The sequence below is a fragment of the Phocoena sinus genome, chromosome 5 (genome assembly GCF_008692025.1).
Source record: "Phocoena sinus isolate mPhoSin1 chromosome 5, mPhoSin1.pri, whole genome shotgun sequence".
NCBI lineage: Eukaryota > Metazoa > Chordata > Mammalia > Artiodactyla > Phocoenidae > Phocoena > Phocoena sinus.
This window is the reverse complement of record NC_045767.1, coordinates 129,345,212-129,489,390: the sequence shown is the minus strand read 5'-3', so window position 1 is coordinate 129,489,390 and position 144,179 is coordinate 129,345,212.

Here is a 144,179-nt window from a genome sequence, read left to right as displayed (position 1 = left end):
ACGGGAGAGGCCACAGCAGTGAGAGGCCCGCGTGGCGCATGAAAAAAAAAAAAAAAAAAAAAAAAATCCACATGTTAAATCCCAAGTGATCCTACTCCTTTTTAAAAAAAAACCTTTTATTTTACTGTAAAGCAATACGATAAAGCAATAGTTTGGGTAAAGAAAGTAACTGGGAGAGGTAGTGGTAGGTAAAAGAATACTGTTAAAGAAGGGTCTTTGTAAGCCTCCTGCAAATCTACCATTATGTGGAGATCTTAGGGAAATGGCCAGAAATGCAGATAAAACTGCTAGATTTGGGGATTTAACCACATAGGGAAAATGATCCAAGCACTATTTATTAATTGTCTATTTTGTGCTAAGCATCATGCTATTTACTTTCCTCAGAACAGCTGTTTGAGAAGGATTTATTTCTTTAATTTGTAGAAGAAGCAAGTTGGAGTGAGAGACTTTGAGTGATACTTCTAAATGCTCTGTCTGAGATTTGCATTTTTATTTTAACATATATTGAACAGAAAGAGAAAAAAGGTAAGAGGTAGGAGAATCCAGGAAAGGGTATAAATGTATTCACTGTAAGGGGGATCTTAGGAGTGGAGTATTGGAGTCCTGAAGTGTTCTTGATTAATAAAAGCTATCTTTCAACACCACCAGCAAAATGCATTAAAAATATTACAAATATCTGAGGCAACATTTAAGAGCAGAGTTGGTAAGTACAACCTAAAAAATCAAATTTAGGAAATTATGTTAAACTAGACAGTTACCTAATGTCTCATATGGATTTGTGGTAGGCAGGAAGAACAGTGATTAAAACTAAGGGCAACACAATTGATTTCCTAAAACCCTTTTATATAAATGTGCCAGCTACTATTTTTTAGCTTGTCCATTAAGACTAGTTTCCTTTAAGGAAACTAGTCCATTAAGACTAGTTTCCTTTACAGGTTCTTAAAATTTCTTGTTCATGAGCAAAGTTATCTGAGGAAAAATTACATGTGCCCTGGGGATAAGTAAAATATTTCTTATGAATTTGTAAGATGAAATGATTCTTATTAAATAGGTCTTTGATGGATGCACAGAAATAATGAAAAATTATGCTTTATTCCTAATAATTAGTGTATATGAAATAATTATTTTAAAATTTAGACATCAGGTTCTTTTTGCGAATTAGACAAATTGTTTTCTTCCTTTTGATGCTCTGCGACTCAACAGCATTGTGTGTGTAGGAGGGACAGTTTCCCTTACAACACTAAGCAATTCTCAAACACCAGAAGATAGAATCAGCTCCCACAGGTAAAGGGTTCATTCCCACAAGACCACCCTCTCCTTCAGATGCCAGTTGCAAACCGAGGTTGTTACCTGTGCTTCTGCAGACTGGCTACAAATTGAAGGTTCCAGTAAACCCCTCCGACTCAGGATACCAATGGCAAGTCCAGGTTGTTACCTGTACTTCTGACTGGCTATAAATCAAAGGTTCCCACCTCCCTCTCCTTGGGTTCAATTAATTTGCTAGAAGAGCTCATGGAATTCAGGAAAACCTGTTTACTCACTAGATTACCAATTTATTACAAAGGATATTAAAGGATATGAATTAGCAGCCAGATGAAGAGATACATAGGGCGAAGTCCCAGCCTAAGGGACTTCTGTCCTTGTGGCTCTTGGGTCCTGGCATGGTGACATGTGGAAATGTTCTGGTTCTCCAATGTGGAAGCTCCTTGAACCCCTTCCTTTTGGACTTTTGTGGAGGCTTCATTATGTAGGCATGGTTGATTAACTCGTTGGCCATTGGTGATTGATTCAAACTTAGCCCCTCTACCCTCCCTGGAAATCAGGGTCTGGGACTGAAAATTCCAACCCTCTATTCACAGTTGGTGCCCCTGGCAACCAGCCAGCCTTACGTGCTTTGCAGATGCATCTTTGTTAATATAAATCCAGTTGTGGTGGGAAAGGCTTGTCATGAATAGCAAGACATCTCTTTCACATTTATGGCTCTGGAACTCTGAAGCATTTTCAGGAACTGAAGACAAGAGCCCAATATTATAACAAAAGATACTCGCATGGCTCTTATCACTCAGGAAATTCCAAGGGTTTTGGGAGCTGGAATTGTGGATGAAAACCAAATATATATGAGAAGTATATTTTAGTCATCTGAATATATATATATATATATGGATATATATAAATATATTTCTTATAAATCACAATATTCCACCCCTCATACTGTACTATATGATATTTGAAAATATTGTATAGTGATGAGGAAAAGATAATAGAGAAGCAGGAAATTAATAGATTAATTCATTTTGGAGTATTTGTTATAGCTTTATAAATGATATTCAAAATATTAAATACATTTGACCTAAAATATTAACTTAGTGGTATTATTTAATAATGGTCTTTTAGGACTGTGATAATAAAATTATTTTTTAAGCTTTTATTTAGATTTTCAGATTCAGAATAATAATTTTTAGAAGCTATGCGTTGTGAGTTACCCTGTATTTTTGGTATTAGAATTATTTACATTCCCCTTGTCTGAGTCAATCTAAAAAATAAAATAATTTCTACCTTTGGGAATTCAAATAAGTATTAGTCTATCAGGCTTGATTAAGGAGTGGATTTTGAACATTCCATATACGCTTCATCTTCCTCCAAGTGAAAATTAATTATTCAATTGAAGTGAAACCATCTGTGGTAATAAAAGTTAGAGACTGCAGACCGCATTTTTACATCGATTGCCTTTGGTGACTACAGCCCATTCCTACATGATGTTCTAATGTCGCCTGTTGTTGAGGATGCCATCTAGTTGAGTCCTGTGGCAACCCTGTGTTGAGCAAGTCTATTGGCACCATTTTTACAACAGCATTTGCTCACTTTATGTCTTTGTGTCACATTTTGGTAATTCTTACGTTTCAAACTTTCCACCAGCAAAAAGATGATGACTTACCGAAGGCTCAGATGATGGTTAACATTTTTTATCAGTGAAGTATTTTAAATTAAGGTATGAATATTATTTTTTTAGACATAATGTATTGCACACTTAATAGACTACAATATAGTGTAAGCATAACTTTTATGTGCACTGAGAAACCAAAATATTTGTGTGACTAGCTTTATTGGGATATTCAATTTCTTGTGGCCTAGAACTGAAGCCACATTATCTCCATGGTATCCCTGTATTACTCTTCTGTTTACTCTTTAATCTTTGATTTGCAAATCTTTGATTTGCCTTTAGTTTCAATGTTTTATTATAGTGGACTTTCACAAGGGAGGGTGGTAGGATCTGTTACTTGTCCTGCCGTCCCTCCTTTCTCTTCCAGGCAGACCTAATCTGTATGCCAACTACTTGCAAATGTTCATTTCCAGGTTAAATTTGTCTTCTGGAACACTCATTGGGTAGCTCTTGTTTCCTAAAAGCTGACTTGATAGACAATGAAATCTTGGCCTTTGCCCTTAAGCCTGGTCCTTTTATAGGTTGTTTTATATGCCATTCACTATTTACAGTAACCAGATAGGTTTCTAATTATGAAAAATTGGTTTTGTTTCTTACTTATTTAATATTTCTATTCATAAAGTTGTTCTTAGAAGAAAATAAAATAACCCTATACTTTAAAAATAACTTTTTAGTTTAAAGTTATTTATGTCTTTAACCCAGAGAGTGTCGAGTCTTTGAGAAGAAATATGGACCAATCTTAAAATTTTTAGTGTCAAAATGATGCTCTACCATATAATACCTGAATATTTACCTAAGAAATAATACCTGAATATAGTTTTTGTCATTATGTTTTTAAGATAATTTTGCTAATTTCAATTTAATTTTTATAAATTACTTTTACTGGATTTATAGATGTACTTAAGGGTAAAACGTACCCCACATATCTGATTTCCTAATCTTAAAAACGTTATATAGGTATATTTTTTTCCAAGTCATCATTACATAGATATAAAATTACAGAGATAAAAAAATCATCAATACTAACAAACACCTATATGCTGCTTGCTATACTAGATACTCTTCCATTTACATATATTACTTCGTTTAATCCTCATACAACCCCTTGAGGTAGGTAAAATCCCTAATCTATAGATTAGGAAACTGGGACACATGGCTTAAATAACTTTCCCCCAGAAGTGGTAGGGCAAAATTGAAGCCCAGTAGTGAGGCTCTAAATTCTCTGTATAAACTGCCTCTCACAGTAGGATTATGATGATGACTATTATTATTTCCATCATCTTTATTATTTCATATGTTCCTGGTAATTTAATTTCTTTACCACTTTTTCATGTATTCTTTCACTGGGTCAAGGTCTCCAGTTCTTGATACCGCTAATTTTATTCTAGTACGTTAGCTCCCATCTACTTTCATTCAGCAACCTGTATATCTTGACTAAATACTTCTTTAATACTTCGCTTTCCCATGTTGTTTCCTTTTATTTCCTGTGAGACTATGTACTAGAAAATTTCTTATTAAATTTATTTATTCCCATCCCTGGACTGGGATGTGCTGGTGCTCATAGAGCCTCTGTAGAGGATGATAGTGGAAGGTCATTTATTAGGAAATCAGGAATCATATTTGGTCTAGGACAGTGTTCAGCAAAATACAGCCAGTGGGGCAAATGGAGCTTGCTGCTTATTTTTGTATGGCTTGCAATTAAGAATACATTTTGTGTTTTTCAATGGTTGAAATAACTAAGTAAAATATTTTATAACACACAAAATTCAAATTTTAGCATCCATAAATAAAGTGTAATGGAACACAGACCTGCCCATTTGTTTATGCATTGCCTACTTTCACACTACAGTGACAGAGGTTGAGTAGTTGGGGAAAGCCCTGTGGCCCACACAGGCTAACATACTTACTCTGATTCTTCACAGATAAAGTTTGTCAACCCCCAGTCTAGAACCTTTATGTTCTAATGTGTTCGCTCCTTCCTGACTTGAAGAGTTCAGTCTCTGCCAGATAGTGTTACCCAGTTCACCTGCCACCAGCTCAGACCTCATGCATTTTCAATCTTGCTCTAATTCTTGTATAACTTCGCCTTATGGAAAAACAAACTCTTTTAGGCAGAATGATCCCATATTTATCTATCCTTGTTAATATCCTTAAGCAGTTAAAACTTTTATTGTTGTTGTTCAAAACTAGACTTGTTTTGCGGAACTGAAGTACTAGTAGTCATTTTTAAGAAAATATATAGAAAGAAAATGCTTAATACTGTAAGTTAAAATTAATAAGTAATAAAACACTTTTGGTTTTCCTTTTCACAGTTCCAGCAGCTTTATAAGGCATTTCTCGTTGTCTAATTATATATTATTGTATTTATCAGTGTTATCATCTTTCTAATAGTGATTCTTATTTTCTTTTAGGATTTAAATATGTTACTTGGCATATAATGATAACAGATACTTTCTCTTTGTACTTTCTTTTTGTACTTTGATGTTCAATGTGCAGAAATCTTAAACTGTCTGAACATCAAATACAATTCAACAAGTGATAACACGCTTCATTTATATGTATATCTCCATCTATATGGTAATGTCACAGACAGCACTTAGGGAACCTACTACCAGTTGGCTGGGTCTTGTCTTTCTAGCATTTGTAACTTTTATTGCAAATGAAATGTCAAACCTAATGGCCTAAATATGACACCCAATCTGAGATCCCTATCTCCCTGCCATAGGCATGTTCTTTACAGGTAGCATAAGAAGCACTCAAACATCTCTTTGATTGTTCGTGTTCCTTTTCAAAGTCTTCCTATATTTAGCAGAGAATAAGGCAAAGCAGATCTCCAAAAGTTATTAGATTGAAGCATTTTTCAGGAAATAGGAGGATCCTAATCTTCACTTAAACTTGAATTTGTACTAAGTTATAGAACAAGGTTAAAAGTAATATATTCCACTTCTCAGAAAGCAGTATTTGGTAAAATGCCATGTTGATTCTGATATTTACATCTACTCAGCCTACTGTCTTTGTGAAACAAGAGAAGGATTGTATTAGATCAGATAAAATTACAGTGTTAGATTCAGGGGCACCACTATTGAATGCGTCTCACTCAGCGAAGCAAAGGAGCAGTATTTTGTACTTTCAAACTATTTAAGTATCCATCCGTTAATATTAAGTATGATATTTGAAGTTTAAAATACACTGAGTGCCATCTTATGCGCTCCCTTGTGTAAACATATTTTTATTCTATGAGGGTTACCCTTGTTGGCACAGAAGCACCCTGCAAGGCAGAATTGTTTTGCATTTCAGGAAGAGGAATGGTATTAGTTTTGGTCCCTTTTCAGAAAAGTCAGCAATCAGCTTTGCTCCAGAACTCTTGTCGTCAAATTTATTCACTGTCTCCCAACTTCGTAAACTTCTTTCCCCTTTTATCCTCAGAGGAAATTCTGCTCTAATGTCATAGTATTATATACTATGTCATTTCTACTGTATGGCACGTAGAAAATCTTTGTGTCAGTTTACCAAAATTTTCCTGTGAAATATAATGGGAAAATCTTGGAATTTAGAAAATCTCTCTCTTTCTCACGCACATACACATGCACACACGCGTGCGTCCACACACACACACACAATTTTTCAAGACTTTAGTTTTGCTAGGGTCTCAGTAGTTGCTATTTGAATCTCGGAGTTGCATAGTGACTCCTTTTATTCCTGCCTCGCTGCTGTGATTTCCCACAAAGTAATAAGTACCATTGAAACAATTAATGGGAGAGTCACAAGACATGTGAGACCTAGGAGTTACTGGGAACAAAAACACATTGGTTTACTATTTCAAAAATATCTCCCCTTTAAACTTCTTGCCAGGACTGTAACTTCTCACTCTCATCATGACCCCCTCTTCCTCTCATTCCAGACCTTCATGCAATTTAAGCTTCCTACAGTACAGCTCAGATCATATTTCTCCCCTTCTCACACTCTCAATGATTTCCCACTGCCTGTTAAATTAAGTACTTAGCTGAGTTTTAGCGTTTGAGAGGTTACTAATATGCCCTGACTAGCTTTAAATTTGTCTTTCCTCTTATACATTCCCTGGGCTTCAGCAACCAGAACCTTCCCACTGATTAGAATGTGCCCTCTTATAACTCTGCCTGTCTACACATGACTGGCCTAAATTCACAATTTTATTAAGTCAATATGCTCAATTAAAAATGTCATATCTCAGCCTCTCTTGCAAGTAGTATTGAGCATGTCTCACTGTTAGGATCAATGTTGGTTAAATACAAGTTGAAACGTCTTTAAAAATTAGGCAGATTCGATTGGCCTGTGCCTCTTTGACTTTGTTTGACATGTTCATCTACTTTCTGCATGAAATGTAGACATAAAGGTTGAAGCTGTAGGGCCCATCTTGAAACTTGAAAAAGCTAAGAGGACCTAAAACACCTGTACCCTGACATCTTGGGACATTGTATTAGACCTGAACGCCTACTTCTTGGCTTAAGGTTGCATCAGAGAAAACATACCCTTATTATTTGAAATACTCTGTTATTTGGATATTTTGTTACATCAAGGCAAACTCAATCCTTAAATGTTGTGGATATTTACAGGTGCTTGGTGGATCCTGCATTGTATACAAATCCAATAAAAAAGGGCAAGAAAAGTATATACCAAAAGATCAAAAAAGTGCAGAGACAAACACGTGTGAAAGGACTTGTACCTCCGCCTGGAAACATACAACTGTGATATTTTTTAGTGAAATGAGCAGAAGGGTGGGTAACACCCAAAAAGAAAGAAGGAGATAACTCACATATCTCATACTTTGGGTGTGAATTTTTTTGTGTACGATAGCACCTGATTCAAGGCAGCTCTAGGTTTAAACCATTTTTAACAGTTTATTTAGATTGATATTTTAGAGTTTATTATTCATGTTTTCTCCTTGCAAATAAAAACTCAAAACCATTTTTTCCTAATGAATTTTTAGTAAATAATCCCTGTAAAGAATGTATACCCACGCTATTTCCCATAACTGATCTTCCTTGGTGAGTTGGGGGAAATTCATAGTATTGAACTGTTCTGTGCTTTTAGAATGCAAGCCTGGAACATACAACCTGCAAGCAGTCCACCATGTTCTGGTCCGGGAAGTGAATGACCATTTTCTAAGGCAGCTGCCAGTTCCATATTGTTCACTGGGCATGATAAAATTATATGATCTTTAACCAACTTCCTAGGCACAACCCAGCCTGGGCACACTGCCTGAGCAAGGAATGAGGACCTGCTGACCACATGGTCCTCCTGATTCACAAATGGTTTCGGAGAGCTGCCTACAAAATATGCACGTTGTAGTCTTTGCAACAGTGTTGCAAATCTATCTAAACCTAGGACAAATTTTTTTTCCATAAGAGACAGAATAGAAACATCCTTGCAAAGTAATCAGTATAATAGCTTATTATCACATCCCAAACAGGACTCTGAAGATTATAACTAGAAAGAAACTCGGAAAAAGGACATATATTGTATTAAACACATTTCATTCCTAAATATTTGCCCCTTCATCTGATAGGAGAATATAGCTGGAAATTTAAACTACAGAATTATGCCTAGAGACCTAAAAGTCTAAGTTATTGTTTACACAAGTTCAACTAATTGCTTGATGTAAATAATTACTTAGCAGATAATATCAGTAGACATCTGCTTGCTTAATTGTAGAGAGGTTTCTGTTGAGTAGCCTAGCTTCATAAATTAATGCTGAAACTTGGCTGAGTCACAAAGTAAGCAAAACAAACACTGATTGTAGTCAGAAGCCACAGAAATATTGAAAGTCACAGAAATATTTCTGAAATAGACTTTTAACAAATTGTCAGCTTAACTTATTTTCCACCTACTCAATTTACGAACATACATAGTATCCTGGAATTTCCATTTTCAGAGTTTTGTCTCAACTATCATAGTACCCCAAGCCTCAAATAATTTGATTCCCCGGAGCTCAATTTTTCATTTCCAGGAATGTGACACTTCTCTGTACTGTTTTTTACCTAAATTATATATCTCATATAAAAGAGTGGAATATCTAGGCCAAATTTAAATGCGATATTCACCTGACAATTCGATGTAATAAAATAATCTAATATACATAATTATTTTGTTAAGCTATGAATCATAAAACTGTCACCATGAAGAAGAATAATTTTGGATAGGACAAGTTTAATGCATTCTAATATTATTTATTTGTTATGTCGATCCATTTAAGGTTTTATGATGCTCTCCTTGAGAAATTCAGAGTTAACCTTTGCTACCTGATACATGTTTTTTCCTCTAAAGATATTCATTCTTCCTTACATTCAATAAAATAAAAATTTCTAGGTTCTGATGTATTTTACAAGGCAAATTACATTTTTTAACCTAAGTTTTATAATGGTCCAATGATATAAATTGATATTTTTAAATGTTATATGAAATGCAGAAGCAATATTAAAAATACCATGACCCTCACAATGTTGTATTATATATTATTAATAGCTTTGAGTTTAGAAACAGGAACTCTAGATTCTATTGTCTGATTTCACTGTTTAGTGACTTAAAAAGTCAAAATAATCCAGCATATTAGAAATACGTAAATATGCATATGTTTAAAAAGGAATTTTGTTAATCTATACAAATGGATAAAAACATATTAAACATTGATATTCAAAAATATATATCAATACTTAAAAGTCTTTTTAAAAATATATTTATTTAACTCTGGCTTCAGAATACATTTTGCATATTTTAATAACATTTTACTTAATATTTTCTCATATTCTAGTAATAAATTTAGGTTATTGAAGAAAACTAATTATTGAGTAAAAAAAGTGTATCTGACCTACATTTACCTTTTGGCCTTGCTCGTCTGCAAAATGAAATGCTCGTGGAACAACCATATGTTTATTGTCTAGTGACTATATTTAAAGAGCTCTGCTAAGTAATTAGACATGAGGCTAAAATGAAGATTTTGATACATTTATTATTTGTGACTTTAAAGCGATTGAATGAATGTTTGGCCAGATCACTTTGGTCTCCTAGGAAATAGAAATTAGTCAAGGAAAATCTCATAAGTAAATATATAAAAATGATAGTGGGCTTTCAGAGGCATTCGCAGTCCTTGCTATGCTCCAGGAAAAGACTCCAGTGTGTGTCACTGCTCTCTTCAGGGAGCCTGGAATAGAGCTGCTTTATGTCTCTGTTCCTGACTACAGGGCAGGTTATTTATTCTGCTTCAACTTCCTATTTTCCTTCTTCACTCAAAAGGACAAAAAGAGAAAGGACGAGTGGGAGAAAATAATTTAACAGACACCTAATCAGTAAGCAGCAATGTGTTGTATTGTCATTTCTCCAAAAAACCTTAAATGAATTGAAATAAATTAGAGAAAAAAGTCAAGCTAAATGTATATTTGATTTTGTTCGTTGTTCAAGAGTCTTAAAATTGCAGAGTTTTTATTTATATATTTGAACAGAATTTATTTTCATAATTACACTTATTTATTGAAAATAAATTAGAAAATAAGAATAGGCAGGAAGAAATCACCTCTAGTGTCAAATATATCCTTAGGTAACTGAAAGGCTTTTGATGTTTAAGAATTTGAAAGAGGTAAATACTAATGAGAATTCTGATCATTAAAGTCACATCGCTTTGAAAAACAGTTTTAATTAAAGGGTTAAATCAACCAACTCCATAAATAATATATTCTAATTTGGGTGATACTCTCTCCTTTTCTTTTTGTTTTTTAAACAGAGTCTAAAATTTTTGCTCTTCATACTTTAGGACATTTATCTTACATTATCATCATTATATTCATTTAGTGTATACTTTTAATTCCTCAGTATGGTATTATTGATTTGTGATCCATATTTCTCTTATTGAAAGAAAATAATTCTAACCCATTCCCAAGAATCAAGAGAGAGATTTTGATAAAAGAAAAATTTTGCCAAGCTACTATACTTTTATTTCCATAATTTAAACTAAAAAGTATGAGTGTTTTAAAATTATTATCTCCCTATCTGTTTAAATATTGTCATGCGATTGATAAAATCAGATCATCCAAATTAATTCATTTTGTGGTTCTTCAAGTTTTCACTTATCGCAAATATTTATTGAGCACCTCCTATAGGACGGGCCGCATGCTAGTTTTCTTATCTAACACGTGTGTCAGATGATTTTTACCTGTGTATTATTTATTAATCATAGACTTTTAAATCTGGAGGGGATTTACAAAATTGTAGTGTAAGTTAGATTTCTCATTTTGAATATTAAAAATATAACAAAATAACAATAAATCTCCAGAGAATTTAAATGACTTCCCCAGGTGGTTGATAAACCAACTCTCTGAAATAAGATTAAATTATGAACATAGATGTTAAGAAATTTGGCTGTTACTATAAAATCAAACTAAAATGCATTAGAGTTGGCAAGGGAAGGAAAATTTTACTTATAGAGATTGTTTCTACTCAGGAGAATAGGTTTTTCCCTAATTTGTTTAAGGTTGCCATAATGGTTATCCTCAAAATTTCCCAATAGAATTATCTTAATATAGTTACAATAGTTTCAAAGAGTAAGAGATTAAAAAAATTTTTTTACCCAAGTTTAGGAAAGGAACAAATATAAATGATCCTTATAAAAATTCATAAATATAAAGAATACCCATCATAATTCCTTACCTGTAGCTATCAACTAGAGTTGGTTTTGCATAAAACCCATCACTTGGGAGAACTCTTTGTTTATAGTTTAAATAAATTGAATGAATTTTAAAAATAAATATGAAGTTGTACATAAAAAAGTCTACACAGGTCTGGAAATAAAATTAGGATTAGTTAAAGTTGCAAATAATATCAAGTAAGGATTAGGGGCAAAGTTTTCAAATGTTTATGTCTTTAAATTTTGCTCTGTTGTTTTTAAATGTAACATTCCTTTATGATACCTTTTCAGTTGATTTTATAGAAATAATATATAATTTGTATTATTGCCCATTTTATCTCTGTGTTAGAATGAATGCTTAATTTCTTTCTGAAGAGAATGTTGCCCTGCCAAGTGGACCTCTTACTGGAATTAAGTGTGAAACAAAGATTGCAAACAAGTAAATCCATCCCACCCTTGCTCCGCAGTGAACTGGCTAACAGGCTAACAGAACCTCTTCCTCTCAGTAACCATAAACTTGAACTCACTGTTGCTCAAAACCTTTTACAGATTTTGCCTGAGGGAACATGCTCAGTTCTTCCATTTCTTGACCCTATCTAAGAATCTGATAAAGGCTAATAGTGCTATCTAGCAGCTTCCTAGAGAAACACACACCTATAGCGTAATACCATGCTCCCCAATACACACAATTGTCCAGAGGTTCATAGACTTCTCTGATGTACAAACCCCTACCCTGGTATTCTAAGCTCCTCTTGGATTAGGGCAGACTACCATACAGCTTGCACCGGACTGCATCTTATTAATGCTCCGTGAAATTCCTTTTATTGAATTATGTTCTGGTAAGAAGCTATCAACCTTTATTGAACTGCATTGTAACAAACAGCCCCATAAAATCCATCACAGTGTTTACTGTCAGGATGGTTTTAGAGGGTTGTTTATTACATTAAGCAGTAACTTTCTGTGAGGACCCACAGAAGAATCTTCTCCATGGTGTCAACATCAGGAATGACTTAGGCAACTGGTTTGTTTTACCTAATGAACACTGCAGTTGATCCCTTTTCCCTTTTCTAGAAAGCTCTGTGACCCTACTTTAAGCCAGGCATAAGAACTTTAGAGGGTATGTTTTATGCTAATTTAATTCCTGACCCCATTGTATTTTCCTATTATTATTTTCACATTGCATCATTTTTAAATTTTAATTTATTTCTCGGTGCTGTATTTTGCTTTGGAAGCTGCCTTAACTCTGTTTTAGACATGGAGGGCTATGAATAAATAAAATATTCTGGGCTTATTTTTTCTTTCTTTAACTTTTTTTCTTTTTTGGGGGAGAGGAAGGGGGTCTGGAAAATTTTTATGGTTCTAATAATTCTCTCCATTAACAACACTTAGAAGTGAAGAGGATTAGGTCATATGCTTATGACCTACATATAAAATCCTGGGAAAAGAACTGTTAAAAAAAAAACAAAAAATAAATATAATATTATAAACATCACATAGGACTAATATAAAAATGTTAACCAACCAAATAATTCATCATTTTTGATATTAAAACCAGAGGAAATGGGCTTTGATTGCAGGAAGAAAAACATAAATTGTACATACAGACAGATTATTCACTTAATAAACATATTGAGTGCCACTGCAAAACAGAGCGCTGGACTGCATGAGCACAGAGGTAAATAAGACACCATCTCTGTCCTCAGCAGACTTATGTGACCAGGCAGTAATGCAGCGTGGTATGTATGAGGAGGGCGAAGATAGCCTGTCTGGATTTGAAACCAGGGTCGGCAACATATTAGCTGTATAACACCTCTAAGCTTCTTTCTCATAGTTGTGAAGACACATTACACCTGTGATGTGCTTAGGAGGCAGTTGTTATTTATCAAGTCCTAGACTACTGAAACTAAGAAGCAACACAACATCACTAGAAGCTGGAGGGAAGTGACACACACACACACAAAAGACCAAAAAAAGAAAAAACCCAAAACAATTCTGAAGTGCTACATGTATTAGAGAGACCATGGAACCTCAGAACTGGTGCAAAGAACTATTAGATTGGCCAATTTGGTACAGGGCTGAAGAGTTTCCAAAGTGCTTTCACATACAGACTGTTCTATTTGTTTCTCACACAGTCCCATCTTCAGGAAGACAAAACTGAGCTTCAGGGAATCTTAGTACCTTTAATACTTCATATTGCATGGCCGTTAGATCTTCTGGCTGGAAATGTAGTGCTTTTTATACTCCAGAAGGAGAGCTTAAAGAACATTTAGCAAGACATCTCACTTTAAAAGATTTGCTTATTATGTGGATCAGATCAACCTCAGATCGAAACACAGCCAGTGAAATATAATTCCATACCACAAAAGTCTCCTGAAACAGCCATTTTAGACAACTGAGGCGGATATTAGTATACTCCCCCTTAATACCTGTATGACTGCAAAAAAAAAAAAAGAAAAAAAGAAAAAGAGGGCTTCCCTGGTGGCACAGTGGTTGAGAATCTGCCTGCCAGTGCAGGGTACACGGGTTCGAGCCCTGATCTGGGAAGATCCCACATGCCGCAGAGCAACTGGACCCGTGAGCCACAACTACTGAGCCTGTGCATCTGGAGCCTGTGCTCCACAACAAGAGAGGCCGCGACAGTGAGAGGCCCACGCATCGCGAAGAGTGGCCCCTGCTCACTGCAACTAGAGAAAGCCCTCGCACAGAAACGAAGACCCAACACAGCCAAAAATAAATAAATAAATTTATTAAAAAAGAAAAAAAGAAAACCCAAAACTCGTCATTTGACTCCTATAGAAGTGCTTTGTAAAGCTTGAGAAAGTTCTTGTTTTAATAGTACAATTATAGTGCTTACAAATATTTATTTTCTTCTCAGTTTCTAGAAAACATTGTCTATAACAGTACTATAACAGGTTTATTATTCATAATAATTTTTCAGTGTTGAAGTAATGGTGTTTTGGTTTTCTTGGAAAATTGTATCCTAATTATATTCTAAACTAAGTTGTCCAAAGCCTTGTACTACTTTGCTTATTTTATTTTGCTAAATATTCTGAAAGCTGAATGAAGATCTTGTTCAGAGGTCTTGGGGGCAAAAACAATAAGGTTGACCTGTTCCAAGTATTACATATTTATAGGAATAGCTAATGCTTAATAAATTGCTATTATCATGCTTTTTATAATTGCTGATAAATCTTTTTTAAAACCTTTTATTGTACCCTGTACTTAGAGTAGCAGCAGGGACTTACTTAATCTCATTTCTGGTATAGCTTAGAACATCACCTAACATTAAGTAGGTATTCTGTAAATATTCAATCAATATCACCTGAATGAATGATCTAATTATTCATTTGCCTAAAGTGTTTATGATTTAAGCATTAGACCCCACAAAATATTACCTGGGTTGTGTGCCTATCAGAAGAGTCATAATGTACCTATCGTTGTTAACATTGTGATAGATTGAGCATACCTATCTATATGTGCTCCAGAAAGGGAGATCTGTCACTCTTACTATGACAGAGAAAACAAAACAAAACAAAATGCTAGGAATTACCAGAGTAATAGTAAGAGTAAAGAAGTTATAGATAGAACATCTAGGCATATAATCTGTAAGAATTTCAATTTTCTAGAAGTTATCTGAAAACCTCCCAAAATGTATACCTGATGATTTTAGATCTATTCATGGGGTCTGTAGAGTCACTTAATAGACTAAAAAAATAGACATTGATACATAGTAGATAAATGTAGCTCCTAAAACTTGTCATAGCCTTGGTTTGATAGGTCATTACATTCTTGTCTTTATCAAGTAAAACAGTTTATAACTGTTTTCTATTCTTCATTTGATATAGGTAGAATCCAAGTTTTCCAAGAGGTATCGTGCCCTGGATTTAAAATCAGGTTTAGAGCACATAGATGTCTTATTTTGATGCCAATGTATTCATTCTTAATTAGGACAGGAGATGCTGAAAATTTATTTAGTGATAAAGTTAATACTTCTCTCCCTGTAGCATCTGGTCTCCAGTGGCCTGGAGTCATTGTCTAACCTGAATTTAAGAATAGTTGAGAAAATTGTTCTATATGACCTTGTTTGAATTATTGTCATTGATATAGTAAGTCTCTTTAATTTATCTGGAAATTGCCTGAATATCCTGGTGTCCTTGGACCAATATTTCTGTGAATCCAAATGAAGTATCTGAGAACCTCAGAGAAATACAATCTGATTAGTGCTGTTTTCTTTTTTTAAATTTCAACTTATATTTGTTCCTTCCCAAAAGATTATATACACATATATACAAGCTTATGATTTACAGGCATATGGATTTTTAACAATGATGTAAAACATAAACTGAGCATTTATTATTTGAATTTTAAAGTTTTGATTAGTAATGTATTAACATTTGAATTTAAGTGAGTGATTTTACTTCTTTTTATCTTAAAATTTTTAATATTATTAGAAGTATTTTAAATATTTAGAAATATCAGGTCCAGGATAACTGAATAATCTGGACTTTATGTGCAGTTATATTCTAGATACAAAACACCTGGAGATATAAAAGTTTGAAGTGATAAATGCAAAAATTTTATGTTCTAGATGGTTTGTTTTGAGAACAAGAAGATATCATTTAGAAAACTTTAACTATTTAACATCTGTTATATGTTGAAATTAACTACAAAGCTTGAATTCATTTAAAATGAATGAAAAAAAGTGATGAATTTTCTTCTAGGCTTTAAGTGCCTTTTGGAAGCAGTTTCTTTTTCCCCATTCAGGGTTAAGTGACCAACTAATTCACCTAGTAACTGCTTTAAATCTCTGTTCTCCTTGGCCTCTCATATCAATCACAATCCTTTTCAGTGTCAACTATTAACTTTACCAACTGAAAGCTAAGGATATGTGACATAAATTATCTTAACTTTTGCTCCTATCATCTCACATTTTCTGTTATTATTCACTCACTTGTTGAATCTCCTTTCCTCTACTTCCCTTTATTTATCCTAGGATATTGTCTGGGAGTCCCCTTGTAGCAGCAGAAGAATCTGGCACAAGTGTGGTCCTCTTCTGTCCTGCGGGCAGGTCGCTGAGTAGCCCATGCAGATATCTGCTGGGCACTGCAGTGCCTGTCTAGTCGTGTGGACAGCTCCTCAGCACCCACTGCTGAAATCTATGAATCTTGCCATAGCTTTGCTTTTCTAAGGTGCCTGCATTCCATTCCATGGTTTCCTTATCCTAAGCCTAGTCTTCTTCAGGCCCGTTGGTTTATGGAGGGCATCTGTTTCCTTCTCAAAGATCTCTTAGGGTAAACAGGAGGAACAATCTCAGGGAAACTTCTCTAGTCATGTACAGTACTAGATGCATTTTATGGGGTTTTACTCTCTCCAATTATCAGGTTTCTTCTGAGAGTTTTAGTAACCCCAGAGACTCTAGCATCATCTAATCCCTACTCTGATCTCTTCCAAATCTCTGCAAGCTCCTTCGAACACCAGAGTGGCTTTTCCTCTTCTCATATGGCAAGAACTTACCTTCTTATATATCATTTCCTCTATCCTTGGTATACTGTGTCTTATAGCAAAACTGCTATTGCAGACATGTAAGCCTTGCCGTTGATATGTAAAGGGAATTTTTTGAAGCCTTACTTTCAAGACTATGTCTTTTCAGGACTTGAAAAACAGATTCTAAATAGAAACTCAGAGCTAAGTAATGACCTCTCTGAAACTGGAATCACATTCGCTCCTTACAGAGATGAGTATCAAGGAGTTAAAGGAGGGGGCGCTGTAAGCCAGTATGACTTACAGAGAGTAAAAAGTACATTTCTTTCGTGGTCTCAAAGTATTACCCCTTTTCAATGTGTATTACTTTACTTATTTTTATCCTTAAAAAAGTCTGGGAATTGGATAAAACTCAGTTTGAATCCTAACTTCATTGGAGTCTTAGTTTCCTCTTCTGTAAAATGTAACAACATGCCCACCTGGTTGTTATCAGAACTAAATGAGTTAATTAGAATAATTTCTGAAAATAATAACATGCTTTATAACCTGTGCTATTAACATTACTATCAGAGTAGTATTTAATATGTAGTAATTAGCTGTTGTTTGATGATTACAGGTAAAACTACAGGTAAATCACAATCACCATATTTAGCTTTTAGAAAGCTCTCTCCAGAAGTTAATTACTTTTCTCCAACTTTCCTTTCTTATTTCAAAACCAACTCCCTTACCTCTGCTCTGAGTAACATGATTTCCTGCCTCCTAAACAGGCCTTTTGCCATTAAATATTTACTTCTGTATTCAGTTTCTCTAAACTGAATTGACTCTTCTCATGTTTATAAAGCCCTTCTGGTCTAAAAAATATATATATATTGCTTCAAGCTTTCTTCTTTCTAGTACCAAATTTCTTGGATACATATTAGATATGTGTATTCTTGTGACTGCCCAGCCTTTGAACCTACTTACTAATATTGTAGAACTTCCTTACTTTATGATCTTAGTTAGGGATGGAGCATTTCTCACTAGAGTAGCTGAAAATGTCAGTTACTCACTTCTGTATCTTCCTTTACTGCTAGCATGGGGACACATGACTCAGGCTCCATTAACCTGGCATTCATATTCCAAAGACATAGTCATAGCTAGTCACTTTCAAGACAGTTTCCACAGTTTCATGGAGACTGAGAGCCTAGGACAGTAGTTAAAGTGGTATTAATGGTACCATCCTTCGTCCAGAGCTGGCTGACTTGATAGTGCAAACTTTACTCTCTGGTACTGAGATGTGATGGTAGTGTGTCTTTGTTGGATTCTGACTGTGATGTGCATGGCCCTGAACTTGGTTACCCAGCCTTTCTTTTAGTTCTGATAACTACTCAATATCATTTCAATAAATAACTTTTCTGCCTCACTCAGCCAGAGTTGGTTTCTGTTGCTTGCTACCAAGAACCCTGACTGAAATGAAAGAGTAGCCTACTTTCGCTGCTTCATCCCCTTTCCTTCTGTTCTGCCTTTAACTCACTGCCAACCAGATTTCGTCTGCACTGAAGCTGGTCTCTTCTAGGGCAAAGTGACCTAACTATTGCCAAATAAAAAAGCCTCACTCCTAATCCTGCAGAGACGCACCATACCACAGGACAACATTGGTCTCCCTTTCCTGTGAAACATTATCTTCTTCTCCTGATTCTTTTCCTACCCTTGACTCCTGCCTTCCAGTATTATACCTTGTCTCCTTTCCATGGACTTGAGTTTTAATTGTGGCTGTGTTTTGTCATACTCCTATAATTTCTCCATAGGAGAAATTTTCTACCTCTACAACTTCAGTTTCTCTTTGAGACTTCCAACTTCAAATCACAAGCCACATTTTTTTGTTCGTGGGTATTTTTTCCAAATTTTATTGGATGTCATACCCAGTATCAAGCCCAGATTTCAAAATGTTTGCTGGATAATGTCTACACCATATGCACCTCAGACTCAATATGTCCTATATTTAACTTTTCCACCAAACCTGCTCCACATAGGAAATTCTCTATTTTAGTTAATGGCACGTTCTCAGTTACTGAGAGTTGGCAAATATTCCGTTTTCATTTCCTTTTTGCCCCTACTTCTCATTAGCAACACAACTTGTTTCTGTCCCTGAAATCTCTTACATCACTTTTTTTTTTTGCCCACCCCCTTGACAGAATCTTGGTTTGGCTCTCATTATATTCTAATTGCCTTCTGTTGTCTTTGATTCTGTCTTCTTTGAATCTATTCCGCATTTTTGGCAGCATTATCCTCCTAAAATACAGCTGTGATAATGTTTCTTTGCTAGTCCAAAAAAATCTTGTTTTTTTACAAAACTGTGTCTAAATTATTCTTAAATTTCTAACAATTTAATAATGTCTACTGTGGACAGTGTCCTAGGTATATTGGTAACATTTATACTCATAAAAATGGACTTTCTAGCCCACTTTTAAAAAATTGAGTTGTAATTAACATACAATATTATATTAGTTTCAGGTGTACAACATACTGATTCAACACTTATTGCAGTGAAATGATCACTGCAGTAAGACCAGTTACCTTGGCTATTCGGAGTCTTTTGTATTTCCATATGAATTGTAAAATTTTTTGTTCTAATTCTGTGAAGAATGCCATTGGGAGTTTGATAGGGATTGCATTGAATCTGTAGGTTGCTCAAAACTACAATGAGATATCACCTCACACCGGTCAGAATGGCCATTATCAAAGAATCTAGAAACAATAAATGCTGGAAAGGGTGTGGTAAAAAGGGAACCCTCCTGTGCTTTGGTGGGAATGTAAATTGATACAACCACTGTGGAAAACAGTATGGAGGTTCCTTAAAAGACTAAAAGTAGAACTACCATATGACCCAGCAATCCCACTCCTGGGCATATACCCTGAGAAAACCATAATTTAAAAAGAGACGTGTACCACAATGTTCATTGCAGCACTATTTACAATAGCCAGGACATGGAACCAACCTAAATGTCCATCGATGGATGAATGGATAAAGATGTGTCACGTATATACAATGGAATATTACTCAGCCATAAATAGAAATGAAATTGAGTTATTTATAGTGAGGTGGCTGGACCTAGAGTCTGTCATACACATTGAGGTAAGTTAGAAAGAGAAAAACAAATACCATATACTAACACCTATATATGGGATCTAAAAAAAAAAAAAAGTACTGATGAACCTAGTTGCAAGACAGAATAAAGATGTAGACATAGAGAATGGACTTGAGGACACGGGGTGGGAGGGGGAAGCTGGAGTGAAGATCAAGTATCATCGACATATATATGCTACCAAATGTAAAATAGTTAGCTAGTGGGAAGCAGCCGCATAGCACAGGGAGATCAGCTCGGTGCTTTGCGATGACTTAGAGGGGTGGGATAGGGAGGATGGGAGGGGGACTCAAGAGGGAGGGGATATCGGGGACATATGTATGCGTATGGCTGATTCACTTTGGTGTACAACAGAAACTAACACAGTATTGTGAAGCAATTATACTCCAATAAAGATCTATTAAAAAAATAATAAGACCAGTTACCATCCGTCACCATACGGAGTTGCTATATTGTTGAGACTATACTCCCTGTGTGTACATTACATTGCTGTGACTTATTTATTTTATAGCTGAAAGTTTGTACCTCTTACTCCCCTTCACCTACTTTGTCTGTCCTTCTGAGCTTCATCAATCACCCCTATCCCTGCCCACAACCACCAGTTCGTTTTTTGTATCTATGAGTCTACTTGTGTTCTGTTGTGTCCATTTGTTTGTTTTTTTAGATTCCATATATAAATGAAATCATATGGCATTTTTTTCTCTGATTTATTTCAATTAGCATAATGCCCTCCAGGTTCCTCCATGTTGCCACAAATGGCAAGTTTTCCTATTTTTATGGCTGAGTAATATTCCATTGTATACATACTACATTTTGTTTATCCATTCATCTATGGGTGGACACTTAGGTGGTTTCCATATCTTGGCTATTATAAATAGTGCTGTAATGATCATTGGGGTATATATATCTTTTTGAATTAGTGTTTTTGTTTTCTTTGGATAAATACCCAGAAGCAGAATTGCTGGATCATATAGTAGTTCTATTTTAAGTTTTCTGAGGAACCTCCATACTCTTTTCCATGATGACTGTACCAATTTACAATCCCACCAACCATAAACGAAGGTTCTCTTTTCTCTATATCCTCACCAACACTTGTTTTTTGTTTTTTGATAATAGCCATGATGACAGGTGTGAGGTGGTATTTCACTGTGGTTTCAATTTACATTTCCCTATTAGTGATGTTCAGCACCATTTCGTTTGCCTGCTGGCCAACTGTATATCATCTTTGGAAAAATGTCTATTCAGGTCATCTGCCCTTTTTTTAATTGGGTTGTTTGTTTTTTGATATTGAGTTCCATGAGATTTTTATATATTTTAGATACCAGCCCTTATTGGATATATTGTTTGCAAAGTATCTTCTGCCATTCAGTAGGTTACCTTTTCATTTTGTTGGTGGTTTCCTTCACTGTACAAAAGGTTTATAGGTTAATATAGTCCCAGTTATTTATTTTGGCTTTTGTTGCCCTTCCCTGAGGAGACATATCTGAAAAAATATAGCTAATACTGATGTCAGAGAGGTTACTGCCTATGTTTTCTTCTGGGAGTTTTATGATTTAAGGTCTTTCATTGAAGTCTGTAATCCATTTATAATTAATTTTTGTATATGGTGTAAAAAAGTGGTCCCAATTCCTTCTTTTGCATGTAGCTGTCCAGTTTTCCCAACATCATTTACTGAAGAGGCTGTCTTTTCCCCATGATATATTCTTGCCTTCTTTTCCTAGATTAATTGATCAAATGAGCATGGGTGTATTTCTGATTCTCTTATTCTATACCATCAATTTGTGTGTCTGTTTTTTGCTAGCACCATAATGTTTTAAATACTATAGCTTTGAGGTATGGTTTGACATCAGGGGACCAGGAAATCTCTGGTTTTGTTCTTCTTTATCAAGATTATTCTGGCTATTCAGGGTCTTTTGTGGTTTCATACAAATTTTTAGGATTATTTGTTCTACTTCTGTGAAAAGTGCCATTGGTATTTGACCAGGATTGCATTGAATCAGTTGATTGCTTTGGGTTATATGAACATTTTAGCAGTATTGATTCTTCCAGTTCATGAGCATGGTGTATCTTACCATTTTTTTGTGTCATCTTCAATTTCTTTCACCAGTGTCTTACAGTTTTTAGATTACAGGTCTTTCACCTCCTTGGTTAAACTTATTCCTAGGTGTTTTATTCTTTTTGATGTAATTGTAAACGTATTGTTTTCTTCATTTCTCTTTCTGAGAGTTTATTATTAGTGCATAGAAATCCAAGAGATTTCTGTATATTAATTTTGTATCCTGCAACTTTACTGAATTCATTTATTAGTTCTAATAGTTTTTGGTGGTGTCTTCAGGGTTTTCTATATACAGTATAATGTCATCTGCAAATAGTGACCATTTTACTTCTTTCTTTCCAATTTGGATGCCTTTTATTTCTTTTTCTTGCTTAATTGCTGTGGCTAGAACTTCCAATACTGTGTTGAATAAAAGTGGGGAAAGTGGACACCCTTGTCTTGTTCCTGATCTTAGAGGAAAACTTTGCAGATTTTCACCATTGAGTATGATGTTAGGTGTGGGTTTGTCATATATGGGCTTTATTATATTGAGTTATATTGTCTCTGTACCCACTTTATTGAAAGCTTTTTCTTTTTAACATAAATGGAGGCTGAATTTTGTCAAATGCTTTTTCTGCATCTATTGAGATGATCATATGATTTTTATCCTTCATTTTCTTCATGTGGCATTATCACATTGATTGATTTTCAGATGTTAAACTATCCATCCTTCTATCCTTGGAATGAATCCCACCTCATCATGGTGTATGATCCTTTTAATGTGTTGTCAAATTCAGTTTGCTAATATTGTGTTGAGGATTTTGCTTCTATGTTCATCAGGGATATTGGTCTGTAATTTTCTTTTTGTGTGGTGTCCTTGTCTGGTTTGGTACCAGGGTAATGCTCACCTCATAAAGTGAGTTTGGAAGTGTTTCTTACTCTTAATTTTTTTTGCAGTAATTTGAGAAGGATAGGTACTAACTCTTCTGTAAATGTTTAGTAGAATTCACTTGTGAATCCATCTGGACCTTGACTTTTGTTTGGGGAGAGTTTTTTGATTACTGATTCAATTTCATTACTAGTATTTGATCTATTCACATTTTTTATTTATTCCTGATTCATTCCTAGAAGACTGCATGTTTCTGGGAGTTTATCCATTTCTTCAAGCTTGTCCAATTTACTGTTGTATAATTGCTCACAGTAGTCTCTTATGATTCTTTGTATTCCTGTAGTTTCAGTTGTAACTTTCCTCTTTTATTTCTGATTTTATTTATTTGGGCTCTCTCTGTACTTTTGTACTGAGGAGTTTGGCTAAAGGTTTATTAATTTTGTTTATCTCTACAAAGAACTGGCTCTTCATTTCATTGATGTTTTCTATTGGTCTTTTAGTCTCTGCTTTATTTATTTCCACTGTGATCTTTATTATTTTCTTTCTTCTACTAACTTTAAAATTTGCTTGTTCTTTTCTAGTTTCTTTAATGTACATTTAGATTGTTTATTTAAGATTTTTTTTTGTTTTTTGAGGTAGTCCTATATCACTGTGAACATCCCTCTTAGTACTGCTTTTGCTGCATTCCATAGATTTGGAACATTTCTGTTTTGATTTTCATTTGTATCAAGGTATTTTTAAAATTTGCTCTTTGATTTTTTTTTTTTTTTCTCAACTCACTGGTTGTTTAGTAGCATGTTGTTTATTCTTCACTTTTCTTTTTTTTCAGTTTTCTTATTGTAGTTCATTTCTAGTTTTTTACCATTTTTGTTGGAAAAAATGCTTGATATGATTTAAGTCTTCTTAAATTTATTGAGACTTATTTTGTTGGCCTAACATGTGATCTATCCCAGAGAATGTTTCCTCTGTACTTAAAAGGAATGTGTATTCTGATGCTTTGGGATGGAATACTCTTTCTATGTCTATTAAGCCCATGTGGTCTAATGTGTTGTTTAAGGCCAGTGTTTCTTATTGATTTTTTTTCCTGTGGATGATATATTCATTGATGTAAGTGGGGTGTTAAAGTCCCCTCCTATTACTGTATTGCTGTCTATTTCTCCCTTTATTTCTGTTAATATTTGCTTTATATATTTAGATTCTCCTATATTGGAGGTATATATATTTATAAATGTTACATCTTCTTGCTGGATTGACCCCTTTATCATTATGCAGTGTTGTTCCTTGTCTTTTGTGACAGTCTTTGTTTTAAAGTCTGTTTTGTTTTATATGAGCATTGCTACCCCAACTTTCTTTTCCTTTTCATTTGCATGGAATATCTTTTCCATTCCTTCACTCTCAGTCTGTGACTATGTGTATCTTTAGAGCTGAGGTGAATTTCATTTAGGCAGGGTATAGATGGTCTTTTTTTTTTTTTTAATCCATTCAGTACCTTGTGTCTTTTGATTGAAGCATTTAGTCCATTCACATTTAAAGTATTTATAGATAGGTATGTACTTATTGCCATTTTGTTAATTGTTTTCTGGTTGCTTTTGTAGTTCTTCTCTGATCCTGTTATCTTTTCTTTGTTTCTTCCCTTGTGGTTTGAAGTATTCCTTCAGTGTTATGTTTGGATTTCTTTTTCTTTATTTTTTGTGTATCCATTGGATGTTTTTGGTTTGTGATTACCATAAGATTCATATACATCGACCTGTATATAGAGCCATCTATTTTAAGCTGATAGATGCTTAAGTTGAAATGTATTCTAAAAACACTATGTTTTTACCTCCCCCACACCCCGACACACACATTTTATGTTTTTGATATCATGGCTTACTTTTTTTATTTTGTATATCCCTTATCTATTTATTGCAGTAATAGTTGATTGTACTACTTTTGTCTTTTAACCTTAATACTAACTTTTTTTTTTTTTAATACTAACTTTTTAAGTGGCTGATTCCCTGCCCTCACTACATATTTGCCTTTACCAGTGAGATTTTTCTTTTTATATATCTTCTTAGTCCTAGCTGTGGCCTTTTCTTTACCACTTAAAGAAGGAAGAACCTTTTAGATTTCTTGTAAGGCCAGTTTAGTGGTAATGAACTCCTATAGTTTTTGCTTGTCTGAGAAACTGTTTATCTCTCCTTTAATTCCTTGCCCAATAAAGTATTCTAGGTTGTAAGGTTTTTCCTTTCAGCATTTTAATTATAATCTGCCACTCCCTTCTGGCCTGTGAAGTTTCTGTTTAAAAAAATTAGCTGATAGTCAATGAAGTTCCCCTTATTTGTGATTAGTTGGTTTTCTCTTGCTACATTTAAGATTTTCTCTTTATTTTAAACTTTTGCCATTTTAATTATATCTTGTGGCTCTCTGATTTTTTTTTTTTTTTAATATTTTATTTGGTTGCTCCAGGTCTTAGTTGCAGCAGGCAGGCTCCTTAGTTGTGGCATGCAAACTCTTAGTTGCAGCATGCATGTGGGATCTAGTTCCCTGACCAGGGATTGAACCCTGGGCACCCCTTGCACTGGGAGTGTCGAGTCTTATACATTGCACCACCAGGGAAGTCCCTCTGAGTTCATCTTGTTTGGGATTATCTGTATTTCCTGTACCTGGATGTATTTTCCTGCCCCAGATTGGGGAGGTTTTCAGTCATTGTTTCTTCAAATACATTTTCTGTCCCTTTCCCTCTCTCTTATCCATCTGATAACCCTGTAATATAAATGTTAGTACACTTGATGTTGTCCCAGAGGTTCCTTAAACTCGTCATTTAAAGAAATTCTTTCTTTTTGCTGTTAGGATTATGTGATTTCTACTCTTCTATCATCCAGATTGCTTTCTGTTCTTCTGTGTTATCTAATCTGCTCTTCATTCCCTCTAGTGTATTTTTTAATTTCAGTTATTATATTGTTCAGTTCTGATTGGTTTTTTCTTATATTTTCTAAGTCTTTGTGGACCTTCTTACTGAAACCCGCCATTCTTCTCCCAAGTTTGGTGAGCATTCTTAGGACTGTTTCTTTGAACACTTAATCAGGTAAGTTACTTATCTTCATTTCATTTGGGTTTTTTTTCTGTGTTTTTATTCTGTTTTTCATCTGGAACATATTCATCTCTCTCCTCATTTTGCTGGACTTTCATTTTTTGTTTCTGTGAATTAGGTGAAACAGCTACATCTCATGGTCTTGAAGGAGTGGCCTTGTATTGGAGTTTCCCTTATGTACACAGCTTGCACCTGGTGGCTTTGGCAGGCCAGCTGGCATGGGCATGGGCCAGCGGCAGTCCCTGGGGAGTGCTGTACCCAAGGGCACCTTGGCAGGGTGACGGGCTGGCGCAGGCCCTGCCAAGGGGCTGTCCTTGAGCCAAGGCCACCTTGGTGGTCTATGCCACCTCTTTTGGTCAAGCCTTTTTTTTTTCTGACTGAAATGTTATTTTCCTCATATCAACCTTTCATAGCCTTATACATCTCTAAAAGCTTAGTTGACTTCCTACTTTTTCTAGGAGACTTCCCCAAATTATACATGTAGGATTTATATTGCTTTTTCTTATAGTCTCATGGAATTTGTTATCAATATTTGCATCTTTTTCCTAACATGGTACATCTTATCGTTATCTTTTCTATAATAACTAGACATAGCGTTTCTGTCAGTGTCATTTGGTTGTTTGAATATAAGTAAATTTCTATCCAGAGAAACATATACAGTGACCCTTGAACAGCATGGGGGTTGGGGAACCAACTCACTGCACAGTTGAAAATTCACATATAACTTTACAGTTGTCCCTCTGTATCTGCGATTCCACATCCCCAGAGTCAACCAACCTAGAACTGGATGGTACTACAGTACATATTTACTGAAAAAATCTGCATATAAGCGAACCCATACAGTTCAAACCTGTGTTGCTCAGGGGTCAACTCTACCTCCTTTCTCTGTGTACCCTGTCTTTGCAAAGTAATTGAATCCATGGCAGACATCTCCCATAATGATCCAGTTCTGTGATCATTGCATTTTCCTTAAAATAATGGAAGTAGAACCCAGGTTCCATATCAGTTATTCATTGGAAATTAAAAATCAACTATGTTTCTGTTCTTAATATTGTGAATATTATAAAGTCTGATAAGGAAAACCATCAAAAACGAACTCCTCTCTCCAGTATAGAAAGAACCCTGACCTAGTTCTAGCTCTACACTGGTTTAACCTCAGATAAATTATTTGATCTCCCCAAGCCTAAATTTGTTTACAATACTAATGGGGCAAATGTAGTAGAATTACTGTAAATTTCCAAAAATATAAGCAAAAGCACTATGAAAGCTGTAAAAATGTTATTTGTATATGAAATGGTACACTTATTGTGGTTATTATTGTTCAGCGTTGCCACTGCAACCAATCAAATCTTGTTGATGTGCTGCCAACTAAGACCCTGTGTTGAACTCAGTGTCACTTATAGGGTATCCTGACCCTTGTATGAGGAACAATGCCCTCTTGCTTTTATATTTTCATTTTTACTTTAGAATTATCTTCCTGCTTGTTTAGTGTTTTGTTTTGTTTTGTTTTGTTTTGGTTTTTTTCCCCACAGGCTCCTGGCCTGATTCCCCTTATGGTTGCTATGTTTTTGGTAGTAAGGTTTTTACAGTTGTGTTTTAGTCTGATGCAATTCTTGACTTACTCAACAAGAACCCAAACTATGAATCCTATTCTGATTTTACAAGAATGTTGATTCTAAATCAATTTAGCCAGTATATATATTAAAATGAACAATGTAAAAGGTTCTAATATGATATTATAGATGACAGCTCCTTATAAGAGTGAGGGGTAAGTCAAGCCAAAATATAATTGCTGTACAAAGAAGAATTTAGTAAATGCCTGTAAGATGTAAAAATAAAATTCTACAAGAATTCAGAATAGAAGGAGATCAAATCTGAGACAATAATAACAGTCATAAAAGTCTTTGTATAAAAGAGGTGACATTTGGGATGAATCTCAAAAATTGAGAAAAATTTTATTGATTGTCACAGGCATTCTTAGCACAGCAAGTCACATCACATAAATATGAAAAAGGAATATTTTCATCAACATTCATTAACAAAAGTATGTAGTAGAAAACACACACACATACACCCACACATACACAGATAATAGTTATCTGCACGTGGACTGGAATTTCACTGGAGTAATTTATGATGCATCTTATTATGAGTTTTCACCATGTTCGTCAGAAATAAGGTCAAATATGCAATCCACATCCTCTGTAAAGACCGTGGCTTACTTGTATGCTTGGAATTCACTGGAGTCTTTACCATAGGAAAATCTCAAATTATTTTTGTTGCCTTGTAAAATAGCTCACATGCCCTATCTACAAAAATTAGTTAGGTTATCTGAGAGCTTACCCTTGAATATCATTAAATAAAGGAAGAAATTTATACTGAAGCTGTTACATTTATTTCTTCATGTTCCTAACTATAAAACTTAAAATATTTAAAATAAATTATTAGGTGTTGAAGTCAGTGTTTTTGAGCCCCAGTAAATAGTAGTTTCAGTGATTTTCACTAACATATCTATATTAAGGGAGTTATTAACACTCAACCCTGATACATGTTTCAGCCATTCAGAACACTGCAATGCCAATTAGTAAAAATAGAGATCAAAAATATTTGTTAAAATGTGTGTGGACAGGTGACTGTTGTTGGATGTGCTCTGTCATAGCCAATATGGCCAATATTCAAATGTTTTTACATGTTTGAGATATCCCCTTGGGCTTCCCCAAGTATTGGTATTTCTACTTGCATAGAAGTCAAATACATAAAGTACCGGTATTTCAGCAGGCACACTGCTATTTTCGAGACCTGCTAGGGGTTTGCTAACCTTTTGGGAAATTTGGGGGTACAGTGTTACAAGTAACACTACAGATCTTCCTTACGGTCTACTGGAGAATATTAATATAACCCATGAGTAACAGATGGAAGAAATTGATTTCATGAGAAGCTATATTTTAAAATCAGATGTCTTAGATTCTTATATCTACTGTGATTTACCCATGTGCTCTGCTGCCCAAGATTTTTGTAATGCATCCTTTTTAGTTATTTTCATTATTACTCACTAGTATAAAAACACTAATACTTTTATCTTCATACTTAATGTAAGAAAATATATTCAAAGATGTATCTCCTATCCATCTCTTAGATCTATCTACGTGGACTACTGGGAGCCATAGCCCACCCAGAGTCTTTAAACTCTGTTGATTTCCCACCATACTTGTTTACCACTCTACAGTTATTCACGACGTTTCTCTTACAATTCTGCAATGACTTCTTGTTCCTAAGACAGAGTTCCTATTCTTTAAATGGACCACCAAAAGTTCCAGTATTTCTCTTCTCCCTTGCTTCTTGCCCAATAAGGCCAATGCAGCTGCAGGACGAACCTATCTATTTTCTAAATTCCCTAAATTTGTTAATTTACTCAAAACAGAAGTACTCTTCTTGATTATAGTTAACTATGGAAGTAAGTAACTAAGATTATAGTTAATTATTCAACATGGAAGAATGAAAAAACATGTTCAACTGCAAAACCTAAGGGTCAGAGATTAGATTTGTCTCTTAAAAAAACTCTTTTTATTAATACATTATTTGTTTTAAAAGTCTTCTTGAATATAATCATAAATATATTTTCCTAATGAACAGATCTCAAATCTTAGTATTTAAAGAATCATTTATATTGGGTTGGCCCCAGAGCCCTGCTTTTTAAGATTTTTTTCCCTTTTTAAAATTAATTAATTAATTTTATTTTTGGCTGTGCTGGGTCTTTGTTGCTGCGTGCAGGCTTTCTCTAGTTGTGGCAAGAGGGGGCTACTCTTCATTGCAGTGTGCGGGCTTCTCATCACGGTGGCTTCTTTTGTTGCGGAGCACGGGCTGTAGGTGTGCAGGCTTCAGTAGCTGTGGCATGTGGGCTCAGTAGTTGTTATCTCACGGGCTCTGCTTTAACTACAGGAAATTAGAGAAGAGAGAAGCACCCTGTGCTATTGTAAAGAAACAGCACAGCCTTGGCGGCTGATGCCAGAATAAGGAGAGTCTTAAGTGGCTGAGTGAGAGATGGTGGGAATACAGACAGGGAGGACAGAGGCAGAGTATGGAGGGTCGTGACAACCCACCTGTCCATACTCTACTAATCCATCTAGGCGTTACTGTAATTTTTATTAATTACTATAAGAAACAAGATATTGGTAAATATATAAATTTGATGAATTGTTCCTGTGGTAAATTGTTGCTTTTAGTGAATTGCCCATTTTGTGAAGTGGCTTTCAGTGCATTGAGCCATCTATTTTAAGGCAACCTCACCCTTCCCCCGTATTATTCTAATCATACTCACTTTCTTTGGGCTGCTCCAGTTGCATTCCCTCTACTTACCAGCATTTCTAAATATTTCCTGTTGTCCAAAATCCACTTCTTACTATTCTTCAGAATAAACTCTGTTACCCTTCAGATACAGGCTTATAAGTCAGTTCTCTGGGATTCTTCCTTGGTTCCTATATCGATCACAGGTCCTAGTTCAGAAAAGAAATCTACTCTAACAGTTCCACACACAAATGGATTTATTAGAGTAGTGCTAACTCTTGAAAATGAAGAATTGGCTGAAGTAGCAGGCTGTAGGCTGACCCTTTAAGAACAGTCCTGAAACCATACCAAAGAACTGCACTGCCAAAGGAGCTGTGTCCTCTGTCAAGATCAAGAAGCTTCATTACCAGAAAGTTGCCACCAAAGCTCCTGACCCCAGAACCACACAACCCCTACCATGATTCACGTCGGCAAAACACCTGCCAGCTGCCCTTACTTTCTCCTTATTTTGATTGGCAGGGCCTATCCTAGCTTCTGGGGAGACTTGGGAATAGAATTGGAAGCTTTCCACCCTCTGTTTGACAGGTAGGCATTCTGAAAGGGGGTTGAGAGAGTCAATTCAAAGAATTCCCTAAATTTGCCCTCTACTGGTTCCCAGCAACACGTGGCTCTTGAGCCCTTGAAATGTGACTAATGTACCTGAGGAACTGAATTCCTTACATTATTCAATTTTAATTTATTTAAATAATTTAAAAATTGAAGCAGTGCGGTATATTTTTCTGTTCAACATAACTTTATTGTTTGGGGAAGACTGTTTCACTTCAGCCATTGCACTGAATAAGATATTGCTGCTTAATCCTGGTGTGTATTTATATTTTATTTTTTTAAATTGTGGTTACCAGAAAATTTAAAATTAGATATGCACCTTACATTATATTTCCACTGGATGTTGCTACTCTAACCCCCTAGATAGGGCTAGGTCTCACTGTGTGTCCACAGAGTACCCCATATTTCCCTAATTTTGACATTCACATTTTTTATAATAATTGCTTCTCTATATGTCTTATCCCTTGGCTTGTAAAAGTAATGGGAAGAAATACTGTCTCTTCTTGTCCCCATTATTTTCCCTAGCACAATGCCCACAAAAAATGAACAATAAAATTATACCAAATGAATGAGTGTGAATAGAATAGACATTAAGAAAAAGAGCTAGGGACCCATGAAGCTTAAGGTAAACCTTCTGTTAAGATTTTATTATTTTTTTAAATCACTGAAAGCCATTACTTTTAAATAAGTTGTTGAGATTAACCATTAATTTTCATAGTTGAAAATTAATTCATAAAGTATTAAGTCAAATTCCAAATGGCTGATAATTGAACATATATTTTCTTTATACATCATATTAATTTTTTTATTAGCTTTCTTTTTTAAAGGAGAGAGAGAGAGAAAAGAAAAAGAGCTTTCTGGGATTTTTCATTAGAGATGCCACACCAGCACTGTAATTTAAAAAATAGATTCACATATAGATTCAACAATGTGGCATAACCCAATGCTACCCACAGGGTGTCTCAAGGAGTGTAAAATCATATTTTTCTGTTTCAATATGAGAGGAAATTTATAGTGTTAATTTTCATACAAGTGAGAGATTAAAACAGTTATTTCGACAGTGTCATAAAACATAAAGAGGAAAAGGATTTAATAGGAAGGTATTTTTTTTTTTAATGAGGAAGCCCTTTGGAAAATAATGTTTCAAAATTCTCATGCTTTAAAGACAATGGGGGAGGAGACTATTTCTTAGAACCTTAGGAGAATAGTAATAGTGAAAGTAGAATCTGTGCCATCATGTATATTATATAAACATAGAAATGCATGAGCCACAGGATGAAACATGAAGGTGGGAGTGTCAGATGTCATGGGATAAATATGGTACTAAAAGGAGTATCAATTTTTTTCAAAAAATTTTTTGAAGAAATTGGGGCACAAAATTTTTTTGTAAGAAGGTCTCATCGGAAAATAAGACCAAATTTAAAAGAATCTACTTTAAATGTATCAGTTTAAAGGAACTTTCAGTCTAAAGGAACTTCGGGAGTTTAAGCAAGAGAGTATTAGCTGATGTAATGACAAAATATTTCTAATCATTGAATTGTCTTCTACATTCTAAAATTAACTGAAGAAACATTTTAAAAACTATGTTGCATTAAGTGATCCTAAGTTGATTCAGTAGTAGTAAGGATTTTATGTTCCAGCAAACAAAACATCAATGCTCCTAAAGGCAGAGTTACTTAATTCTTTGGGTCCGTACACATTTTTCTTCCTCAAGGATATGTTTTCAAAATGTTTTGACAATATATATGATTAATCTACTTATTGTTTAATTTCTTGACATTCTTTATGTTCTGTGTCTTTTTTTTTTGGTAATCTTAAATTTGCAAAAGAAATTATATTTTCACATCATTTTGTATTTAACTGAGGAAGTTCCATATCACTGACTATGTAAAGTAACTAAATATTTCTTCAAGATTTTTTTGAAAGACCTTTTGGATGATATATTTTTATGAAGCTAATAAAACATTTCAGAAATGTCCATATGGAGTAAAAATATATCAGTTAAACAGCAATGACATTGCATTTAGGGTGAGTCATTTATAAATGATAAATAAATTAATCAAATAATACAATGCTTTTTAGTAAGTGTACTGTGCAGTGGCAGGGATGGGGAAAATAATGTGTGATTTGGGTACATCTTCAAGGAGAGCACAATCTAGAAGCATCTCCCTTTCCATCCATAGCCATGTCCATCTTTAAATGTCTCCCAAATCTAGGTGGCAGGAATAAGTAAAAGCAGACTTGGAGGAGACCCATACCTTTGGACCCTTCAGCATTCTCATGAACTTGTAACTCAACAGAAGCATTAAAAGCTAGAGTTATATTTTTAAATTGTTGCTGAAAACTTTGTATTTTAATACCTAAAAACTGACCAGTTATAGAAAAGTTAAAATTTTTTATTTTGCAACCAGCATATAATCTATCATAAGCAATTTTATTAGCCTGACATGAAACAAGTAGAGTGGATGATTTGTATCAATTTGGAACACAGACAAGGAATAAACATTTCACAAAATCAAATGGCAATGAAAAGGTAGTCTGTGTAGAGAACGTTAAATTCTCTTTAAGACAGATTTATATTATAGTTACATATGTACATTAATTTTACTCACAGGTATGTCTGATTATTTTAATTGTTAATATGTTGTTAATAAACAATAAGTTAAAGTATATTTCATAAGGTTGTATCAGTTATTAACTAACTACTATTGTGATATTTATAAGATCTAGTTTTAAAAAGACCCTCAGGTTTTTAAAAAGTATCCAGTTGGCCAAATGGAGCAGAAAAGTATTAACAAGAAAATTTATAAGCAGCATTTACTGAAAGTTTACTGTGCACCTGACACTGTGTTAAATACTTTATGTGAACCTGTCTTAATGAATCTTTACAACAGCCCAATGATATACCTACTTTTCAGCATCCTCATATATAATGCTGCTCCCTAAATAACTATTTCTCTTTGGACATGCCATGCATTGTAAGAATTACATTTATTTTTTTTCTAGGGAGCTGCTAACCAAATCACTGTTTGACAGTGATGTGGCAGGTTGGCTCAAGCCCGCATCTTGATCAAAGCAGAGTGAGAATGGATCTTCCACTTTATATGTAGAAATAACCTATAAGCTCAGCCTCTATGAATAAATGAATGAATGATTCCTATTACCACACTGAAGTATATAGGATCCAGGACTCAGTCACAAGACCTACAACTATTTCAGTTGTAGATGAGAGAGATGAATTAAATGAAATACCTGTTGCACATGGAAATACAAGCTGTCATCAATGTGAAGGTTTATGCGAGTCTTAAACTCACATTTAAATTCATAGATTGTACTAGGGAGGCAAACCTTGCAATATCAGGCAAACTTCGATTTTTTTTTTTACACTGGATAAAATATATCAGTTTTTCCTATTAGTTGAACTATTGTTTTAAACTCCTGGCTGCTGATATCACAGGATTACAGATTTGACTACCTATGAATATTCTTAATGTATTGGTCAGTGACATATATGTGGGGAGGTGGCGGTATTCTTGAATGTGGTCGTAAGTGCTCTGCTGCAAAAATTTTACTCTTTCCTTCCCAAGTGACCTCAGTAGATGAAGTATTTTTTAAGATAAATTGCACTGTGGTTATCATATCGAAACAGCTTAAATATAAAAATAAGAAGAGATCAGGTATGATATGATTATTAATAGGCTATTACAGTTTGTCAAACTGTGAATTCACAATTTTTTCCCTTGTGATGAGAACGCTTAGGATTTACCCTCAACAGCTTTCCTATGCTTCACACAGCAGTGGTAACTATAGGCCCCCTGTTGTAATTACATCCCTAGTAGTTATTTATCTTCACAATTCTTAATGAGGCATAATACCCTGCTAAGGTAGATGAAGTTGCGCTTCATAACTCATGTTTCAGATTGCCCACTTTACTTCTTTTGGTTCATCAGGGCTGAAATTCCATTATATACCAATCTCATCTTATTTTTAGCACATTTTATCTCATAAGTGCCATGACTAGAAATATGCCCAACATAGATATCCATCTCTATTGGTGCCCTGCCTATATTAGCTAGGATGTTAGTTTGGCTGTTGTGACAGAGATCCAAAACAACTGTCCAAAAAACCACACACAAAAAAGACCAAAATGGTAGGAAGAGTCTGTCCTACAGAGTATGGATTCAGGAATTAAAAGAAATTGAGACTATGTTTAAAATATACTTCCTTGGTTTTCCCCTTTCCCCTATGTAAGCTGTAAGACGCTTGAGGTCATTAGGGATCCACAGTAAACAAGTGAATATCACTGAAATAAAAGTCAAAGAAAACTGGGAGTTCATGCGAGAGAGAGAGAGAGAGAGAGAGATCCGTAATTTTAATCTATCTATGGAGATAAAATTTTCTTGGAAAGAATGTTGATAAAGAATAATGGTTTTGTCCCTAATATTAGGATACTGTGTTAACAGTAGGTAGTAGCTTCAATTATAACTCTATAAAAGACATTGAAAATGAGGCACATCCACAAATCTTGCTGTATAATCTTGGAATGATTGAGGCTTAAGGATCCTTGAGTTGGACATTGCATGAGAAATTATTTTCAGGAATCAGTGGTTCTTACACTGGGACAACGTTGCTCCCCGAGTGACATCTGGCGATATCTGGAGACGCTTTTGGTTGCCACAATTGAGAGAGGGCAGCTGTACATCTAATGGGTAGAGAATGCAAGGGGGCTGCTTGATATCCAGAAATTTCCACAGTAGCCTCCACAGAAAAGAATTATCCATCTCAAAATGTCAGTAGTGCCTTTGTTGAGAAATCCTTGTCTAAATCATACAACAATGTGAACTTGCTCTCAGCATGGAAAAAAAAAAAAAACCTACATTCTTTGGTCACATGTAATCCATTGACCTGCTATGTCTGTAGAGAGACTTCAAAATGTATTTGTTAGAAAGTGGTTGTTAAGAAAAGAATCCTGTTGGATTTGAAAAAGGGCGTGTGATTATCTGACAATTGCGTTTTAAAATAGTTACTTAGGTTTAACCATTTCAATATTCATGAATAATTACCAAGTACACTGGTTAGTTTTGAAATAAATCAGTGTCAACTTTTGATCCTGGTGATAGCTAGCAAAGTTGTACATATTAAAGCAGTATAAATGTGCATGCTTCGCTTTCAATTTGCTACACTTTGCTATAGCTACAGATTACTTTAATAAGGAGATAATTTTATCAAATAAAGTTTTTTATAGGTGTTTCTGAGACAAAGCCCCATTTGAAAAAAAATTTAATTGTACTGTAACATATTTATTCATTCAACAAATACACATTGATTGCCTAGTACTGTTCTTTCATTCCAGGTATTGGAGCTGTAGCAGTAAAATAACTGTCCTCATAGAATTGGATAATAAGCACACACACTCATAAGTATACACCCATACCCCACATACATCTATATGTATATAAGACAAACACATGGATAAAAGTATATCTGTGTGTGCATGAATATATGCATACGTGTGTGCTGTGTTAAAATATGTGTGTTTATATTCTGTGCTATGTTAAAAAAATAGGATAAGTGGAAAACCCAGCATTCATGTAGGAGAATAAAGACCTCTGTGACAAAATAATAACTGAGAAAATATAAACACACTGATCAAGTAGCAGATTTGATTGGTACTTGGTTATTTCTTTAAAGTCTATACCTTTTTGATCATAGTGATTACTGTCTGTTGAATCTAAAATGCACCAGATATGAGTTTAATAGTGATTAGTGATAAAAAAAAGTTACTGTCTAACTGTAGAAAATAATGTTTTGAGTAATAGAATTTGATAATTCTAAAGTAGGTAGAAAGCCTTATGAACATTTTATAATAATATATGATTAGTGCCTCTAGATGTCAAATCATTGACTGGGGTATAATTTTAATAACGATGATTAAATAACTAAAGATTTTAATAAGAAATAATATGGTTGTCAAGGCAAGCTTATTATTACTGCAATTTATAACGTGAGACAATCTAGTCATTTGTCCTTTATAAATGTAAAGCCTAAGATTGGTCTCTGTCCTCAAGAGGGCGACTTTAAGAAAAAGTACACTAAAGGATCTCATAGAGCACAGTGTAGACACAGAGTGGAGAATTATCTCCACCTGGGGGAAGTGAGGAAAGACCTTTGAACTGACTTTTAAGCTCATCAACAAGCTTGCGTAAATGGTGAATGAGATTGATTTAAACCACAGAAGACTATAAAACCTTTAACTTCAGCCTGCTTTGCTACAACAGTCCTGAGGGTCTCATTTAGATGTAGTATATCAGCAAATCCCTCCGCAGCAAACGTGTGTGTGTGCGTGTGCGTGTGTGTGTGTGTATTACAGTCCTTTTAACTTTCTTTATATTTGAAACAGAATATAAAAATTTCAATTGGTATATAAAGGATCTACTTTGGTTAATTTCTTGTAAATAAGTCCCTTAAATCTTCCTGCCAGATTTGAATATTTGCTTTATATGAGGATTTTCTACAAGTAAATTAACTGAAAAAAAACAACAACAAAGCAGTTATTTTAATGATTAACACATTCCCATAAATTAAGGCATCATGCTTTCTATAGAATGTGTTAATATCTTTCTTTCAATACATGAACATCATGAACAATACGCATTCTCCTAAAATGTACAGTATTGGTTGCTGGAAATATTTTTTTTAATAAAAATTAGTATGGGGTGTTATTTTTGACATAAATCATAACTGAAGAAAAATACTGAAATTGCACTGTTATTAATATTTATTTTTGAAAATAAAGTAGAACATTTTTATGATCCTTAAAAATGAAAGGCAGCATGTAAAGACTCTTCTGTAAGGACATAATGTCCTTATATTCCTTAATCTAGCATTTTTAATCTATTGTCTCCCACACAGATAAATCAAAACAATATTCTTTATTGTATGTAAAAATATTTTTAAATTGCCTGTGATTTACAAGACCACTTATTTTGAAATTGAATGTGCAGTTAAATATTTACTTATAGTAAAATTTGAAGGCACTCTTAAGTTATTGAGATATTCTGAATATACTTGAGATGATTTGGTAATTAAATTTTCCCTTTAATTTAAAATTAAAATCTTGAGCTGACAGTTTTGCTCATTAAAAAGCACTTGGGCCGATTACTGTCTATAGAATATACAGACACATTGTTTCAGGAGGAAATACATGACCTCAATTATTATTAATATCACTTTATTTGATATATCTCAAGCCTCGTTAGGAACACTTAAAAGTATTATCTTCAATTACAGACATTTCATGCCTCTTTAACCTGGGTTCAGTAAAAATTAAGTACATTATATATTAGTGATGTTGAAAACAACTAGTGGCAAGAATTCTTAGCATTTCCATGCAAACTGACAGTGGGAAATAGAGGACAATCTAGTTTTACTCCTAAATTTTCACTGACATTTTTCTTGTGCCAAAATCTGTACCTTGATTTGTAATTTCTCCCTCTCTCTGTCTCTGTCTCTGTCTCTGTCTCTGTCTCTCTCTCTTTCAATCAGTTCCTCTTAGGTTTTCTTTATTTCTCATTTTTGTCATTGCTAGGCTGTGGATTCGCAGGATTATTAGGCATTTTACTCCTTTATTCAACGAAGAGTTATTGAGCACAGCTCTGTGCCAGGCACTGTAAAAAGTACTGGGAATAGAGCAAAGAATGTGATAACATGAGCCCTAGCAGAAAAGACAGTCTTTAAATAAAGTTTAAAGCCAAAACTTACTCCTAGGACCTCAACTCACATAGGGATGTTTGTTTCTTTTCAAAAAATATTTCTTGAATACAGCCACAACAGTACAGACAAGGCCTTGTTCCCTTGGAACTGAAGTTCTAATGGAAAAACAGTGTAGGGAGACAGGTGAACTGGAGACAAAGAGGGGTGACTTTGACAGATCAAGTGAGAGGCCCTCTAAACAATCTTAGCTCCTGTTTAAGTAATACGGCCATCGGCCACCGATACAGATGTACCTATTTTATGGTATTGAGGAAGGAAAAATACCTCTCATTCTTTCAAATCCCTTTGATTGACCCCTTGTCTCAAAACAAGGAGCTCAAAACACAAACTAGTATGTCAATAAATTATCCTGCCAAAATAATATAGTTGCAAAATCATGAGACACTCAAACAAAATGCATACACCAAGAAATGACTTAGTTTAATTGTTTGTATACTAGGAGTCTTCTAAGCTGAACTAGTTTATACTCTGACCACATCACCTAACTGGCTCTCTAAGAAGCAGAATGGGGGAAAATTCTAGTAGAGCAAGATGAGTTTTAAAAAGATTATCGGTACCAAGTTCACACCTTTGGGTCTAAATGATATGAAATGTATGAAGGAGTAAAGTAAAAAGGCAAGAATGTCACCTTTATGTAGTCATGGTCTCTTAGGAAGAGAGAGGAAAGGGAGAAAGGAGGCCAGGAGCTACTCCTGTACAAAGAGACAGACATCAGAAGTGGGGCAGGAGAATTTTGTCATAACAACTGTAATGAGGTTTTAGTAAATGTTAACTGATTGTTTTGGCATTAATTTGAGGACAAAGTGACCATCTGAGAGAATGAAGTCATGTTTAAGTATATTGTAAGGTTTTTGATGTATGTTAATCTTTCTGTTTCTGACAAATACTTCAGTGGAGTGCATAAATGAGGAAATGGAAATTTTCTAAACAAAATATTGGAATAAAAGAATATTAGAAAGAAAATAAAGGAAGACACACATAGAAATGATTTGGCATTATCTGTTCTAAGACAAATACAGTAGTTGAACTCATTAGCTCCATGAGGACGAAAATGAGGGTTAGGCTGTCCAAGGATAGACCATTTAGGTGCTTCCAGAATCTAAAGTCTAGTAACTTAGGTCAGCCAAGCAGGCCTGAGCAGACGCAGATATAATGGCAGAACAAAGAAAAACTAGCAGCTATAAATTAATAGAAAAATGAGATGGATGAACATAGGCACAAGACAGGGTTCAAAGATGCAAAACCTTTGATGGGCAGAGCCAGGGGCTGAGTTTCCATCTATCACTTATTTATTTAAACAGTGTATTGAAGAAGAACGTATTTTGAACCAAACCTCTTCTAGGCACTGAGAATACAAACACTGAATAAAACAAAGAAAATCCTTGTTCTTATGGAGCTTACATTTCAGTTCAAGGGAACAGACAATAAATAAATTAGTAATATATAACGTAATATAATATAAATACTATGTGGAAGGGAAAAGTATAACAATTCAAATAAATCAGATTAAGCTAATGTAGAGTGATTGTGTTTGGGTGGGGTGGGAGTGGAGCTGAAAGGCATCTTGGGGAAATGTGTTCTAGGTACAAGTAATAACAATTACAAAGATCTGAGGCAAGATTCTGCTCGGTGTGTTCAAAGAACAGCAAGAGGGCTTCCCTGGTGGCGCAGTGGTTGAGAGTCCGCCTGCCGATGCAGGGGACACGGGTTCATGCCCCGGTCCGGGAAGATCCCACATGCCGCGGAGCGGCTGGGCCCGTGAGCCATGGCCGCTGAGCCTGCGCGTCCGGAGCCTGTGCTCCGCAATGGGAGAGGCCATAGCGGTGAGAGGCCCACGTACCGCAAAAAAAAAAAAAAAAAAAAAAAAAGAACAACAAGAAGTGCTTTGAGGCCAGAGTGAGAGGAAAAGTAAGTGATGATGTTGGAAGTTAGATATTGTCCAGAGTTTGGAGGACTCTCTAGGTCCAAGTAAGAGTGTTGTCTTTTATTCAAGTTGCTATCTGAAGTTCTTCCTCTTCATTCTTTCCTGAACATTTTAGTCCTAAAGCCATTATGTGGGACACAGTGAGGTAGGCATACACACCTGGGGGAGTAGGTGGTGGTGGATCAGTGCGGGTGTAGGAGCTTAAACAAGGTCAAGAGAGTGTCCTTATAGGTGTCCTGAATAACATGAGGCATTAGAGTCCCACATGAGAGGGACTGACATGTGGTGAGGAATCCAAAGTAATGAGGAGGGTTTCCATGTGGAACAATGGCCCAGTGTGGGATGTCAGAGCCTGAAGTTGTGCAGGGGTTGAAGGCAGATTTGTTTCAAAGGTGAGGCTTGATAAAATGAGTAGGTATATTAAGGATAATGAGAATCAGATTTCTGTCTACTAGAATTAGGGATGTAGGTGTGAATGCATGCCCGTACACACGTGTGCACACACACACACACACACACACACACGCACAGAGAGTGTGTGTGTATGTATCTGTATATACATAAAAATATCTACATACATATATTTTCTATTTCTATCCACTGAGAATGCCTGGGAGCAACAGGACCTCAATAGCAATGATCACACCTAGCACCCACATATTAGCTTCTAAATACTATTCTCCACCAAAAGTAACCAGGACTCATTGGAGAAATGGTTGATTCTAGAGCTTAGTCAGAAAAAGTACAAAATAAATCCAGAATAATGTATTGTGCCAGAAAGCAAAGGAATGCTCCAAGGATAATGGTGACATATCAAAATGACACAGAAACTTCCTTGAAAGGCCTGCCATTTGCCAAATATGGAGCAAATTAAGTACCGAGTAAATGGTATTTATTCATCATAACTCATTGAATAAATAGGAAACCATGAACCCATATAGCTATATATAAAAGGGATAAATTGAAATTTGATGAGGGATGGCTCATTTAAATAGTTTCAATGTATCTCCCCATAAAATACTTAATAAATGAAAAGAGAAAAGAGTAAATTTCCTTGAAGAAGCTAATCAAATAATCAAAGTTGACATCACTGGTAATGGGACAAATCAAAATTGTATGTTATGGGATAGGACACAGTGACCACACACTGTCACTTCTATAGTATTCCTCCCAAATAAGCATAATCTGAATACAAGAAAGAATAATTCAGTCCCAAATAAAGGGACATTTACAAAATAACTTTGAAACGTTCAATAGTGTTGAGGACATGAAAGTCAAGAAAAAATTGAGTACAGTAAACTGAAGGAGATAAGAGTCGTGACAAATGCAATACATTTTCCTGAACTGAATCTGTTTGCTACGAAGTACATTATTTAGACAATTGGTGACACTTGAATGAGGTCTGAGCATTAGTAATGTCAAGGTCAAATAAGTTCCTGAAATTGATGACTGTACTGAGGTTACATAGAAGAAGGCCCTTTTCTGTGTGGAAAATGTACACTAAGTCTTCAGGTGTGATGGGGCATTAGGTTGGCAACTTATTCTAAAATGGTTTAGAAAAATGTTGTTCTTAGTATTGAACATTTTATATATACAACATCTTATTGGGCATTCTATATAAATTTAAGGTTGCTAAAATTTGAGTAAAATGGGGCAAATTGTGATGGGAAGCCATTGGCAATTTTGTCTAGGGGGTGAAATGATCTTTATGTTTGAAAAGAAACATCATGGCTTCTGTGTAGACAAGATCTTTGGGATAAGGATGGAGAATGGGCAAGTATCAAAAAAGAGAGACAAATTGAGATGCTGTTGCAATAATTCAGAGAAAGATGGTGGCAGGTTGAACTAGGGATATAAGGGAAGAGCTGATGAGCATCCATTGGATTTATTACATTTTGAAACGCTATCCTACAAAACTTGCTGGATGTGGAGTATGTAGGAAAGACAAAGAGTATAGGATGATTTCAAGATTAGACAAAGGTACTTAGACCCAGAGGCTTTGATTACTGCAGCTGCCTTTAATCTGTACATTTTCCTGTTTCACTACTACTGCTCCCATATCTTAAAGGTGCGATAATACTGCAACAATATTCTGAAAATAGTTTAAGTTATTGAGAAACAGAACAAGTCATGAGTTACAGAACTGTGCCATTTTCAAAAGCCTCGACAAAGATATTACTGTTTATATTCCATCAACAAGAGTGTGCAAAGCAATGTAGCATAGTGATTGGAGTTAAGTCCTATGCTACTAGAAAAAAAAAAGGTTTTAGGTTCTAGCTCAGCCAACTATAATTTTGGACAGTTTGCTTAACCTCTAGGAACTCAGTATCCTCATATGTAAAATGAGGGATAATAATATCTACTTTATAGAATTGTATAAGGTCTAATTGATAATGTAAAGCAGTTAGCATTGAGCTAAATATTATTGTTGTGTCACTAGTGTTAGTAGTAATTGTAGAGGTAGAAGTAGCATTGTGTGATATCTCCAAAGACTTTTAATAGATTGTCTTTTTAGTTTGAAGTATTTATTAGTTTTAAAAAATGTGTGAGATAAAAAGGTGGAAACATAGCAGTTGCTATCAAGCATTATCTTTGAAATTTGTGACAATGGTTAATTGCTTTTAAATATCTTAAATTATGCACATTTCCCATAGTTTGCTTATATTCAAAGGATGACAAAAATACTTAAAAGATTTAATAATACGTTAGTCCAGGAAAATTGTCTTAAACTATATCAGTATTTCTAATATTTTAGATACACGCATTTGGTACAATATTCACTCCAGACAGGTGAATGTTCTTATTGCTTAGAGTAGAACATACTTCCTTCGACGTCTTCCTTCCTAATCCAATTTTATATTCTCTATTTACTATGCCTAATCATTATGCTAAGTCTCGTTTGGAAAGAGTTGTTCATAATTGTAAAATTGAACTGTGCCCCATTAAGCTCTTGCCTAGCTGCTTTTGAGATCCTTGGTGGTTTGGAATGTGGGGATGCATCCACATTCTCTCTGTGTCAGTTCTTTTTACCTTTTCTCTCTAATGCTGTCCCTTCAGTGTCCCTTCAGTGTTTCAGCTGTTAAGTAGTTCTAGCGTACGTCTGATATAATTTTCTAATGACTTTGTCTGATATAATTTTCTAATGACATTGTTATCACTACTTATTATATGTCAGCAGGAAATGCCACCTGTGTCTGAGAATTTGGGGCCAATAAGATTGTATATTTTACCAAAGCAAGACAGTAAATATAGAATGAAATAGAAGAAACCATTCCAGTTCTGTCCATTAACTTCTGAGATTTAATTTTATACCAACTATAACTTTAAAAAGATAAGCAATGGAAATTACATCAGCTTTATAGTTAAGCCACAAAGAGTTTTAAAATCTTTTTGACTGTTTTTAAAAATGGCAGTATTTCAACCTTTTATATGGATGTATGTACCTTTATTTATGCACTATTTGTGGATGCCTACTTTGTGCCAAGCACTTGTTTGGATGCTGGGGAGAATGTAGATATAGTCTCACTCCCGTAGATTCTGGAGTCTACTTTACAGAAAACAGTTCTGCTGTATTAGGTGTCTCAGTGTCAAAGATACAAGTTTTTCTATTGCGACATATTAGAAAGAATTAGTGTTACGTACAACCATATTAAAACTGGGTGAAATTCTTGCTACCTACCTAACCTTTGTAAATTACTTAACCATTGTGAGTTTCACGTATGACAAATATAAAATGAAGTATGCTGGTATCCCCTATAAAATGTACTCTGCATTCTAGGCAGGCATCTAGACATGCACAAGGCTTTTATGAAAAGTCCTGTGAGTAAATTTGATCCAGAAATCAGCCTGCTCAATCAAGGTAGTGTGAAGCTTATAGGCTGGATTTACGGCTTGGCTTCACAGAACTCAACTTGACACCAAAATCATTGCACAATGGGAGCATATCTTTCTTTAATTAAGTCAGGCATGCAAGTTTCTAAACCTGATGTTGGACTTTACACTAATTCTGTTTGTTGCTGTCAGGTTGGTATATCATAGCATCCCTGCCCTCAGACCAACCACATTGTTGCAGATTCTTCCACGGAGAAGCCCTAATGGTTTACCACTCTGTTGTCTCACATAGCGGCCTTCCTATTTCCATGGTGATGCTGGAGAGGGTTTGTCTGTTTGAGTTATAGACAAGGCTTTTCCAGAATTTAGAGAACTAGATCTTGGATGTAGGTTTGCTGGGGATCTTTGGGGTTAGAAAAGAGAACATACATTTTACTCTTGTGTCGTTTGTCATTATTTTTCTACTTATTTATCATTCATCTTTCTCTACCAATTTTCTCTAGAACAGAAGCTTTTTTACTTTCTTGCCCACATTGAAACAACTGTGATTAGGATGGTACCTAAAAGACCGCATACTCGCTATTTTAAATGAATAAAAATGTCAGTCTCCTTTAAATGAAATGAAATTATCTGTTCTAAAAGTGATTGTTTTTAAAAGAAAACAAGAAATCGCTTCACCTACCACTTGCTATAAGAAGGATTTATTAGAATATATCACAAAAGAATTATTTAATTAATTTTAAAGTAAATTTCTGTTTTCATTTTAGTTAACTCCTCCCTTATTTAAGATTCCATTAACCAAGGCATTCAGTTAACTGGAACTTCATATATATAATACAATGGTAATTTAAATTCACAATGAAAGTACTGAGAAATCGTAAGACCCTGAAATATTTTCCTCTACAGAAAATGAAAATTTATTTTATAAAGTTTTAGAGGATAAGGGAACTATTTAAATTTCTTTCTTGATTATAAGTAATGCATTTATATATAAAGGGTCCTAAGTGTCCTTTAATTAGAATATTTAATTAGTCCATCCCATTTATTTTGATACAGTATACCATAGGAACTTATATTTGGTGAGCCTTGTTAAAAATTACTGAATTTATAAAATTATTGTTAAACACTAAAAAATAGGACCACTTTGAACTAAATAGTAACAACTGATTGTGTTTGAATTTCTCTTGAAAATCTCCATTGGCAGCAATAAAGGAAATGTGACCCTAAAGAAAATATTATATGTTAATTAAGTATGTTAATTCTGGAGAGCCCCATAGAAATCTATGCAATTATTAAAATCCTCAGATAAATAAAAAATCGTAGGGTTTTTTATAGTTCTGTGGATTTCTGAGATGGGAGAACTCTCCAAGAACTTGGAAACTACTTAATTTTTCCACCACTAAATTTTATGACTTCATCTGCTCTGTTCCTCTCGTTCCCTTTTATAACAAAATGGTCTGTGTTCTGAATCCTAGCCTCTGTCTCCTTCTAAATAATTTTGCATCTTGAATTAGCAACCTTCTCTTGATTCCTCAAATAATTCATTGACTCTCTGCTCAAACATTTCAAATAAAATATCTACACCCAAGCTGCTGAATTGGTATGATTCTTCAGTCCTACAGCTGGTCAAGAGGCCTGCAGGCCTGCCTCTGGCTATTGGCTCTTTTGTTACTTTATCCCAGAATGCACATAAATGTTATATATTTTCCCTGAGTAACATGATGTGATTTAGTCGGGAAACACAAATCTTTGCATGCTATCTTGACTTTATGACATCCTATTGTCGTTCCTTACGTTTCAGAGAAGTTTTACCTTAGCACTCCTCCCTGTGCACAGGACACATTCTTCCCTATGTTATTTTACCTTGTTGCTTTTTCATAGTACTCACTGTACATGTTAATTAAATATTGATGTGTTAGTTTACTCGTCTGTTTCACCAATGAATGAATGAATGAGGCAGATACAAAATACAGTATCCTTGTATCTCATCTCTTTTTTCATCCCCTTGTTATCATTCAGAATGCAAATAATATTATTATGAAAGAGAAGGAAAGAAGATAGAAATAGAGGAAGGCAGGGTTTAAGAGGAGTGACTAAAAGTTGATAAACTTTTTTTTTTTTTTTTTTTTTTTTTTGCGGTATGCGGGCCTCTCACTGCTGTGGCCCCTCCCATTGTGGAGCACAGGCTCCGGACGCACAGGCCCAGCAGCCATGGCTCACGGGCCCAGCCACTCCGCGGCACGTGGGATCTTCCCGGACCGGAGCACGAACCCGTGTCCCCCGCATCGGCAGGTGGACTCTCAACCACTGCGCCACCAGGGAAACCCGATAAACTTTTTATAAAATCTTAATATATGAGAACTTACTGATACCTGTCACTGTTATGCTTTGAAGGAATTTCATTGAGTTATTGGGTACGTCTGTTGTTTCTGTGTATTTAGCATTGCTCCCCCTTGTTCTGAAGACAAACCATTCTCTCCCTTTGGGACACTACACTTTCCCCTCCAGATAAGAATGTGAGTTATATTGTCTAACCTCTATTACCATAAATGACCAAGTCTGGCCCGTCAGGTTACCAAATACCCCTGGGAATTGTGATTGATCCACAGCTTACAGATACATCAAACAGGATGGTTAGAATACTTTTCCTAGTGATTGACATAGTATCAGCACTAAATACCTTGAAAACCTAAGGCTACTATGACCATTTTGCCAACTCAAAGAGAAGACCAGATTAAGAATTTAGCAAACATAGAGGGCAAAGACATGGAATGTGGAAGGAGAAAAGAGTTCCCATGACCTCCCTCCATCTCCAGGATCAGGTCAAGCCTAAGTACTCCTAGACTTTTCAGGCATATGAATCAAATCTTATTAGCTTCATATGATTTGAGTTGATGTAATACAATACAAAGTTTCTTAAACTTGTTCCAGTAATTGCTCAAAACACATCTCAAAATCCATTTTCAAATATAATTGTTATCAAATCCAGTACACATCCCACCTCACAGATGATCTTCACATTGGCCAATTTTCTTCGGGCAATTAAACATAAATTGTGAATGTTTAAACATTGGCTTTAAATAATGATATTTATTTTATCTAAGTTTTTGTTGGAAGAGAGAGATACGAGTGATCCATGAGAACTTTCCATTAGCTACATCAGCTTAGGGCAAGAGACCTCTGTTGGTAACATGTTATTTTTATCAGGACCGCTGCTTCTAAAATAGTACAATTTATTTTAAAAATCTTGGAGAATATACATTTGTACCAACCTGAATCCGCTCATTTTAGTCACGAGCCTATGCTTGCTAGCATTAGTATCTGTCATTCATATCTGTCTTACAGGAAGAAATTCATATGGGTAAAAATTCATATGAAGAGCAATTCTCAGACTTTTGCTTGACCAGTGTTTTTTTCACTTTTCATTAATTGAATTTTTTAAACCAAAACATGTTTCTTAACAAGTAAACTTACCCAAAAGTTTATATATAATTTCTTAATATAAATTATTATTCCCCTGAAGCCTGCAATTGTTCTGATTGAGGTGAGAGTGGGAGGGCCACAGTCTGGCCTTTTTGACCACTTCACTCCTGTGTCACTTTTGGTGGGAGGATAGGGCTTAATGAAGCTATTTGAAATCCACTGGGATTTTAAAAATATGGATCAAAGTGAAAGATGACAGGTAGATTAGGACCACACCCAGGTGGTATATTTTTATGATCATATCATTTGTTAGATACTGCCTTTTTAAATGTTACAAGTTGAGAAGCAAGTTTTTGTTCTATTTTGTTTTTCTAGTAACAGCTAGCTGCCTCTGGAAATGTATGCTAGTTCCTTGCATGCTGGTCTGTTCACTGAAAAGGTGGCAGATATGACAAGGAATTTATTTTGCCTGAGCGATCACACGGTTAATGGAATGTTAAAAACGTTGATTCTTATGATTAGTTGATTAACGAGAGCAATTTGTTATGCTCTACCATGGAGCATAAATTTAGAAAATACTGTTTGTTAAAAGCAGGAATACAATGGAAGTTTGGAAGAGTTGCCTTAGACGTCAAAACCGAGTAACTATTCAGAAACATCTAAAATAATAGAAGTGGATTAGAGGGAATTGACATATGAAATTTTCTTTTGGTAAGTAGTTCACTGGTCAGTAAGCAACTTACCAGTTCCACAACCGCAGCAGCTTCTCTGTCTTTTATATTTTTGGCCTACTTCGCATGACTCCACAAGCAGTTTCCCTAAAGGATGTGCTGGAAATAAAAAGACATTGAAGAAATTACATTTTAGGTAAGACTGTTCACTGCTGGGAGGCTAGAGGTCTGCTAGTGGCCCTGATCAATGACACAAGAGGTGCTAATCTGGCAGAAGCTTCATTATCTGACCCCCTTGACTCCATTAATCTGTTTAGTGCCCGATATACTTTAGATTTGTTTCTTCCACAGTCTACATCTCTCATTCTTTCTTAATGATCAGCACGTACAGTTATTAAGCACCTGAGTGCTGAGTACCATAAATGCTAATTAGGGAAGCCTTCACTCCTCCATCATAAACCAAGTTCCCACATAAGCATAGGTCACTTTCTGGGCTCTTTGTTCTGTTTCATTGACCCCTCTGTCTATCCCTGCAGCAATACCAGAGTGTTTGAGTTATTATAAAACAGGTGAAATAAATGAATACAGACATGTGTCAACCTGAAAAACCTAAAAAAAGTTGCATAATGATTTATACAGCACAGTACCATTTAAGTAAATTTAATTTTATGCAAATAAATTTACATATTATTTATAAATGAACGCATATATAATTAAAGCAATAGTTCTCAAAGTATGGTCCAAAATTCCTAAGGCCATTGAACTCCATTTAGTAGGTCTGAGAAATTCTTTTCCCATCTACATATCTGTGCCAGACCAGATTTTCTCTTTATAGTTCAGATAAAACCACATATCACAATAAATTTAACGTAGAAGCAGATATGAGAGTCCTGCTTTCTTCTATTTAGACAAACATAAAAATGCTTTCAAAAATATATTTTAAAAAATCTATGCTTAGCACTATTTTCTTCTTTTGTAAAATTTAGTCATTTTTCATAAAAATGCTATTTATAATAATATGCCATGGCCTTATTACTTTATTTAAAATAAATTAATAAGTACATTTTCTCAATTTTAATTTCTACAGATAAACATAAATAAACAACGTAAAGTAAAACTCTTTGGGATCCTTAATAATTTTAAGTGAGTAAAGGGGTCCTATGAACAAAATGTTTGAGAACTGCTGAGTTAAAGATATAGACAGGAAGGAAGGATACACACCAAATTTCTGATAATGATTTTTTTTTTTTAGAGAAAGGAGGGAATTACTGGTACTGGGGAGGAAAATAAAAGGGAAATTCAATTTTATCAGTTATGTTCTATTTCTTTATGAAAACATTGAAGAGGCAATGGCAAATACAAATATTTGCTATTCCAACTACTTTAGGGGGAGGGACAGCATTTGCTATTATTTGCTTGACTTGACTGTTAAAATTTTCTTTTGTGTAATTGGTGTGAGGCATAGTTCTTTTACCTAACTTGTATGGTATATATATCCTTGTAAAACTTTATTTTGCTCAAACACTCTAAAAACAATCCACATGTTCCTGATTCACATGTGTCTGGGAGGAGATGGTCCAGGTGATCATAGCACTGCAGTCAAAGGTAATCAATGATGATCTGTGCTCACAAGTCAACATGGACTCTTTCCTGCTTTCTTCTTTAGGACTACTCTGTTTTAAACTGAGAAACCACTAGCAATATTCAATATTAAAATAACATAAAATACTTTTCAAATAAGAATCACATTTCAGTTTCTGGTGCAATACTCTCAAAAGATTTGAACAAAGTTGATTTTTAGTGGCCTAGCAATAGTGCATCAGTTTAAGTTAGATGATTTTTATCTAAGGTATTATCCATATCTCAGGCACAAAAGTAGTATCAGGAATCAAACTTATATGTGTTTTTCTCGTTTTTTGCCGGTGTCTTCATGAATGTATTTTTTTTCCCTGCTTCAAAGAATACATTTATTGTCTTTTTCTTACTTGCTTTCATATTCATGTGCTGAATGTTCTTAACATTTTTTTTACATAACAGTTTACTGAGGTCTTAGCAAGTTCATTTCACAAATCTAATCTCTATGGAAAAGCTGTTAGTTTATTCCTTTTTTTTTTAAACATCTTGCAAGTTTATTTATTTATTTATTTTTCACACACACACACACACACACACACACACACACACACACACTGTATTTTAGTTTTACAAGAGATAAATAAACTGACACCAAGCATTGTAAATGGGTGACCACAACAAAAGCAACAATGATTGCAATTACCAAGCACGAAACACACTCATACTATGTCATGATATTGACATTCGGTCCAGTAATCCTCCACTGTAACAGCACCTTTACTTTGCAGTGAAAATTGATTTGTATATTTTTTGCCTCTGAGTCCTTGTGGACTTTTTTTATTTTTTATTCAAACAGAAAGTCACAAGAATTATAATCATCCTCATCAGTTCACTCAGTGCCATGTAATTAATTTTTTTCATCTTGATCTTTTGTTAGCACTTTTATGAGTTCATCAGTTTTCCGTTAGAGTTCTGAACATGCTTATTCATTCATTCAGTTCAGCAGTAGAGTCAGTTACCAGAAACCCATACTTGTCAGAGTCTTTTCCATTAGTTCCTTGAAGATGAAACCCTTTTATAGGAACATTTTTGCGGAAGCATCAGAGTACATCCAGAACTGTCTGTAAATGACAAAAGACTTAAAAATGCCCACGGTTAAAGATTTGATGAAAGTTCATAATAATGCAACTGACAAGGAAATTTAGTTATTTCTGAGATATACATTTTAAAGTAATAACTACAATTATTACTTATAACATTATACCAGAACATATAAGATTTTTAGAAATTTCATGTAATGTCTGAAACATTTATATCAACATATTTCCATACAAATAACCCAAAGAAAGTTTAGTATTAGTTGGGTTTTTTTTGTTTGTTTTTTTATACTGCAGTTTCTTATTAGTCATCAGTTTTATACACATCAGTGTATACATGTCAATCCCAATCACCCAATTCAGCACACCACCATCCCCACCCTACTGCAGTTTTCCCCCCTTGGTATCCATACGTTTGTTCTCTACATCTGTGTCTCACCTTCTGCCCTGCAAACCGGTTCATCTGTACCATTTTTCTAGGTTCCACATACATGCGTTAATATACGATATTTGTTTTTCTCTTTCTGACTTACTTCACTCTGTATGACAGTCTCTAGATTCGTGTCTCAACAAATGACTCAATTTCTTTCTTTTTTATGGCTGAGTAATATTCCATTGTATATATGTACCACAACTTCTTTGTGCATTTGTCTGTCGATGGGCATTTAGGTTTCTTCCATGACCTGGCTATTGTAAACAGTGCTGCAGTGAACACTGAGGTGCATGTGTCTTTTTGAATTATGGTTTTCTCAGGGTATATGCCCAGTAGTGGGATTGCTGGATCATATGGTAATTCTGTTTTTAGTTTCTTAAGGAACCTCCATACTGTTCTCCATAGTGACTATATCAATTTACATTCCCACCAACAGTGCAAGAGGGTTCCCTTTTCTCGACACCCACTCCAGCATTTGTTGTTTGTAGAATTTCTGATGATGCCCATTGTAACTGGTGTGAGGTGATACCTCATTGTAGTTTTGATTTGCATTTCTCTAATAATTAGTGATGTTGAGCAGCTTTTCATGTGCTTCTTGGCCATCTGTATGTCTTCTTTGGAGAAATGTCTATTTAGGTCTTCTGCCCATTTTTGGATTGGGTTGTTTGTTTCTTTAATATTGAGCAGCATGAGTTGTTTATATATTTTGGAGATTAATCCTTTGTCCACTGATTCGTTTGCGAATATTTTCTCCCATTCTGAGGTTGTCTTTTGGTCTTGTTTATGGTTTCCTTTTCTGTGCAAAAGCTTTGAAGTTTCATTAGGTCCCATTTGTTTATTTTTGTTCATGAATGTATTTTTATTAAGCTTATGTTACTGTCTCATTCTGAGGTTTTCCAGAGTTAGGAATCTGTCATATAATATCCGTTGTTTTGTATCATAGAGAAGAAAAGTTCTAGCCAAGAGCATGGTAACATGGAGAGAGCCCAGGCTGGGGGTATGAAAACATAGGTTCTTTTCTCAGGTTTTCCCCTAATGAGAAGGCGTTGTTTGCCAAATCTCTTAAAATGGAAAAATCAAAAAACCACTTTAGCTCATAGCGCAAGGATTTTTTAGTAAAGATCCAACAGAATGTCTCAGGGACTAATACAAACAGAAAATGAGGCAGGGTTCATGGAACCAGGAACTAGAATTGGAAATTTAAAAAATAGGAAGCTAGGTATATTATTCTTTCTAGAGAGTGCTCTTTCTTTTGGCCTCTACATCTTTCTGTGCCTGATCCATATTTCTCGCTAAGGACCATCTTCTCTTACTTGTTCAGGTCATGAATCTTTTTGTTAACATATTGCTTTGGTATATATTTCACTCACTGTAGACTTGACCAGATGTGTTTTATTCATTTAAGAATAACCTGAGGTCACTGGATGGTTAGGTGGCTTCTGTTCTCACCATGAATCATCAACTTAGAAAACAATCCATCACCAAAATCATTGGCATGCAATATAGATAACAATGGAGACGGTCATATTCCACTCTACACAGCTAAACTTAGTCAAAATTTCTTACTAGATACTATAATTCTCTCTCCACAGTCCTCAAGCATCTAATTCTGGGATTCTTTTTTTTTCCCCCCTTCTGTCACCCAAACAGCTTCTAATATTCTCTCTATTGTTCAGATCTCAGCATGGCACAAATCTTCTATTTCCTTCATACCAGCATAACACACATACACCCATATAATAAAATTAGTATTGACATTGTTCTTCAAACAATGTCACCTGAGGGTGGGGATCAAAAGGCTGACCTTGTTTTAATTTGACAGTTTTATTCACAGAAAATATGTGTCTGTGTAGTCATTTAATTCCAACTATTGAAGAGGTAGTAATTTGAGATGAATTTAGTCTACAAATGAGTTTTCTTGCTAAAACAGATGCTCAGTCTTGGGTCACTCAGTATATAAGGCACATAGGAGAAATCTAGTGTGGCTGAAAATTAACTGACATAGTCAGTACAGGTATATGTAGCTAAGTAAGTAAATTAACATCTCTAAGGGATTAAGCTACCCCTATGATTACTTAGAATCCTAAAATTCTGAGATAAAAATATATAAAGATATGGAATGACATGATGTCATTTTATGTTGTACCTTACATAATCTGTCAAGTTGATGTCAGCCTGTTAGTAATTACTTTAACAGTTCTTGTTTCTATTTTAAATTATTTTCCCATCATAACACAATTTATTTCTTCCAGCGTCTCAGTAATCACAACATGTCAATTCATTTTTATTATGTGTGAGAAGTAAGCTTGTGCTATTTTAGTATCAATATAAAATTTCTTGAAGTAAATGTTCATGAGTTTCTTTGCTGAAAACCGTCATAGTATTGAGGTGCAAGTTCTTTGTTTGGCTGAGCATGATCTGTAACTCAGAATTTCTTCTGTCTCCATTCCTAGAATACATAGACAGTATTGATCAAACCACACATACTTATTGAACAGATCTATAGTACTAACAGCTCAAAATAAAAGGTTATGTGCATTTTCTGAATACAGTTAATACTTGTGTATTATCAATGAAATTAAAAATCCCTAGGCTTCTGGTGGCGCAGTGGTTGAGAGTCCGCCTGCCGATGCAGGGGATACCGGTTCGTGCCCCGGTCCGGGGGGATCCCGCATGCCGCGGAGTGGCTGGGCCCGTGAGCCATGGCCGCTGGGCCTGCGCGTCCGGAGCCTGTGCTCCGCAATGGGAGGGGCCACAACAGTGAGAGGCCCGCATACCGCAAAAAAAAAAAAAAAAAAATTGTAAAAAAAAAAAAATCCCTAGGCTTGAATTGGTAAGTAAATCTCAATAATATGTTTATCAGGCAATGGAATTGTAGTAACTTTATTTTTTGCATATTATTACAACATTCTCTTAGGTCAAATACCTATAGTTTGAACTGATCTCTAAAGTAATTACTGTTTTTTATGAGATATTTCAGTCATAAATTTAAAATTAAGGTTAAAAGATGTTCACGTTCATCACCAAGCATTGTGGATATGGGGATGAGCAAGTCATCCAGTCCTTGGAGTCAATGTACATATGCTATAATGCTAGAAACTGACTATTAATAAACAGCTAGACTACAGTGTGATAAGTACATGCTCAGAGAAACACGGTGTACTGCAGATCATGATTTATAAGAGCAAATTTGGAATAAAACATATTGCCAGTTAGGGGAATTGTCAAATAAATTATAAATGAATTACTGTAGTTTACTATAACTATTCTGGATCCTTTAAATATGATGTCTTCTAATATGTGTACTGTGAAAAAGAGGTACACGATAAAGCTGTTATGAAGAAAAGCAGGAAGAATGTATGAATTCTATATTATCTCAGTTACACACACATATATAAAAAGGAAGAGAGAGAAATTGCAGGGGAGGGAAAGCATAGATGCTATTGTGGGCTGGTTGTTTAGATCTTGTGAGTGGAGAAGCAAAGGCAGCAGAAAGAAGGCAGCATGTCATGAAGGAGAGCAGAGCAGAGAGGGGTGTAGCTCCAGATTGAAACTCTGAGTAATAGCAGCCCTGGTTCCAAATACTTGATTCCAGTTCCTCTCAAGTGCAATAGTTGTAATTACTACCCGTGAGTTTGGTAAAACCTCCTTGAATCTTTAATATGTTCCCATTTTACTTAAGTTACATTTATTTTCTGTTACTTGTAGTCAAAAGAGTTTTAGCTAAGACAGGTGAACTTTTTCAATGAATAGATAAAGCGTAAAAGTCACTACTCCTCAGGATCTTATATGTTCCTTATATTCTACCATTTGATGCCCAACAAGAGCTTGCAGATGTGTCTGCTTAGTAATCTCAAACAACTCTCCTATCATAAGTTATTACCGTTCAAATGTAGGGTGTATGTTTCTAAATTTAACTTGAAACCCCAGTTGCTACTTTTCAGTCTCTAAGAAGGCTGACCCTCTAGAGGGAACTCCCTTGAATTCCAAACACATTCCTGGAGTACCACTGTCTAATAGAACTTTCTATGATCATGTAAAGGTTCATTTTGTGCTGTCCAGTATGGTGGTCACCAGACAAAGGTAACAATTGAGCACTTGAACTGTAGCTAGTGTGATTGGGGAACTAAATTTTTAACTTTTTAAAATTTTAATGACTCTAAAAACAAATAACTACATGTGTCTAGTGGCTACTATATTAGACAGCACAGGCTTAGCATGTATATATACCTAGGAAAAGTAGAGATATAATCAGTGCTACACTGTTGTTAAAAATCACAACTGTCTCCATTCCTAGAGTACGTTGTGTACGTTGGATGTCTCCTGGTTTGTGAGATTTTAGCAGATACATCACAAATTGAATCTTTAAAATAATGTCATATTCAAAAATATGGAAAACTTTAAAGAAATTTTGAGTAGCCTTCGTATCTCAAATAATATTAGTTCTACTAAAAAAATGCAAAAGAAAAGGTAGGGAAAAAATCAAGCAAGCAGGAAAGAAAAAGCAAAACATATCAAAGAGTAAGCAATAAATAATGAGTTTTTACTCTCTTCTAGGGAAATACTGTTTGTTTAGAAAATCAAATAATATAAAATTTGAAGATCTGTCTGACAAGTCCATTGTAGTTAATAAACCACTATTGTCAAACACAACTTATAAACATTTTTAGACAGTTATTTCTGATCTCAAGTGTTGGTGAAAAAGGACTTAGAATAAATAAACTTAGAATAAATAAAACAAAAAATCATAGCATATGATAGGAGGAAATGATTAATTTTTTAAAACTAGTAAGTGCTATAATAATTCCAACAAGGGAAAAATATCACTCTGGCACAGTTGGCCTAAAAAATCATAAATGAAATTTAGGAAGGACCTAGATAACCGGCAAGGTGAAAAAGAGGGTTTTTAGAAGGGAAAACATAGTAGAGGATGGATAGTGAGATTTGTAGGTCTATACATGTGCCAGTGGTGGAAAGGTTGGACAAGAAAGATTGTAGACACACACTGGATTAATTCAGGAGCACTGAGGAGTTTATATTTCATTTCATAGACAATGTAAGTGTTAGAACTGACCAGTATACCTAGGGTTGACCATTTAACAGATGCAGGCATGACTAGTATCTCTACTTAAGAGTTCTTTCTGCAACTCAGTCAGACTTATTTTGTTTTATAAGTAATAATAAAGTTGATCCTTTCAAAAATAAAATTTATTGAGTATAAAAAATGAATGCTAAGCTGCTTCTTTTTATAACTAAAGAAATGCTTTCCAAACCATTTTTGTATTTGGAAGGAAGTCTGCAATGCAGCTACTTCAGAAGTTGGTCAGAGTTTTGTTTTGTTTTGTTTCAAAGTTAGTGCTTTAACTGAGCTGTTCCTGAAAATAATTTTTGTGCCAAATGTGAGAGAAAAAGCAACAGAAACTTTATCCGGTTTGGAAACCAAATTAGCTAAAACGTTGTGAATTAACATTGCTTCAAATTCACTCACATTTATTACATACGGTGCTGCTTACATTTAATGAAACGGCAGTTTTGTGCAAAAGCATGCAGAAGTCCAACAAGAAAAGATAAAATAAAATTGAAATACACTGTAGGAGGCAAAGAGATAAGGTCCGTGTTTTAATATTCAGTCTTAAATAAGTCTGTAACTAAATAGCAAAAACCAAGAGGTTTTTCTGCATTCTTAAAGGTGTGCAATAGAACTTTGTGTGATAGTTGAGGTACTTTGTGCCCATCAGTAGCTACTAGTTATATGTGACTAGTGAATATTTAAAATGTGACTACTGGGACTAACTGAATTTTTTATTTTATTTAACTTTAATGTAAATTTAAATAGAGTAAGTTATGTAATTTTATCTGTGTAGACAGCCAATTCATATCACATAGGCCAAATAGATCAATAATTAGGAAATCTGAAGGGCCAAGTTTAAGTCTTGAAATTAGTAGCATCATAGTATCTTCCCCTTTAAGTGTGTCTCATTTATGCTAAAAATAATTTGGGAATTATGTATAGAGAAAACTTCCTTTCCTATCTCCTATCCCTTCCGCTCATTGTAACTTTTTTTTTTTTAACAATAAATTAATTCCTTCAGACTGTGAAAAGACACTGTAAGGAGAAAGCAAATTTAACAATAGACTTGATGGTGACCCATAGGGACTAAGAATGAAGAATATGTGTGATAGATAATATTAGAAGTGGGGCTTCCCTGGTGGCGCAGTGGTTGAGAGTCCGCCTGCCGATTCAGGGGACACGGGTTCGTGCCCCGGTCCGGGAAGATCCCACATGCCGCGGAGCAGCTGGGCCCGTGAGCCATGGCCGCTGAGCCTGCGCGTCCGGAGCCTGTGCTCCGCAACGGGAGAGGCCACAACAGTGGGAGGCCCGTGTACCGCAAAAAAAAAAAAAAAAAAAAAAAAAAAAAAAGTGGTAATATCAAGTATCTACAGAGTCGCCCATTGAATTCCTATTTAGGAACCAGTAGGTGGCTTCTTATGAAAATAATTTTTATGTGAAATCAGAATGTTTTAAAACACAAAAATTCTTAATTTTATTTGTAAAAATAACACTGTTTTTAGAAGTTCAAATCACAATGATAGAATTCATGAAACAAAATGGTATTGTGATAGGATTTTATTTTGAATAAGAAGATGTGAATATACATATATTTTGAAATCCAAGACTACACATTAAAATTCAGGTATATTCATGATGGATATATACCTACATAATTTTTTTCTTTAAGAGTAAAAAAGAAAGGTAAAATATTCCTGGATGTCAAAGGGTAAATGAAATAACTCAGTTTTAAAAATATTTTCTGACATAGATAACTTTTAAACTAAATACTGGCACAAAAATCCCTAATAGATGACAGCAGATCTGTACCCTGTTTCTCTCTGCCATTGACGTGTGTGTGTGTGTGTGTTGTGGCTATACCCTCATGTGAATGTTCTGAATCTCTTGTGTATTTGTGTGCAGGTTTTATAGTCAGAGTTTGTTTAAACCCTAATCCTGATTCTTTTAATCTGTGTGACATTGGGTAAACTGTGTTACATTGTATACTCAGGGAAGATTTTGGGATGAGATTGGTAAGAGCCTGAAATATAGGTCATTCTTTCGGTAGAATCTAAGTATCTAACCTTCTGAGCTCATATACTGGTACTGCAAGCACAGAACACAAGGGAAATAATGTATGGATTAGGGAAGTGGAGATAATTTGTAAATTGTCAAACAAAAAATATGAGCAGAACAAAATCCCTAAAATGAATAAAATAAAGGGAGAAAAGGGGTAATAAGACAATGAGAGATACATTAAAGAAGTGATTAAGGAAAGATGTAAGGTGGATAATGATGGAGACTCAGATGTCACAAAATATATGGAGGGGTGTCTGTTGATATTTATTAAGTTTGAATTTCTGACATAGTGATTTGTATGACACAGCTATGTTAAGCCCTGGAATTTGCAAAAGAGAAAGAATTAAGAGTTCTGAAAATCTGAAACTAAGGAGAAGTTTGTGCCAGTCATTTAAATTAAAGGTTATCTTCTTAAACACAAATAGGTCAGAATGCTGCATGGCTTACTATTTGGGGTGGGGGGAGGAGTGATGTGAGTGAATAGATCTAAGTACATCTGGGCTGGACTATGGAGAACTGTGCTCCTTAATGGGATCGTCAATGGTAAATCATTTTGTTGTGTAGATTAAGGGCATGGATGTTCATTGAAGTAAGACTGTGCAAAGATGACTTCAACCCTTCCTGTCTATGTGATTTTGAACTGAGTTCAATATATTTTTTTATTCCTCTTTTTCTTGGTGTGAGGTTGCTGGATAGATAAATCTCAGTACATTTGAATTCCACTTTGGAGCTTGCTTTTTAAATACAACTCATGTGGTCCAATGGTTTAGAGCATTATATGCTCTAGATCAAGATTATTTCGGCTTGAATATTACTTCAACAGTTAGTAGCCATATGACATTGAGCAAATATATCTCAGCTCCAGTTGTATGATCTGTAATATAGCCATAATAGATATAGTTAACACATGAATTTGAGGATTAAATGAAATGATTCACATAAAGCTTTTAACAAAGTGCCTGACATATCTGCATACTCCAAAATTACTCCCTATAACTTTATAAATATAACTTATAGATTACATAGTTACCCATTACTTTATCTTTGTAAATATGAATGTCATTACATAAGGTACCTGGACCCATTAATGAACTGTTTCTTACAATTTATTTTTAGTTATCTAAAACATGTAATACATGAATGCTGGGTTTATATAGTAGCTCACAAACAATTTTTATACCTTAAAGAAGCTGAAAATAGCTACAATTTAAAACAAAAGACAATATTTAATAAGAATTATAGTAAATATGTGATTTCAGACTATTCAAATACATGGAGACCTTGTGGAGAAAAAATAATCTAGCTTATAAGGTTTTAGAGAGGAGAGGACAAGGTAAGTGAGAGATAGTTCATTTTTTATAGTCAAAATAAATAAATGAATAAATAAATATTTTTATAGATATAAGGTAAAAACAGAAAAATTATATGTTCAGCTAACCAAATGGATGATGAGGTAAAATAGGGTAGAATAATTGGAAATACACTAACCCTAACTGGAAATATCCTGATTGCTTATTGCAGGAATTAAAAAATTATTTTTTAAGAAATGGCAAATTAATTATATTATATACTTGATATGTGACATCTGTTTGTTGTTGAGAGGACAAAAATCCACACAAAACAAAGCAAATCAACATAGCCCATAGGGTGAAAGATTACAAAATATTTTCTAAAACCATTCAGAATAAAAATATTATTACAAATTAAAGATCAAATGAATTTGTTATATAAATGAATAAAACCATTAATAAAAGGAAGATGATTCTTACTGGTTCACAAATTAAAACAAAAGACACAAAAGGGTGAGCAGATGATTACAAATCATGGTCAATGCCATTATTATTCAAAGAAAACAGATAAAATGAACAATGAAATTTTATATTATATCTATCAGATTGACAAAAATTCAAAAGAATCTTAATATCTATTGCTGTTAGGGTACAAAGAAAGTGATAAACTCATATTTCTGGTTAGAATATAAGTTGCTTTAGCCTTTTAGGAAAAATTGTGGCAACATCTAATAAAAGATATGACCTAGCAATCCTATTTTTGGAAAATTTTACCGTAGAATTAAAAATACACATACATAAGTATATATGTACAAGGGTATTTACTGTGTCATTAATCATATTGGCAAACATAAGATAAAATAGGAAACAAAGTGAATGGTCATGAAAAGGGATATGGTTGAATCCCTTAGTCAAAAGATAGCTTATCTGCAAATAGTAATATTACTCAATATTTTAAAAATTAATTTATAGGTATGTCAATTGAATCAGGTTTTTCCATGATATAATTATGGAATATATATTTCATATATATATGTGTGTGTGTATATGTGTATATATACATATGAGTGGAGAGAAGGGTAGAGAGGCAGGCAAGGAATGAATATGCTTGAAAAATATGAAAGAAAATTCAGGATACATGTAAACTGTTCACTTGAGTGACCTAGTGACCTAGTGGAGAAGGTGTTGTGGATGGAATTTATTGTGGAAAGAGGATAGGTGACAGGGGATGCAATAGAAAAGAAAGGTAAAGATTACACCCCAAACACATCTTGCATGATACAATCCAAATTATGAAATCATCAGGTTATATATGTATAGGCATATCTGCATTTAAATATTAATATCTGGATAGTCAACGTCATGCCAAGTAAATACAAACAAACAAAAAACCAGGGCTTTCAATCTCAGACACTCTTGAATTTAGAGAAAAAGCTTTGGGGACTTTAAAAATGGATCTTTAGTATGTCAAAAGTTGCACAATCACGATTAAAATTAAATGACAAATCTAGAGAAAAAATATAATTTTAGCTAAGATTATTGAACACTGAAAAGTTTGATAATTTACCGTTTGGCCAGAATATGGGAAATACTAGTGGAAGTTTGAGTTGGTAAAACTTCTCTAGAGGACAATTTAATAACATCTTTCAAAATTAGGGCTTCCCTGGTGGCGCAGTGGTTGAGAGTCCGCCTGCCGATGCAGGGGACCCGGGTTCGCACCCTGGTCCGGGAAGATCCCACATGCCGCGGAGCGGTTGGGCCCGTGAGCCATGGCCACTGAGCCTGCGCGTCCGGAGTCTGTGCTCCGCAACGGGAGAGGCCACAACAGTGAGAGGCCTGCGTAACGCAAAAAAAAAAAAAAAAAAAAAAAAAATTAAAATTGTACCACGTTTCAACTCACCAGTTTCACTCCTAGTAATTCATACTTCAGGTATGAATTTTTATATATATATATAAAATAATGTTTAGTGTGGTGTTGTCTGCGATTGTAAAAGTTTGGAAACAATCTTAATGTCCGCTGACGGGAATGTTTAAATAAATCACGTTAACATCCGTGCAGTAGAATGCTCTGCATTCTTGAAACAAGTCAGGTGGATCAAATGTATTGATATGGAACTATCCTTGGGATATATTAAGTGGGAAATGCACAGAATAGTGTGTATAATATGCTATCATTTTGACAGAAAGCAAATATGTAAAAAAATACAAATATGCTTGTAATAACTGGTTGGTCTGGGTAAGAGAGTTGTGTGGCTAGAAAACAGGGGTAGGAAGGGAATCTATTTTTCATGATATATATTTTTACAACTATTGAATTTTGTATCATGAATAAGTATTAACTTATTCAGAACTTAAAGATAATTTATTGTTATAAATACATAATTTTGTTGCTCAAAATAAAATAGTGTATTTCTATGTATATCCCACTATTTAAGTGTTTCTCAAAGTTGTCCCTTTTAAGAAAGGATCGTTTTTACAGTGAACTTTTAGTATAACTGTTAAAAAATTGAGGCGGGTCTCTATCACATAAAACAGAAAAAACTGAAGATACAGAAGAGTATGTGTAGTTTCATTCTGTGTAAAAATGTATACATACACATAGATGTATGTGTGTAAAAATTCCAAAAAGGGTACTCATGAAAGTATGAACAGTGGCAGTTTCTGGGGAGTGGAACTCTTAACTATACTTGGGATTGAGAGGATTGGAGAGAGACATTTATTGATTACTTTATATCCTGTTCTGTTTGAATTTTAAATGTGAGGCACGTCTTTCTTTTATGAAATAAGGGAGGGAGGATGGAAGGAAGGAAGCAAGGGAGGGAGGGAAGAAAGAAGGATAAGGTCACAGAGAATTATCCTACTCCAAAACAATGAGCAAGTACCCTTCTCCAAGACACCAGACTTTTGAAAGTGACAGGTTTGTACTCAGTTGTTGATCAAGGTCTCTTAAGGAGTCTTTGTTAAAGAAAACAACATCCTTTTATTTGATTAAATATGTGTGTTAGAGATAACACCTTTGGAATATGAAAGACATAATGAAATAATAATTTGCTGATAAGTATCCTCACCAAAGGACACCTTGTTGGAATTCAAGAAGAGTTGCTGGGCAAGAATTTTATTTACATTATTGAATGGAATGCAGTCCTCAAGTCTCTGAAGCACAAAACCTAATGCCTAATTTAAAGGATAAGTTTGTGTAAAATGCTGATTAGGTCATTATCAGAATGTACCATTAAAATACTATTAAGGGGGCTTCCCTGGTGGCACAATAGTTGGGAATCCTCCTGCCAATGCAGGGGACACGGGTTTGAGCCCTGGTCCGGGAAGATCCCACATGCCGCAGAGCAACTAAACCCGTGAGCCACAACTACTGAGCCTGCGCTCTAGAGCCCGTGAGCCACAACTACTGAGTCTGCATGCCACAACTATTGAAGACCGTGTGCCCTAGAGCCCGTGCTCCGCAACAAGAGAATCCACTGCAATAAGCCCACGCACCGCAACGAAGACTAGCCCCCGCTCTCCACAACTAGAGAAAGCCCGTGCGCACAGCAATGAAGACCCAACGCAGCCAAAAATAAATAAATAAATTTTTAAAAAATGCTATTAAGGTTTTTCTCTTTGCTAACCTTCCCTTTTACTAACTTGAAACATGGAACAATACGGTCCCATAGAAATGTTTATAATTTGAACCCCAGCTTTTTACTCAAGTACTAAAATCAAATGGCAGCCTATAAACTAAAGAAAACCATAACTATATCTTTTGATCTCAACAGGTGGTCTATTTAGTCTATAAATTCATTTTAATGACCAGCATACATCATTTAAAGTATACTTTAAGGTTTTTTTTTAACCTTCTTATGCAGATACAGCATTTAGTCTCATAATTGAATAAAAATATATACATTGTCAAAAACAATTTACAACTTAATGAAACTATCACTAATGCATTCAGGATAAACTTTGTCAATTACCTACATTTTGAGTTTTTCATTTTCTTCTGTCAGGTATTCAATGAACTTTTCTAGAAATGCACATGTTTTCTTATTGTATATTCCTAAAACATATTTTCCAACAGTAGACAAAATGTACAAACATTGAAGGCACTAAATAAGAAGGCAATAGCAGAATAAAAATTCAAAATAAAATGGAAAATACCTTTAATTTTCAATTATGTAAAATCCACCTGTCAGAAGTGTCTTGAGAGTTTCAGCTTAGTATTCGTTTTCCAGTCAGGTCTCTGTGCACTGCAGTCTCATCCTTCTTCTTCCATTAGCTTTGATAAACAAGAATTATAAACCTTTAAAATTCAATCTCACCATTCAACATTTACTGATTCTAATTTAATTCTTTGAAGATACTCATCAGTTTGCTTTCGTTTTTTCTCTTATTCTGCCATTGCTCTAATAGATGTTTCAATTAAAAATAAATCCTGGGGTCTGAGCAGATAGCTCAATTAGAGGTTGACTAACAAAAACCAATACTCTTCACCCCACAGCAGAGATTGTAGTATGACCTAACAGCCAGAAATAGTTATATATTTCAGGATGTAGGAATGTAGGCTGGATTCTATCTAATTAGAAAATATAAGCTAAATTTGAATACTATAAAATAATTTATAGAATATGAGATTACACAGCTATGCAGGAATAACTTGTATTTGTGGCCACTTGTAAATCCAGATGGAATTTTGAGTTTATAGGAAGAAAATTTAAATATTTATTTTAGTGATATTATATTATTTTGAGTAAATCAAATCTTTCTTTCATTCAAATATGTGAAGACTTAAACATTTCCCCCCACTATCTCCTCTTTTTAAAATCTGGTCATTTCCTCTAATACTCAGTTGGCATAGTTTTTAGACTTTTCACCATTCATTTTTAGAAATTTTCATGTAATCCATGCTCCTGTTAAACTGGGGCACATGGGATTCACCAATCATTTGTGGTATGATTGGCCCACGGTATCATGGCATTAGTCTGTCCCTCTGAGAGACAAATAGCATAGTGGCTTAGAACGTAAACTCTGAGTCAGATTGACAGGCTTTGAATCTTGGTTCCGTCCTGTCTCAGCTGTGGTTTCTTAATCCACAAAATGGAAAAAACATAGTACCATCTACATAGGGTGATGTGGAGACTGAGTGAGTTGACATAAACCAAGCACTTTGAATTGTATCTAATATACAAGTACTATATAAGCCCTTATTTTAATCCTGGATATTTTATCCCTAAAATCTAAGCTAAAAAAAAAATTATTATTGTTTGCCTCCTATTGGAAGGGAGGTACACATTCAAATTCATATTGACTTGTTATACGCCTATAAAAAAAAAGCTAAAATTCTTTGCATATTTTTACATGAGTTACTGGTAAGCCAGGACTCCTTTTCCTCAAATGTATACAAGAATTCCTGAAAATACAATGAAATTGTGTATAATTCTTGATGTACTCAGAAGGAATGAAAAACTTCTGATCTGTGTTCACTTAGAGTCTTACTAGTGTTTTTGCTCCAGCCTTGGTTTGATGACTACACATTCTTTAAATTATAAAACAAATTATGTTTTATTTTATTTGATCTTATTTGTTTACCACTGTTCTAGCTTTGTGATAGATCAAATTGGGAGAAAAATCAACAAATCTTTTTATAGTTTAAAATAAAGGTTCATGTCCTGTATTTTTCCAAAGTAGGGCGGCCTCATTTTTTATGAATAGGAGACACGCCTGGTGTAGAAACTGTAATGAAGTTATTAGGGAGAAATCAGGTCAAATAATAGGCATTCTTTTGAATTCTGCATGAATATTTGTTCATTTGTGATTTAGTAATATTTAAGTATAGGAAATATATGTAACTATGTTTTCTAGTATCTGAAATATTGGAAGTAAGACTGTTTCAGGTGCTGCTGGATCAAAATGTAATTGCATTTTTATAATGGGTGAATCATAATTATTATTCATAGGATGATTACTGCTGTTGCCATGATGACAATTATCTTTAATTGAGGTAGGCACATTTTGAATGACATGTTAAACCAAGAATCAAAATTATTAAAGTGGGCTGGATAGTTTTTCTAAATAAAATGTAGAGGTGATGAGAATTGATGCAGATACTCCCAAAGTAACATGCAATCTTTCATGAATATCCACATGTAGAATTAGCAGGTTTCTCCTAATTTCCACTTGGCCTAAGTGCCTTACTGTCACCAATCCCAGCCTCATCCTGTATATAAAACTAACATTAACCTAGTAACTCTGTGGGTAAATGTTAGCCTATATCTCGCCCTATGATTTCTCTTTCTGTCTTTTACCATTTTCACGTTTTTACTATTACCTTTTTTTTTCCTCCTATTTTATCATTCCCTGTTTAGTAAATTCTACCTCAGGAAATTTATTTTATATGTGAAGATAAAATCTGCTCAAGAGCTAAACTTTTCCTTTGTCAAAACCTTGAATTAGACCATGGCTTAAACATATGGATTGTTCTCAGTGAGAAAGCTAAAGTGATATAATTATCTAAAACAGAAATGTCAGTCTCTGGCATTCAGTACTAGACTTATTTTAAACATTGTGGTGTGCATAAAAATCACTTTAAGAGCAGGTTATAATCAAGACACAATAGATCCTACCCTATTTGACTTTGGTTCTACCAATTTGGGAGGATCTGTTAGTCTTCATTTCAAACAAATCTCTAGTATATTGTTATATAGGTAGCTCTGGACACTTCTAAACAAAAATGATCTAAGAAAACGGAGCTCTGGAGTTAGCTCTGGCTTGATGATTGGGCTGTTACATAGAACGACAACTAGGGAAGTGTGGGGACTGACTGTGCCAGAGCAGGGCCTTTCCAGTTCTTTAAACCCTTGGTCCTTTCCTGACTACAGTTATTCAGCAGTTGATTCAGAAAGTTGAAACACTGAGGTAATTGTATTCCTGGAAATTGCTCTATATATTTCACAGACCCCTAGCCTGTTTGTACATAGAAAGTGCTGAGCTGTTTCCAATCTAAAGGGGCTGGGGTGATGCAAGTTTTCTTTCTTAATGTTACAGAAGTATTTCACTCTTAATAATAAGCTTGTTACACAATAGAAAAATGAAGCTTCTAAGGAACATATTCCAATCGATGAGTTTAGTGAAATCCCAAACATGTTCATTAATTGAGTTTCTTAGTTCATTTCCTGGCATGAAGCCTGGATGCCTCTTCAGCCATATACGTGACATACTTTCCCCAAATAGTTGGGCAATATAGACCATATAAGAATGTGCCTTTTAGGAAGCTGACATAAATTGCCATTGATGGTGAACCAATAATGAATCTAAAATACTTGTAATTTAGCCTGGAATCAAGTTCTTGCCAAAAGATAAAGGGGTATAATGCTTTCTTGGAATTCTTTGTTGAGGCATACTATTTCAGTCTGAAGATGCTTTCATCTGAGAAAGAGAATTAGGAAAGGGCTCATAAGCTGAAGATAAGAGGACCTCAGTCAAGAAGGTACCAGGACTCTATTAATCTGGGGTTAAAAGCAAGGCAATTACTAGCGTATCATAACAAAATAGGGACCTAAAATCAGGTATTTAAAAGTGAAGTAAAATAAAATCCAGAATCCTCCAAATCAGGTAGTCATTTTATTTTATTTTTTTTTTAATTATGCTTTATTATTTGACCTACATGCTATTTATGATTGTATTGATTAATTTTAAATTATTTTTTTTTAAAACCCCACAGTTGTTTATTTATTTATTTTTCTGGCTGTGTTGGGTCTTCGTTTCTCTGCGAGGGCTGTCGCTAGTTGTGGCAAGCGGGGGCCACTCCTCATCGCGGTGCGCAGGCCTCTCACTATCGTAGCCTCTCTTGTTGTGGAGCACAGGCTCCAGACGCGCAGGCTCAGTAGTTGTGGCTCACGGGCACAGTTGTTCCCGCAGCATGTGGGATCTTCCCAGACCAGGGCTCGAACCCGTGTCCCCTGCATTAGCAGGCAGATTCTCAACCACTGCGCCACCAGGGAAGCCCCAGGTAGTCATTTTAAAACCAGTAGTTATAATACAGAAGGGAACCTAGTAACACGTGGTTCATCCAAAAAGTTCTTTGTATTTCTTGCCAACTGTAAAGACTAGTGACCAGATGTGCACACTTCAGGCCCTACTGTGTATGAAAGGAAATAATAACAGGATTTTGCAGAGTAAAAGACAGTGCTAATATTTGTGCTTTTATCCTTAGTAGGACAAGGGTAAGAGAGAATACAGAGGTTCTTCTGTAATATTTAAAGACGTAGAGTAGACCTGGATACTGAGAGATATGTCAAATTAAAACAGGTACATTTAGTGCAAATTAAAATACAGGAGAAAAGCAAAGCCTTACTTGGGGCAATTGCCTTAATGGAGTCTCATTGTCCAAGTTCAAATCCTAGTTTGTAAGTATTCTCAGAGAATTTTTTGGTGATTAATTGACGATAACAAAACTTACAGCAATTCTAAATCAGTAATAACTTACTGACTTAGAGAAATACTATTGCTAGGAAGAACAGAGCACTCACAGGCTCTGTAGCAAATTGCTTTCTGTAGAAAAGTCTATAAAAGTGTATTTGGTGATAACTGAGTCACAATGAGGAGAAGTAACTGGATAAATTGGGTGAACTTAAAGGCTGGTGCATTGTGCTGTGAAACCTCATGACTCTATCTCCACTGCAGAAATATAATTGTAAAATAAACTAGAATCATCTTGTCAACTACCTCGGAGTCCTCCTCTGTCAACTGTATTCTCCTGAGATTTCCCTTTTTCTAGGTTCCAATCACACAATTATTGAAATCTTTTTTTTTTTCAGATATGAACACGTAATTGATATTTTTTTCTTTTACCTGGGTTAGGTTTTGATGAGATTAATAATATGAATCATTCTTTCAGCCGATGTTTAAGAGTCAACCCTTTTTCTAGGAGCTGGGCTTCTCAAATTTCAGATTCAGTTCACTGGGCAACTTGTTCCAGATCTGGGTGTTCTGTTGAGGGCGCCAGAGGCAACATTCTGAGAAATGCTGCCCTAAGGAATCTGTAGATAATTAATCTCACCCACAGTGTGTGATTTCACAACTTGAAGTCTGAGATTTGTTAACATTACTCTGAAGGCTGTTTTGCTGGCGAAATTTTTTTTAAAAATGTCATTTACTCATGGATAAGAATATCTTTAATACAGAACTTTAAACGTGATTACGTTTGTCTCTAGACAAGTAAAAATCCCAAGTGAATCAAATACCTCTTCTCCTATTATGAACAGAGGGTAGTATTTAGTCCTCAGCCTGGAACTGTGTTAATATCATTAAGTCAGCTTTACAATTTGGGAACTAATCTTATAAACCATGGAGTTCAAAGTGGGTCTCTTATAGGAGAGGGAACTGGGTGATTTGCCCATAGTAACACAGTTATCAGACCTGGGTTTGAACCCAAATCTCATGATGTTTACTTTGGTCATTTTTAAACCATGACATTATTAAGGAGCCAGAGGGGAAAATGTATAAAATGCCAAACTACTGTCAAAGGTAAATGTAGTTTTAAACTGATACAACATCACAGCTTTTTGCATTGACCCAGGCTCTAAGAAAATTTCAGCATGGACAGTATCAAATGTATTTTAAGCCCACTTTTGAGTAAACATGTCCATAGAAACAATAATAATTTATTTCACTCAGGACAGAGAAATTTACAAAGATAAACAAATGGTAAAATGACTTAGGGGGACTAAAAGTTGTTATATATTAGACTGAGTCATTTGAGTTTTCTAGAAATAAGCATATTTACTGTAATCCTATCTAAAAATTTGGAGAAATTAATCCAAAATAGTTAATCTACATGTTGCTTATTTATCTATGATGTTTAATTAATTAAAATATTTCCTAAGTGTTTGCAAAATATTATACTGTATGCTTTAGGATAGGTATGCTTTGAGCCCAAAGAAATTAGACAACGTATTTTAAATTTTATTCCTACCTAAAAAATAATGTATTATTTTTTTTATTTTTTTTTTTATTATTTTTTTATTATTATTTTTTTATAATATGTATTTCTCCTCGATATGTATTTCTTTTGTCAGGGCATATGTAAAATTGTAGAACACACTCCCTAGTTTTTAAGAGTTTATTCTATGAGTTATAAAGAGATACATAATGAGAGAAAACACATAGAAATTCATAAATTTTAAAAGTCAATATATGTTACTTTTTACTTCAGAAAGATAGATAATAGTTGATATAGAAGTTCAAAGAGTAATAAAAGACCTCCAACTTGCCAGGAATTAGGAAGGTTCTGAGAAAGCAGTGAGTACAGGCTAAATTGAAATCTAAATCTTTTATTGAAGAAGAGGAGTGAGTAATCCAGTTAATCGGTGGTAACTTTGCAGTGTCACCAACGTGAGCCAGACCAGACACATTAGGATAAATTTTGTAGGACTTTGAATTCTGGGCTAAGGATTTTAACTTTCTTCTTGAATACTTTTATTTGGACCTGGACAGACTATTGAGTCATATAAAGTTGTAACTGAATCATTTTAAATTCAAAGTTTTCACTTTCTTTGCAGGTTATAAGTCCATCATATTTAGCGTAAAACTAATTGTTTTTATCACAACAAAATCAATGAATACCATGTGTCCTTTCTTCCCTGATTATTTTTATACCTGTCAATTCTTGTGCAAAACTCAATTTATTTATATTTTGATATAAATTAGAGTTCTTTTTTTCAGAGTTTAAGAAAAGGTATTTTGACAGCTATTATAATTAGTGAAGGAAATGCTACTGCTTTCTTTCCATTTGATTTCTGAAAATCAACAGATTTGAGAAGGCATTACCAAAGATAAAATTTACCTTAATATAACTTGTACAAATAAACTTGGTTTTGTTTCCATTCCCCTACTTACCCCATCCCAGAAAAAAGACACAGCTTAAAAAGAATTAAGTGTTAAGATTCAAAGGAGAGGCCTGTCATCCAGTAAGGAACTTGCTTATATTTTTTATATTAGACAAAAAAGGCCTGGTTTGTTTTTAAATTGTGTCAAAATTATTTCATCCTTCGAAATGTATGTTGTATGTAGTGATCTCACCGACAAATACTTTTTATCTTATTTCACTTTAACTCATTCCTGTTATCCTTATTTGGGCTTTTGAAGGTAGGAACTAAGGTAGAGCAAATTGATTTGTTTGATAAAGATGCTCGAAGTGTCGGGGGAACTCTACAATGAGATGCCAAGTCTTGTTTTTGGAGGGTCAGGAAAAGGAACTGCCATTTATTCACATGAAATAAATTGACAGAACTGGAAAGAAGAGAGAGGAGCGGGAGACAAGGAGTGGAAGAGAGAGGGAAGAGGGAAGGGAAGATTAGGAAAATGCAGTTCACTGTGAAGTGTGTAATATGAATGGTCTCTCCCTTCTCTCCTGTGGAATCTTTAGTAAATTCTGCTGTGCTGATCAGTGCGTGAGTATGAGTAACTTTATCTGGGAACACTAAAAGCATTCACAAAGGGGCCAACTAACATTTGAGTAAATTTTCATACTCTCAGAAATATCTCTTGAATGTGTATTGTGTGTCAAGCAGTCTCTGGGGATTGAGAGGCAATTAAAATGGACAGAGCGCTTCTCTCACATAGTGTGGTAGGCAGGATTCAAAGATGACCTCAATGCAATGACCCAAGCCCTTATGTTATTCCCTCCTCTTGTGTGTGGATGGGACTGTGACTATGATGGGATATCACTCCCATGGTTGGGGTACTAATCAGTTGACTTTGAGGTAATCAAAATGAAGATTATTCTGAATGGGCCTGACCCAGTAAGAAGAACCCTTTTAAGGCCCTTCCTACAAGAAGAGATTCAAAGCGTGAGAAGGTCTGTGGAGGAGTCCACAGACCAAGAACCTGAGGGTGGCATTTAGGAGCTGAGAGTGGTGATGAAACAACAGATAGTAAATACATGGGGACCTCAGTTACATGGCTGCAAGGAAATGCATTTTCCCAAAAACCTGAAGAAGCTTGGATGCATATGCATCGAGCTGCTGCCTCGCCTTTAGCCTTGTGAGCCGAGAATGAAGACTCCTGACCCGTGGAAATTGTGAGATAATAACTTTTTGTTTTTTAAGCTGCTAAAATTGTGGTACTTTGTTACCCAGAAATAGACATCTAATACATACTCTTTCTGCCTTCTCTCAGAGTCTTTCTGTTTCTCCGTAGTGTTATTATTATTATTAAAATGTAAAATTAAATTAAATCCTGAATGTACATTAATGGGCCCCTCTAGCCCTCCCTTGCAAATTTGGTGCACTGGTTAGGCAGACCAGATGGTTAATAATAACAGTTAGCATTTCCTGAATACTACTCATGCTAGATACTGTTTTAAGCATCTTCCATGTATTGACTCACCTAATTCATCACAGACATTATAATTAACCTCCACTCTATGGATGAGGTAAGTGAGGTACAGAGAAGTTAAGTAATATGCCCAAGGTCACGCAGCTAGTAAGCTGCAAAACTAGGGTTGGAAAATCCAGGCAGTCTGGTTTTAGAGTGTTTGAATTTAACCATCCTCCCCCTCCTGATGCACCTTTAGAGAATAATACCTGAATAACTCCTAGCCACATCTGGATGTATAATATTGAGAAGTCAGAAGCTTCCTAAGTTCTGTGGTAAGTTGCAGAGGTTGCCCTGTGAGGAATTATCTTGCTACTTAAGGAATATTTCATAACTGTCACCTTGATTAATAATTCTGAGAAGCTGTACCTACACCAAAAGTGACAGCTCTCAGAAGAGTTTCAGAGATGCAGATGAGAAGTTAGTGCTTCTGGAAATTTATTTTCATAAATAAAGACCTTAAATTCTGAATGGCCATTTTCTAAAATGCCACATAGAGAGAAATTCTTCCTTCTGACAAGAAGGAAATTGTTAAGAATTCAAATATAATGGCATTTCACAAGATGTTCAATATTGGGAATTTTTGTCATAAATAAAATCTAATATTAATACATACGTGATTCATTGTAGCTCCTATTTTAGAACTTTCTAATCTGTCACTATGAGACATTATTATCTGTCTTGCTCCCATGGTATTCGATGCTGAAAGCATTTCACTAACTGTAGATTAATGAGTATAACAACAACAAAAAATCAATTTGTAAGTAGAGTCAAGACACACAGAGAATAATTTTTATTAATATTATCCTCATGAAAACATATCAGTTTGATTAGAGTAAAGCAGTGTGGCCTTATCACTGAATTAGAAAATATTTGGGGAGTATTCATTTTTTCTCTCTTGGCTAATAGTTAATGCAGTGTACCCATTTTAGAATAGTAGAACACAAGTCTCTAATAATAAATACCTTTTATGTATTTTTGGTGTAATTACTCTCTTAACTATATATGTTTTCTCATTGACTTTAATTGAACCTCCATAATATGCCTCCACATTTTGCTTTTTAAATTTTATTTACACATTAATGCTCCTTTACATTTTAAAATGGCATGCGAATTATCTCAAGTATTATATGGAAATTCATTGAATCTCTATGAAGTGTTTGGTGTGGTGCTAGGAAGTGGATACATTATAATAAAAATAGCATTATCCGTAGCATCATAGAGATTTTAGCCTAGAAGAAAACTTTCTTTGTATATCTATGTTTCTGTATTATTTTATACACACACACACACACACACAAAGTGTGTATATATGTATGCATGCAAGTGTATATCCTGGTAAGTGATATAAAGGAAAAAAGTCAACTTGATGAAAGATTAATATTAATAGAGGGAAAGTATTTTAGACTAAATGGTGGGTGATTAGGGTAAATCTCTAAGCAGAGGTAAAACTGAAGATGGAACAGGCATTTGAAAAGCAGGGAAATGTGTTTGAAACCTAAGAAATGGAATGTATCAAAATTCTGAGGTGAGAAGCTCTTGGCATTTAGAGTGGTGACTAGGGAGATGGAAGGATATTAGTGAGTAAGTCCGAGAATAGCAGGAAATCTATTTGGAGAAGTAGGCAAGTCCCATTCATAGAGAACTCCGTGTACCTGTTATGGAATTTAAAGTTTTAGAGGTTTTCTTTTCAGTGTTGTGGAAGAACAAATACTAAAATAAATTCAAGTTGGTCTTCTTCTATCCAATATTTGCCTTCATCTGGTTTTGTGTTTAAAATTCAGTGTTATAGAGTCTTCTCCCCAGATCTTACACCTTTCACAAAGAGTAACTTGAAATGGATCATACATCTAAGTGTGACATAAAGAACTTTAAAACTTCTAGAAGAAAACAGATGAGAAAATCTACATGGTCTTAGGTTAGTTGCTTTTTTAAAAATTAAGGAATAATTGACATACACTATTACGTTGGTTTTAGGTGTACAACATAGTGATTTGACATATGTATACATTGTGAAGTGGTCATCAAAATAAGTCTAGATACCGTCTGTTACCTTACAAAGTTAACACAATGTTATTGACTATATTTCCTATGCTGGACATTACATCCCCATGACTTACTTATTTTATAACTGGAAGTTTGTACTTAATCCCTTAACTCCTTTTGCTATGCCCCCAACCCTACCCCCCTCTAGCAACCACCAATCTGTTCTCTTATCTGTTAGTCTGGATTTTGTTTTGATTTGTTTTTTCTGTTTTTTATATTCCACTTGTAAGTGAAATCATGTGGTATATTTCTTTCTCTGTCTGACTTATTTCACTTAGCATAATACCATCTAGGCCCATCATGTCCTTGAAAATGGCAAGAGTTCATTCTTTTTCACAGCTGAGTAGATTCTGTTTTAATATATATGTATGCTGAGTAGTATTCGTTGTGAGTATTATATCCATCTTTATCCATTCATTCATCAATGGACACATAGGTTGGTTCCATATCTTGGCTACTGCAAATCATGCATGCTGCAATGAACAGAGGAGAGCATGTATCTTTTTGAATTAGTGTTTTCGTTTTCTTTTTAAGGATGCCCAGTAGTAGAATTGCAAGATCATATGGTAGCTCTATTTTTAAGTTTTTGAGGAAACTCCATACTGTTTTCCACAGGGACTGCACCAATTTACTTTGCCACCAACAGTGCGGGATGGTTCCCTTTTCTCCACATCCTCGCCAAACTTGTTATTTCTTGTCTTTTTGAGAATAACCATTCTGACAGCTGTGAGCTTGTATCTCACTGTGGTCTTGATTTGCATTTCCCTGATAATTAATGATGTTGAGCATCTTTTCACGTGTCTGTTTACCATCTTCTCTGGTGTCTATTCAGGTCCTCTGCTCATTTAGTAATCTAGTTTTTTTTTTTTTTTTATGTTGTGTTATGTGAGTTCTTTCTATTCTGGGGTATTAACCACTTACCAGATATATCATTTGCAAATATCTTCTTCCATTCAGTAGGCAGCCGTTTTGTTTTGTTGCTAGTTTCCCTCACTGTACAACAGCTTTTTAGTTTGATGTTGTCCCACTTGTTTATTATTGCTTTTGTTTCCCATGCCTGTGCAGTCAGATCCAACCAAAATAACATTGCTAAGTCTGATGTCAGGGAACTTACCGCCTGTGTTTTCTTTTGCGGAGTTTTTATGGCTTCAGGTCTTACATTACAAGTATTTAATCCATTTTGAGTTAAATTTTGAATATGGTATAGGACAGTGATCCAGTTATTGTATTCTTCAGCTCTGTGATCTCTGGTACTTCCTTGTGTTTTCTCTTTGTTGAAGTTCTCACTGTTTTCTTTTATTCTTTGTTGCGGAGAGCATTCATCTAGTTTTCAGATCTTTTTCATAGGGAAATGATCCATATGTAGCTGTAGATTTGTTGGGCCTATGTGAGGAGGTGAGTTCAGAGTCTTCCTTAGTCTCCAACTTGGGCTCCTGGCAATGAGTTTTAGAAACAACACATGGCTCATGAAAGAAAAAAATGGATAAGTTGTATTTTGCTAAAACTGAGACTTCTTATCAGCAAAGGACACTATTAAGATAATAAAAATACAAGTCACAGACTGGGAGAAAATATCTACAGGCACTTATTAAAGCATTTGTATCTAAAGTATACCAAAAACTCTTAAAACTCAATAATAATAAGAAAACAAACAACCCAGTTGAAATTTTTCTGTAAATCCAAAACTACTCTAAAATATAAAACATTTATTTTAAAAAATTCGTGATTGTAGTTTCACTTTTTTTTTTCCCAAAATTTGAAGGTTTGGGTTGGTTGACATTTTAAGCCATTTCCACAATTTTAGGTGTCACATGTTTTAAAAGACTATGACAGTACTATTATTGTAGCCAAGGGAAAGAAAATGTCTTATTTTCTTTTCGCAATGATTTAAGTTTTTCTCACTGAGGAGGGTTGTGGTTACAAAAAAAATATGTTCCCACTTTAATCTTAGAAATTCTCAAATTATAAAAGTTGGTGGAACCCCAGAGCTCTAAGATTAACTTTCTATGACCATTTCTATTTAGAAGGCTGGCTCTTGGGGCCATCTGCTCCTCAATATTATCCTGCTTTCTGTCTCTAAAAGTGTATCAGATTTATTTTACCTGTACTTAACACTGTAGTAATACTGAGCAGATCAGGCAGAATAGTCTAGGTTTCATGTAACAGGCTTTTACTTAAGTTGTTTCTTCATTCTGGAAGTCTCTTCTTTCCTTTCCTCCCAAGACAGTTTTCATCCTTGCTAGAAGATCTTTTCTGGGTCCTGAGGTTGGACTATAGCTTTTTCTGTTGTCTTGATAGCTTCCATATAATCAATATTCATTAAGTAAGCAAATATGTATTGAGCTTCTACTGGGTATCAGATACTCGATATGATGGGCATCTGTTCATGGCTTCTCAGCAGGAACTGTCAGCTCCTTGAGGGTAGAGAACGTGTCCTATTCATCTTAACCCTCAAGACTTGATAGAGTTCTTGGCGTATACTATGTGTTCTGGGTTGGGGGGGGTGTATGTGGTCCTGAGTGAAGGACAGGTCTCTCAGAATGCAAGATTTTCAAAACCAAAACTCGTTTCATGGATTTACTCATGTCCATGCCTCCATGACACATCATTTTCTCTCAGGTTATGATTTTCCTTCAACCCCTTGTCATTAACAATGCCCTGCCTGTGTCTGCTCCTGAAGGCCCTTGAAATAAATTTGCCCCATATGATAGAAAAAAAATGGTTGCCCAAACCTTTCATATATATCTGAGAATTGATCGCAGATTCCTCCCATCATTTATTCAGATAGCTTGAGAAACAAAATGAAAATTCTTCCATCCCTTTATTAAATAGGTTGGATTTTTGTTTCCTAAAGGTAGTTTATAACAAATACAACTCTGTGTTTTATTGTAGAGAGCACTTCTATTTTGTGTGGATGTGTCTGTGTGTTCTTTGTTTATTGCTTTACACTCAGCAGTTTAAACAGAATTATGAAATAAAATTAAAATATAGGCAAAATATTATCTTGTTCATATTTTTGGTTAATTTTACAGATATTATAATTGTGTTTGTATGTGTATGTGTGTGTGCATCAAGAAGTGATTAGGCAAGTGACACTATTTCAGTCATTTGAATTCTCCAAAATTCAGAAGTGTGTTTTAGGCAGGCATACAAGTTTAAAAACAATTCTTGATACTGTGTCGTCTGGCCTTGTAAAAGGTTACTTCCGATATATGGCAGTCTAGATATTGCTCACATTCTAGATATATAAATGATATATTTTTTCTTATTGTTCAAGCCTTAATGTGTTTTCTTAAGTGATAAAATTGAACTTGAAGAAGTAAAAAAAGCAATGAAACCTTTATTGGATTAATGGTATTGGAAATTGTTACTGTTTTTTTTCCTCCCAAATCCTTAGCAATTTTAGACCATTGTGGTTAAAGGTAAAAAAGAAGTATCAAGTGAAGCAACAGCAGAACACTCCAAAATTGCATTTATAATTGAGAAAAATCCAAAGTTAAATATGTAATATCTCATTACTAATAATGGCCCTGGTGACATGTATAGAGACCATGTGTTCTGGGCGTAATGCTGAGCACTTTAGATAGATTTGCTCCTTACATTTTCCCAACAAATCTGTGAAGTAAGCAAACCCATTATCCTCATAGTGGAGAGAACACCAAAGCCCTGAAGCAAAGAGGATTTGTCAAAAGTCACACAGCTAAAATAATGAAAGCAAAATTCAGGGCTGGAAGTCGGCCCCAGAGCCCATCACCATGGACACAATGCTATACTTCCTCAAAGGATAAAAATAATCCTGTTAAGCATTATGTGATTTTAAGATAAATATGGCCCAATGTTTGGCATATCATTAAGTAATTAAGTAATCTACTCAGTAGGTCCTGTGCCTGTACATTTGTGGGTTCTCACATAAATATTTGGCAGTATTCAAAATTACAAATTAAGTTCTGTTATTTAATTCAAGTGTGTTTGTACATAAAAGTTACTCAATTATATTGATTTAATTTAATTAAAATAATGTAATGTTACATATAATATGGTCATATGTACAATACAATGTTCAAACATAATGGTCATAGTTTCAGTTGTAATTTATGAGAGATTTTAATATAATGGGTACTGTCACTCAGCATTTGCTATCAATTCAGGTCTTCCTTCTGATTTGTTTTCCTATTAATGACAACATAATTTTTCAAGTCACCAAGGTCCAAATTTCAGAATTATCTTTGACCTCATCTTTTCTTTGCCATCAAATCAAGCCAGTCACAGAATCTTATCGATTCTATCTTCTTCATTTTACCTAAATATTCTCTTTCCTACTCCCACTCCTAAATTTCAGGTCCTTATACATACGACTCATTTCAACTTTTCTTCTCAGCCTCATCTTCTCTTTCATAATGCATACCCTACACTTCAGCCAAATATACCCCATTCCCCAAATATTCCTCTTCTCAGCATCCTGCCTTTGTTCATGATAAACCATCTCCTTTTCATTTTTCTTACCAATTCTTGTGCAAATCCTTCAAAATTTTGCCTGAATTACATTTTATAAAAAAACAAAAATCGAACTTTGCTTTACAAGAAGAACTATAATAAGCCATTCTTAATCTGCTATTAATCCTTCAGCTAGATAAACTTTTCTCTAAACAATACCTGCAGGGCATACCTCATTTCACTAAGTTCTCTTCTCTTTCCTGACTATCCTACTTAATAGGTGAATACCTTTCCTGACTATCCTACTTAATAGGTGAATACATCACTTATTTGCACATTATATTCTAGATATTTTGTTGTCTTTCTTCTGTCATTAGAATCCACAATAAAATCTATGAGCACATAGATTTTTTTCAGTTTACTGCTGAATCCCTAATCTTCCCAAACTGTGCCTGTCATAGAGAAGCACAGAAAGTGTGTTCAGTTAATAAATGTCCAGTCAGAAATAATCTCCTCTCTTATACCTTCTTACAGTACTTAACAAATCCTAGGTGTATTATTGTTATTTTTGCCATTTTGTTATTTTGTTATTTTTGTTAATATTTTTTAAACTAGCTTAAAAGAGAAGATTTTCATAAACTTATTCATCACCTCTCACAGTGCATTATATGTAACAAGCCTACAGTAAGAATTTTTAGTATGTGTTGCCTAAATGAGCTGCTTTCATGTCATGGCAGTGATTAATAAATAGATATGTGATTTTAGTTTGATAAGTCCACATTTTCTATGTAACTCTTTTTAAGTGTAAGAGTAGGTGAGTACTTTGTTTTAAAAATACCATAGTATACTTTCTTTAATTTTCTCCATTGCCTTTAAAATGTTATAGGTCAGTTGTTCCAAAAATATTTTAAAATGTATTTCTATTTTCTAATAATTTCAATATTTTATAATAGCATATTTTAGGATCTTTAGGACCCAGATACATTAGTAAATAATACAAAAATAATATCTTCATTCCTGTTTACGTTGTTATAAAACTGTATTTACCTTTATGGATTTTTTTAAACCTCAAGGCAGAAATATAAAATAGGCAGTAATATCAATGTTTATATTAATAAGGCTTCTAGAATGTTAATGATCATATTAATAAGTACTCTAGAAGTACTCTGGCACATAGAAGTCAAGACCATACTTTCTAGAACCAGACCTCTGAGTTTAATGCCTTCCTCTACCACTGACTTTTCTAACTCAGTTTCTTCATATGGAAAAAAGGAATAATTAACTCAAAGGTCTATTATGACCATAGAATTTGTTAGTCTATGTAAAGAACTCAAAACAGTGTCTCACATGACAGACCTGCATAAGTGCCTGCTAATTTTATTATCATTATTGAGGGAATGTCACAGTTGATAGTGATTTTTCAGAAGTTCATGTATGGAATCATCAGACTATAGAATGCTGAATTCCTTTTTACACTCCCAGGGCAGATCCATCACTCATAGGCAGACTCACAAAAAAAAATGAGTTCATGAGCCTGATGTATAAATTTATAAATTATAAATCACAATTCTAATTTATCCATGTACAGTAAGAATGCTAACAATACTAGGGAAGCAGATAAATTATTTAGCCTTGTCCCCATGTGGGTGGCCCAAAGGAAGCCAAATTATAATCAAAACGGCTTAGTGAGCATGTTAATTAAAGGAATTGGTTGTTTGGTTTTGATACTAAGTGACATTATGCTAAAAATAAACCTGCCAGGCAGTATTCTTGGAGCTGAACATCCTCTCTGGGGAGGACATCATGTCTTCCCCCATGCTATGCTTCCTGGCCTAAACAAACTCCGTTCTGGGTGACATATTTTTTCATCAGGTATGTTAATATAGTCAATTGTGATATACTCCTAAAGGCCTAGAAATATTTTCTGACACAATATTTCAGACTATCTCTACATTTTAAAAAATAAATTTATTTATTTATTTATTTATTTGGCTGCGTTGGGTCTTTGTTGCTGTGTGCAGGATTTCTCTAGTTGCGGTAAGCGGGGGCTATTCTTCATTGTGGTGCACGGGCTTCTCAGGGCTTGTCATTGGGGTGGCTTCTTTTGTTGTGGAGCACCAGCTCTAGGTACGCGGGCTTCAGTAGTTGTGACACATGGGCTCAGTAGCTGTGGCTTGCAGGCTATAGAGCGCAGGCTCAGTAGTTGTGGTGCCCGGGCTTAGTTGCTCCACAGCATGCGGGATGTTTCCAGACCAGGGCTCGAACCTGTGTCCCCTGCATTGGCAGTCAGATTCTTAATCACTGAACCACCAGGGAAGTCTTTCCTCTACATTTTAAGAGGGGATTCTTGTTTAAGTTCTTATGTGGGTAAAAGCATCCCTGTAGCCCCCAAACTATTACCATTTACTATGGATAAAATGGTGAATACAATTATTATTAAAAACACACAACAGAAAAGAAGTATTGGTTTATACTTTGGAATATTATGTTAGAGAAAACAATTAACCTTTTGTTCGCTCTTATTTTCTCTTAATAAATTTTGACGTGTCCCAAAATAGTCCACTGATGCACTGAAGTTAACAGAAGACACAATCAAATATTTGATTCATTTTTTCAGAAAGAAAACTCATATAGTAATTAATCCTAAACTGTTTTAACATCAATCTGAGCTCAACATGAAAGATGCATTTTAATATTCATGGTTCACCTTGCCAACTCTGTTTGTATCATGTGCATTCATTCAATACAGTTTGAATACACACTCGCACACATACACATGCACACACACATATTTCTGAAAATCTAGAGCCATATCCCAATGTAAAGCAGGCAGCTAAGCATATTTATTCCAAAGTGGTTAAATGGTCTCTAAAAATAAAACAAAGAAACCAAAAGTTTTGAAAAAAGTATCTTATACAGAATAAAATACTTTCTCCAGACATCAACTATAAAACATTGTGCCTATAGTCAACAATTGTGTGATGTACACTTAAAATTTTTTAAGAAGTAGATCTCATGTTAAGTGTTTTTACCACAATAAATTAAAATTTTTAAAAATAAAAGAGAAAAAATAAAAAAGACTAAGGGTGCATAATAAAAATAACCATTTTTGTGCTGTAGCCTCACAGTGTGCCTAAATTTAGGTTTGGATATTTGTGAAGAAAACATTCAACTCGTTCTGAATAGAATGGTTCTCCTTAGTGTTAAATGCCCACTGCAGAAAATGCAAACATTTCTTCTATATGAGCTGCAAATGTGCCAAGAGACCACAAGTAAAATATTTAGTGCTAACTTTAAGATGGAAATATGTCTTCCTTATTGAGCTATAACTTTACTCTGAGAAATATTTCTGGAAAGAAAATATTTATTTTAATATTTCTGATTTAACTGGAGCCTGTTCACGATTCATCATTTTGCTTTAGTGAGGCATCATTTTCTAAAAGAAAAAGAGGAAAGAAATAGGTGAGGCTATCAGTGGGAAGTGAGACCTGGCACTCACTATTTTAAACTGTTTAACTCTCAATTATCGCTCTATTTTCTCGTGGGCAATGCTATGATTGCTTAGTTAATTTTACTACATTATGTGTCAGTAATTCAGAATTGGTGATCATTTGGAGTCAGTTGAGTAGAAATATATTTTCTCACAGGCAAAAGTAGACCATACGCAGAATTTGTAATGCACTAATATCTACTGATTTCTACACTAAAGATAACCCTTTTAAAAACTTTGAATAGCTAATGTTTGTGTATAGTAAAATGCAATAAAATATAATTTAAAACAATTTTTGTCAGCAGTATTTTCTGGCAGTATCCTTGGGACAAAACGTCCTCTCCCTGGAAGGACCTCATCTCTTTTGCAAGGATATGCTTCCTGGGTTAACTCTCTTCAGCCTGGCACATGAAAATACATTACAAATAAGTTGAGTTAATATCAATGTTTAATAATAATTTGCATTTCTAAAGCACTTAATTTTGTTTTAACTAATGTCTCATATTGCATTTGATGATGGTTGTATCAATCCTGTGATCAAAGTGGGTATTATAATCGTTCCATTTAAGGTGAGGTTATTGAACCTTGAAGAGACTGTGATTATTCAAAATGATACAGATAATTAGTTGTGCATATAAGTGACAGACCTCAGATTTCTTCATTGACAACTTATTATATGTCAGGCCCTATGCCAATAGGCAGAAATAAATCCATCATGTTTCTTTATAGAGCCCTTACTAAATACCAGACAATATTCTAAGTGCTTTACAAATGTAATTTATTTAACAATTTACAGGTGAGAAAATGAGGCAGAGAGAGATTAAGTAAGTGGTCTAGGGTCACTAATGTATTGAGAAATAGAGCCAGGATAAGAACCCATGTACCCATAATTACAATACTACGATTCTTCCCTTACATAGGTCTAGGAACCTGAGAACTATTACTGAAAAAGATTTTAAATTCTGAAAATAGGATGCAAATGAAATCTAAGTTACACTTGCTACAAAAATAATTATACATTGTAAATAAGAAAGAGGCTTGGGAAAATGAAAAAAATGTAAGAAATTTAAAAAATATATGAGGAGAATTGAAAAGGAAAACAGCATTATTAAAAAGTCTAGATGGAAGCAAGATTCAAAGCCATCATGAGGGAAGTGAAATGTGCTATGAATGTTACCTTAAAGATACATGTTCAAGGGACTTGGTGAATTCATTTGCATATGCCTTTATGTAAAAACAAAAATATGAGATAGCCTCATCCACCAGAGGGCAGACAGCAGAAGGAAGAACTACAGTCCTGCAGCCTGTGGAACAAAAACCACATTCACAGAAAGACAGACAAGATGAAAAGGCAGGGAGCTATGTACCAGATAAAGGAACAAAATAAAACCCCAGAAAAACAACTAAATGAAATGGAGATAGGCAATCTTCCAGAAAAGGAATTCAGAATAATGATTGTGAAGATGATCCAGGACCTCAGAAAAAGAATGGAGGCAAAGATCTAGAAGATGCAAGAAATGTTTAACAAAGATCTAGAAGAATTAAAGAACAAATTAAAGAATTAAAGAACAAACAAACAGAGATAAACAACACAATAACTGAAATGAAAAATACACTAGAAGGAATCAATAGCAGAATAACTGAGCAGAAGAACGGATAAATGACCTGGAAGACAGAATGGTGGGATACAGTGCTGTGGAACAGAATAAAGAAAAAAGAATGAAAAGAAATGAAGACAGCCTAAGAGACCTCTGGGACAATATTAAATGCAACAACATTCGCAGTATAGGGATCCCAGAAGGAGAAGAGAGAAAGGACCCGAGAAAACATTTGAAGAGATTATAGTCAAAAACTTCCGTAACATGGGAAAGGAAATAGCCACCCAAGTCTAGGAAGTGCAGACAGTCCCATACAGGATAAACCCAAGGAGAAACACGCCAAGATACATAGTAATCATATTGGCAAAAATTAAAGAAAAAGAAAAATTATTGAAAGCAGCAAGGGAAAAATGACAAATAACATACAAGGGAACTCCTATAAGGTTAAGAGCTGATTTCTCAGCAGAAACTCTACAAGCTAGAAGGGAGTGGTATGACATACTTAAAGTGACGAAAGGGAAGAACCTACAACCAAGATTACTCTACCCGGCAAGGATCTCATTCAGATTCAATGGAGAAATCAAAAGCTTTACAGACAAGCAAGAGCTAAGAGAATTCAGCACCACCAAACCAGCTCTACAACAAATGCTAAAAGAACTTCTCTAAGTGGGAAACACAAGAGAAGAAAAGGATGTACACAAACAAACCCAAAACAGTTAAGAAAATGGTCATAGGAACATACATATCGATAGTTACCTTAAACGTGAATGGATTAAATGCTCCAACCAAATGACACAGGCTCCCTGAATGGATACGAAAACAAGACCCATATATATGCTGTCTACAAGAGACCCCCTTCAGACCTAGGGACACATTCAAGCTGAAAGTGAGGGGATGGAAAAAGATATTTTATGCAAATGGAAATCAAAAGAAAGCTGGAGTAGCAATACTCATATCAGATAAAATACACTTTAAAATAGAGAATGTTACAAGAGACAAAGAAAGACACTACATGATGATCAAGGGATCAATCCAAAAAGAAGATATAACATTTATAAATATGTATGCACCCAACATAGGAGCATCTCAATACATAAGGCAACTGCTAACAGCTATAAAAGAGGAAATCTACAGTAACACAACAATAGTGGGGAACTTTAACACCTCACTTACACCAATGGACAGATCATCCAAACAGAAAATTAATAAGGAAACACAAGCTTTAAATGACACAATAGACCAGATAGTTTTAGTTGATATTATAGGACATTCCATCCAAAAAAGCAGATTACACTTTCTTCTCAAGTTGAAGATATGGAATTGATATGGAGAACAGTATGGAGGTTCCTTAAAAAACTAAAAATAGAACTACCATACGACTCAGCAATCTCACTACTGGGCATATACCCTGAGAAAACCATAATTCAAAAAGAGTCATGTGCCACGATGTTCATTGCAGCTCTGTTTACAATAGCCAGCACATGGAAGCAACCTAAATGCCCATCGACAGATGAATGCACAAAGTTGTGGTACATATATACACAATGGAATGTTACTCAGCCATAAAAAGGAACAAAACTGAGTCTTTTGTAGAGACACGGGTGAATCTAGAGACTGTCATACAGAGTGAAGTAAGTCAGAAAGAAAAACAAATATCGCATATTAACGCATATATGTGGAACCTAGAAAAATGGTACAGATGAACTGGTTTGCAGGGCAGAAATTGAGACACAGATGTAGACAACAAACATATGGACACCAAGGGAGGAAAGCAGCAGTGGGTGGGGTGGTGGTAGTGTGATGAGTTGGGAGATTGGGATTGACATGTATACATGGATTGTATAAAAAAAATATATTAGTTTCATGATTTTAATTAAATATTTTGTATTGGAATTAAGTGGAATGCCTATTTGTTGTCAAAGTATTGATATGAGCCAGTCTTCTGACATTCATTTTCCTTATAGTCTTCAAAGAGGCTGTGATATTGACAAAAGAATATGATCAAGACCTTGGTATTCTTACAAAAGATAGGTTGTATAACTTCGAAGCATTTGGGAAAGAGAGCAGTTGCAAAAAGATTAAAAACAAAGAGCAAGGAGAGTGGAGAGTTCAAATACGTTTATGCTTTCATGTACATTATTTGTTGGATTCACATGGGCACATACTTCAAAATTTATTCAATCACAGCAGGATTAACTTCTAGAGTTGCTGTGGATATACAGCTGAGCTGTGACCTCAGATCTTATATTCTCTTGCTTTTAATCACCTTGGTATGTTTATAATTTCTCTTTAAAAATAACAGCAGAGGGCTTCCCTGGTGGCACAGTGGTTGAGAGTCCGCCTGCCGATGCAGGGGACACGGGTTCGTGGCCCGGTCCAGGAAGATCCCACATGCCGCAGAGCGGCTGTGCCCGTGAGCCATGGCTGTTGAGCCTGCGCTCCGCGACGGGAGGGGCCGCAGCAGTGAAAGGCCCACGTACTGCAAAATAAATAAATAAATAAAAATAAAAAATAACAGCAGACTGAGTAAGAGTGAAGTGTGTGAAAACAGCGATAGAAAGCCGAGGAGAAAAAGGGGTCAGTCATTATCCAACAGCCTAACATGCTGTTGTCCCTACCCATCACTCCCCCAGTATATACAAATACTCCCACACATGAGCCTGGGGAGAGGAAAATATGGTTCTCTACAGTACTTTCTACCTCGCTGGAATGAATCATACAAGTAATAACTACTATTTTATAGATTTTGTGCTAGATCTTATATTAATCCTCTCAACTATCCCATAAGGGGAGACCAGCTAGTATCTCACTGTGTAGATGAAGCAACCAAGCCTTAAAGTGATTAGTTGACAGAGACAAGACTTGACTCTGTGTGGATCCAGATTTGTGCTCAAATTATTATGCTGTGGAAGAGGGTCCCTCGTTAAAAACCAGTTTTCAAAAGTGCTGTCTTTCATGGTCCTACTTCGTGGTTCATGGTTTGAGTCATCTTATGTCCTACAGACATTGTCCTAAAGACAATGATATCTCAAGAGTGATAGGACCTTTTCACATTTTGCTTAAACATTAAAAGCAGTTACCTGGGAAGTTTAAAAAATTCCCCATTCTTAGGTCACACCCCATACCAATTAAATCACAATTGTTGGAGGTGGTATCCAGGTATATCCAGATATTTTTGGTAATTTTCCAGTTAATTCCAAAATATAGTCATGCTTGAGAGCCAGTCTTCTAGGTACCTTGCTCCCTAACATTAGTGCTTGTACAGTCTTTCCCTCACATCAACACAGTTATCCAGTCTCGACCCAAACATCCCTGGTAATAGCTTTTGACTGTCAAAACAGTTCTTAGGTTAATTCAAGATCTGTCACTCTTCATCCCTTTGTGTTAGTCCTGCCTCATTGGGATAATGTAATTTTTATACCTGTTTTACATGTGGCAATATATCGGAAGTCAGTTTTATAGTCCCCTGAATTTTCTCCAGGATAACCCATTTATTTCTTTTAACTGCTTCTCTTATGACATGATTTCAAATCTTCTTATTATCCTAGGAACTTTCTTTTGAATAGACTAGTTGGTAGTATGATACGTTGGAGAGAACTTGGATTTGAATCATAATGCCTTTAGTTTACATTCCATATCTGCTACTTACTAGTCTTGTGAACTTGAAAAAGTTATTGAATTTTCTCAGCTTCCCTTCTGACACAAATAATGCTACTTCATGCAACTTTTATGAGCATAAATGAGATATGGGGAGTAGGAGTGAGACTCTTAGAAGCTCTGAGCACTGAAAATTTAGCGATCTATCATGGTCCATTTCATCCCCCACATGTATAATTCAAATGAAAACAACACTGAACCAAACAATAAGAAGAAAGGAATCCAATTAATTTCTGTTTTCCCCCCCTTCATTGATAAGTTGTTTTTAAATCATTAAACACATGTGCCCATTTCTTTGTACCTTTATTTTGCTGGTGCTTGAAGATTATGGTTAACCTCCTCCTGAGTAATGTAGTACTAAACTACCCAAATGCAGCTCTGCTTGGTAGATTTGAGAATAGGGCAGACATGTATGTCTTTAGGCAAGTCTTTTAACCTCTTCCACAAACTCGTTTCCTGAATTGTAAAATAAAGATAATATATGCTTTGAAGGATTATTGTAAAGATTGTGAAGCTCTCAGGGGGTTAAAATAAATGATGTATAAAAAATGCTTATAAGTGATCACAAACCGTAGATACTGTATAGTAGCTAAGAACTTCAGCCCTGCAGCTGTTTTGAGTTTAAATCTTAACTCAGAGTTTGCTGGCTCTGAAACCTTGGGCAAATTATGAGATGTCTGTGTCTCAGTTTCCTGCTTGGAAAATGGGGATAAAAATATATCCACCTAGTAAGGTTTATGTAAGTTTTAAATAATTGACACTCAACATGTTTAGCACAAAATAAGATCTCAATACATGATTAGTATTGTCATTATTATTAAAATAACAAGAATTTGTATTAGACATGAAAATATCTGGCACTTGGTAGACATTCAAAGTGTGGTGGCATGGTTTATTTTCAAGTGAGGGGCCCATAATTGAACTCATTACTAACATTTAGAAAGGGCCGGCACATTGTAACTCTTCAGTGAATATATATTGAATGAATGAGTGAGTGAATAAATGAATGAATGTTATCTCACCACAAGGTATAGAAAGGGATTATAACTTTTATAGCTTTTCTCATTGTAAGTATAGATTCATAGTTCTAGTCAATGTAACCTAAAATGCATGTGTATTTCATTCTCTCCAAATAACCTAAATTCCAATTAATTTTTAAATTTTTTAAAATTAGAAAGCTATTTATTTTATTTATAAAATACATCTATTTCTATTATTTTTATTCATATCTCTTTTTTTTTTTTATTTCTAGTCACACTTATGGTGTGCTTTCTATGCCTGAATAGGGCAATACTATAAGAAAAAACTTTCAAAAACATTTCTAACCTAACTCCACATTGTGTAACAGTATGATTGTTAAATTTCAATCCCTGTGATTCAAGCTTGAGGCTCTTATTACATGAAAAAAAAATATTGAGACTCTTAATTTCTCAGTTTAGCTCAGCTTAGTACAACCCAAATCCCTATACCTTCAAAATCACTTGCTCTAGTAATTATTGACACTTAGACCTTCTCCAAGTCATTTATGCTCTCTGGGCCTTTGTATCATCATCTGTTAATGGGGATGATATTACCTAGCTCATGAGGATAGTCTAAGAAACAAATGAAGTGTCATATCTGAAAATACCTGAGATATGCAATATTCATACATATATGACAGCTACATGTATATGTGTGTTCAGAGAGACAGACAGACTTGCTGCTTGCTCAAGGATATCCTAGACAAAAGGTAATCAAAGTAGCTGTGCCTGAAGTTCAGTGGTTTGCCTCAGTAATTTGAGAACTCTGACATTGACTATTTTAGATGGTTATTTTGCTCAAAATATGACTTGTATGAGAATAAAGTGCTTGCATTTTCTACTTGCAACAGGCCAGAGGAGGTTAATTTTAATTATGATATTCTGCACTTAAATTTTTATAGCCTACTGTCAAATTTTAAAATTCAAGTTTATTCATTTTGCTCCATCTGCCTACAGTAAAATGTAAAATTATTGATTTTCCTAAATAGATATCACTTGAAAGTTATATTACAATGTGACTGCAAAATGTCTCAGAGGACACTGAGTTCTGTAAAGTAACTGACCCACATTTTCATAGCTATTATCCTAGTGTCCATCTCTGACAGAGTCCCTTAGCTATCTAACTTCGCTTCTACTACTTTTCTAGTTTATGAGCCAAGATGTCGTTTGATATATGTCGAAATCGTGCTAAATCTTAGGCATTAGAAGATTCGTAAACTAATATCTGTAAAAAGAAAGGAGAAAACCCGGGGTACTTTGGTTTGAAAAGCAAAGTTTGAAAAAAAAAAATGGTAATGAGCATTAAAATTGGAAAACCTTTTCAAAATTATATAGAAATGCTGGAAAAATTCTCCTGGTTCCATATTAGGAGTTTCTAGAGATGAAAGCTACTTTTTTCTTAAACCTTAATATGTGTAAAATATAGACATGATATATTTTTTTAAAATCTGTGCTCGTTGTCAAAATAAAAGGAGAACTGGATCCAATTCAATCCATTTCACAAGAATATTGCTTATTTCCAATATAGATTATATTTTTACATTATAAAATGTGGACAAATGAGGGAAACAGGGAAATAATTATACTACCATGTACCAAAACCATAAATATGCTCCCTGCTTATTTTTAACAAACCACCAGGGTGAAAAACTAATGAAGGGTGATCAAGGGAGTATCTGGTAATTTTCCTAAAGCACATTTATATGGCATTTATAGAAGGTCTTCCTCAGGAGAGCACAAATTATTTTTTTATTAACAAAGAGCTGTTAGGAAAAAGTGCTGCTTTTCTTATTTTTTGAGAATTTAAATGTTTCCCACAGTTTTATCATTTTAATACATAGTAGAAAAAAAAAGAGTAGCTTGCGTAATAAATAAATTTTAGTTAACACATGTAGGTCATTTATAATCCTTCTAGTTTCTAGTATTTTAAAGGTATAGGGAATTTTCTCAATAATAAATAGCTTTATCTTATTGTTTATCTAAAATCATTCTAAAGTAGCTTATTCTTTAATAAACAGAGTTTTCTGAAAAGAATTATCTAACTGTTCTCTCACACTTAAAGTTTCCTTTATTCTCTGTTTTAAAAATCACAATCCTTGATATTTTCCCTGTGAAAAACTCTCACACTGCAATTATGAGAACTATATTTTTAAAGCAAAAGAGACTTTTAAAATTTCATATTGCCATTGTTAGATTTAACTAGTTTGATCCCTGTTCATATCAGTGGCTATTGAGAGTAAAATCTCATGAATAGGAGGGTGAGTCCTCTATTCATAGAACATTTTACTGATGAATTACAAAGAGAATATAATGTTTGTTTGAATGGATATATGTATTGTAACAGTCTTTTTCTACATTCATTTTTCTTTCTGCTGCTTGGCTAAAATGACTTAAAACAAAATTCGCTTTAATAGCGTGTAAACTGATATTTCTGGATTTTGATCTTACTAAATCCTGTCGACTGAAAAAAAAAAAGGACAACCTAAAAATTGAGAATTGTGTTTTGTTCGGGGACCCATAAGAAAGAAATATTAATGTAATTTAATGACATTTCCTTAGAGATCGCAGTAGAATTTTCGGTAGCTATTGACTTCAACTTTTCACCCATGAGTGAAATGATAGATTAATTTTATTTACCAGATGCTAAAATCTGATATTGGTCTTTAAAATTACTCTTTTGGAATTGTGATTAATTTAGAACTTTTTCAGTAAAAATAAATTATCTATTGAACATATTATTGATTGTAGAAGCAATTAGACTGAAAATTAAACTATTGAATAAACTATGATTTAGTATATAATCATTAATTTTTGTATATTTAAATGTACAAAAACCTCATTAACTTACTAACACAACGATCTAAGATACTGTGAATTAGGAAAATTTTTCAGTTAATTGAAGATTATCATGTTAAGTATCAGAAAATTGTTTTGATAGCACATGCTCCTGTCAGACTTTCTGCCTATCTTAGAAAATGGTTATTGAGCATAATTCAACATTCATGTGATCATTCCAGATCGTTGGAGAACACCACTTCACCTACTCACTGAATTAATTTAAATGTCACATTTCTAATGCAAAGCTGTGATGCTGATGCGTGTCTCTCCTATTGGCCAGCTCACTTCTTTTCTGTGAACTGTTTGCCCCTAAACCTGTTTATTGCAATTGTTATTTTAAATATTATTGTTATTAGGTAAACTAGTTAAAAGTTAGGTGAACAGATAAAACAGGCAAGTGAAAAGGATGAGCAAACCAAGTTGAGTGTTTTAGAAAGTCTTGAAAATACAAAAAATTTAGGAGAAATGAGTAAATTCTTAGAAAAAAATCAATATTCAGATTGCTTTGCAAGAAACTTTAAGCTCTAAGGCCACTTTAAATTAACTTCAACTGGAATTTGAGGAAGATGCATTCCTGTGTGACTGTGCAGGAAAGAGGAAGGAGAGTGGCTTGAAGAATGCCCTCACTCGAAGGCCTCAGTCCTGTATTAGAGCATGGATGAATGAATGTATTTCCATGTGTTTTAAGTTAAAATGTTTAACATATGGAAATACATTTTTGGTGATTCTTGGTTTATAGACTTTTCTCCAGTAGCTGATCAACTAGTCCTGATTTTGCAAATCAGAGGGCATTGATTTAATGTATTTTATTATATGTTGTAGCATAAGAAATGTTATATTCTTTGGCTATGAAATAGTGCTATGATACAATATCTTCCTTACTATTTATGGACCATTTTACTTTCAGGTTCACATTTCTCTCATGCTTCTGAATATTTTGCACACTTGATTACAGGTAGTTGGAGTGTTACTGTACCTTCAGTATACAAACCTACTCAGGTATAGTTCACATTTACCCAGTCAAGACATAAGCTTCGCAGAATTATCTCCTTCCTCCCTGCATCCCACAGTCTACGTATATTTCAACTTTATGTTTTATTTAACAACCAGTCTGAATGTTAGTCAGGAAAATGAAAAGCAGATATAAAGGAGTAGGTGAATGTAAGCTTGTAGCAAACCTGAGAGTTAAGCAAAGGTTTTGTCGTTGTTGTTCTTGTTCTTGTTGTTTGGGGGTTTTTTGTTTGTTTTTTTAAAATTCTGCCATCATTGGAGAAGTACTAGAAGTTTCTGATGAGTACTTGTATATGTCAGATACATGCTTTAGAATGATTAAATTATTCTCTTAGATGATTAATCTCTTAAATGAATCTGTTTTTCATTACTTTTCTGGATCCTCTTTTCTCTGTCTTTTTCTGTAAAAAGCATAGGGTGTATCATAATTGGTACCTATGTGTCAAGCGAGAAAATAAGTTTAAAGAGCATGTTTATCTCTACCTCTATACAAACAAATTTTTAATAGGCTGCCCTTAGTATTAACTTATTTTCCCTACTTCTGTAGTGTGAAGAGTACTGACACTGAAAAGACTTTAATTTCTATTGATAATAAATGAACACACTGCCAGAAAGAGGATCTAAAATAATTAGAGGAATGCACGTCAAGTCTTTCAGGCCCTCATATTAACACACAGTACGTGCTGCTTCCCATTTTTGCAAACGTCAACCATTTTAATGTATCTTTTGGGAAATGGTTCACTCTGTTTCAAAGGTGTATAATAAAAGAAAAGGGCTTAGGGCAATATTTAAGCAATGAAAGAAACCCAGGACATTTATGACTAGCTGGGAGGAACTGATTGCCTTTGCCTGTGCCTTGGGAAATCCCCAGGAAATACAGTAAGTTGTGATTACTATTATAAGTTAAAATGACACAAAGCATAGAGAGGAATTTGTGTTTTCCTTATGGGTGACTGCATTTCATATTCTCAGTGTGCCATTAGAGTTCATACCCACTCCTGTGTTTCTTACTGTAGTACTAGCAGGAGCTGTATTATTGGAAATTGCAGAAGAGTAACTTTCTAGAGAAGCAGTTTAAGAAAAGAGAATTTAAAGCTAAGCTCATGTAAGAAAGCATATATCATCACATACCTCAATTAAGCGTCTCTCATAAAACTAGTAGTATTTTAAATTAATGATATCAAAATTTGTACTGCCAATATTTGTTAAAGTATGTATGTTAAATTTATTATAATGTGTATAACTATGATAAATAGTGTTAGAGGTAGGTAAAAAAGAAAGGCGTAAATTTAATTTTCTCTGTGCATTTTCACTGTGGTTACTTCCTTAATAAAAATAGAAATGTTTAGATCTACTAGCATTATTTGGAGGCCATAAGAATTGTTCATCATCATGTTATAGATTTTCATTTCTGAGTTTCTACCAAGCTGTTGAGAACATACAGGAAATTATCTCACAAATCCCTGTTATTTTTTTTCCTTTTATTTATTTAAAACTGATTCCTTTTCCCCTTTATGGTAGTTAAGGGGTCTAACACCAATTCCTACTTACTGCATTGTCTCAGCTTTATTGCACTATCTTCGAATTTAAAACATGGCAAAAGAATTATTCTTGAAATAGTTCTAAAATGCTAACAGTGGATATTCAATCTGATGATCACTATTTTTGGTCATGTAAAGAAAAACTGGGTACAAAAAGTGCAGTCTTTTTAAAGGCACTGTTGCCTTGTAAGTTCTGTATACTGCCTTGTTTCATCAGTGAACAAGTAACTTCATCACTGTATGTCATCCAAGGTGGGAGATCAAGGGCATGCCTTGGGTTGCTCTATGATACAAGAAGGATTTCTTTTTTTTTGCGGTACACGGGCCTCTCACTGTTGTGGCCTCTCCCGTTGCGGAGCACAGGCTCCGGACGCGCAGGCCCAGCGGCCATGGCTCATGGGCCCAGCAGCTCCGCGGCATGTGAGATCCTCCCGGACCAGGGCACAAACCCGTGTCCCCTGCATCGGCAGGCGGACTCTCAACCACTGCACCACCAGGGAAGCCCCAAGAAGGATTTTAAAAGAGATAATATTTTAATATGTTCAACTTGGGTGTTTTAATGAAGGGTTAAAATAAATACCTAAATAAGAACAAAACTAGTAAAGTCATTTTTTGCGTAAGTTAGGTACCTAAAATACACACACCTGAATAGTTTTCGATTTTAAGGAATTGCCAAGCACTTTACAATCTACATATTTCCTGAACTATTAACCCATCTCTGTTAATTAGTCATTAAAGATAGTTCTGAGTGTTTATAAACTTGAAACATTACTCTTATAAGTTAAAATAGAAATTCCACCAAAAAGCATGAAGGAATATAAAAATATTTCTGTGTTTATCAGAAATATTTGTTTTCATTTAAAATCACATTATTCCACCACATTTAAATGGTTATATTAACTAAATCCTACTGTTTCCACATGTATGTACTGTGATGGGACCAAGGTCAAATTTTCCTTTTGTTCGTAATCATTCTAGAAGTTGAGTATTCTTCTGTATATGCAAGTCTTAAATCTATTTTCTTGAACAACTAATTGTTTCTTAAACTATTTCATTATCAAGATAACTTTAACTTTATGAAGACCTAAGATAAAGCAACTAAAATTCTAATTTTCTAAAACTGTCATGCCCCCTTGGATTCTAATTATGTAATTTTAAATAATTTTATAGCTCTTTAGTCTTTTATCTGCAATTTTGAGATCCCAAAAAACAAACAAGCAAACAAAATCCCCTGAAAACCTAAAGTCTTTCTATGACTTATTTGGTAATCAAATCTGGCCTGATCTAAATTGACAAGAGGCTGTTTATAATTTTCTAACTCATAGTGGGGTTATATTTTTGCTGTAGAAATATTACTGTCTTTGATTACTCCAGCCTTTGACTTAGCTGGGGTATTATTTTGCACATTCTGAATAATTCTGAATTCTGAAAAACACTGGGCCCAAGGCTTTTGGTTAAAGGGTTATTTAAGAATTTTCTTACATTCAAATTTCCATTCCATGTCTAGCACTGTTTTGCTCTTTGGTGTGACTACCTGTGGCTAGTGAGTAAATTCTGAATTTTTATTGAATTATAGTGGAGATATCATTTTAACATTTTTCTCAGGTAAAAATGGTGTTGACTCTCACCCCAATCAGATTGTACGTTCCTCTTTTTGATATCTGTGCTCTAGACTACGCCTAAAATCTGTATTTACTAAATACTTCCAGAGGAATAAGAAGGTATTAAGGAAGTTCATGACGTTTTGTGTGCATATAGTCTTGCCTTTATGGATTTCTGGTTTTTAATTTTTTCCCTGTTCCAAATCTTGTGCTTATTTCAAGTCTTATTATAACTGAGGTGGTTTATAATGAAAATCACCATATCCACATAATTCACAGAACAGCCTCTAAGTGTGTGGCTCTGTCCTCATACCCACTTGATCACAGAGGCTTAGCAAGGGCTCAGTAAGTTCCTGGTTTATGAGAGCCAAAGGGCTCAGTTCTGGGCCCGTCCCTGTCACATCCTGGTTTTGTAATGATTGAAATTCATTACTTCTCCCTCTCTCTTGTTTGTGGGAATGGGAAAGATATTACTATCATATAGGTATAATATCATGTGCTTCAGATAATTTTGTCATTTATGATATAATGGTACATGTGAAATAAGCATAGGGAGTGCTATAAAGCGCTGTAAAAAATAATGATATCCATGAACTATACCGTCTGTGTGAAAAAAAAGTCCAGGGGTGAAGTAGTTCTCTGCTGGATTTTCTAAGCTCCTGAAATTAAATTTAACACTGGCTTGCTCTTTAACACTGGCCTTAGATGAATAAACTCAATATTTTGATTTGGATGTATTATTACATTTAATTATTTTTAAGTATTGCTTCAATTCATAGTTTCAAATTATAGATGGAATTTTTAATCAATTTTTTAGAAATAAAAGGGGTTAGAATGAAAATGATGTTGGGTAAACTAGATAATGTAGGCTTAGTCATTGTGTCTCCCTAAATATTTGTTTTTAACTGGTCCTGAACTGTTTACTCTAAAGCAATTTTCCTAAGCACAGTAACTTTTTGACAGTGCTTAGCTTTCCTCTGGTAATATCTGATCATTTGTTACCCCAACTCAAGCGTTACTTGAAAAATAAAAAAATAAAATCTGGGGCTTCCCTGGTGGCGCAGTGGTTGAGAGTCCGCCTGCCGATGCAGGGGACACGGGTTCGTCCCCGGATCCGGGAGGGTCCCACAAGCCGCGGAGCGGCTGGGCCCGTGAGCCATGGCCACTGAGCCTGTGCGTCTGGAGCCTGTGCTCTGCAACGGGAGAGGCCACAGCAGTGAGAGGCCCGCGTACCACAAAAAAAAAAAAAAAAAAAAAAAAAAAAAAATTCTGTGACATTTTCTCTCCTTTGCTTTTAACAGATACACATATATTCGTTTCCAAAGCCTGGGTCCAATAAATAAAGACTTTGGAAATGTACTACATTGGATTTGGCATTTCATTAAAGATAATAAATGTATCCATATTTGGTCTTTATGATGACATATGATAGCATTTTTAATTGGAAAAGATTCTATTGAGGTACAGCCACTTTGGAAGGCAGTTTAGCAGTTTCTTACAAAGTGAAACATACTTTTACTATACAATCCAGCCTCCTTGGTATTTACCCAAATGAGGGGAAAACTTATGTCACATAAAAACCTGCACACAGATGTTTATAGCACTTTTATTTATAATTTCCAAAATTTAGAAGCAACCAAGATGCTCTTCAGTAGGTGAATTGTGGTACATCCAGACAATGGAGTATTATTCAGTGCTAAAAAGAAATGAGCTATCAAGCCATGAAAAGACATGGGGGAAACTTCAATGCACGTTACAAAGTAAAAGAAACCAATTTGAAAAGGCTACACACTGTATGATTCCAACTATATGACATTCTGGAAAAAGCAAAACTATGAGACAGTAAAAATATCAGTGGTTGCCAAGGGTTAGCAGGGAGGGAAGGATGAGTAAGCAGAGCATAGAAGATTTTTAGGAAAATTAAACTACTCTGTATGATACGATAATGGTAGATGCACATCATTATAAATTTGTCAAAATCCGTTGAATGCACAACACCAAGAGTGGACCCTAAGGTACACTGTGGACTCTGGGTGACTGTGATCTGTCAGTGCAGGTTCATCAGTTATAGCAAATGTACCATTGTGGTGACGGATGTGGATGATGGAAGAGAGTATGCGTGTCTTGGGGCGGGGGTTATAGGGAAACTCTGTAACTTCTATTCCGTTTTGCTGTGAACCTGAAACTGCTCTAAAAAGTAAAGTCTATTTTTTAAAATGATTCCATTGAGCATAAACATATAACTAAATTAAATGACTCCAAGAAGTGTAATGAAAAATACAAATGTACAAGTCACCTGTACAAAGTGCAATGAAAAGAAACCTGATGTAGAAATAGGCAAATTGAGGGGTGAATTGTGATCTGGGGAGACAACCAGAGAATGTATGTGTAACACCTAATATCAAGTTTTTCATTGGAATTAAAGGAGAATCATACAATAAGTGGCTTGGAGCCAGTCAGATAAAAACTTAAAGCCACAGACTTCTTCTCCCTCAGAATTCTATTGAGTTACTCTGCATTTAACCCAATCGCGACCCTCCCCATCAATTATCACACCTAGAAGTTTCAGAAAGTAAGAGACTAGCTTCTCTACTCAGAGTGTTTTTAATATAGTACCTTCCCATGTTCTACATTTTGTTTGCATGGTCTGTTCTTGAGTTATTATAAGGAGTAAATTTGAGTATCCATTTTCTCTAATTATACAGCTAATAAAGATGTGTCCTAACATACTATAAGCCCTGGACATATTTTTCTAGTATACAGGAAAATTAATGTGATTTTTAGTTTCTAATCTGAGATTCAATAATCCAGCTTTATGGGGAAAAAAATGAGGGTTTTTTTGTCACTTGGACTTGAGGCAGCTCATTAAAAATTCTAAAAGGTATAGAACAAAAACACAAAACATTTCTCACATGTGATGAATTTTTGCTACAAGCAATGATGGTTTTTTAAATCAACCTTTCATAGTGAATAATGATCTTGTGCTCTCGAGTCAAACCTATGTGTATATATCCTAGTTTAGGATCTGTGAGATTTAGGCAGATCTTAACTAGGATATATACACATATCCAGATCTTTCTTGGATTCCTTTCCTTTTGAATAACACAGAAATAACATTATTTCATCTCAAAATGCAAAACTGGAACAGTAGTTAGGAGATTCTGACTTGCATTGTTCAATACTTGGGAGCAAATGACTGTTGGGATTGGTGCTGACAGTTGACACTTGAGCCTCTATAGCAAGTTTCTGGAGTACTGTGCTTTCTTCTAAGTGGAGGTTGCAATCCTTTGATCAAATTAACTCACAAATCTCCATCCAGGCCAAAATTTATTTAAACCTACCCCAGGCCAATCCCAGTAGACCGTATGAAAAGATCATGCTGCTTCCTAGGTAGATCCAGAGATACAAACATATTCTTAGACAGAAAATTTAAGCAGGGGATTTGCCTGTCTTATTTATAATCCCACAATGCAAGCATACAGACACTTTACAAGATGGTTCCCTCTTTGGTATACCCTCATAGGAACCAAGTCTGTAATACTAGCATTTGCTATTTTCTTTAAAAGAAAAATTCATTAAATGTTAGCAACAGGGATTATTTTGTGAATCCTCCATTTTAATTACTCAACCAGCTTTATTTTTTTAATTTTTATTTTATATTGGAGCATAGTTGATTTACAATGTTGTGTTAGTTTCAGGTGTACAGCAAAGTGATTCCATTACACATATACATGTATCTATTCTTTTTCAAATTCTTTTTCCATTTAGGTTATTACAGAATATTGAGCAGAGTTCCCTGTGCTATACAGTAGCTCCTAGTTGGTTATCCATTTTAAATATAGCAGTGTGAGCTTTAAAAACTTATATAGCTCCTTAACTGCTTCTAAACTAAATCTAAAGTTAATTCTACAAAGAGTTTTCTCATCAGAAAAAATGGAAATAATAATAAAGGTAAAAAATTTTAACTACCTCAGGGTCTGTTATGGAACTGAGATAATGCTTTTCATATACTAAATATAGGAGCTTCAGAATAAATGTTCAATAAATATTAGTTAATCTTTTTCAAATATTCTTGTCATTTTTTATATTTATAATAAACTCTTTTTTTTTTTTTTTTTTTGCGGTACGCGGGCCTCTCCCTCTCACTGTTGTGGCCTTTCCCGTTGCGGAGCACAGGCTCCGGACGTGCAGGCTCAGAGGGCATGGCTCACGGGCCCAGCCACTCCGCAGCATGTGGGATCTTCCCGGACCGGGGCACGAACCCGTGTCCCCTGCATCGGCAGGCGGACTCTCAACCACTGCGCCACCAGGGAAGCCCTATAATGAACTCTTGATTTTCACAGAGATCTATATTTACCTAATATTCTAAAACTTCTCTTTGAGTGTATTATAATTTAATTTTGTGACAGAGATCAGTGCCAGGAATAAAAATATGCAACTTGAATTACAATACGTCTTTGTACAGAATTTTATCAACTGGAAGGATATAGCAAAGTTGTTCTGACTTTGCTGTATATCAGGCAGAATTAATATTTTTATTTAATAACTTTTTCTTTCCATTTGATTATGCTGTTTTTCAGTGATTAACTTTTATTGATGCACAAATTAGGGCCATTTTATTGAGGTCATTATTTTTCTATATAGTGTCTGAGGTAGAAAAAGGACAGAGCAAATACTAGTACACTGCTTAGTTTAAGACTTTGAGAAAATGTTTGCATCAGCTAAGGAATTGGTGCAAGGGAACCTACTTTTTAAGGAGGCCACTTCATAAATATCATGTGTGTTCTACTTTTCACAAAACCCCCTTCCTGTCAAATTTAGATGTTCCCATCTTTGACGGTAATTTTTATTTTACTTTTTTATTTTAGTGTATTACAAATTATTTTTAATTTCCTACAGATATTATTTTAATACATATGTCTGCCAAATGGAATAACTCAAAACCCTTATTTAATAAAAGCCTCTTAAACCATCTTTATTTTGTGTTACTTTTCATTTTCTTTACTCATTTCTACAACATTTTCTACTGTTACTAATGATCAGTTCCTCCAAAAAAAAAAAAAAAATGTGTTTTATTTACAGGGCACAGCTTATGGAAGTGCTCCTGTACCTTCTCGCAGGCAATTATGTGAGTCTCTTATATTCAGCTCTGTGTTGTAAACATGACGATGTGTTTCTGTGCTGTAGCATGGCATGCTGATTGAGATCAAATGCCCTAATGCAATCCCCAGTGTTGTATATTACCTACAATGTTTGTAGTAAATGGTTCCCTTTGCCTCTTCCTTACCTGTTTGTCCTTATCCAGCCCATTTAAGAAAACTGCACTGCGATGCGGCCAAGTGTGTTGAGGCTTCAAGAATGGCTCAAAGTCTGGGGCAAGGATAGAAGTGGCTCTTATTTAAGTTTATTTTCACTTAGCAACAATAATAGCACTTTCTTTGTTAACCAAATCAGTACGCTTTCTTAAATCCTAACTTCTTTTACAGACTTGTCCAAAGAGCCCTTGTATCATACACAGCTGTGTTTTAGTCACAGCTAATGAGACCTCTTTCCTTGAAAAGGAAAAATCCATTAGAAGGAATCCTACTTCTAGTGAATTTAAAGCAAACTTGACTTTCCAACCACTTCAGTTTATTTCTAAGTCATCGTATTTAGAAAATTTGAAAATAATCTATAAAGTTTTAGATAGAAATCCTGGATTTTACAACGTTGCTTAGCTGTATTATAAGTATACGCACCTCGCAGAGCGTCAGATATTTGCTCTTCAGCTCAGGAGATTTCTGTGACAGCTTGTCTGCTTTAACATGAACCTTTTGTCAATGAGAGATGTATATGTAAATTTAATATGTAGAATCTCCAGAGTGCCATCAGACTTTGAAAAAGAGCTATTTTCATCGCCATTTCCATCCATGACTTTTCTCTTCTCCCACACCAGCATCCGTCAGAAAATCATGGTTGTTTACCTCCATTATAGACTGCTACAGCAATACACCACGTGATTCTAATTGTTGTGCCTAGCAATAAATGCCAAGTAGAATCATCTTAATATGGTTTTAAAGGTGATTCAAAGGTACAGTCCTGTTTGCATAATGCTTTTCTTCACTATTGGCAAAAGAAATATATGATTCGATGACGTTCACTGAGAAGGATCTGTGAATCAATTACAAAAGACAAACAAAAAAACCATTATAAAGTGGCTTAAGGAACAAACAGAAATTTACACTTTAGTACCTTCTTTTTCATGAAAGAGTGTTGCACGTTTGGATTCTTATGAATAAAGTGGTAGTGAAAAGAATTGCTAATGTGAATAGAAGATGGGATTTAGATATATTAAATATTCCTCTAAAGTTAAATAATCATCAACTGGTCTCAAACTATCCCTTGCTGTTATTTCATTTTATCTATTTCTCTATCATCTAACTTTCTAAAATATACTAAAGGTATGGTTTCTTTTATGTACGTATTGGTGCAATATTATTACCAAACCAAACTTGAGGCCTCTAGCCCACGAGAGCAGTAAAACCAATCTACTGACACCAGCTTGTGGTGAAGGAAAGTACAACATTTATTGTAAGGCACTGTACAAGGAGTGCAGGGCAGCTAATGCTCAAAACACCCAAACTCCCTGATGGGTTTCAGGGAAGCATTTTCAAAGGCAAGGTGAGGGAAGGTAGTTACAGGGTGTGTGATCAGCTCGTGTACAGTTCTCTGGTTCATTGATGGTGAGGTAGCAGGGTGGTGTCACAGGGGTAAACCTTATCAATCCTCAGCCTCCAGTAGGTCTGGGGGCTAAGTGCTCATGGTCATCATGTAGTTAACTTCTTCCATTCGGTGGGGTTTTTAGCATCTATAAGACGAGTCAGGAGTGTGCACCAGGCACTGCCATCTGTGTCCTTCAGGGAGGAACTAAAGATTCTGTGACTGCCACATGGCTGATTTACTGTTTAAATTCTTACCAATTCTCCTGGCCCAACTGCTATTTTTGTCACTACATGTTTACATCCTTTCACTCATTAATTCTTGAGCCAGGCTTATGTGACTCAGAGGAGGACTGGGAAACTATAGCTTTTCTACACATAAGAGGCAAGCAGAGGACATGGGGGTGGGGTCTACCCTGGGAAGACCCAATAAGGTCCCTGCTCAGTTACAGTATTAACTGATAAAAATTGAAAACTATAGCCAGAACACCAGTGAGATAAAAAATATGCTTTTTTTTATTTGCCTCTTTTCAAAGTAAAAATCATTATTGTGCATATAAGTTAGATTGCCTTAAAGACAAAGAAATGTATATTGTTATGGAGATAGAGAAAATATTGTTGCTAGAAACTTTGGGGAATGTGAATTCATTATATATGCCATGATATCATGAGTGGAAATATAAAGGTTATGGAAGTACAGTCTTCACTTTGGACTAAACATATTTCTCACTTTTACAAAATCAAAATGTATAATTTGAAAATAATACTGGATATTTGAGAGTTCAGATCATTGGTTCTAGTTAAATCAGAGTGAATCCTACAAAAAGCAAAGGGAAAAATAAAATGATGGATGGTTTCTCTAAGTTCTCTAAGTCTAAGGATCTAAAATTGAAATGTTTCCTGTGCCTCAATGGATAAGACCATAAAATGGGTATTACTCTCCTAAGCATGGGGACTTGGAAATAGTAAACTTATAAGACATAAATTTGGAATGCTACCTACCACATTTCCTTTTGGTCAAGGACAAGTCTTCGGATCTCTGAATTACCTATTAGTAGAGACTCCTTAAGTATTTGTAATTGTGGTGATTATTAAAGATATTACGTCGAGAGCCTGAATGTTTTATTCTACACATGAACATCACAATGCTAATATTAAATGTCTTTATTCCTACTCTATTCCCTAAAATCAATACCTATACAGATATCTTACAGTTGATTCCTGATTCTAGTATTTTATATTTTTGACTATATCAAAAGTGGTAACTAATACTTTCTTGAAGTTACAATTAACCAAACTTTTATTCATTTTTTATTCAGTATTAAGGGCTTCCTTGTTTGATGGCTGTCACTTTATTTCAAAAACATATCCATTTTTAACAGTTCTCTTTTGTCATAACCCAAAACAGAATCTAGCAGCAAAGAGGGATTGCCTAGATGATGAGGTAATTGGAAAGGCTGTGATTCTACAATGAGAAGGTTCACATCTCCATCTCGGGAAACATTATGTGGCTTTTAATTAACAGGCCCACTCAAATATGTCTTTATTTGTTACTTAGTTGATCAGAATTAAATTGGAGAACTATTGTCTTGGTTAATACTTATCATTTTCAGAGAGATACTTGCAGAATGATTAACAAACTTGGGGAAGAGGGAGTCTTGAAAAGTTTTTTGAATGCTAATAGTACATTTTTTATTATTAAATGCTTGAAAGGATACATCATCTATTCAAGTGATATTGCCTTCTTAATTTCCTACTGGTTTACATTTTAAAAGTTATAATCAACTTTAGTGAGTAAAGTGCTATCATATGCTGGTAAAGACCAACTCTAAATTTGTATGCATTGAGATGTATAATATTTGAATAAATTTTTGCAAAGATTTGATCCATAAAATGCTATCCCAACAATTCAAAATACAGGAACTGATTTTACAATGGTTATTGCTTTCCATTTTACAGTAGTAACCATTTTAAGAGCTCCAAATTACAGGACCATGTATTTCTAACAGATGTGTCTTGTTATCTTTTTCAAGAGAATATTCTAAAATTTAATAAACTGATTCCAAAATTTACTAAGCCATAAATATAAAAACCGTGAACACAAAATTTCAAAATCCAAGCAACAGTTCAAAAATGACTTGTCTAAAATAATCGTGTGCTTTATTTTTGTATTTCGCCACACATGGATTCATTGTTTCCCAATTTATGAAAGAAAGGGACATCAAATATTTACAAGTAGTCTATTCAATGGTAGTTACCTAATTTAGCTGACATTCTCCAGATAGTTGAATGTCAACCTAACTGAAATGGCTACAAGTAATAATCATACTGCCTTCCTACTCAGAATCAGATAGCAGTTTCCTTTATAACACAAATAGAACTGAAACTATATATTTACAAGGGAGGTCATAAACATGAAAACATATGCTTTTTATTGTTTGAAAAGTAGTTGAAGAATTACCCTAAAAATAAAGGGAAATTATTTTTGCCACATGTGATCAAAAGATTAAATACTTCCATAGGCTTTTGCACATTATACGTCAATCAATCCTTGAAAATATAAAAGTATTCTATGAAATAGTTACCATTTTTTATTCAATTTATCAAGAAAAATTTATACTATCCATTTTCCAAAGTATGTTTTTCTCTCATTTGCTTTAATTTACCTCCCCTAATTTTCAATCAAGTTTCTTTTCCCTTCTTTTTAGAGCTAAATAGCATTTTTTAAATCCCAAGTTGATTTCATCAGCAAGTGATGAAAAACAAATTCAATAAGAAAGGAGAGCAGAGTATTCATTTACAATAATATAAATCTCAAAGTCAGAATGAATGGTCTTAAGATGCTGAGCTGGCTGTGTAAGAACAGATTTTTCAAACTATTGTTCTCACTGTGCCTTCTGATTTATTTCTTTCCTTCTTGGTTTATCAGTTTATTTGTCTTCATTTCCCTTTCTTTTGTCTCTCTCATCCCACACAATATCTTTCCATCCTATTTTAGATGTAACTTCCGTTTTACTTGTTTTCTTCTTTCTTTGCTGTGCTTGGAAGCAATAAAGGAAGTGGTTTCAACAGTTGTGAGAACTACCAGAAATTTCCTATCACTGTCTTTTTTTTTCTTTCAATTAATTAATTAATTTATTTATTTATTTATTTTTACATCTTTATTGGGGTATAATTGCTTTACAATGGTGTGTTAGTTTCTGCTTTATAACAAAGTGAATCAGCTATACATATACATATGTTCCCATATCCCCTCCCTCTTGCGTCTCCCTCCCTCCCACCCTCCCTATCCCACCCCTCCAGGCGGTCACAAAGCACCGAGCTGATCTCCCTGTGCTATGCGGCTGCATCTCACTAGCTATCTACCTTACGTTTGGTAGTGTATATATGTCCATGCCTCTCTCTCGCTTTGTCACAGCTCACCCTTCCTCCTCCCCATATCCTCAAGTCCGTTCTCTAGTAGGTCTGTGTCTTTATTCCTGTCTTACCCTTAGGTTCTTCATGACATTTTTTTTTCTTAAATTCCATATATATGTGTTAGCATACGGTATTTGTCTTTCTCTTTCTGACTTACTTCACTCTGTATGACAGACTCTAGGTCCATCCACCTCATTACAAATAGCTCAATTTCGTTTCTTTTTATGGCTGAGTAATATTCCATTGTATATATGTGCCACATCTTCTTTATCCACTCATCCGATGATGGACACTTAGGTTGTTTCCATCTCCAAGCTATTGTAAATAGAGCTGCCTTTGAAATACACCTTTGGAAGACATGTCTAGTAGGGTTGCTACAAACCTTACATGAGTAAAGCAATGCTTATGTGGTTCTGCATTCTTAGGGAACAAAGACAAATACACTGTGTTTATAAGTTCACATTTAAACACACATATATATCAGGGATTGAGGAAGTTCCCTTCTTTGGAAAAGAGGTTTCAGTCAGAAAGAAAACAGAAAGGAAAAGTTTTAAATGGCATGATGAAATTATGAATATACCACTAATAGAAGACAAGCTAATACAATAGATTGCTAGAAAGTGGGAAAGGTGCAAAAGAAAAATGTAGTATACGTTGTAATCCTATAATTTACAAGGAAAATGTTAAATATTGTCTTTCCTTTGAGTCCAAAATAATGGTTTTACATTTAATTGAGGTTACAGTTTTGAGCTGCTAAAAAGTAAAAAGCTATGCTCAGTTACAATAAAAAGAAAGAAAAAGGCATTTCCTTTGATGTATACATAATTGTGATTATCATTCTAGGCTATTAAATTTGTCTAGATAATGAATATATGTTAAAACTGTACATAGGTGCTCTGGTTTCAACTTGAGATGTAGAATGCTGAAAAGAGCATTGTTCCTACCCTTACAATAATAACAGAAATCCTGGAGAGAATATAAATTCACGTTTCTTGAACCATCAGAGAGCTACAGTCACAGGGTAGTCAGTTAACCTAAGATAGACGTAAAGACAAGTACTTGGCAAAGAGAGACCATATGTAGCAGACACAGTCAGATAACAGTAAGAATTATGTTAAATTCTGGTCAACTAATTGGTAAGGGGGAAATGTAGCCTATGAAGAGAATATAAATATAATGAAAATTTACACCACTTACAGGATCTTCTCTACAGGCCTCACTAGATGCTCACATTACAATATTGGCAAGATTCCTGAGAAAGTGTCTCTTGATCTAAAGATCAAAAGACAGGATCTGCAGCTACTATAGGAAAGGCACAAAACCACTCAGATGCTTCTTCCCTATTGTCCATATAGAACAAAAGCCTAAAATTCAGGGGGGAAAGCAATACACAGGTGAAAACCCATTGCGGCTTGGAGAAGGGAACAGAAAAACATCCTTTATTCCTGGGTCAGGGACAAGAATACATGATGGACCCAGAGCAGCTGGGGCAGAAGACAGACACCAGGAAGGCCACATCTGTGAGGTCCTGGGGCACAGTGTCTTCCTAAGATTTAGGCTCAATTAGAGGAGCAGAGAATGCCTCACTCTTTGTACCACAAACCAATAAGCAGTGAGTTATAAGTCATCAGAGAATATGGCTGGGAGTGTTACAAGAGTGCTGTAAATGCACCATGCAAAGGAGACACTAAAGGTGAAGGTGGGCCATACATTTAAGAAAATCCCTGACAAATCAGTTCCTACCCTAAATACCAGGTATCATTAGAGAAAGTTGAAGGCTCTGGGTAACGACAACAACAGCGACAAACTCAGTTCAGTTCTGCCTAGGTTGACACAAATGTCCATCCTAAAGCCTTAGCAGAAGGAATGGCATGCCCATTTCCAGACATAAAATTTATTTACCAATGTCTCTAACGTCCTACACAATATGTCTGGCTTTCCACAAAAATCTGACGGCACAAGGAAAAGCAAGAAAAAACAACACACTGCCTAGGGACAAAAGAACCAACAGAATCAGATTCAGATATTATGCAGATGTTGGAAACATCAGAAAGGGGAACTAAAATAACAATAATATGTTAACACTCTAATGGAAAAGTTTGATAACATGCAAGAACAGGAGTACAACTCCAGCAGAAAGATAGAACTCTAAGGATGAACCAAATAGAAATGCTAGATATTAAGAGCTCAATAATGGATGAAGAATGCCTGTGATGGTCTTACATGTATATTCAACATAGCCAAGGGCACAATCAATGAACTTGAAAGTAGGTGAATATAAACTACCCAAACTGAAACACGACAGGAAAGAAATGGCAAGGAGCACAAAAAAAAAAAAAAAAAAAGGAATATTCAAGAGCTGTGGGACAATAACAAGTGGTCTGACTTATGTGTAACTGAAATCTTGGTGAGAAAAAGAACAGTACAAAAGAAAAATTTGAGAAATAAAGGCCACAGATTTTCTAAAATTAATGGCACACACCAAATTACAGCTCCAAGAAGCTTAATGAGCACCAAACAGATAAAGAAGAATAAAAAATACACCCAGGAGTATCATATTCAAACTACTGAAAAACAAAGTCTGAACGTAGCCAGAGGAAGAAAAAATATACATTACATACAGAGGAACAAAGATGAGAATACAGTAGACTTCTCATCAAGAACCCTGTAAGCCAGGAGACAATAAAGCGACATCTTTAAAGTTCTGAAAGGGAAAATCCAACTGGCAGCACAGAATTCTATAGTTCAGTGAATATATCTTACAAAAATGAAAATAAAAAACTTTTTCAGAAAAACAAACACTGAGAAAATTCATTGCCAGCATACCTCCACTATAAGGAATGCTAAAGAAGTAAAAGAATAGCACTGGAAATGGAATAAATGGAACTAAAAACAAACTTTCCTTTAAAAATCACATAAAGATCTCTTCTGTATTCCTGTATGATTTACGAAATGTTATGATTTAATTTGTTAACCTTAAGTTAGATTAAATTATACTTACTACTAAGGTATTACAAAAATAATTATCATCTTAGTCTGTTCCAACTACTATAACAAAAATACCATAGATTGGGTGGCTTAAACAAACATTTATTTCTCACAGTTCTGGAGGCTGGGAAGTCCAAGATTAAGGAGCTAGCAAAGTTGGTGTCTGATGAGATCCCACTTCCTGGTTCACACTGGCTTCTCACTTCTCATGTGGCAGAAGGGGTGAGGGAACTCTGGTGTCTCTTTCATAAGGGCACTAATCCTATTCATGAGGACTCTGCCTCTCTAAGGCCTCACCTCCAAGTATCATCTCATTGAGGAAGAGGTTTCAACATACGAATTTTGAGGAAATACAAATATTCAGTCTATAGCAATCATAATTATAATATTTTGGTAGTTTATGCCTCCTACCTCTATAATAGTTATTTTGTAGGTATTTCTTTTTGTCTGTGTATGTATGCATTTTTATGTTAATACAGTTTTATAATGGGTATTTAAAGTTAATGATAAAGCAGAAACTGGGAATGCAATAAGATACAGAGGAGAGGCAGGAATCAATATTACTAAAATCTGAATAATCCAGTGATTCATTTGCTATTCCATATTTCTATACCTCAATGACTATAACATGTATTGTCATGTGGTCACAGTCCACTCTTACAAAAGTTAGCATATTCTTGTTGTAATTAAAATATTAGAAATTATTCTAAAACACAGTGACAGCATTTAAGGATTGGAAGGGACTTCCCTGGTGGTGCAGTGGTTAAGAATCTGCCTGCCAATGCAGGGGACACGGGTTCGATCCCTGGTCTGGGAAGATTCCCACATGGCATGGAGCAACTGAGCCCATGCGCCACAACTACTGAGCCTGCGCTTTAGACCCCATGAGCCACAACTACTGAAGCCCACGTGCCCTAGAGCCCACGTGCCGCAACTACTGGGCCCGCATGCTGCAACTACTGAAGCCCATGTGCCTAGAGCCCATGCTCCACAACAAGAGAAGCCACAGCAATGAGAAGCGTGCACCACAACAAAGAGTAGCTCCCGCTCGCCACAACTTCATTGCATGCAGCAACAAAGACCCAATGTGGCCAAAAATGAATTAAAAAATTTTTTAAAAAAGGATTGGAAATTGAAGTTCAAAATCTAATAGGCAAGGAATATTTTGGGCTAATACTATAATGTAGAATAAAAGGAATATGAGCTTGCTTTCATATTTTCGTTTTAAATAAATAGTGAGCTAATTAAATGAATTAAGTTACTACCTTTAAGAATTAGGAATAATCAGAACACTCTTAGAACTTTGGAAGTTGTTTTGATCATTAACCAACATCTAATTATTAAAGGAGTAAAATTTTCTCTGTACTTGTTCATGTATGTTATTTTATCAATTTTTTACCTTCTACATATTAATAAATATCTGTCAGCACTCACAAGGTGCTGGATCCTAACTTTATTAAAGTTTACATATAAGTGATAAGACCACTAATGACATAGAAATGAAAGCCTAGAATAAAGAAACATATTAAAGAAATATGTTAGAAAGTATAATTTATATTTAGTAGTTGTGGTCAGTTGATATCATAGAGTTTAAGGGTGAATTTAATTTAAACTGTTACGAGTCTTCTTGAAGATGCAAATAGGTTCAAAGTTCCCAAGTAGGCAGAGAATATAAGAAATTGTCATAGGCTAATAATGTGGAATTATAAATTCCATAAGTCCTAGAGATTATCTATTCCAATCCATCCATATCACTAATAAATCCTTGAGAGATTAAGTGATTTACCAAAGTCCAGGTCTTACTGACAAAGCTGGGATTCTAACCCATTTTTCTTGTATCTTCTTTCAAGGTTCTTTTTCTTAAAGTTTCTGTCAAGCTATCATCTTTTTTCTAAATTTTGTGGAAAGTTTTCCTCTTTCTATCAAACTAGGAGATGATACCCAATTAACTCGTAAAGGATGAATGAAAGTTAAGCAGGTAAACGATGTGAACAATAACAAGTCCAGGTAGATGGAGCAGCACGTGGAGAGGATGGCAGAGTCCAGAACACAGCTTCTTTGAGCGGTTGTGCATAGCTCACAGGGCTGAAGGGTTGGGTACTTGTGCAATTGAAGTATTTCCTTGCAGTGCTGGAAAGGGTCAGTTTCTCTGCTATAGGTCAAACTAAATTCACAGCAGCAAGTATTGCTATTATTTTAAATTGAGGTACCGTTGATTTACAATATTGTGCTAATTTCAAGTGTACAGCAAAGTGATTCAGATGTATATATATATATATATATATATATATATATATATATATACATAAAATTTCTTTTTCAGATTATTTTCCATTAGGTTATCACAAGATATTGAATATTGTTACCTGTGTTATACAATAAATCTTTGTTGCTTATCTGTTTTCTATACAGTAGTGTGTATCTATTAATCCCATACTCCTAATTTATCCCTCCCCCTGCTCCTTTCCCCTTTGGTAACCATAAGTTTGTTTTCTAAGCCTGTGAGTCTGTTTCCGTTCTGTAAATAGATTCATTTGTATTATTTTTTTAGATTCCACATATGAGCGCTATCATATAATATTTGCCTTTCTCTGTCTGACTTCACTTAATATGATATTCTCTAGGGCCAGCCATGTTGCTGCAAATGCAATATTTCATTCTTTTTTATGGTTGAATAATATTCCTTTGTATAAATATAACACAACTTCTTTATGCATTTGTCTGTTGATGGACACTTTGGCTGTTTCCATGACTTGGCTGTTGTAAATAGTGCTGCTATGAACATAGGGGTGCATGTATCTTTTTGAATTAGTGTTTTTGTTTTTTCTCATATATATACCCAGGAGTGGAACTGCTGGATCATATGATAGTTATATTTTTAGTTTTTTGAGAGAACCTCCATACTGTTTTCCAAAGTGGCTGCACCAATTTATATTCCTACCAAGAGTGTAGGAGGGTTCCCTTTTCTCCACAACCTCTCCAGTATTTATTATTTGTAGACCTTTTGATTATAGCTATTCTGACTTATGTGAGGTGATACCTCATTGTGGTTTTGATTTGTATTTCTCTAAAAATTAACAATGTTGAGCACCTTTTCATGTGCCTGTTGGCCATCTGTATGTCTTCTTTGGAGAAATGTCTATTTAGGTCTTCTGCCCACTTTGTTGATTGGGTTTTTTGTTTTTCTTATATTGAGTTGTATGAACTGTTTGTATATTTTGGAAATTGATCCCATGTTAGGTGCACTGTTAGCAAATATTTTCTCCCATTTCATAGCTTGCCTTTTCATTTTGTTGATGATCTTCTTTGCTAAGCAAAAGCTTATAAGTTTGATTAGGTCCCATTTCTTTATTTTTGCTTTTATTTCTTTTGCCTTGGGAGACTTATCTAAGAAAAATCGCTGTGATTTATGTCAGAGAATGTTTTGCCTATGTTCTCTTCTAATTGGCAAAAGACCCTGATTTTTTATTAAAATTTAGGGGGTTTTATTGTTTGCACAAGATTATGTTCAAATAAACATTGCTAGATCACTCACATAACCTGTAAACTATTTTAAGTCCATTTCTCAATTTGTTGTGAAATGAGGAACATATTACTTAGAATCTAATCTTTATGTCAAAGAATTAGAGATTATTGGATATGAATATAGATGAAAAATATTTTTTTTCTTCTTAAAAATTAGACCAGGAAATTCAACTCCATTACCAGAAGTCAGTAAGTATCCATGTTAAGTCTTCCTTTGAGTGCTAAATGTACTATTTAGGTCCTTAGGAAAATTTTTTTAAAGTCATTTTATAGAATTAATTACGTTACATAAAAATATTAGTATCACAATTTTTGATAATTTAAAGTATTAGTTAAATAAAATGAGTTCATTTTGTTGTCACACATATAATCTCTGGGTGAGTGTTTGGTATTTTCAGTCCACTAAGAATCCTAATGTACAAACACTGCATTTGTCACAAATGGCTCCATGTTGTCCTAAAACAATTAATGTGTCAAATGTATCCCTTAATTTGTTCACTTGGAGACATGTGACTCATTTATTGTTCATAGCATGTTGATCTGGTACATTTCCCAGCCTTTAAAGTTAAAAATATACAGCCTATATAAATATATCATAAAGCATTTTCTAAGAGACATAAACATTTGAAGTTATGATTGGCCTCAGGACTAAAATCGATACATAATATATCTGGGTCTTCATAAGCAAATTCTCTTAAGTTGGAAAAATCTGATATGACTCTTCAAATGTGGCTATATGAGACCTCAATATATTATGATATCTAAGGAATGCAGACATCATCAATCTGAAGTAGTCATTACAACAAACCAAAGGAAAAAAAAAAGAGAAAAAAACCCAGAAAAATAGTCAAAAGATCAAGCCTTCGAGTACCCCTTCATGAACAATCCAGGAAACACTTGAATTGTTGATCCCTATAGTAGGTATAATTTATTGTGGAAATAGGCATATTCATAAACTTAGCTCAATGCTCAAGCATTTTCTTGTCTGTGTTATTCCATGCTCCATAGGCACACTTCTTATGATCTGTGATCGGCTTTCCCATGTAACATCTATAAAGTGGATATGAGGCTGGGGTCTGGGGGCCTTAAGCATCTGGTTTTCTTAGCAGTGACAATCTAATTGGAAATCAATAAATTGATGTTGAACCCTACACAACTTTCACATGAACCTGTCCCTGAAAAAAATCAATTCATTCTTTGGCTGTTTTCACATCTGAAAGACAAAAGGTACAGTTTTGGGAGGCCAAAATGTGCCGAGGAAAGGTTTCCTGGGAGACTCCCACAGAACATTCTGTAGTGGCCCTTCTTATCACCACCCACCTCCTCACAACCCTGGCTGTACTGCTAAGTCTCATTGAGAGCAATGTTGTGAACTTCTATAAATGGAATTTTTATATTCTTAACATCTTAACTTTCGTGGGATATATAGAATTGAGAAAGTTGGTAGACATAATAGATATATGGAACTCATTTGATCGAGAAATCTTTATTAGTAACCTCTACAATGAATTGAAGTAAATTCTTACATTAAGTCAAGAATCTTCTCAGAGTATCATTTTTATCTGTAAAATGTCAATTAGCATCTGAAATTAATGATGTCATTTTAATTTAATTTTGGGCCATTGTTTTTCTTTCAATTTACATGAGAAAGAACAAAAATCATTCCTTATAAATAAGTGTGCACTGGACATTGAGATTCTTTTATAAAAATTTGCTGGTCAGAATCCATTCAATATATGTTTTGTAGCCTCTGTCTGTTTAAAATTTTGGTTTCTGCAAGATATTATTTAAGTTAGAGACGGTGATATACAGTCAGCCTTTTTTGGGTCAAAATTTTATTTACAATTAGCAAGAGTATATTTCTTTGCTCTCATGTTGAGGAAAAGACAAAAGAGGCAAAACATTAAAAATAATAACAAAGGTAATATGGGATCAGGCTGTCAAAATTAAAAGCTTTTTAAAATTGCATGATTTTTTTCAGTCTCTAAATATGTAAGAATATAATTATTCTTCAAGTTATGAGCTACAAAATGTCTCCTGCAGCCCTGCATGATTTAAGCGTTTAGAGTCCTTTTTTTATCATCTCATTTTTCCATCTTCATTTCAATGTGAGTAGCTATGATGAAAGAGTCAAGAAGGCAGATGTTCAGGGAGTTAGACGAAAATTGTTTATCTGAGTTCCTGATATTACAAGAGATTCAAACGTGCTACAGAATTCTTTACTGACTAATATTCACTGCATTTAGTTAAATATTCTCATCATGCTGGTTTCTAAATCTTCACTAATATAAGAAATATACATGAAAACTGCCTTTTAATGGATTGTAGTTTATATAAATGTATACAAATCATATTTATGCTCCTTGCTAAGGCAAACATGTTTCAGATATGTTCCTTTGGGAAATCCTCTTAAAGACTGCTCCTAAATGGTTGTCAGGAAGGGAACCAATGTGTTTGAGCACTGCTGGATATCAGACACCCTGTTAAGTGGTTTAAGTTACCTCATTTAATTTTCTGAACAGATCTGAAAAGTGGGCCTTAGCCCCATTTTAAAATAAGAACTCTAACTCTCTTAGAGGCTTTCCTAGGACTGCCCTAACAAATTATCACAAACTTGGTGGCTTAAAACAACAGAAATATATTCTCTCTCAGTTCTGGGGGTCAGCAGTTTGAAATCAAGATGTCAGTAGGGTTGGTTCCTTCTTGAGTCTCGAAGAAGAATCCATTCCAAGCCCATTGCCTCACAGCTGGTGGCTGCAGAAAATTCTTGGTAGTATTTCTTGGCTTAGGGACTCTTTACTCCAATCTCTGCCCCCATTTTCACAAAGCCTTCCCTCTGTGTGCCCCTCTGTCTTCTCCTTTTCTGTCTCATAAAGACGTTGGATTCAGGGCCACTCTAAATCCAAGATGATGTCATCTCATCTCAAGAGCGTTAACTTAATTACATCTGTAAATCCCTATTTCCAAATCAGGTCACATAATGAACTGGGGGTTATGATTTGGAAATATATTTTGGGGGTGACTATTGAGCATCTACAATGTGCAGTGGCAGAGTCAGAATTTAAATTCTGTTTTTTGTCTTTGGAGTACAAATGCTTTTCATTGTTTTACACCAACTCAGTAAATATGTCTCCATATTAGGCACAAAATGACACTCCTACAAGATGACTAAAAGACAGTCCCTACCTTTGAGGTGCTTACACACTAGTGAAACATGGCTGGCTCTTTAACTTCCAAAAACCTTACATTGTCATTTCACTGTAATTACAGAGAAAAACTATAATTTAAACTGCCTAATGAAATATATTACCATACACTACTCCTTTAAGTATATTTTCTTTATTGCTAACCATTTAGAAATCAGCAAAATGAGAAAACTCAATTAGTACGGTGTATGTTAAATGTTACAAGAATTAAATAGCACTTTAAAATTTCTTGTGTCAGAAAGTTGGACAAAATTTAGAGAAAATTGAATTTTTAAAGAAAAGTAAGTTTTTAAAGGGAAAAATACAATATTAGCCATTATTAAATAAACTCCAAAAATACTATAAAGATTTTGAGTACAAAAACTTATTAGAAAGATATTCTATGATCTAAAAGGTTTTATGGTGTTTTGTTTCTGAAAGAAAAAATTTTAATATTTAATTATTGAACTCTGGAAAATTAAGTATTTTGAAATAGAATGCCAATTATATTATTTTGTGAAGATCACCACCAGTTATTTTGTAAAAAATAGTTTCCCAATAGTTATAAAAATGTATTTATACTCATAGATATTGCATACAATGAGAAATCTCTAGGTTTTTGTTGGCAATGATGATGGGTTTTTTCATCATTTTGGAGATGAGTAGCTCATAAGTGGTAGAGCATCACAGTTACCCTGTCTGTTCTTTTGTGTTAAGTTTCATAGCATGAATCAGCCTGCCTGTATTTTTACATACATCACAGTAATTGGACATAAATAGCTTGCTTTAAAAGCCATTTGAATATGTTTCATATTAGGATATTTTACAGAAAAAAATCTAAATTAAAGCAAAAGACTTTAACCTAGTGGCTTTATAGTAACTAAACGAAGATTTATGTCTGCAAGTACAACACACTTTCAAAGTATTTGCAAGACAATGTGGCTTTTAAAAATAAATACTGAAGTAGTTCCTCAAAACCTTCATTCAAAATCAGGTTTGAAGTTACACAAATTCCCACAAACTTCAGAGATGTAAGGGTGACTGATTCTGAGAATAGATTACGTGTAGATTTTGAAAGAGGAGGATTAGGGGTAGAAATGGAGAATGAGATTGGCAGCATAGGAAAGTGGGAGTCAATATCTGTAACTTTTTCCTTATTTTTACCACTCTAAAGATAAATGATTCCACTTTTCATTTTCCTTCCATATATCTGTTCATCTCCCTTCCTTCATATTCCTGCACTTTTTACTAACCTCCTTTTCATGGTCCCTATCCCCTTTCTCCACATGCCATGACGATTCTTAGGTTTAGATTTGGAAGGCAATATGCATTAAATCACAGGCTTTTCTATAATTAATTCTTAGGATTTTTCAAGGTTTCCTTTCTTTCACAGATTAAAAACAAATCAGTCCAGCCAAGTTCTAATAGGTCATATATAGAATGAAAAATAAATTGATAACTAAATTTTTGAAAATCCTTATCTGATGGGGGTACAGAAATAGCTATTTTCTTCCTATTGTATTCCTATTTTTTTTCCAGCAATTAGAATCTGTACTGATTGAACTTACTGTCATTATCTCATTTGTTTGGTTATGAGACATTTGTCACTGCACCTGGGAATCACCTGGTCCAGTGAGGCTTGGAGATAAGTAAACTGGAAATATTGTCCTGCATATTCAGCTACAAAATAGAAATATAAATGGACTGAGATTGCAGTCAAATGGAGGGTCAGCTCATATGTCTGGGGCATTTGAGTGGTCTTTAAAAGGAAGAGATAATTGAGGTGCTTGAAAAATGATAGAAATGGCTCTTTTATCATTCACAAATTGTAGGTTTTTTTCCACACAATACATCTCATAAAAAAGAATGCAATAATCTTCATTTATACTTCTATCAATAGCTTTGATTCATTTATGAATAAATGAATTTTAAATAAATAAATGAATTTTAAAATTTATAACTCAGAATGTAATTAGCACTTAAGATTTAAATTGTTTTTTAACTTGATAAGTTGAAGAATTTAACAGGGCAATTTTGAATAAAATATATTAAGGGAATATAAAATTAGTAACGAATGAATCTATGTATTGATCTCTGCTTTCACATTTCTTACAAGGTAAATCTTTTACATACTATATCACTGTGATATAAATTTACCCTGTAATTAAAATGCCTCGACTTTAACATAATATTAAAAAAAACAGTATTGGTGAATTATATATACTTTAATTGTGACATTACTGGCTACATGGTTAATGCTCAATCAATTTATTTATTGTAATTATCTATAGACCTACTTTCTAAATAATGAAAGAAACTAAAGAAATCACTGTTCCAAACTGGGAATTGAGGCATGTTATTTTGACCACTAAGCTATCTATTTAAAGAATAGGTAAAAAATAAAATTGAGTTTTATCAGATATCACTGTAGACAGTAAAATTGAATAAGGTTTGCTTCTGATTCTCCATGTTTAGTTACCCTGATTCAATTCAATTCTATTTTTTATTTGATGTAAGAGAATATGCAAAGCTAATCCAATTCTTTCAAATTATGTATTTGAAAATAATTATATACTAAAAATATATATACATTTATTTTGTATAGCATATAATTATATTTTAATATTAAATTAAAATAAATTTAATTAAATATTAAATTGATTTTACTATTCTAATAAATTATAGATAATATATGTTATATTAATTATATTAATTATAAATTATATACAATTATATATAAAATATATAATTACTAATGTTGACCTGCCAGATATTTCTCTAGCGGCATTGGGTTTATTCGGGGACAACAGATAATTTCATTTTGGGGTCTGAATCATGCGAGCCACATGCAAGTTCCTGCAGAGCAAAGGAAGGGGCATGCTTTTATAGAGAGGGCTATAGTAAATGAAGAGTCCATGGCTTTTCATTGGCTGAGTCCTTGCCAGGAAAGAGGAGGAGTCCTTCTTCTTCCTGTTGAGCTCTGCTATTGTCGTCGGGCATGAGAGCTCTCCCTCTGATCTCCAAACAATATTTAATTGAGGTGTCTTTTTATTAATTTTTTACACTAAATAAATTATACTAAAAATATTTATTAGGATCTATAGCTGTTTCTACCTCTGAAAAGGGTAGGACTGGGCTTGTATAATTCCTAGTACAATCCTCATTTTTGCATGTGAGGAAATTAAGGTATAGAGAGGTCAACTAACTTACCTAAGGGCACATAGCCAATTATTCGTGGAGCTAACATTTGATCCCATGCAGTTCAGCTCCAAGCAAGTATATAATGCCCCCTAAAATGAGGCACTCATAAGTCAAAAGTATGAAAAGTAAAGGTATAGATTTTTTAGAGGTATAATTGACATACATTATATTTGTTTCAGGTGTACAACATAATGATTCGATGTTTGTGTGAATTGCAAAATGATCACCCCAATAAGTCTAGTTAACATCTGTCACCACACATAGTTACAGAATGCTTTTTCTTGTGATGAGAAACTTTCAGTATCTACTCCCTCAGCCACTTTCAAATATGCAAACCAGTGTTATGAACTATAGTCACCATGCTATATACTGTATACCCAAGGCTTATTTATTTTATAACTAGAAGTTTGTCTCTTTTGTTATTGAGTTATATGAGTTCTTTACATATTTTAGATACCAATCACTTATCAAACATATGATTTGAAGATATTTTCTGCCACTCCATATATTCCTTTTTCATTTTGTTAATCGTTCCCTTTTCTATGCAGAAGCTTTTTAGTTTGATGTAGTTTAGTGCAGTTTTCTTTTTAATTTCTTTTTCGGTTTTCTTTTCTTTTTGTTCTGTTTTAGTGCAGTTTTTAAAGAGGAAATTTTGCCTGGTTTCTTATTCTAGTGAAAATGAATATTGTATCTGTGTTTTTACAGTATAAATCAAGGTATTGTTAAGATTCAGGGTCAGAAAAGGCCACAGGATAGGTTATTTCCTGGTGGACGTTAAAAGAGGACAGATCTTTGCTCTAAAGATGAGGATACCCAGGCAGAAGGTGAAATAAAGCAGATAATGTAAATGGAATATTCAGGGAAGATGAGGTTTGGAAGGTAAGTCTGGTTTAGACTGTGAAGAGTCCTGGCTCAGGAGTGTGTATTTATTCTCTGAGAAATTTCCTAAAGGTTTATTTTATGTTTGTTTGTTTTTTAAATTTTATTTTCTATTTTTTTTAATACAGCAAGTTCTTATCAGTTATCTATTTTATACATATTAGGGTATACTTGTCAATCCCAATCTCCCAGTTCATCCCACTCCACACACCCCCCAACTTGGTGTCCATACGTTTGTTCTCTAAATCTGTGTCTTTATTTCTGCCTTGAAAACCAGTTCATCTGTACCATTTTTCTAGATTCCACATTTATGCGTTAATATACGATATTTGTTTTTCTCTTTCTGACTTACTTCACTCTGTATGGCAGTCTCTAGGTCCATCCACGTCTCTACAAATGACCCAATTTTGTTCCTTTTTATGGCTGAGTAATAGTCCATTGTATATATGTACGACATCTTCCTTATCCATTCGTCTGTGGATGGGCATTAGGTTGCTGCCATGTCCTGGCTATTGTAAATAGTGCTGCAATGAGTGTTAGGGTGCATGTATCTTTTTGAATGAAAGTTTTCTCTGGGTATATGCCCAGTAGTGGGATTTCTGGGTCATATGGTAATTCCATTTTTAGTTTTTTTAAGGAAACTCCATACTGTTCTCCATAGTGGCTGTATCAATTTACATTCCCACCAACAGTGCAAGAGGGTTCCCTTTTCTCCACACCCTCTCCAGCATTTATTGATTGTAGATTTTCTGATGGTGCCCATTCTAACTTGTGTGAGGTAATACCTCATTATAGTTTTGATTTGCATTTCTCTAATAATTAGTGATGTTGAGCAGCTTTTCATATGCCTCTTGGCCATCTGTATGTCTTCTTTGGAGAAATGTCTATTTAGGTCTTCTGCCCATTGTTTGACTGGGTTGTCTGTTTTTTTAATATTGAGCTGCATGAACTGTTTATATACTTTGGAGCTTAATCTTTGTCCATTGATTCATTTGCAAATATTTTCTCCTATTCGGAAGGTTGTCTTCTCATCTTGTTTATAATTTCCTTTGTTTTGCAAAAACTTTGAAGTTTCAGTAGGTCCCATTTGTTTATTTTTATTTCCATTACTCTAGGAGGTGGGTCAAAAAAAGATCTTGCTGTGATTTATGTCAAAGAGTGTTCTTCCTATGTTTTCCTCTGAGAGTTTTATAGTGTCTGATCTTACATTTAGATCTTTACTCCATTTTGAGTTTATTTTTGTGTATGGTGTTAGGGAATATTCTAATTTCATTCTTTTACATGTAGCTGTCCAGTTTTCCCAGCACCACTTATTATGAGAGACTGTCTTTTCTCCAGTGTATATCCTTGCCTCCTTTGTCATAGAATAGTTGACCATGGGTGCTTGTGTTTATCTCTGGGCTTTCTATCCTGTTCCATTGATCTATATATCTGTTTTTGTGCTAGTACCTTACCGTCTTGATTACCGTAGCTTTGTAGGATAGTCTGAAGTCAAGGAGTCTGATTCCTCCAGCTCCGTTTTTTTCCCTCAAGACTGCTTTGACTATTCAGGGTCTTTTATGTCTCCATACAAATTTTAAGTTTTTTTTCTAGTTCTGTAAAAAATGCCATTGGTAATTTGATAGGGATTGCACTGAACCTGTAGATTTCTTGGGGTAGTATAGTCATTTTTACAATATTGATTCTTCCAATCCAATAACATGGTATTTCTATCCATCTGTTTGTGTCATCTTTGATTTCTTTCATGAGTGTCTTACAATTTTCTGAGTACAGGCCTTTTACCTCCTTAGGTAGGTTTATTCCTAGGTATTTTATTCTTTTCGTTGTAATGGTGAATGGGATTGTTTCCTTAATTTCTTTTTCTGATTGTTCATTGTTAGTGCATAGGAATGCAAGAGATTTCTGTGCATTAATTTTGTATCCTGCTACTTTACCAAATTCACTGATTAGCTCTAGTAGTTTTCTGGTGACATCTTTAGGAATATCTATGTACAGTATCATGTCATCTGCAAACAGTGACAGCTTTACTTCTTCTTTTCCGATTTGGATTCCTTTTATTTCTTTTTCTTCTCTGATTCCTGTGGCTAAGACTTCCAAAACTATGTTGGATAATAGTGATGAGAGTGGATATCCTTGTCTTGTTCCTGATATTAGAGGCAATGCTTTCAGTTTTTCACCATTGAGAATGACGTTTGCTGTGTGTTTGTCGCATATGGCCTTTATTATGTTGAGGTAGGTTTGCTCTATGCCCACTTTCTGGAGAGTTTTTATCATAATGGGTGTTGAATTTTATTGAAAGATTTTTCTGCATCTATTGAGATGATCATATGTTTTTTATTCTTCAATTTGTTACGATGGTGTATCACATTGATTGATTTGTGTATATTGAAGAATCCTTGCATCCCTGGGATAAATCCCACGTGATCATGGTGTATGATCCTTTTAATGTGTTGTTGGATTCTGTTTGCTAGTATTTTGTTGAGGATTATTGCATCTATATACATCAGTGTTATTGGTCTGTAATTTTCATTTTTTGTAGTATCTCTGTCTGGTTTTGGTATCAGGGTGATGGTGGGCTCATAGCATGAGTTTGGGAGTGTTCCTTCCTCTGAAATATTTTGGAATAGTTTGAGAAAGATGGGTGTTAGCTCTTCTCTAAATATTTGATATAATTCACCTGTGAAGCCATCTGGTCTTGGACTTTGTTGGAAGATATTTAATCACAGTTTCAATTTCATTACTTGTGATTGGTCTATTCATATTTTTTATTTCTTCCTGGTTCAGTCTTGGAAGGTTATGCCTTTGTAAGAATTTGTCCATTTCTTCCAGCTTGTCCATTTTATTGCCATAGATTTGCTTATAGTGGTCTTATGATGCTTTGTTTTTCTGTGGTGTCCATTGTAACTTCTCCTTTTCCATTTCTAATTTCATTGATTTGAGTCCTCTCCCTCTTTTTCTTGATGAGTCTGGCTAAAGGTTTATCAACTTTGTTTATCTTCTCAAAGAACCAGCTTTTAGTTTTATTGATCTTTGCTGTTGTTTTCTTTGTTTCTATTTCATTTATTTCTGCTTTGATCTTTATGATTGCTTTCCTTCTGCTAACTTTGGGTTTTGTCTGTTCTTCTTTCTCTAGTTCCTTTAGGTGTAAGGTTAGATTGTTTTTTTGAGATTTTTCTTGGTTCTTGAGGTAGGCTTGTATAGCTATAAACTTCCCTCTTAGAACTGCTTTTGCTGCATCCCATAGGTTTTGGATCATCGTGTTTTCATTATTATTTGTCTCTAGGTATTTTTTGATTTCCTCTTTGATTTCTTCAGTGATCTCTTGGTTATTTAGTAGTGTGTTGTTTAGCCTCCTTGTGTTTGTGTTTTTTACGTTTTTTCCCTGTAATTTGTTTCTAGTCTTATAGCATTGTGGTTGGAAAAGAGGCTTGATATGATTTCAATTTTCTCAAATTTACCAAGGCTTGATTTGTGACCCAGGATGTGATCTGTCCTGGAGAATGTTCCGTGTGCACTTGAGAAGAAAGTGTAATCTGCTGTTTTTGGATGGAATGTCCTATAAATATCAATTAGATCTCTCTGGTCTATTGTGTCATTTAGAGCTTGTGTTTCCTTCTTAATTTTCTGTCTGTATGATCTGTCCATTGCTGTAAATGAGGTGTTAAAGTTCCCCACAATTGTTGTGTTACTGTCAATTTCCTCTTTTTTAGCTGTTAGCATTTGCCTTATGTATTGATGTGCTCCTAGGTTGTGTGCATATGTTTATAATTGTTATATCTTCTTCTTGGATTGATCCTTGAATCAGTATGTAACATCCTTCCTTGCCTCCTGTAACATTCTTTATTTTAAAGTCCTTTTTGTCTGATATGAGTATTGCTACTCCAGCTTTCTTTTGATTTATATTTGCATGGAATATCTTTTTCCATCCTCTCACTTTCAATCTGTATGTGTCCCTAGGTCTGAAGTGGGTCTCTTGTAGACAGCATATAGATGGGTCTTGTTTTTGTATCCATTCAGTGAGCCTGTGTGTTTTGGTTAGAACATTTAATCCATTCACGTATAAGGTAATTATCGATATGTATGTTCCTATGACCATTTTCTTAATTGTTATGGGTCTGTTTTTGTAGGTCCTTTTCTTCTCTTGTGTTTCTTGCCTAAAGAAGATCCTTTAGCATTTGTTGTAAAGCTGGTTTGGTGGTACTGAATTCTCTTAGCTTTTGCTTGTCTGGAAAGCTTTTGATTGCTCTGTCGAATCTGAATGAGATCCTTGCTGGGTAGAGTAATCTTGGTTGTAGGTTCTTCCTTTTCATCACTTTAAATATATCTTGCCACTCCCGTCTGGATTGTAGAGTGTCTGCTGAGAAATCAGCTGTTAACCTTATTGGAGTTCCCTCGTATGTTATTTGTCATTTTTCCCTTGTTGCTTTTAATAATTATTGTTTGTCTTTAATTTTTGAAAATTTGATTACTATGTGTCTTGGCATGTTTCTCCTTGGGTTTATCCTGTATGGGATTCTGTGCACTTCCTGGACTTGGGTGGCTACTTCCTTTTCCACGTTAGGGAAGTTTTCCCATTTTTTTGTGTTTTTTTTTTTTTTTTGCGGTACGCAGGTTTCTCACTGTTGTGGCCTCTCCCGTTGTGCAGCACAGGCTCCGGACGCACAGGCTAGCACAGGCTAGCCACTCCACAGCATGTGGGATCTTCCAGGACCGGGGCACGAACCCATGTCCCCTGCATTGGCAGGCGGAATCTCAACCACTGTTCCATGAGTGAAGCCCCGGGAAGTTTTCAACTATAATCTCTTCAGATATTTTCTCGGGTTCTTTCTCTCTCTCTTCTCCTTCTGTGACCCCTATAATGTGACAGTTGGTGCATTTTATGTTGTTCCAGAGGTCTCTTAGGCTGTCTTCATTTCTTTTCTTTCTTTTTTCTTTATTCTTTTCCACAGCAGTGAATTCAACCATTCTGTCATTCATCTCTGTTTGTTTGTTCTTTAATTCTTCTCAGTCTTTGTTAAACTTTTCTTGCATCTTCTTGATCTTTGCCTCCATTCTTTTTCCGAGGTCCTGGATCATCTTCACTATCTTTATTCTGAATTCTTTTTCTGGAAGGTTGTCTGTCTCCACTTCATTTAGTTGTTTTTCTGGGGTTTTATCATGTTCTTTCTTCTGGTACATAGTCCTCTCCTTTTCATTTTGTCTATCTTTCTGTGAATGTGGTTTTTGTTCCACAGGCTGCAGGATTTTAGTTCTTCTTACTTCTGCTGTCTGCCCTCCTTTGGTTGAGGCTATCTAAGAGGCTTGTGCAGGCTTCCTGATGGGAGGAACTTGTGGTGGGTAGAGCTGGGTGTTGCTCTAGTAGGCAGAGCTCAGTAAAACTTTAATCTGCTTGTCTGCTGATGGGTGGGGCTGAGCTCCCTCCCTGTTGCTTGTTTGGCCTGAGGCAACACAGCACTGGAGCCTACAGGCTCTTTGGTGGGGCTAATGGCGGACAGCGGGTGGGCTCAGGCCAAGGAGTACTTCCCAGAACTTCTGCTGCCAATGTCCTTGTCCCCACAGTGAGGCACAGCCACCCCCTGCCTCTGCAGGAGACCCTCCAACACTAGCAGGTAGGTTTGGTTCAGTCTGCTATGGGGTCACTGCTCCTCCCCCCTGGGTCCCAATGTGCCCACTACTTTGTGTGTGCCCTCCAAGAGTGGAGTCTCTCTTTCTCCCAGTCCTGTTGAAGTCCTGCAATCAAATCCCACTAGCCTTCAAAGTGTGATTCTCTAATTCCTCCTCCCCTTGCTGGACCCCACATTGGGAAGCCTGACGTGGAGCTCAGAACCTTCACTCCAGTGGGTGGACTTCTGTGGTCTAAGTGTTCTCCAGTTTGTGAGTCACCCACCCAACAGTTATGGGATTTGATTTTATTGTGTTTGCATCCCTCCTGCCATCTCATTCCAGCTTCTCCTTTGTCTATGGATGTGGGGTATCTTTTTGGGTGAGTTCCAGTGTCTTCCTGTCGATGATTGTTCAGCAGTTAGTTGTGATTCTGGTGGTCTTACAAGAGGGAGTGAGCACACCTCGTTCTACTCCTCCATCTTGAACGAATCTCCTATTTTACTTTTTTTTTTCACATCTCTTTCAGTGAGCATGTGTTACGTTTAGGGTACAGATAAGTACCTTTTAAAAACTGGGGATATGGAGAAAGTAGGAGCAGAAAAGCAGGAATTGAAGTTGCATTTTTTTTCTCAAAGACAAAAGTAAAAAGGCCAAAAGTATTCTGCTCACTTTGGGAGAATGAATGGTAGTTTGCATGTGTTGTTGTGTGTGTTATATGTGTGTGTGTGTGTGTTATATGTGTGTGTGTGTTATATGTGTGTGTTTGTGTGTGTGTGTATGAGAGACAGAGAGAGGTCAGTGTGAGTGGTGTTTCAGGAATGAGTTTTCAGGTGTGGGTGAGAAGGAAGAGAAAATCTTTTAGTGTGTTTATTGGACTGAGATCATTGTATATGAAGTAAGAGAATTGGATTTCTGAATTTAATATTTTGAAGAAAAAGCAATTCCAGACAATGGCAAGGTCAAGGTTCCACACATATGCTTGGAAAACTGACTGAAAGAGGATCAAAAGACATTGAAGGGAAGAGTTCAAGGTTAGAAGAATAGAATGATGAATAGAAGGTAAAATCACCTGGAATGAGAGCAGTAGTTGCCAAGGATCTGGAAACTTTTGATCAGGTGATAAAGTTCTCAACTGAAGCAAGTGTGTGAACAGACAGCAGACCAACAAACGTATATAGCAGGAAAAAACCTGTGTAGTAGACTTTCAAGGAAAATGGGGTATTTGAGAGAAGGTGATAAAAATATTTTAGAATAAACAGTTTGTAGGCACGATGATGTTTAATCCGAAACCTAACTCTGAGAAATCTGCATGTGAGTTGCATAGACGTGAAAATAGTGGATAAGAATCTATGGACATATTTAGGAAATTAAAGAATTACAGAAGGACTAATGGATATTGTTAAGTTGGCAGAAATTCGATATAAAAAAGCATAATTAGGAAACTGACAAATAAAAATGGCACAGATGATAGCTAATAAGGAGTTATACAATTAGCTGTGAGTATGAGATACAGGGAAAAGGGGTAGGGAGAAGGAAAGAATGTTAGAGCGGTGTGTCAGTCAGATCTCAGTGCAGATATCAGAAGCTATTTAAAACAGGGAATTACAGAATTGTTGGAAGACAACTGAATTGAAAATCAGTGATCATCTGTCATTGTCCATTCAGGAATCTGTGGTTGAGATGCAGCAGTCAGGATGCTGCAGGAAACCACTGCCAGTAATCATAGCTGCCCAGAGCTCTAAGTGACCACACAGGAGAACACAACTTTGTGTCTTGGAGCCTTGTCAGCCACCATCCCTGTCAGAGAAAATGTGCCCTCAGCCTCTCTTGTGACTTCCAAATTTTATATGTAGGCATCTCATTGGCAGAGCCTAAAATAAATCCAGAACTCTGGAGGCAAGGGGAGGTGGGAAATGTAGTTTCTAGGATTTGGGCCCCTTAGATAAAGGGAAGAACACAGAAAGGGTAGGAATGGAGGCTGATAGACAAGCAAGAAATTTATGAAAATCTGAGGTGAAAATCATAGAACCAACCAGAATTGCAGTCTTAAATAAAACTTTGCTAACTCTTTTGCTGACCATGCAAGTATCCAGGCCCAGACGATTGTGGTAGTCCCCAAACACAGAACAGAATTAATGGCAAGACCTTGGACAAGCTTAGTTCCCTCAAATATTACCTGCCTTACAGAAGCCATTGGCAAGTGCTGGGGAGAGTGCAATTCACGGCTTGTAGTACCGACTCTATCATGCCCGAAACCCAGATGGGAAATTCAGTGACACATTTTAGAGCAGTGATTCTCCAGGTGTGGTACCCACACCAGCAAGAGTAGTAGCACCTGGGAACTGGTGAGAGAGGCAGTTTCTCAGGTCTTAACCCAAGCCTACTAAATCAGAGACCTTGGAGATGGGTCCCAGAGTTCTCTGTTCTAACAAGCCCTCTAGGTAATTCTGATCCATGCTGAAGTTTGAGAACCACTGTTTTAGCTAAAGAGAACTGTGGTTATAGGCTTATAGTTAAATGTTGAAGTTCCATTATGCCCTTAAAAGTGAGGCATGCACCTAATTTGGTGATATTACACTGAATTAAAGCATGATTTTTTTCATAATATACTGCATTTTTAAAGTATGTACAAATGTCATGTCTGTGGATTTTCTGATTACACTATCTTTTAAGAAGCACAAACAATATCACTGGAAAAATATTTCTTGACTTCATTTAAGAAAGGTCCATCTATACCTTTTGGTATTCAAAATAATAATAGTTGATCTTAAACAGCACTTAGTAAGGGCCAAACATTGCTCTGAGCACCATACTTATACTAACTTAATATTCACCTATAGAGTAGCTGTCATTATCAGCACCTTTTTACAGATGAGGAAATGGAGAGATGTGCAGAGTAGAGCTCTCATATCTAACTAGACTCCAGAATCTTCTATTTGGTACTAGCTATACTGGATTTATTAAAATGTCTAGGTTTGCTATCTACTCATTATTTTAGATAAATTGCAACTCTGAATAGGACTTGAAGGCACCATTTTATAGTGCCAAGGAAATAAAGTAATGTATGTTCATGGCAGTGTAAATGAAGCCACCATTAGTTCTGTTAGGGAAATAATGTATAAAACCATTAATTATTTTCAGAAACTGAGACATCCGTGCCTCAGGTAGATACTAATTTAACATTCGCTTCAAATATAATTATTCAAACACACAAAATAAATTACTCAAATAGTTTTATAATAATGATTTCCCCCAGCCCATGTTTAGAAGAGTATTATTTTTTTAAAAATTCAATTTTACTTATCACTGAAAGTAGTGATATTTTCAAGGTATTTCCAAAAAAATTTAACTAAGTACTAGTGACAGTGGAAAAGAAGGGAAAGTAAAGCTGTAACTGTTAAGCAGTAAAGGTTCTTATTATTATAAGGAATGTTTATCACTAAGAAAGCTCTCAAAGTTCTATATCATGAATGATATATAATAGATTTGATAAGCTAGGTTAGCATGAAGGTTCTTTGAGTCACACCACGCCCCAGTGAGTATTTAGGATATATTTAGGAATATATTTAGGAATTTATTTTTATCTTTGTATAGGTAATTTTTTTAGAGTTAAGTTTTCGGAAGGGTATTAAAAAGCATACAGTTTCCACTCTATCCCTATCTATCTATCTATCAAAATATAGCTTAAGGAATTGGCTCATGTAGTTATGGAGGCTGAGAAGTCCCATGATCTGAGGCAGCAAATTGGAGACACAGGAGAGCTGATGGCTTAGTTCTAGTTGAAGTCCAAGTCTGAAGATAGTCAGGCAGAGAGAGGGAATTCTTCCTTACTTAGCCTTTTGTTGTATTCAGGCCTTCACCAGATTAGATTAGGCCCACCCACTTTGGGGAGAAAAATCTACTTTACTCAGTTTACAGATTCAAATGTTAATCTCATCTGGAAACACCCTTATAGACACAACCAAAATCATGTTTAACCAAATGTCTGGGCACCCCATGCCCAGTGAAGTTGATGTATAAAATTAACCATCACAGCGACTATCTGGAAATTGTGAATTAAAATAAAATTGAAAATTTTATTGAAAGCTAGACCTTTTAAGCAAATCTAGTGAATAAGAATTTCTTTCAGCACAATGCATATCAGGACTATTGTATTATAATTACCTTCAATTGTTTTTTCCAAAATTTGTCCAATATATCAGTTAAGAAAAAGAAAAAAAAAATTTTTTTTAACTGAAATGGTGTGAGAGTAGAACAAGAATGTATTCCCTTATAATTTCAATTTATGTGGAAGAGTTTTCTAAAATAACAGGTATTTCCTGAAAGGTATTCCTGAAAGGAAATACAATACAAGGTTTCTTTCTTTCTGTTTTCTTTTTTTTTCTTTTTTTTTGCCTTGAGATTTCAAAATAGTTGATAAAATACAGCTAGTTTAAAAGTGAAAATAACTACAAAAATAAATCTGTAATTTTAGTATTAAGGTTACTTATATTTAAAGGAAAGAAAGGTTCAATAGGATTAACATTTTGTTGAATAGTCATGCCAGACATTGCCTTCACCTTTCTAATTAACGTTTTTTTGATACACTGGCTAACTTTAACTTTGTCAGGCTAACTTAAAGTATTTGGCATAATATACATATCTACACTCTGTGAACCATATCTCTTGACTCATCATTTCACACACCCCAGATCATCAAAAACATCTTACCTTAGCAACCCAATATTAGTTCAAGGACTTAGTAATCTAGTTTAATTTTCATATTTTCACACATCACATACTTTTCTGTAATGGAGGGCAGCCAGAATTTAATTAGATCACAGAGTTCACACCACAGGATATACAGTCTTTTAATTAGTAGCATATATTGTTTCAGATGTTTACCTAGACACACCATTAACACTATGAACAAATCACACAGAAGCCCAAAGTGTTACTGGAAGCATATTTATTTATTATTTCTTGTTTTCATTTATAAAAGAGCATTTGCCTTCTAAATTATTGGGAGGCTATAAAAAGAATGTTATTTAAATTAAATGTCATCTAACACTAATACAGAAGTAGAGACCACAATTACCTGGTGAAATGTATGTGTTTCATAGGACTTGTTTCTCAACTTCAGAAAACAAGGCAAAATTGTCATTCTCTTCCTTTTAAGGTAGATTATTTTTCTTTGTTTCAATGAGGCATTATGTGTGCTTTATACTGAACAGCATATAAAACATCTGAAACTTCACACACACAGGAATAATTTGGATCTTTTTACTCTCCTTTCAAAAAATAAACAGAAAGATAGTTTGGGTTCAGTTAAAAATGTCTGTGCCATTGTTACCTCAGTGAATGTATTGTCTGCCCATAATCTTCCTTCTTTTAATTTATTAGAATTAATATTTGTAGAATCATTCAAAAGTTTGTTTTTACATGTAGAGCAAAACTATCACGTTTAAAGATTCCATTCATTTTATAAAAGGAAAAAAAAATAACTTGCAATTGGATCCCCTAAACCTTTCTATAACTTAAATAATATGAATATAACAGTAAATGGGATCCATTTGTGATGCAACATATTTGTGGAAAAGTTCAAAAGGCACAATCTGCAATTGTAAGATGGAGAAATTTCTTTAATAAAATATTTTTTGCATGTTTCAACTTAGAATTAATTGTAAAACACTAATTGCATACAAATGATTTGAGAATAGTGTTACAGAGGAAAGACTATACCAATGCAAGCAGTACTGGGGACATTGTGTAAAATGTTTCCCAATCTGTACTTGTTTATTTTTGTATTTTATATATTTTTGGTCTACTGTTTATTAGTTATTTGAAAGTGGACCAATTGAATTGAATTATTATTTTTTTTTAGAGGAGGTGGTAGAAAAATGTTTATAGAAAACAAAACAACAATAAAAAATTGAAGAAGCATCACTGCCAACCTTTCATATATGATTAGTATGATTCTTTTTCCTTTTTTGTTTTTTTGATAGAGAAATTTTTGAGAGCTATCAGTTCAAGTAATTTCCAGAGTAGGTAAGCAAAAATGAAGGTATTAAAATAAAAATTCTCATTTTTATTTATCGTATTTATTCAACTGCTTGGATCATATTTGAAGATTCAAAGCGGTTTACATTTTTGTTTTGGTTTGATTTGGTTTTCTTAAAAATAGAGATTTTTTTTAATGGAAAAGTGTTATTGCATGCTGCTTGTTTTGTTTTTTTTTAACTTTAATACATTTATAAATTTATTTATTTTTGGCTGTGTTCGGTCTTCATTTCTATGTGAGGGCTTTCTCTAGTTGCAGTGAGCAGGGGCCACTCTTCATTGTGGTGCGCGGGCCTCTCACTGTCCCGGCCTCTCGTTGCAGAGCACAGACTCCAGACGCGCAGGCTCAGTAGTTGTGGCTCACGGGCCTAGTTGCTCCGCGGCATGTGGGATCTTGCCAGACCAGGGCTCGAACCCGTGTCCCCTGCATTGGCAGGCAGATTCTCAACCACTGCACCACTAGGGAAGCCCCATGCTGCTTGGTTTTAAGTGTTTGTTTTCATTTAATATGTTTTTGAAAGCGCAGAGAAACTAAACAGCAAATTTATTCTTCAGTGATTCTTATAAACTTCAAATTTGTCAGCTTTCCTACTACTAGCTGATATCATTAATAAAAGCTTGCATGTGAAAGTAGCCCCGACCATTTTATTTTTTTCCAGCTTTCTTAAGGCATTGTAGATTGGCAAATAAAATTGTATACATTTAGGTTGTACAATGTGATTTTTAAAAGATATAGAATGTAATGATTTAATATACCTATACATTTGAAGTCCAATCAAGTTAACACATCCATTACCTCACATAGTTACCTTTTTTGTTATTGTTATTTGCTTTTTCGGTGAGAACATCTAAGATCTACTCTCTTAGCAAATTTCAAGTTGTATCAACTCAGTAAAAACATCTCTGGGTTTTCCTAGAGTGTATCACCATATAACCTCTCTGTGTAGTAGTTTTCATGAAGAAATATTAGGAGACAGAATCAGGAGGGAATCTGAACAGATCCAGTAGATAGCTAAGTCATTGTAACCCTATCTAGTTTCACTTCCTCCTACTTCCTTTCCGTTCAGGCACCTTTTCTATAATGCCCTTTTTTGTTTGATCCCTAAAGCAGTGTGTTCTAGCCCATATGCCAAAGGTTAGCTGGGTATTTTTTTGTTTTTTAAGCTGGGTATTTTTAACTCATCAGTGTTGTGCTATTAAATCGTAAGCAAGTTGTTAAATTTATTTGTGCTAGAACTGTGTATGCTTATACCATTACTTCGACCTTGCTCAAATGAAACATTTTGCCAAATGTGTTCTATGATGTGGTGAAAGCGTGGCACAGCTTTCAATGAGTAGGAGGAAAGCAGAAGAGCAATATTGTGTCTACTCGAATGTGAAGACTTTAGCCTTTAGAGAATAAAAAAGAACAGTTCCCGCTGAAGGGTAACTAAGAGAAGGCTTGGATACTTAAATAGAAACCCAAGCATCACTGACAATGTTCTACCTTTTAAATAGCCCTTTAGAGTACACTGTAATCCTGCATTTTCTTCATGATCTGAGGACTATGAAATGCTCTTAGCAAACAAAACTCAGAGCTTCTTACTGTTGAGCACTCTTCATTTGTAGACATTAACCCCTTCCATTGCTAAAGTTGTGGGCTTGGGTAATGATCATTTCTGCCCTAATATGAGTTCACTGCACTCCCATTTCCAAAACGGTATTCTATTTGGGTGGGGATACAACGCACTTAAAAGTGTGTATGAGCACAAAGAGTTTTTACACCACTGCACTGAATGTGTCTTGCAGTTTTTTGTTTATTGGGCGGTGGCCCCTCCATTTATATTTTGATAACCATTGCATCTCATAATGATTAACAAAGTGTGTATGAGTGACAGTGCTTACCCTGTCCTAAAGGCCTAAAGGAAAAGTGCATCATTCTGGATATTAAAAGTTTTAGGGTACCTGGAAGTACTTCGAAGGAAATATTCCAGAAAGTAGAAAGTAAAGAGCCATACAATTAGGAGTCAGTAAAAGTATTTTGCCACTATAAAGGACAACAAAGATACAACCCTAGATTGGAGAGATTTGCAAACATTTTTGTGGGCAATATCTGGAAGCATTGCTGCTGAGGCATACTATAAACTCGGGGGATTTAGCAGAAAGCAGAGTATTTGCTAATGTGCTATGCCTGGTATGCCACACATTTTCATAGGGGCTATGCTTTAACAACTTATTTGTACAGACATTCCAAGTTCCAAACAGTGCATCCCTGCTGTTGCATGAGCATGTGTGTATCTGAAAGCTTGCATAAACAAAGAACTTGAGAATTACTAGCCTAGGGCATTCAGATTGTCATTAGCCTATTTTACAAGGAATGTTAATCAAACATTGAGTGGAATGGGATAAGGAGAATTAGCCAACAGTAACGTATACCTAGGTTAATGGCATTAAAAATGCAAGAAAAATATTTTGAAAGCCTAAAGTTGTTTGTAAAATACGAGCAATCAAACATATAAAACATAATTTAGCAAAATGTTTTCTTAAGTCTAGAAATGGCTTATTGAAAGCTTTTTGATAAAATGGAAAAACATTAATGGGAAATAATTTAGATCATTTGAATCCTGTTAGAAAATGGCAATTTCTGTGGGTACTGTCTCAAACCCTACGGAAAGGTAAGCAGCCCAGTTTTTTTAGGACACTTTATTTAGCTGTTTTCATTTCAGCCTGAGTTCTTCTCAGATATTACTCTACAGCATGTTCTCCCTGGTTTTTTTGTTTTGTTTTGTTAATTGCAATATCTTTCTGAAATATGACAAGTGAAAAAATTTTTATCTCCTCCATCCTTTTGAACTGAGTGCCCTATTCTAATTCCACAACTACCTGTCCAGACATTGGAGTGCATGTAGGTATCTGGTTGGCTTGGTACTTCTTTTCTTTCTAATGGCAAGGCTGATACCAGTAAATATACCTATTTAAAACAAAGCAAACAGCAAGACAAGGAGGCTACTGGTGATTCTGTAGAAAACCCTGTGTGGGGGGGGTGTATATGTGTGTTCAAGTGGACTCCTAGACAGATTTGATTAAATAGAGAGGAAACAAAACAAAACAAAAACATGCAATACTTATCTGTTTGGTACTATATTGATGTTTGCAGAAAATCCTTATCAAAACTTAATGACCCTAAGGGTTGATATTGATTTTCCTTTCTCCTCAGACAATATTTCATTTGTGATATTGACTTGCCACAAATGATCCTTTGCTTAAAATACAATGTTACATGTAATAGAGTAATCCTGCACAAAGGCTTGCAGCCCCTCGTACTCTACAAGGAGCAAAGCAGCTTATAGCTAGCAATGGAAGGTAAAACCAGAGCCAGCCCCTCTTTCTCTCTTTCTTTCTTTTTTTTTAATATTTAGATTGGAACTTGATTTTTAAATTTTTTATTTATTTTAGATATGTGGGCTAGAGCTCTTAAGTGTCTTATCAGTATGAATATGGATTTAGAGCAGGAATATGTGTGAGTGTATTAGTTTCCTAGGGCTGCCATATAAAGTTCCACAAACTGGGTAGCTTAACCAAGAGATATATAATTTCACCATTCTGGGGGCTAGTTTGGGATCATGGTTTGGGCAGGACCAGGTTCCCTCTGAAGGCTCCAGGGGAAGATGGATTCCAAACCTTTCTCCCGACTTCTAATGGTTCCTTGGCTTATGGCAGCATAAGTCTATCCTTACATGGTGTTGCCCTGTGTGCTTGTCTCTCTCCAGATTTCCATTTTTCATAAGGACACTATTCATAGTGCATTAGTGGCCCTAATCTACCCTACTACAGTATGACTTCATTTTAACTTAGCTAATTACATCTGCATCAACCCTATTTCCAAACAAGGCCACATTCAGAGGTACTGGAGAGTAAGAACTTCAACATATGAATATTGCGGGGAAACTATTTAACAGTTTAACACGTACTTTGGACATTCACTACCTTTCTTATTGTATTGAATTGGTTCTTCTTTCAAACATAATTCAACAGAGGTAGGTTTTTTGTGTTTTTGTTTTGTTTTGGGGGGCGTTGTTTTGTTTTTTTGTTTGTTCATTTGTTTTAGTATGTCCCATTTGTGATAGACACTGAGGGGGTACTAAAATAAAGACTTAGTCTTTCTTTTTCAGTGTGTATAATCTAGTGGAAGATACACATGTCTTGAGAATGCCAACATAAAAAAGACATTTTTGCATCAGAGGAGGTACAAAGCAGAATGAAAGTGTGGAGACCTAATGAAATTATTGACTGAGGCAAAAATTATCAACTTTGTTAAGAGTGTTTGGTGTAACTTTGATGAAGAATTAGACATTTTGTATTCGCAAAGCAACAAAGATTATTTTTTAAGTTATAAGGAAGAAAGTACAACTGTGTAATGGAATGATTATTACCTGAATCCAAAGGTCATTCTTATTATCACTAAGCATAGGTCGAGAAATTATGTGTCTCTCCACCTGATATACTATGAAATGTGTAACATCACCTCGGGTTTAGTTATAAAATATTTAATTTCAATCATCAAACCTTTAGAACTATCAGTTTGTAGGAAATATGGGGAATAGGGAAACAAACTAATCCACATCATGAAGACTCAACCAAAATTCAGAATGTACAATATTCCATGGAACAATGGCCAATCTATTGAAAAATCATATCATAAAAGAGTTGTGCAATGCTAGACTAGAAGAGACATGAGAGATACAACCATTAGATGATTTAATGGTCCTGGATTATGTTCAGTTTGGATAGCTGCAAAGAACATATCTGTGACACTTAAGGACAATTTGAATATAAATTGAATATTAGATAAAATAAAAGCTTATTTTTTTCTTCCAGTTTTACTGAGATATAATTGACCGTATATGTATATGTTTAAGGTGTACAGAATAATGATGCAACTTACATACATCACAGAATGATTACTACAATAAGTTTAGTGAAGATTCATCATCTCATAGAGATACAAAATAACAGAAAAAGGAAAAAAAAAATTCCTGGTGATGAGAACTCTTAGGTTTTACTCTCTTAACCACTTTCATATATTTATATAACATACAGCAGTGTTAATTATATTTATCATGTTGTACATTACATCCCTAGTACTTATTTGTCTTATAATTGGAAGTTTGTACCTTTTGACCACCTTCACCCAATCCCTCCCACCATCCACTTCCCACCTCTGGTAACCACAGTTTAATTTCTTTTTCTTTCTATGAGTTTGTTTGTCAAAGTATAATTGACCTACAACGCTGTTAGGTCCTGGTGCATAACACAGTGATTCGGGCTTTTTCTATACATTACAAAATGATCACCATGATAAGTCTAGTTACCATCTGTCACCACACAAATTGATGACATTATTGTTGACTGTATTCCCCATGCTGTACATTTCATCTCCATGACTCATTTATTTTGCAACTGGAAGTTTGTCCCCCTTAATCTCATTCAACTATTTCACTCATCCCCCCACATCCCTCCCCTCTGGCAATACAAAAACTTATTGGTATGGAAAAGTTACATTTGTAATTGAAAAAAATTAATTGAAAAATCAGTTCATATAAAATAATGTACAATATGATCTCACTTTGGTGAAAAATATAAATATTATATACACAGAAAGTTATCTGGAAAGATATACCCTAGGGTATAAGTAAAGTCTTTGGATAATAAGAAAATTATGTTTTTATTTCTATATTTTTGTTTACCTGTGTTTTTTTTGTGTCTATAATGAGATCTTTTAAGGTTGAAGTATTATTTTAACAAAAAAAATCACAATAAAAATAAATTGGGATAAGGATAAACAGAAGTGTAGAGCACTTTATAGGGTCAGTCTTATTGTTTTCATAACCGTTCAGCCTCCCAAATCTTGCATCCTTTTTATTCACCCCCACCTGTTATCACATGATCAGTATGTATAAGCCTAGCCCTATCCTAGATTCTGGACTAGTTCTATCTTTAGTTGAGAAAAGTCATACTTCAGTAGTTTGATGTTAATTATATTAATAATATTATTATCAAATGATACTTTCTGCTTATTTTACTCTGAATTTGGGATCTCCTTCAACCTGGGACAGAATAAATTAGTGCCATGATTCCTTGATTTCATAATTTGCATCAGGCTCAACTATAGAGCTGTACTTAAGTGTCTCTTTCTTTTTGGAGTTGGGGAGAATTTCATCACATCCTTGTGTCCCACTCTGCAATGCAAGTTTTACACTAACTACCTGGAGGTAAGTCAAATTTCATAGGTTAAGGGCACAGTCCTCCAAAACACTACCCTCACTTTAGACACCACCTTCAAGCTCAGAGGTTCTGAGGCCACCTACACTTCTGATGAACTGGCTACAAACTGGGGGTTCCTACTACCCTTCAGATTTGATAATTTGATAGAACAACTCACAAAATCCAGGAAAGTGCCATATTTACAATTGCAGTTTTATTATAAAGAATAAATTAGGACTAACCAAAATAAAAGACCCACAGTGTAATGTGTGAGAGGGTGCTAAATAAAGAGCTTCTGTGTCTTCCTTGTGGAGTTAGGACATTTCCCTTTTCCAGATAACAGTATGTATCACTAACCAGGACTTCACTTGAGTTTTGAGTCCATGCCAGTGGGATTTTGTTATATTGGCATGATTGATTGAAACATTAACCATGTGATTAAATTTCAGTCTCTCACTCTCTTTCCTAGGAGGTTGGGCTGATATTAACGATCTCAAATTCCCATCCCTCCAGTCACATGGTTGGTCTTTCCAGCATGGCCAGCCCCCATCCTGAAACTATCTCAGGGCCTGCCAGGAATCACCTCACTAGCATAAACTCAGGTGTGTTCCAAGGGACCAACCTATCATGAATAATAGAGACACTTCTATCTGCTAATCTGATCTAAGCCCTTTTAACTACAACATTGTCTTATCTGCTGCCATTTATTAGCATTGTCTCAACCACTGTGCTTAACCTGCCCTACTGTGCTTTCTCTCATCACTGCCAGCAGGGTCTTCCTTCTGGTGAACGTGGCCATCCTGAAGGAAGTGACCATCTCAGATTCTCTTCTTTCTTGCTCTGGTCTATCCCACCTCCCTCTGAATTCTAAGCTTCAATTCTGGTATTAGTGTCAGAGAGCATTGCTTTTTTGGTCTCTATCAAAATGGAGTTCAATTAGCTAAGTGCTCATGTTCTTTTGACTCAATGGGCTCATAAACCCCTTTTTTTGTTCAGGTAGCTGCCGTAAGGTGATAGTATTGTCCTGGAATAAAATGCTAATCCATTATCACGTAGGAAGGATGACTTTTGAAACAGATCTGTTTATGAGTAATAATTTCTGACCAAACTATTACTTGAATGTAACTACTGCTTTCCTTACTACAGCTACTGTTTTCACATAGCTATTACATAATTTTTCAAAATCATCCATTTTTACAGAAGAAGCCTAGATTCAATCTGACCCTTGTTAAAATCTTGTCTTAAACATGTGCCCACATGTAGCTTTGGTTATTCTCCAGTCTCTAGCTTTCAGGACCTTAAATATGTGCTCTATTCAAGGAAGTGGTCTGAAAGCTTAAGCATCAATCCTGAAGTTATCTAGAGTAGTATTCTACTGCTATCAAAAAGCGCTATCAGAAATACAATATTTTTCTCCTGCCAGAAACGTGCTAGAAACTTTGTTGTTCTTGTTGCTAAATGAGGATATTTTAAAATAGATACATTTCCTAACAGTAAACAATGTTAGGGCAGCATTTTCGACAACAGCAGCAACATCAACAAAAAGTTCAGTTTACTTATTTCATTCTTTCATTAAGCTTATGTTTATAGCAGATGTGCAATTATTTTCAGAATTTTGTGGTTGGAAGTGAATATAACGTTGATATCTTTACCTTTGAATTCATTTCTTTTACCCAAAGTAACCATCGAAATTTATGGTAAATATTATTAAAATTTAATCTATAAAACCATGAACTTACATCCAAACAGTGAGACTGACTGGCGTGCGGGTCTTAAAACCAGTGCCACATGTTCATGTAGTATTTAGCATATGTATTAGTGGCACTTTATAAAAAGAAATACTGGTTACTGTTTGATTATAATAAATGTGGAAATACAGATGGACATCCGTCCAATAAATTTGCCTTTTAATAATAATGAAGAAAACATTTTTTTTCCTGAAAGCATGAGTTGTCATTCAACAATGTATATATTCACTATCTTCTCATTGTCAACTGTTAATAATTCTTATGAATATCCCTTGAGTAAGAGAACTGATGATCAAATTTTGTAGGAATGAAAGTGAAGGAAAATGATTTTGATTTTTAAAACATAGAAAAACTAAAAGACATGAAACATACGAAGACTTCAAAAACTGCAACAGTTTTGGCTTAGGTAGCAGAATTCAGCTTATAAAAGTTATGCAAATTGATATTGCCCAATATTTTCTAGGTGTACAACTTCATCTCTAAAAATGGTAATAGTAATAAAAGGCTAATGACTTAGTGTTAGTAAAATGATAAGTATATTACAAGAGTCATAAACTATAGGACGGTACTAAATACCACAGGCAGCACTGATTTATCTAGTAGGACTTACAGGGTTAGAAGGGCATCAAGGAGAAGGAGGCAGAGATTTAATGTGTGCTGAGAGTCATGGGAGATGTGTTATTCTGCTTGGAAGTTAGCTAAGTGAATAATTTAAACTACAGACGTCCTACATTATCTGTGATAGTCTAGGCTCTGCACAAGTTGTTGGGATTGCTGGTAAACAAAAATAAGCCCCATTCCTGATTCCATGAAACACACAAATTACTGGGGGAGATTACTGTTATTCAAATACATAAAAAAGGAATTCAGGAATACAAACTAAAATAAATGCTCTTAAGGAAAAAAAAAAAAAACATAAAATATACAATACAGACCAGTCAGTTCCAAACTTCCACTCCATATGCCCAATAGAATTTTGAAAAATTACGTACTTCCTCACACATGTTTAACTTGACACTTGAATTTATTTATCTTAAATTTTATATAGTTGCAAAAGTTGTTTCCAACCTATGGGAAATCTTGACTAATAACATATTGTATCACTCTTTTAAGTATATTTAATGGAATCAAAAAATGATAACCTGATATACTTTTCCAACATTCAAACAATTCAAATCAGCTCTTCTTTAACACTTGAAAGATGTATTCCTTTTCTTTCTTACTATTTGAACTGATATTTCCATTCCATGACATTTAAATATCTTTATCAAAGTATAACACATTTTTATGCTTATCATACTTATCTACAAATACATACATATGAAAATTTTTAAATCTTTTTTCTGATGTTCACGAGATGCTAAATATTTTAAAATATTTTCTATGCTGACTAATCAATTCAATTAGTATTTTTATGCAATTAGTTATATTATAAATTTAGAAAAAGACTTGTAAGTTAAAATTTTATTTGAAATACATCTCATGAGATTAAGCATGATCACACTTTTCCTATATATTTAGTGACAGAGAAAACTATGTAAAGCTAAAAATGAATTGACCAGATAGCTAGCAAATTATTTATTATTATTAAATGGAGAAAAATATATTAAATATTTTATGATTAAATAATATAAATATTGACTCAAATTAGAGTATTTTATATGAAATTGGTTTGAGTAGACTTGAAAAATACTTCATTGTATAAGAAATCCTAAATCTGAAAAAAACGCAAAAGTTTTGTTGGTGGACTTTATCTGATAATCTTGATAAATTTTCTATTCTTGGAAAACATTCTGGCAGTATTTAAAATATTTCATATTGGTAATCTACACTTCTGGATTTTCTGTGGTAAATCCCCCCCAACCACACCCATTTCATGACAAACTCTAGAGACAAGTATTGAGGATTGCCACAATGATTTATTTTTATTTAATTACATGAAAAAAAAAGGGTTCAATAGTTCTTACCTATTTTTTACCTCTTCAGTATTTCTGGTCTCTTGGCTTTGCACTCTGTTGTGATTCTCTCTCAAGGACAATGCATTTTTTGATGATGTGGGGTAGAGAGAGAGAGAGGGAATGGAAGAATCTAAATAGGTAATGAAGAGTTATTTGGCAGGCTCAGACCACCAACTCTTTTATATCTGCATTTCTAATATAAAAATAGTGCAAAATACCAAAGTTCAATGCCAGATTTTACCCTCAACAGAAATATTTATTGCAAGAAAGTTCAGGAAGGTCAAAAGTTTCCATACCTATTAGAGAAACTTCCTCCCCTTTTATTTCGCATCCAGGAGGTTTTCAATCCCAGGGCAGTGCAACACAGCAAGAGTTGAGGGGTGTGTGTGTGTGTGTGTGTGTGCGTGCACGCACGCACGCATGCGTGTGCACATGCTGTGTGCGTGTCCACAAGGTGGTTGGAGAGAGGTAGGGGGTTGGGGGGTGGTCAGTTTTAGAAAGTTGGTAGAATCTATTTAGGTACTGCTTTCTTATTACTATCCTAACATAGTTTACTTATGAAGTTGAGGATCCACAAATGGATATCCCTAAAAGTATCCATGTTCAAATGTTTTTTGGAAAGTACCCAAGTTTGAAGATCACTGACCTAGGCAGAAAGTGATACCTGATCTGAGGTCTAAACAATGGTATAAAATTATCCAAAAATAAAATAATTTGTTAGTCTTTCCTGTGTTACTACATAACCTGAGCAGACTGATTTGATATAACTGCTTACGTAATGATGATGTGATCATTATAGTTGTTTTTTATTAAATTAGTTGTTATCAGTCGAAATTTGATTATGTCATTTAACTCTGAAATGGTACATCATGGTTAATTTTTGTAACCCTCGTTCAAATTGCAAAATCCGTTCTGACATTGTCATTCAGAAAATTAAGGTTAAACTTGGGATATTCCTTTTGCCATAAATCACCATAGATAGTAGTGTCTGGAGGCTACCAGGAAAAAATATGTATTGTCCAGGATTTGGAAATGGGCAAAAAAAGATTACTGGGTGTTCTTTCAGTGCCCAGCATTTCTACAGGACTCTCCTGGGATTACATGGTGAGAATGAGGATTGGGGAGGGAGTTGTATTTTTCATTGTCTTTCTATAGAGTAGGCTATTTTACAACTCTATAGAGATAGAAGCCAGTTTGTAGAAAACTGTAAATAATGCAATGATTCTTGCTCACGGTAATACAAATGAATCATCTGCAGTAGGGGTACATTCATTTCTGCCTTATAGAAAAGTTCACTCCAACACAAAGATTTATTTGCCTTGTGAAATACTAACTGGTTTGCATCTATTAACAATTTCATTTCCACATTCCTGATGGCCCGTACATACAAATTCTTTGAACTGGTCCTAACGTCTGTTTTAGTCGACTTGGGCTGCCATAATAAATACCATAGACTGGGTGACTTAAACAACAAATATTTATTTCTTATGGTTCTGGAAGCTGGAAATGCAAGATCAGGGTGCCAGTAGGGCTGGGTTCTTGGTGAGGGCTCTCTTTCTGGTTTTGTCCTCACAAGGCCTTTTCTTATTGTATGCATGGAGAGAGAGAGACAGAAAGAGAGAAAGGAAATATCTCATATCTCTTTTTCTTAAGGGCATTAATCCCATAATGGGGGCTCTACCCTTACAACCTCATCTAACTCTAATTACCTCCCAAAGGTCCTACCTCCAAATACCGTTACATTGAGATTAAGGCTTCAGCATATAAATTTGGCCAGGGCCCAAACATTTAGTGCATAGCAACATCTTACTGGTTACTTCATTAATTAATGTGTCAAATGAAATATTTGATACCTTTGACATTTTACATTAACGTTAGAGTCATTTTTTAGTTTTTTGAAAATTTGACGCAGAGGAATATTAGGGGAAGCAAGCACTGATTAGTATGCTGTGGAATTATTTATCAAAATATTAACAATGAGGTCTTAAAATGTATTAATCATACACTATTATTCTTCTCACAAAGCAATTACAGCCAGCTTACTAAGTAGCCTCCATTAGGGTTATATACATTCTTTCACTACCCTTCCTTGCTGCATTTCCATTTATGGTCCTATATCTTTCTATCTTTTATAAACTAACTTGATAAAATAACAAACAGATATTCACACCCAATTATTCTTCATGCCACCACAATCAGGTTTCTATCTCTACCCACCACTTCATCACCATACCAACTTTGGCAAAGGCCACTAATGACTTTCTAATTGCCAAATCTAATTAATTTTTGGTTTTACTATTATTAAATACTAACTACCTCTGAGTTTTTTTGATGCTTTTAAGTACTCCTTTCTTCTTGAGAGAATTTTCATCCTGGCTTTCTTGACCCCTCTCTCTCTTTTGCATTCTTTCTATAACTTTTCCCTGAATTTCTTATTTGGTTCCCAATCCCCTGCTCACTTGGCTTCAGTACCTATAAGCCTGTACATCCAAGATTTGAAAACCATTTTGGACTTGTCTGTTATAATAATGGCACCTGCTGAATCACACGTTTCTCCGAATCTCTGATGTGCCTTTGCAGTGTAACCTTGTTGCTTCATCACCCCCTTCAGTCTTGCTGGCCTTGTGATTTACTTAGACAAGTAAAGGATGGCAGATGTGATATTGCACAGAATATTAAGAGACATTGCAGCTCCCACTCTTGCCTCTTGACACATAAGGAAGCTGGTGTGAAAGATGCAAAGCCACACGGAAGAGATAAACCAGTCCAAGTCCCCAGATCTCTGACTGAAGCCATTTTGTAGCTTCCAGTTCAGCCAGACTACCGACTGGCAGCTATATGCAACTACACACACGAGT